Source organism: Syngnathus typhle, linkage group LG6, assembly GCF_033458585.1.
Source record: "Syngnathus typhle isolate RoL2023-S1 ecotype Sweden linkage group LG6, RoL_Styp_1.0, whole genome shotgun sequence".
Lineage (NCBI taxonomy): Eukaryota > Metazoa > Chordata > Actinopteri > Syngnathiformes > Syngnathidae > Syngnathus > Syngnathus typhle.
The window spans coordinates 16,358,512-16,461,820 of NC_083743.1; the positions used below are offsets into that span (position 1 = coordinate 16,358,512).

A 103,309-nucleotide genomic window follows, 5' to 3' on the forward strand; every position below is an offset into this window, starting at 1 on the left:
TAGCTTTCCTTTAAGGAGTATGTGCCATTTCTTTCTCACAGTGACATAACAAGAGTGTCAATGTCCTCCTACCTGAGCAAACAAAATGAAGCACAGAAAATCTCGCCCTTAAAGGGGAAGTCAAGTTAAAAATGTTATTTACAATACGCTCAATGCGCCCCCAAAAGGACAACTTGCAGTATAACCTAGACTGAAGTCTGCTTCCCTGACTTCCCCCCCCCCCCCCCCCCACACACACACACTTAAAACACTGTTATCAGTGCATTTTTGTATGCAGAGTGCAGAGAGTGAACATCACTGGCAGCATCAACCATTCATGATGCGAATGAATCTTTCAGTAGCAGTAATGCTCAGAATTTGGCCCTTCATAACAGTTATATAAACGCTCACATCACGAGTGCTGGCTGTTGTTACTTAAACTGACCATTCTGTTTTCAAATTTGCCTCCCAAGGTGTACTAGCTATTGTACAGTAAACCGCATTTTTCTGTCACCTTGATTTGTTGGTCATGGCAGAGCTGTGACAGCCAAATTCCTCTTGCAAAACACATCGGTAGCGGTTTGCATCCATTAATACGTTTGAAAAGTTGAAGTCCACAACAGCTGGTGGAGGAGAAATTAAATGGGTTTCAAACATACGCTATGTAAAAATCCACTTAAGATGGACTTTTCCAGAGGAGCTACTATTCAATGCGAGAAGTAACGCCACACCTTGTAATGTGTGTTTTAGTATTGATGGTGCTAGTTGCGACGTGACAGTGGTGGATGGTATTTACAGCTTGGATAAGTCTCCACTGAAGGATCAGCTACCATATGCATGGACCGCCGCTGTTATGGAGCATGCAGTACAAATGTTTCCTCATTTTGTGTTTGAAGTAACTGGTGTTTTTTTTTGTTGTTGTTGTTCTGGATCCCAAATTATTGTAGTTTGACGTCCTCATGAAATTGGTTCCAGTTGAGTGAATGTTTAGCAATACCTGTTGCAGATGCAGGATACATGAGTAGCCAAGTATTTTTCGCCTTTAAGTTCGGTTTGCTTAATTTTGATTAAAAATACACAGGAATCTGATATTGTTAATATATATATCAGTCAGCACTGTGGAATCAAATCTGTCGCACACTTTTTACTTTTTTCTTTTTCTAGTCTCTTGAAATCTGCTGGGATCGCTCAGTCGGAGCCCATGGCAATTAAGGACGGAGTAACTGCACTTGACGATCCTAGAGTCTAAAAACGTGTGACTCTGACAAGAAAAAGTCTGATTTGTATTTTCGCTTATATAGGGAGCGCTTCATCACCAAGCTGCTAAATTATCTTTGAAAATTAGTGTGTGTTTGCGATGTGTGCATCAGCCATAGCCAAATCCAAATACCTCACAGCAGAGCTGGTGTTTCCATTTCAGTTCGTCTGTTGCTTGAAAATGGCGGCTTGAGTCTTTGGTAGAGAAACTGTGAAGTCCGATTATGTAAATTAGCTGAGCTGTTAAACCCAGAATGGTTTGGTCATGGCCCAGAAATAGGCAGCTAAAGAAAGAACATTGGTTGTCTCGCTGTGGAGACCCAACACTATGTATCCAAAAAATAAAAAATAAAAAAACAGCTTGACCAAGATGATTTTCGTATTTAGAGATACAAAAAATTGTTGGTTGGTACACATTTAAACTACACACATTCCTAATAGTGTTGTTTGAGCAATTTTGAACCATCGTTGGAAGATTAGATAATGCTTCACGTTTTTTGTGTGCTGAATACACACACAAATAAGAATGTTACAGAATAGACAAAAAATATGTTAAACAATTATCTTGAAATGTGTTATTGTAATTTGCTGTTTTTGCAACCCTCCAGCACCACCCACCCCTTATCCCACTCTCCTCCAGTCATTGCTGCAGTAATGTGTGCTTTAAAATCATGTCGAAGTAAAAGAGTCACAATGTAATGCATGACAGAAGAGCAGTCAAGTATAAAGAGCGATGTCATCGAAAAGTGAAGAAATACATCAGTAATTGCTCAAGAGATCTGATCTAGGCCCTTTATTCTCTCTCTCCTACAAGTCGCATGTTGTAGCCTACCTGTATAGCAGAGGTGTCCAAACTATGGCCCGCGGGCCAACTGCGGCCCGCGGCAGTTTTTATTGGCCTGCAGCAAATTCTGAAAACCTAATTGAATATGGCCCGCACAAGAAGCTTGAGCTCAACTCTGTTGCACTTCTCAGTTTCAACGCTAGATGGAGCCCGCCACACGCAGCGTTTGACGTCCCATTAGCACCCCCCCGGGAAGGGAAGCGAACACGCAGCGTTTGGCACCCGCCCCCCTTCACGTTACTGAATCTGGCCTTCCTTGCAAAAAGTTTGGACACCCCTGCTGTATAGCAATGACTACTGTGTGTATCACTTACCTTCTTGAGTATTTTCTTGTTGAAAAGTGACCATGTATTTTTTCATAGATACAATGGTATATATAATTTGTTTTAGTAGAGTCTTATAAGTCTCCAAGCATAAATATGATCAGTGAAATATATTTTTGCGCATCTGAAAATATATTCTGTAATCAGAGTTGCTAAAATAAAATACTAAAACATGATGTGAAGAAGTCTCATTAATAGGAGATAGATTGGGAAAAATCATTGAATTCTGCCTCACTATCTCGCAAGCATGAGGGAAGACAATTTTTTGTATGAGTCATCCACTGTCCATTATGTTGTTTTTCTGCCACACTATCACGCAAGCAAGCATGAGGGAAGACAATTTCTTGTATGAGTCATCGGTGTCCATTGTGTTGTTTTGATTACCAACATGCAATGCAGGCCACATGATTCACCTGATTTAATAGACTTGGGTGACTCACCTGTCTAGGCGATCTGGCTATTTTTCTACGCAGCTCAGGCATCACTGCCATCTTGATGTCGTCCATGTCCTCAAAACGGGTCCCCGTGAGCTTGGTAAAGCGGGAAGTAGGGAACTTGCTCCAGTCTTAACAGCAATTCTCTACTTTCCCCGGAAAACTCAGATGCCCAGAATTGTAAGATGATGCAGTGTCATGAAGCTGCCACACTAAGGGGGAGAACTCTACAGTAGTTCTGGTTTCATATCTTTTGTAACTATAATAATGATGATAATAATGAGTCATAAAACACAGAAAAATATGTTCCCAGAGGCCAGTTGTAATTTCTAGACTAAAAATAATGATTGTTTCTTATGTAAAAGGTATTTTTTAAGGGAGATGAATGTTGGGTTTTGATTAGCGGTAAGGGATAAAATCATTGTAAAAACTAATCAATAAAATGAAATACCTCACTTGGTGTGAAATGTCATAAATCATAGTCTAAATTTCACTTTTCGAATTAAACTGAAATAAATTGTTCTAAAAAAAATATTAAAATGGATTATTAGATAAACGTGTCCGAGTCACAGATGTGTGGGTCAGCACTCGAACCTTCTCTCCAGCTTTCCTGTTTGGGTTTATGCACGTTCTCCCGTCTTTGCGTTAGTTTTCTCTGTGCTCAGAAACATGCATGTGAGGTCCACCACCACGTAGAGGCAGCATTGCTAGTGTAGTTGTTAGGTCATTTCCCCCCCCCCCCCCCCCCCCCTGACATTAGTCTTACCACTTGTGTCTTGAGACTTCATATTGGAAAAAAAGTGTCTCTTGCCAGGCTTGTTTAGAAAATATTTATTTCTTGAAATGTACACTGTACAAAGGCACTACAATATTTGAGACACAGTGACATCCCACCCATCACAATCATACACTGTGGAGTGTTCTTTCTCATTTGTCTGAAGCAGCTAAAGAAATTTCCTTTATGAGAACTAATTGATTGTGCAGCGATTTTCTATCATACCAATGACAACGCAAGCACCCATTTGTGTATTACAACACAGAAATATGTCATCTCCAATAAATAAAAACTATGATTTACATGGTGATTTGTGCAATGTTTTTTCTAAATTAAAAGTAGTCGTCTAGAAATCAATTGTCAGTACTTTTTCATCGGTTTCTTTGTTCGAACATAGAGTAAAGGATTTTCATTTGGCCTTTTAGTCCACAAATTTCTTCATGAAACACTTTTTAATCAACATACTCTTACCTTGGACCCAAATTGATCTGTTACAATAACATAGCAACAACAATTAAGCATAGTGTATGAAAGGAGATCTTGTGTTTTTGTATAAAATGTTGGCCAGCTTCTCTTCTCTTATTATCCATTAAGTATTTGATGGTCACAGACCAGCAGCATCATTGCTCTTTAAGAACAACAGTGCTTTCTGTCCCTTCTTTATATACATAAAATCTTTACTACCTCTTTGCACACTATTCCTATTTTAAAATATTCTATTTGCTCAATTAGTAAAAAAAACAAAACACGCAATGTGGAAGAAATTTAAAGGTTAATATAAAAAAATTCAACTACAAATTCCAATCATTCAACATTTTTACTTTAGCATTGGTTATAGGCTATTACAATTACCTTGCAAATACCAGTGTAATCTAAATGTCTTTGCTGATTTGATGGAATGACAATGGGACAGATGATCCAATCGAGACAATGTCAGTGTCATTAAAGGAAGTATGAAATGTGTCACCCACGTTTTGTTAAGACATTCATCATTGACTATAGTTTCTTTTTTGAAGAGTCCCTTTTTACACACCATTAAAGATGATAACCGGCTTTCATCAAAGGGAACACGGTTTGCCTGCTTGAAATGTCATGAATTAGCATTCTTCAGAGTAGCGAAATTAACTGTTGGGAAGCCACAAAAACTACATTCAACAATGCAAAATGCTGTCATCAGGGTCTCTACATGTGACTCCAGTGAGGTTGTATAGACACTAGTCTACAGTTTCAATGGACGTAGATCTTATTCAGTGCCTGTGGGTGTTCAACCTGATGCATTTATTTGAATTTGTACATATTGGAAAGAGTAACTACACTGCAAGGAAAAGCACCAAAGTCAAAAAGGTTGCATTATTGGGTGCTTTTAAACAATATTCATGACCAGTTGTTTGTGTGGGCTGTGTAATTTGCCCCCCCCCCCCCCCCCCCGCTCTCTTTTACAGAATTATTTTGCTGTGCATAGTCGTAACACATTAAACTATCGTACAGTTTTCACTGGTGTGGTCAAAACCAAACTTTGGCAGATGCATAAAGCGGTAAGAAGGGACATTTTTCACATTTTGAGTGTTAGTATGCATGTATGTTGAATGTTTTGGGATTGTGAGGGGAAAAACCAACCGCAACCCCTGTAGGGACTCCGCTTCCTCGTGCTCGTCGGAACCAACGACTTTCGCCATGCTAGCCCCGTGGTGACCATCTGCACGTGCACCCGACTGGGTGCCCAGGACGCTGCTCACACGTTTGCCTGCTTTGTGATGTTTTTCACCGATTCACGACCACGGTCCATTGGACGCCGTTGAACTGGACTGCCGTTACACCTGTCTAGGGACCCCATGGAGGCTATTTTGTGTGTTTTGGGGTGTTCTCTTGTATTGAGGGGTGCTGGTTGGCCACAGTTTTTTTTTTTTTCCTTTGTCTTTTAGCTTTGTTTTGCTTTGATGGCTTTTATCTTGAGCACTTTCTGGCTTTCTTTGTGGCGCCGTTGTGTGGCAGCCTGTGTCTTTTGTGTACCCACTCTGTGGTATGAATACTGCTGGGGCCTGAATTTCCCCACCCCTGGGGATCAATAAATATTCAATCAATCAATCAATCAATCAAAAACAGTCTGGAGGAAATCCATGCAAGCACTAAGGGAGAGGATGTCAACGGCAACAGAAAGATCCAGATTATGATAGTAAAGATAAAACAGATTACAGTACTATATAATATGTTAATTCATGGCAGCACAGTGAACTAGTGGAACGCATGTCTGTCTTACATTTGAAAGGTATAAAGTTTAAATCTTGGCTCAATTCTTCCAGATTGTGTATAGTTACTTGTTTAAATGGACCCTGCAATTGACTGGCCAGTACAGTATGGAGCTCCGGATGTCATATGACCATTCCCTTTTATTTTGGCAGTAAAGCAGCACCAGTACTCCAATGCCTAACAATTGAGCGAAGTGATAGAAGTAGCGTTTATCCATCAACATTCCGTCCAAGTTAATTCACATCCCACTTAGATGCAAAGGACACAATGATACAGTACACGCTGGAGAGGATCTTGGATAGTCCTGATTGATCAAGCGCCAGGGGTACGTGTAAGTAACTATATGATCAAGTTCCATCAGCTGATTCAGTCACTGACTCACAATATGAAGTGATCGCTTCACAGGTGGTTACTGCCACAATGAGTTGTTCTTAGCCCTTTTTAATGTCTGCTATACATTTATGACACATTGGTTCTTGTTTTGCGAGTCTGTTGAGTGATTACTCAAAGGGGTGACAAGTTTTCTATACTGCCAAAGCCGCTTTGTGTACATTTAGCATTGTGCATTGTGGGAAGCATGGCGTCAACGTCTGGAGCTCTATAGTATAGTGGATCAAGCTTCAAGTTCAGTCTTACAAGGAAAAGCAGTACGGAAAATGGATTGATAGCTTTTAATCAGAATTGGGCCTGTTCAGTTTTAGCCCTTAAAGTCAATCTGTGCTTTAATCGTTAACGATTAAAAATTATTAAACACAAACTGTAATTTCCCTAGTCATCTACTTTCCAGCTGACAAAATACTGCGTCTGTTCCTTATCTACCCTCCACAAATGTACCTCATGCACTGCCCTTTGTCCCAGTATAATCGCCTCGCCAGTATTCTTACTCCATCCGGTCGCTGCCATCACCGTTGATCTGCACAACACAGTCCTTGTCCAAAGGGTCCTTAGAGTGCATAGTGTCAAAATGATGGTTTCTCACCACAAACCTTCCACAGGTATCCACCCCCAAGGCAGGTGCAAAGCAACGGTCAAACTGGATCTCCTGGCGCAGATAGGAGGTCCTCTTCTGGCAGGTGTCTCCTGTTCCCTCCTGAGAGGCTGATAGGAACACCACCAGCTCAAAGTGATGGGATGTGCTTTCACGCAGGGCTGGGTAGAGGGGGCTCCGGCGGTCCAGGGGATGGTAAAAGGTGAGTGGGAAGATGAAGAAAGGGCAGCGATGCTGGCCCAGGTGGTCCACATAGAAATCCAGGGAGGTTTGGTGCAGAGGTTGGCCTTCATGCTCCTCATAGAGCACAGCACTCACCTTCACATCAACCAGAGGGCGCCGCAGCAGGTTTGTGGCCCGTATCATGAGGCAAGTTTGGCCCTGGTGCTGTCCCACCACGCCTTGGTGGCTGAACTGGATGGCTCCGGCTCGCTTCTGAGGACAAGATATCTTGGCCACAAATGCACCTGGTAGACAATTGAGAATCAGCAAATTACATTCCTCATAACATCCCCTTTTACTGTGCGTGATTTTTGTTTGGGTTTTGGTGCTACACTTTCTTAAAGATTGAGCAGTCTTTCTCAGAAAATCTACTCTGAACCCACAACTTGTCTGGTAAAAAGAAAAATAGTCAATTTATTTTTAAATGAAAACATCATTCATCCATTCATAGCTTGCATGATGAAATGTGAGGATGACCTACATAAAGCAGAAAAATCCAGAAATTGTAAACCACCTCCGGCCCTCTCTGCATGTTCTCCCCGGGCCCGCTTGGGTTTCTCCGGGCATTCCGGTCTCCTCCCACATCCCAAAAACATGCTTGGTAGGCCGAGTGAGCACTCCAAATTGTCCCTAGGTGTGAGTGCGAGTGCAAATGGTTGTTTGTGTCTGTGTGCCCTGCGATTGGCTGGCAACCGGTTCAAGGTGTCCCCCGCCTACTGCCCGTTGACGGCTGGGATAGGCTCCAGCCCACCCGCGACCCCCGTGGGGACTAAGCGGTTCAGAAAATGGATGGATGGATGTTAACCATAATGACTAGGGATGTAACGATACATCGATACACATCGATTAATCGATATAATGCTCTACAATTTATTGGCATTGATGCTAAACGTAAACATCGATTTATATCGCAGTGTTTGACCTCGGACATTAGACGCGACTTTATTTTGAAATCCAGTTCATTGTTGCTTGCTTCCTCTTTCCGGGAGCAGTGCGCGCCGCGGCGTTGTGTTGTGAGCAGAGCAGGCATTTTGCGTATGAATTGTTATAAATCAGGATATTGTTCTATATTTTTTATTTCAAAAAAATATGTATATATCGATCGTAGAGCACCATATCGCGATATATCGTGAATGAATCGCAGCAGGCTTTAAGATATCGGCAAATATCGTATCGTAGTTCTTTGTATCGATATGATATTGTATCGTGGCAAAATCCGCGATTTACACCCCTAATAATGACCTTTTCTCAGACACATTCAATAAACTGTTCAACAGCAAACTTTGATCGCAGATGGCTTTGTGTGCCCCTCAACATAATGTATACACTAGGGGTGTAAATCGCGGGTAATAAAATAAATATTTAAATTTTTAATAAAAAAAAAATATAGAACAATATCCAATATTAATAATATAACAATTCATACGCAAAATCAACAAGGTACTGCAAACTCTTTATTTAGGAAATTACAAGAGTATTGTAGTATACAAAGTGCTTATTTTAACACTGAACTTTGATGTCGTGTTTTTTCTTTAAATGTGCGGCGAGATTTGTGCTCCCTGAATATTTGATCACCGCATGGCAGGATTTACAAACTGCATGTGTCTTGTCCGTTGAGCCATCTTTTCTTTGGAATCCAAAGTGCTTCCAAACGAATGACTTGAAGCCTAAAGGGGAGCAAATTTCCTCGTCTTTTTGGACACTAGCCATAGCACCAGCCCAGGAGCCGCGTACTAGTTGTCGACTCCCCTTTCACGTGCCTGCTCTGCTCACAACGCCGCGGCGCGCACTGCTCCCGGAAAGAGGAAGCAAGCAACAATGAACTGGATTTCTGGAATGATTTTCCGTTCATTTGTTACTGGCAACTTGGCTTGCATTTCATTCCAAATGTCTTGAGTTGCATGTTGGTCGATAGAAGGGTTGCGGAATAGTGTACCTGTGATGAATGCTTCAAGCATGAGCCCCAGCAGCATCTGCACAGCCAGCAGTGCTATTGCACTTGGACAGTCCCCACTGGGGAACATGGTTCCATAGCCGATGGTGAGCTGCGTCTCAAGGGAGAATGAGAAAGCGGCGGTGAAGCTGGTGATGTGTTTCACACAAACCACATGCCCCTGCGGGGGTGCGTCATGATCCAGCACATCCAAGTCTCCATTGATATGGGCCAGCAAATACCAAAGACAAGCAAACAGCAGCCAGTGGGCCACAAACGATGCACAGAAGGCTAAGAGGACCCATCTCCAGCGCAGACCCACTAACTGTCCCCAGACGTCATGCAGGGCAATCAGCCAGGCTCGGCTCGACGCTCCGAGCCACGAGCCAGAGGAACACAGCGGGGGACGAAGGGTGCAATGTCCATCTTTGGTGACTAGACGTTGTCGCTTTGGTAATGATAGAAGAGGGGTGGAGGACACCTTGCCATCCAGAACGCTGCTATTGGATTTGGTTGTCATCTTTAAAGATCCTGGAATAAATTAAATAAACACAAGTTTGATGTTTAATTTGTTATCAAAGCTAAAATTATATATATGTATATATAATATATAATATATAATATATAATATATAATATATAATATATAATATATAATATATAATATATAATATATAATATATGATATATATATATATATATATATATATATATATACATATACATATACACACACACACATTGGGGAGAACAAGTATTTGATACACTGCTGATTTTTCAGGTTTTCCCACTTGCAAAGCATGTAGAAGTCTGTAATTTCTATCATATTAGGGCTCCGAAGAGAACCTTCGCAGCGTGGAGCTCTCCGGAAAATCAAAGGGAGGTGGTCTCTGTTTCTACATTAATGAAAGTTGGTGTACTGATGTCACGGTGTTGAAAGTGTCTTGCAGCCCTCTCCTAGAAACACTTTTCATAAACTGCCGGCCGTTCTATTTATCACGGGAGTTCTCCTCGATCATCATGATTGCTGTTTACATTCCACCACACGCACGTGCGAGTGAAGCCACGCAGATGCTGGCTGACCAGGTGACAGACATGGAGAAACTTCTACCAAATTCACTAATCACTGTTCTGGGGGATCTTAAAAGGGCGAACCTCACACACAAACTCCCCAGATACAGACAGCACATAACATGTCCCACCAGAAGGGCACAGACACTGGACCACTGCTACACCGTAATTAAGGATGCATACCACTCTGTGGCTCGTGCAGCTTTAGGACTCTCGGACCACTGTCTAGTTAATCCGATCCCAGCCTACAGGCAGAAACTAAAAACCTCTAACCCTGTGGTGAGGACTGTGAGGAAGTGGACAGTAGAGTCAAGGCAAGACCTACAAGCCTGCTTTGACTGCACCGATTGGGGAGTTTTTGAAGCTGCAACTTCAGACCTGCATGAACTCACTGACACTGTCACATCATACATCAGTTTTTGTGAGGATCTGTGTGTGAAGACTAAGACCTTCTGCACGTACAGCAACGACAAACCTTGGTTTACACCGAACCTCAGGAGGCTGTGCAAAGTCAAGGAGGAGGCCTACAGGAGCGGCGGCCGGGACCTGTTAGAGCAGACCAGAAACACACTCAACCGAGAGGTTAGGAAAGCCAGGAGGTGGTACGGGGAGAGCCTGGAGAAACATCTCTCTACCAATCCTGATCCCTCAACAGTGTGGAAAGGTCTGCAGAGCCCTCCAGATCCGCGAGGAGGAAGTGCGGCAGATGTTCCGGAGACAAAAGATCAGGAAGACACCGGGCCCAGATGGCGTGTCACCTTCCTGCTTGAAGTCTGTGCTGAGCAGCTGGCACCCACCTTGGACTGTTCCTTGGAGCTGTGTGAGGTGCCCTCGTGCTTCAAGAGCTCCACCATCGTTCCAGTGGCCAAGAAGCCCGCCATCACAGGTTTGAATGACTATAGACCTGTCACTCTGACATCTGTGGTCATGAAATCTTTCGAGAGGTTAGTGCTGAACAACCTGAAGGATGTCACTGAACCCCTGCTTGATCCCCTCCAGTTTGCTTACCGGGCAAACAGGTCGGTGGATGATGCGGTCAACATGGGACTGCACTACATCCTGCACCACCTGGAAACCCCAGGAACGTACGCCAGGATCCTGTTTGTGGACTTTAGCTCGGCGTTCAACACCATCGCTCCTGATATCCTCCAACAGAAGCTCATCCAGCTCGCAGTGCCTGCCTCCACCTGTCAGTGGATCACCAGCTTCCTGACCAACAGGAGACAGCGTGTGAGGCTGGGGAGCATCACATCTGACACCCGGACCACCAAAAGTGGCGCCACTAAGGGGTGCGTCCTCTCCACCCTGCTCTTCTCTCTCTACATCAACAATTTCTCCTCAGGTGACTCTCCTGTGAAAGTCCTGATGCAGACGACACCACTCTCATCGTACTGATCCGGGACGGTGATGAGACTGCGTACAGTCAGGAGGTGGAGCGGCTGGTCCACTGGTGCAGCCAAAACCACCTGGAGCTGAACCTGCTCAAGACCGTGGAGATGACAGTGGACTTCAGGCAAGACCCTTCACCACTTTCACCTCTCACTATCCGCAGTTACTATTCTCTCCACAGACACCTTCAAGTTCCTGGGAACAACAATCTCTCGGGACCGAAAATGGACCGGCCACATAGACTCTGTCCGGAAGAAGGCCCAGCAGAGGCTGTACTTCCTGAGACAGCTCAAGAAGCTCAATCTGCTGTGGGAGCTGCTGAAGACCTTCTACACTGCCATCATCCAGCTTGTCCTGTGCACCTCCATCACTGTCTGGTTTGGATCGGCCTCCAAACAAGACAAGCACAGAGTGCAACGGACAATCAGGACTGCAGAAAAGATAATTGGAATCAACCTCCCATCTGTCAAAGACTTGTACCTGTCCAGGACCAGGAAACGTGAAAGGAACATCTCTACAGACCTTTCTCACCCAGGTTGCAGTCTGTTTGAACTACTGCCCTCCGGACGGCGTTATAGAGCTCTGTACGTCAAAACCAGCAGACACAGAGACAACTTCTTCCCCCAGGCTGTTGCTCTGATGAACTCACACCACTCTTAGAGTGTCAGAGTCATTGCTGTGCAATAACATCCTGCTCGCCACACCTTTTTTGAATTGTCTACACTGTTTGTACTATGTGTCCTCTCTGCATTCATTGCAGCCTGCTCATCCTGGAAAAGGGACCATCCCATCTGTGGTCTCTTCTCAACGTTTCTCATTTCCCCTAGTTGGAGCAAATCGAACAAATCGGTATTCAAAAAAGAAAAATGGAGATTTCTTTGCTTCGGATGTCGGACGAAATTTGGTTGTTGAACCTCGCGAGATGATCCGAGAGGACCAGCATGCTAACTGTCTCCGTTCGTTATTACATTCTCGTTACTCTGAGGATTGCATCAACTCTGATCATGCTTCCAAAGGAAGCAAGTGGGAGCAGTAAAGCCATCCTGAAACACAAAGACGCTCCTAAAGCAATGCGACAGTGAGAGCCCGGCGCGCTGCGCTTGCGCAATCGGACCAAATCAAGCTCCCTGTGCACTGAGGGCCACTTAAATTTTGGAAAGTCCATTAGGACTTTAAAAATATTTTCCAAATTTTAGCAACGGCTCTGTCACAATAATCCGACCAGCGCGGTGCAGTTGCGCGGTCGGCGGCGCGCTACGGTTGCGCGTTCGCTGCAGTTGCACGATCGGACAAAAATGTGCAAATGAAAACAATGCTTGAAAAAAAGGCGTTTTTTTTTGCTTGGAACAGATGAATTTTTTTCCATTATTTGTAATTGGAAAACATGATTTGGAGTTCGAACGATTCACTTCTCGAACAGCCTTCTGGAACGGATTGTGGTCGAAAACCGAAGCTCCACTGTAATTAATTTTCATTTTATTGCATGAAATAAGTATTTGATACATCAGAAAAACATAACTTAATATTTGGTGCAGAAACTTTTGTTTGCTATTACAGAGATCAGACGTTTCCTGTAGTTCTTGACCAGGTTTGCACACACTGCAGCAGGGATTTTGGCCCACTCCTTCATACAGATCTTCTCCAGAGCCTTCAGGTTTCGGTGCTGTCGCTGGGCCACATGGACTTTAAGTTTCCTCCCAAGATTCTCAATTGGATTCATGTCTGGAAACTGACTAGGTCATTCCAGGACCTTGAGATGTTTCCTACAGAGCCACTCCTTAGTTGCCCTGGCTATGTGTTTTGGGTCGTTGTCATGCTGAAAGACCCAGCTGCGACCCATCTTCAAATCTCTTACTGAGGGAAGGAGGTTGTTGGCCAAGATCTCATGATACGTGGCCCCATCCATCCTTCTCTGAATACGGCGCAGTCGTCGTGTTCCCTTTGCAGAAAAGCATCCCCAAAGAATGATTTTTCCACCACCATGCTTCACAGTTGGGATGGTGTTCTTGGGGTTGTACTCATCATTCTTCTTCCTCCAAACACGACAAGGGGTTTAAACCAAAAAGTCTCATCAGACCACATCAGGTCATGTGGTCTGATGAGACAAAGATAGATGCCAGGGACTTCGTCGCCACCTGTCTGGTTTGCTCTCGGGGGAAATCCTCTCACCATCCGTCAGGCTCAGAGCAGGGAGAGGACTCGAATGCAGAGTTAAAAAAATAAAGGAGTTTATTTCCTTCACGGACGACAGCTCCAAGAACAAAAGGTGCCTCACGATGAGGGAAAAAGGGCAAAACCAAAAACGCCTCAACACGAGGGAAAAAGGGCAAAAACAAAAGCGCCTCAACACGAGGAAAAAAAAGGGCTGAGAACAGCAAACAAAAAGCGCCTCAAACTGAGGGAAAAACGAAGGCAAAATCTCACGGGCAAAGCACAGAGCTTGGACAAAAAGTCTCTGCTATTAAGGCTTTCACAGAGAATAGCTGTGGCTATGGGGTCGCTGGTGATCGTGACTAGCAAGATGCACTGGCACAAGACAAGGGGAAGACGCAGGTTAAATACACACACGGAAGGGGGAGGACACAGGTGCAGACAATCAGGGCGGACGACACAGGTGTACGTAGTTATCAAAACAGGGAGGTCAAGTGGACGGTAGTGCAGAGGAAGTGCAGAGGTCGGGTACAAAATAAAACAGGAAGTGATAACACGAAGGACAGGACAAAACAAAACAATCTACAAAACCCGACAGTATGACACCATCGCCCCACGGGTCTACTACAACATCTCACTGTTGACTGATTTCATCACTGGTCTGCCTCTCTCAGATGGAAACATGGTTATATTGACCGTGGTTGACAGATTCGCCAAGATGGTTCATTTCGTTCCATTGCCCAAACTTTCCTCCGCCATTGAAACTGCTGACATAATGATGGATCATGTCTTCAAGCTTCATGGCATCCCCATTGACATTGTTTCTGACCAGGGTCCCCAGTTCACTTCCCAGGTATGGCAAGCTTTCTATAGGGCTCTGGGGGCATCCTCTAGCCCAGGGGTTGGGAACCTTTTTGGCCGACAGAGCGATACATGCCCATATTTTACAACTAACTTCCCGTGAAAGCCATACCATTTTAAAAAAAACGATAGGCTAGATACAATTAAATGCGTGTTTTTTAATTAAGGCCAACGATTTTTTGAGTGTACTAATGTATAACATCACCAAAAGAGCCATATCTGGCTCGCGAGCCATAGGTTCCTGACGCCTGCTCTAGCCTGTCTTCTGGTTATCATCCCCAAACCAATGAACAGTCAGAGAGAGACAATCAGGAGCTGGAGTCTGCGCTAAGATCTGTTTTGGCCAACCATCCAGCCTCTTAGAGTAAACACCTTCTTTAGGTCGAATATTCCCACAAATCCCTCACTTCCTCTTCCACAGGCATGTCTCCTTTCATGGTCACCTATGGATATCAGCCTCCATTTTTCCCCTCCCAGGAACACGAGGTCACTGTTCCCTCTGTCAGTGCTCATCTTCGACGATGTCGCACCGTCTGGAGATATGCCAGAGCTGCAGTGTCCTGCACAGCCCAGCGCAACCGTCAACTGGCTGACAGACTTCGATCCTACTGCTCCAGGCAGATGTTGTTGTTTTTTGTTTTGTTTTTCCCAATGATCGTCACACACACATCTGGGTGTGGTGAAATTTGTCCTCTGCATTTAACCCATCCCCATGTGATTTTGATCCATCCCCTGAGGGAGAGGGGAGCAGTGAGCAGCAGCGGTGCCGCGCTCGGGAATCATTTGGTGATCTACCCCCCCAATTCCAACCCTTAATGCTGAGTGCCAAGCAGGGAGGCAATGGGTCCCATTTTTATAGTCTTTGGTATGACCCGGCTGGGGTTTGAACCCACAAACTTCCAGTCTCAGGGCGGACACTCTACCACTAGGCCACTGAGCTAGTTTTGGCTCTCCAACTGTAACCTACGGGTCCCACTTTTTATGTCTCTCTCCTGAAGCTGGTCTCCTCTAGTCCCCTCAGCCCTCTTTCTGAGCCCCCTGCCCCACCACTGGTCATTGACGTTCACCCTGCTTAAACTCTCCCCAAGATTTTGGATGAACGTTGCCGGTATTTCCATATTTGGTTGACTAGTTGGGCTACAGTCCAGAGGAACCCTCCTGGATCTTGAGGTCCCTTATCCTTGACCCTTTCCACCTCCAGGACTTCTACCGTGAATTCCCTCATAAGCCTGGTAAGGCACCAGGTGATGCCAGTGGAGGGCTACTGTTATGACTGTCGGTCCTTGATTATGTTAGTGACTTTTGACCATTATTGGTCACATAGACCAGTGGTTCTCAAAATTGTTTCAGTGATGTACCTCCTTTGAAATAAGGATCACTCAGGGGTGGACACCTCCATTTGGTCTGATTGGTTCGACAAGACTTTTGGGAAATATAAAAATTTGGTGTATTCTATTTTGGTATCAATCTCTGTTTTCACAGCTCTCCTCACCTTGTGTAGTTGTTGCTGTATCCCCTGCATCCGCGCTCTGCTAAATCGGCTTATCTCTACGGCCATAGCGCCCACGTATTCTACGTTATCGGAAGGGTACCCGATGCTGGCGATTCCGGAACTGTGGAGCGGTGATGCTGCTGCGGCTCGGGGGGTTGGGGGAGGATACCTTCCTATCCTGAATACTGAGTCTCGACCCCAAAATGTGTATGAGAACTACATTGGTCAACGGGTTGATGAGTTGACTAGATAAATCCAATACCGGAAGTCTTTTTAAGGATATTTTCTGGGGGCGAATGTAAAATCAAATTACCGTTTTTTTCCATGTATAATGCGCCCCCATGTATAATACGCACCCTAAAAATGGCATGTTGATGCTGGAAAAAAGCCTGTACCCATGTATAATACGCACCCAAATTTTTACTCCTACTTAAGTCTGTAAACGTAAAATTATTTCAGAAAAAAGATCATCTTTGGGAACAACCGGATGTTATTCTGCCGGTCAGTATCACTGCGCATGCGCTAGCAAACTTGATAGCGAAAAAATGTTTCGGATTTGTGTAGGGTACATTGTGACAGCAAACGAGCAGGTGATCGAGCAAGCGTCTGATACGAGAGCATTGTGTTCGTATGGAGCGTGTTTGAAGTGAACAGCAGAGAAGAAAGCCCATCTGTAATGGCAGCCTTCGTATCATATCCGGATAAAAAAAAAAAAAAAAAAAAAAGAATCTTTTTTTTTGTACCCATGTATAATTCGCACCCCCGATTTTAGGACAATAAATTAGTTAAATTTTGCGCATTATACATGGGAAAAAATCGGTAATAAAAGGGGTGAATAATGGAGTAATGATTTCATTATGATTGATTATACAGTTATGAATGCAGTGGCTTAACAATGTACAGTGCCTTGCGAAAGTATTCGGCCCCCTTGAACCTTTCAACATTTCGCGACATTTCAGGCTTCAAACATAAAGATATAAAAGTTTAATTATTTGTCAAGAATCAACAACAAGTGGGACACAATTGTGAAGTGGAACAAAATTTATTGGATAATTTAAACTTTTTTAACAAATAAAAAACTGAAAAGTGGGGCGTGCAATATTATTTGTCAAGAATCAACAAGTGGGACACAATTGTGAAATGGAACAAAATATATTGGATAATTTAAACTTTTTTAACAAATAAAAAACTAAAAAGTGGGGCGTGCAATATTATTCGGCCCCCTTGCGCTAATACTTTGTAGCCCCACCCTTTGCTGCAATGACAGCTGCAAGTCGCTTGGGGTATGTCTCTATCAGTTTTGCACATCGAGAGACTGGAATTCTTGCCCATTCCTCCTTGCAAAACAGCTCGAGCGCTGAGGTTGGATGGAGAGCGTTTGTGAACAGCAGTCTTCAGCTCTTTCCACAGATTCTCGATTGGATTCATGTCTGGACTTTGACTTGGCCATTCTAACACCTGGATACGTCTATTTGTGAACCATTCCATTGTAGATTTGGCTTTATGTTTTGGATCATTGTCCTGTTGGAAGATAGATCTCTGTCCCAGTCTCAGGTCTTTTGCAGTTTTCTTCCAGAATGGTCCTGTATTTGGCTCCATCCATCTTCCTATCAATTTTAGCCATCTTCCCTGTCCCTGCTGAAGAAAAGCAGGCCCAAACCATGATGCTGCCACCACCATGTTTGACAGTGGGGATGGTGTGTTCAGGGTGATGAGCTGTGTTGCTTTTACGCCAAACATATCGTTTTGCATTGTGGCCAAAAAGTTCGATTTTGGTTTCATCTGACCAGAGCACCTTCTTCTACATGTTTGGTGTAGAATAGAATAGAATAGATCTTTATTTGTCATTGTAACATGTACAACGAAATTTAAAAATTGCCAACCGATCCGCACATGAGATAAAAAATAAACAGAATAAATAGAATAAAAGATTTTAAAAATACAAGCTAAAACCACAGAAGAACATACACAGACATAATCATTTAGGTTTTGCTGCATTCAATGCGACTACCGCTGTAGGGTAAAAACTGTTGGCAAATCTTCTAGTCTTTGACCTAATTGCTCTGTAGTGTCTGCCTGATGGCAACAGTTCGAAAAGGGAGTGGCCAGGGTGGGAAGGGCAGCCAATGATCTTCTGTGCTGTGTTGATGACCCCCTTGGAGTTTTTTCCTCTGAGCAGCAGTGCAGCTGGAGTACCAAACACATATACAGTATGTTAAAGTGCTTTCTATGGAGCAGCGATAGAAGGACACCAGCAGTCTTTGTGTAATGCTGTGTCTCCTCAGCACCCTTAAGAAGTAAAGTCTCTGCTGGGCCTTTTTAAGCAGCTCAGAGGTGTTCACGCCCCAGGTGAAGTCCTCCTCGATGTGGACACCCAGGTAGCGGAAGGAGGACACCCTCTCCACACAGACCCCGTTGATGATAAGTTGTGGAATGTCTGTTTTATTTTTCCTCCTAAAATCAATGACCAGTTCTTGGGTTTAAGCCGTGTTTAGGAGCAGATTGTTCTCTCCGCACCACTCCGATAGCCGGACCACTTCGTCCCTGTAGGCAGACTCATCCCCCTTTGAGATGAGCCCCACCACGGTTGTGTCATCCACAAATTTCACAATGGTGTTGCTGCGGTAGGCGGGGGTGCATGCATGTGTGTAGAGCGTGTAAAGCAGTGGGCTCAGTACGCAGCCCTGTGGGGAGCCAGTACCAAGACTGAGAGGTGTGGATGTATGACGGCCCACTCTCACCCTCTGGCTGCGACCCGTCAGGAAGCTCTTAATCCACCTACAAGTATTGTGTGGAAGTCCCAGGCCCTCCAGTATGTCCACCAGTCTGTGGGGGAGGATGGTGTTAAAAGCAGAGCTAAAGTCCACGAATAGCATCCGCACATAGCTCTCCGACTGCTCCAGGTGGGACAGTGCAGCGTGGAGGGCTGTAGCTACTGCGTCCTCTGTGGATCTATTTGCCCTGTAGGCAAACTGGTGGGGGTCAAAACCTCTGAACAGGAGGGCTGTGATGTGACCCCGTACCAGCTTTTCAAAGCACTTCGTGACCACCGGGGTGAGTGCGACTGGTCGGTAGTCATTAAGGCTGGTGATGTGACGTTTCTTGAGCAGGGGGACAATAGTGGAGGATTTTAAACAGGATGGGACGGTGGACTCGGTAAGGGACTGGTTGAAAATCTTTGTGAAGACTCCAGCCAGCTGATCTGCGCAGTCCTTCAGAACACGCCCAGTGACGCCATCAGGACCCGCAGCCTTCCTCAAGTTGATGGTCCGCAGCGTGCGCCAGACCTCGTGCTCCTTCACTGTGAAGGTGAAGCTGCTGCGGTCTGTGAGATGTGATGTGGCCGCTTCAGGTGGCTCGGACTCGAACCGGGCAAATAAGGTATTGAGGACCTCTGCCAGTGAGGCGTCCCCTTCAGCAGCTCCGATGGCGGTTCTGTAGTTGGTGAGATGCTGAACTCCCTGCCACACCTGCTTGCTGTTGTTGCTGTCCAGGTGATCCTCAATCCTCTTTTTGTAGGCAAGCTGGGCCTCTCTGATGCCTCTCCTCAGGTTGGCTCTGGCTGTGCTGTAGAGAGCCCCGTCCTCAGACCTGAGGGACAGAGCGATGTCCCTCTCCTCCAGCAGCCGAAGGACCTCCCGGGTCATCCAGGGCTTCTGATTGGGGTATATCCGTATAGGTTTGTCCACTGTGACAGTGTCTGTGCAGTGCTTGATATAACACAGAACACTGTCTGTGAACACGTTCAAGTCCCGGTGTTCGAAGATGTCCCAGTTAGTCCTGTCGAAGCAGTCCTCCAACTGCTGAGAGGCGTCATCAGGCCAGGTTTTAACAGTTTTAGTGATGACAGGAGCTGATCTCCTGATGGTGGTATATGCCGGGATTAATAGCAGTGACATATGGTCAGACTGGCCCAGGTGAGGTAGCTGTTTTGCCCTGTGGCCTAGCTTAATGTTGGAGTAGACCTTGTCCAGAGTGTTAACTCCTCTAGTGGCACATTTAATATGCTGGTGGAAACTAGGGAGTGCTTCTTTCAAATCTACATGATTAAAGTCCCCAGCCATGATGTGGACTGCGTCAGGATAACTGGTCAGCTGGCTGCTAATACTGCCATGTAATAGTCCAATAGCTAGCTTAGCATTAGCATCCGGAGGTATGTAAACAACAGTCGTCATGACTACAGTAAATTCACGAGGGAGGTAAAAGGGCTTGTATTTAATAGTCACATACTCCAGGTCTGGGCAGCAGTGACTACAGTCACCATATTAGTACACCGTTTTTTATTGACGTACATACAGATAAGCCCCCCCCCTTGCTCTTGCCGGAGTTCTCAGTCCTGTCATGACGCTGTGTGGTGTAGCCTGCTAGCTCGATGGCACAGTCCGGTATGAGTGGATTAAGCCAGGTTTCGGTGATCAGTTCCATGCAGCAGTCCTTCACGGTCTGGTTCGCAGACATCTGTAGCCTTTGTTCATCCATCTTGTTAGCAAGAGACCTGGCGTTGGTAAGAAACAGGCTAGGGAGCGGTGGTTTGAATGGCCGCTTCCGTAGCCTGGTTAGCGCGCCGACCCTGCAGCCTCGTTTCTGCCTCCTCTCTGCCTCCTCTCTCTGCGCTGCCTTCGCTTCCTCCCAGCAGGGATGGTGATCCAAGGGGAGCCGGGGCGCCTGATGATATCCTCCGGTATGTTTTGCGAGCAGTGAAACTCCGCTGCGACACTCAACTCGCAGCAAACACCTATCCTGAGGATCTCCTGCCGGTTGTAGGTTGTGTATGATCAACATACAGTGGGTACAAACACTAACAAAAAACAAACAGCGTAGAGCGTAGATGCGTAGATCGGGAGAGCACTGAGCCGCTGCAACTGCGTGCGCCGCCATCTTGTCCGCCATCTTGTCCGCCTCCTGTGTCTCCCAGGTGGCTTGTGGCAAACTTTAAACGAGACTTTTTATGGATATCTTTGAGAAATGGCTTTCTTCTTGCCACTTTTCCATAAAGGCCAGATTAGTGCCATGCACGACTGATTGTTGTCCTATGGACAGACTCTCCCACCTCAGCTGTAGTTACCTACAGTTCATCCAGAGTGATAATGCGCCTCTTGGCTGCATCTCTGATCAGTTTTCTCCTTGTTTGAGATGAAAGTTTGGAGGGACGGACGGGTCTTGGTAGATTTGCAGTGGTCTAATACTCCTTCCATTTCAATATAATTGCTTGCACAGTGCTCCTTGAGATGTTTAAATCTTGGGAAATCTTTTTGTATCCAAATCCGTGGCGACAGCTTCCTGGACCTGATCTACTCTTCGCATAAAGGAGCTTTCAAAGCCGCCCCCTCCCCCATCTTGGACTTTCTGACCATATCACTGTTATGCTTTTGCCCGCATACAGACAAATGGTGAGAGTGTCCAGGCCAGTTCGCAAGCAGGTACGGGTGTGGCCTGAGGGTGCCTCTGATGCACTGCGTGACTGCTTTGGCTCTACTGACTGGGGCATGTTTAGGAGGGCTGCCACTTGCGACGATCGGACAGACATTGAGGAGTATACTGACTCTGTTTCCTTCTACATCAGGAAGTGCATTGATGATGTGACTCGCTCAAAATCCATCGTCACTCAGACTAACCGGAAGCCATGGCTGACGGGGGCTGTCTTCAGGCTGCTAAGGGCCAGGGACAAAGCCTTTAGAGCGGGGGATGAGGCTGGCTTGAGGACTGCGAGGGCTGACCTGTCCCGGGGCATCAAAGATGCAAAGAGGGCGTTCTCGTGCAAAATTACCGCCCACTTCAAGGACAGCAGGGACGCATGGAGCCTTTGGCAGGGCATTCAGACCATCACGGATTACAAGCCCGCGCCGCAGAGCTGTGAGGGCGACGTCCGTCTGCTCAATGACCTCAACCGCTTCTTTGCTCGCTTCGACGCTCAGAACAGCACTTGCACGCTGAAGGCTACTCCCCCTTCACACGAGCTGCCCCTGTGCCTCTCCGCCGACAGCGTGAGGAGGGCGCTTGCCGCTATCAACATGCGTAAGGCGGCGGGCCCAGACAACATCCCGGGTCGTGCGCTGAAGGACTGCGCTGGTGAGCTGACGGATGTCTTCACAGACATCTTTAACACTTCCCTGCAGCAGGCCATCGTCCCGTCATGTTTCAAAGCTGCCACCATCGTACCTGTGCCGAAGAAACCCGCTCCGTCCAGCTTCAATGACTACCGCCCCGTGGCACTTACGCCCATCATCATGAAGTGCTTTGAGCGGCTTGTCATGGAGCACATCCGATCCGTTCTTCCCCCCACCATTGACCCCTTCCAGTTTGCGTACCGAGCCAAACGGTCCTCTGAGGATGCCATCTGCTCTGCCCTCCACTCGGCACTCACCCACCTGGAGAGAAGGGACTCGTATGTGAGATTGCTGTTTGTGGACTTCAGTTCTGCCTTCAACACCATTGTGCCACAACGCCTCATCAGCAAACTTGACACGCTGGGCCTCAGTACCTACCTCTGCAACTGGCTACTGGACTTCCTCTGTCAGAAGCCACAGGTAGTACGTGTTGGCGACAAAATCTCCGCCAGCATCACGCTGAGCACGGGGGCCCCCCAAGGCTGTGTGCTCAGTCCGCTGCTCTTCACCCTCCTGACGCATGACTGCACTGCAACCTACAGCGACAACCGTATAGTGAAGTTTGCTGACGACACGACTCTGGTGGGTCTCATCACCAAGGGAGACGAGACTCGATACAGGCTGGAGGTTGACCTTCTGACCACGTGGTGCAGGGACAACAACCTCCTGTTGAACGTCGACAAGACCAAGGAGATTGTTGTGGACTTCCGGAAGGGTCACACCCAACACCTGCCGCTGACTATCGACGGTGCTGTGGTGGAGAGAGTGAGCAGCGCCAAGTTCCTGGGGGTGCACATCAGTGAGGATCTCTCCTGGTCCACCAACACCGCATCACTGACAAAGAAAGCCCAGCGCCGCCTGTACTTCCTGCGGAAACTCAGGCGAGCGAGCGCCCCTCCGGCCGTCATGACTACATTTTACCGCGGCACCATTGAGAGCGTCCTCTCCAGCTGTATTGCTGTTTGGGGTGGCGGCTGCACTGACTACAACTTGAAGGCCCTGCAGCGCATAGTGAACACGGCTGGTATGATTATTGATGTTTCGCTCCCCTCCTTGAAGGACATTTACACCTCCCATCTCACCCGCAAGGCGACCACGATTGTGAGTGATGTGAGTCACCCCGCTCACTCTTTGTTCGAGCTTCTGCCCTCTGGGAAGAGGTACAGAAGCCTGCGCTCCCACACCACCAGACTCTCAAACAGCTTCATACTCCAGGCTGTCAGGATCCTGAACTCGCTTCCCCGTTCTGCGTAGCGTCCTGTACTTTTACTGTCTGTATGCACACTGGGTTTTATTCGTTGTGTTATCTATTTATTTATTATTTATTGTTACTCTTTTTATTTATTGTTTGTGCCTTCTTGTTTTTTATATTGCGTCGTTTACTTGTATGTCTATCGTGTAATATGTCTTGTCACCGTGGGATAGGGAAAACTTAATTTCGATCTCTTTGTGTGTCTCGGCATGTGAAGATGTTGACAATAAAGCAGACTTTGACTTTGACTTTTGACTTTGAGTACATCCTCGTACCCTCAGGGGTACGCGTACCCCCATTTGAGAACCACTGACATAGACGATCATTGATTATGTTAGTGATGACTTTGTTATTTGTTCACATAGGGGTAGATACATAATCTTCTCTATATATACTTGAGTTCAGGTGGTGCCAGTTGAGGAGAGGTTACTGTTATGACTGTTGGTCCTTTATGACTGTCGGTCCTTGATTATGTTACTGGCTTTGTCCTTTATCACTGTCGCCCCTTTATTGGTCGCATAGACGATCATTCTGTTAGTGACTTGGTTTATTTGTTCACATAGGATTAGAGACATAGTTTTCTATATATATACTTGAGTGACTTAGTTACACCTTGCCAGAACGTTTCCCATCTATGCTTTCGGCGTCCAGGTCTGCTCTCTGTTGTTACTTTGAAATTTTGTACATAAATACTTTTTGGTTTCCCATGTCTACTGTCTGCCGTCATTCAATAAGATTAAAAATACTTAATGAAGAAACCATACGACGTCTAGGTGAGGACCTGCAGACCAAGACATGGTCGGGAATATATGACTTTAGTGATGTTGATACTGCATTTGAAACTCTAACCAAAGAAATATCCGACTCTATTCAAAGAACCATTCCTGAGAAAGTAATCATATGTAAAAAAACTACTCAAAATCCATGGATCACTAAGGGCATATTAAACTCTATTAAGCATAAAAATAAATTATATAAAAGATACATAAATGAACCTAACCATAAAAATAAAAATGCATATATTAATTATAGAAATAAACTTACACATATTATCAGAAAGCGGAAGAGTAAGCATTTTGCCGACTTGATAAATGAATCACAGGGTGATTCCAAGAAATCTTGGAATGTACTGAACGGGGTCTTGAACAGAAGCCAAAAAACTCCTGTATTCCCTGACCACGATCATAATATGGGCAACATCATCAGAAATAATGGTCTTGCCAACGATTTCAATAACTACTTTGTCTCTATCGGTAGAAACATATCCAGTAAAATCAGTCAGCCTCAGGATGCCTCGTTTAAAGACTATCTATCAGGTAATTACCTGGGCTCTTTCTTTCTGAAACCAACTAACTGCAATGAAGTGTATGAAATAATCATGAATATGAAGAATTCAAACTCAGCTGGAATAGATGGCATCTCAAGTAAAATTCTGAAAAGCATCTCCAATATAATAACTGCACCTCTTACATATTGCATCAATCTGTCTATACTCTCTGGAGTAGTGCCACAAATAGCAAAAATAGCACGTATCACACCGGTCTTTAAATCAGGAGATAAAAACAATCTTAGCAACTACAGACCAATATCAATCTTGCCTACTCTTTCCAAGGTTTTGGAAAGAGTAGTTTACAATAAACTTAACAACTATCTAAACAAACTAAACATCATTGCCCCATCCCAGTATGGTTTCAGAAAGGAAAACACTACATATATGGCAGTACTTGACTTGACTGATAAAATCTACGGGGCAATCGATAGAGGCGAATATGGTATTGGGATTTTTCTGGACTTGTCTAAAGCTTTTGACACCATTACGATTGATATTCTTATAAATAAATTACAACACTATGGTATTAGAGGCCTGGCGTTAGACTGGTTCCGCAGCTATCTGTTTGGAAGACATCAATATGTCTCCATTAACAACCATAAATCTTCATACAAGCCCATCAATTATGGAGTTCCTCAAGGGTCCATCTTAGGGCCGCTCCTGTTCATCCTGTACATAAATGACATTGTTAATACTTCACCCATACTACATAAAGTATTATTTGCTGACGATACAAACTTGTTTCTTTCCCACAAAAATCCAAATACACTTGAACAAATTATAAATAGTGAGTTAGCGAAAATAAATACATGGTTTAAATGCAATAAACTCTCCCTAAATGTCAATAAAACATACTACATTGTATTCCGGTCCCATAAAAAAAGGACATTGACCAAATTTGCATAGAAATTAACGGACAAAACATTGAAAGAGTCAGCTCTACTAAATTCCTGGGGATCCACATTGACGAATTCTTGAACTTTAAAAAACATATTGATGATCTCACAATCAAACTGTCTAAATATGTGGGTTTATTCTTCAAATTGAGACATTATCTCCCACTCACTGCACTTCTTATTCTATACAAATCCTTATTTGAACCTCATTTAAAATACTGCAATATTATATGGTGTAACACATTTCCAACCCATCTAAAAAAGCTGGAGATACTTCAGAAAAAGGTCATACGCGCCATAACATGGTCTGAGTTTAACGCCCCCACTAAAACAATCTTTCACCAACACAATCTTCTGAGGCTTGTTGAATATAACTATTTCCAGAATGCTTGCGTCATGTATCAGACTGTCCATAAACGAAACCACAAACTCTGTCAACTCATCCCAATCTGTACTCCCAGCCACACCCACACCACCAGGAATAGAAATCTAATCATTGGGAAAAAACGGAAACTAAAATCTACAAGCTTTAGTATTGTGTGCAGAGGGCCACAGATTTGGAATGAGCTTGATGAAACACTAAAAATGTTGCAATCCATATCCATCTTTAAGGCAAATCTAAAAAATCAACTCCTATCAATGTATATTTAATGTGCTGGTTATAAACTGCATGAACACCTGTGTCCTGTTGTTAATATATTAGTTGTTAATTTATAAATTGCAAATGTACTTTACATCAAATCCAGAGTAACCAGAATACTGAGGTTGTCTATTGCTTGTCGTATGGTTGTTGTGTGCTGTACTTTGTTGTGTGTTTATTATTGTTGTCTATTACATATCTGTATGTTGTCCAAAATGTAAGGATATCTGGCCAATATCTGATACTTATGGGAAACCAGGCCCCCTATTAATAGCTTTAAATAGCTTGCTTGGGGTGACCTTTCACGCATCCAGAATTACTGTTTGTTGTTCCATGTTGTATGTCTTGGATATCGCGTGAATAAACTCAAACTCAAACTCAAACTCAAACTGCTTCTGGGTCCAAATCCTGCATTAAACGTGACGTGTGTATGTATAAAACACCAACGCCAATAAAAAAGCCACCACATTAGCGAGTTATTTGTGTGGTTAACAAGTATTGGGTCTTGCACCTGTTACAATATATACATTATTCCAGATTTTTCCATAATATACATGTAACGTGTCTTTCCTCCTACAGTGTGTACGTGAACTCTGACAGCCAGATGCATGTGTAAAAGGCAGCGAGCTGGAGTCTTGTCCTCTCCAGAGTTTCTATTTCTATGTCAATATTGTTGCCAGGTGATTAGAGCAGTTCCCAGCTGGAAATCTGTCTGAGGAACACAGCAACATGCAGAGTAGGAATGTGTCTTTCATCTGCAGGGAGCTCCAAATTTATCAGACTGCACAGCTCAACACTGATCTCTTTAGCCAGTTATTTTTCCACATTTAATAAAATTTTATATAGAATTTTTCTTGAAGATTTTCTTTGGCACAGTACATATGTTACATTCTGAATGACAACAACACGAAAAAGTTCAAGGGATTTTAAGTAATTTTGTGGTCTCGTGCACAGGTGTCAAACTAGTTGGCGTTAAAGGTCATGTTGCCCTATTTGATGTCAAGTGGACCAGTGACATGATAGCATAATAAATAAATAATACACAAATAAAAATAATAATACTTTGTTTTAATACAAAGCACACAAAGAAGTTAGGAAAGTATTCATACTGATAAACTTTCCTGTGGTAAAACGTTAAAACAATCTCTCATTTGTTGAAGTGGAAGTCAAGTAACAGAAATTCTCTACAATAATCTCCTCTAGAAAACATTCGGGCATATGCATTAAACATTGTAAAGAAAACTTGAAACGGCAAAAAAATCTTTTAAAAGGTTTTTATGATTAACATTTAAAATGCAAAACCTAACCTAAATTCAAGTGCAAAGCAGTGTCCAATTCACATTACAACAAATAATGATACAAATAAAGTCCCAACCTGTCCTTCTCTGGCCCATTTTACATTATGACATGCAGTTCATAGGGGGAGGGGTGAATTTATTGATCCGACCCCTACAAGAAAAACAAGAAAATAATTGGAGTAATGGAAAGAAAAATATCAGCCTTACCACCTCATGTTGGTCAATTAGCACAGTTTACAGTTGATTGATTGATTGATTGATTGATTGAATATTTATTGATCCCCAGGGGTGGGGAAATTCAGGCCCCAGCAGTATTCATACCACAGAGTGGGTATACAAAAGACACACAGATGGCATGAGCGCAACTCAATAGGCTCTCATAAGGCTGCCACACAACGGCGCCACAAAGAAAGCCAGAAAGTGCTCAAGATAAAAGCCATCAAAGCAAAACAAAGCTAAAAGACAAAGGAAAAAAAATAACTGTGGCCAACCAGCACCCCTCAATACAAGAGAACACCCCAAAACACACAAAATAGCCTCCACGGGGTCCATAGACAGGTGTAACGGCAGTCCAGTTCAACGGCGCCCAATGGACCGTGGTCGTGAATCGGTGAAAAACATCACAAAGCAGGCAAACGTGTGAGCAGCGTCCTGGGCACCCAGTCGGATGCACGTGCAGATGGTCACCACGGTGCTAGCATGGCGAAAGTCGTTGGTTCCGACGAGCACGAGGGAGCGGAGTCCCCACAGGGGTTGCGGTTGCAAGGCCAAGGCGAGGGACCCGGTCATCACTGGCCGGATAAGCAGGAAGCCTCCGTAGAGTTACGCCGGTCTCGACCGATGATCCCGGTCCCAGGAAGAAAAAATAATAATACAAAATATCCGATCCAAAGAGATACCGAGGTGCGGTAGAAGGCACCAGCATCGCCGAATGGACAAAAAGACAGAAGGAAAAAAGAGAAAAGAAAGAAATAAAGAGGAAAACTTGCTTCTGAGTGACTCGCGTCAATAATGTGGTTTGCAGATCAATAAATAACCATATTTCTGCAGGTAGGCAGTATGCGGTGTCCTTAACCATTATGGTTAATGCATCATGATTTTGTCTTTCTTGGCCTAATTTTGACCTAATTTATGTTTTTTTTCAATTTTAATAGTATACCATTTCTGCTTTCATGACATCATATTAAAAGACAAGCCATATTGCTTTATTTGTCCCACTCGGGGAAATATCAAATGTAGTAGAATGTAAACGTAATAATATCAAAATGCTATTCCTTCATCACCTTAATATATTAGATTTTTAGACCTAGTTGTTCATTGTGTTAGGATTCAAATTGTCTTAAGGCGTGATTATTTTCCACATCACATCAGTACTAAAGTATGCATTATTAGGTACTCATACTTCATTCACAATCTTTCCTTTTCCCATTATTGCTTCTGTGTAGGTGTTAATCAACATTTGTCAGTGCCTCCCCAGTCATGAACCTCACCGCACGTCACTGCATAAAACATACAGAAATAATGTGTAGAATTGATATATTTTATGGCATTATAAAACCGATAAGATTATGCCAAACCAAATTCTTGGTGGTGAGGCTGAAAACAAACACATTTTTAACAATTATAATTACTAGGAATTACCGAAGCTACGATTAATTTTCAGAACTTTAAGCAGAACTGGCGACCCCCGTGGGGACAAACGGTATAGTAAATGGAGGGATGGATGGTGTTACGAGACAAAGCAAATGCCATTTAGTCATAGCAACTGTTAAAAGCACAAAAACTAACCTAACCACAATCATTGTCCTTATGAACTGAAGTGATTGACAAGACGTTGGAAGGTTGACAAGGAGGGATGTCAATTAAAAATCTCTTTAATTAAAACCCTTGTGCAGTAATTATTCAGTAGTGGAGAAAAGTTGGGTCACTGTCAGCCATAGATGCACAAAAAGGACAAACAAGGCCGCTCAGTCGTGAAGCTACTGTCGGCCATCTTGCGTTTCCACTTGCAAAGAGCACCAAACTTGACAAGACGTAGCTTTGATTTCTCTGGAGTGTTGTATCATCATCTTATTATTACCGTTTTTTTCCGTGTATAATGCGCCCCCATGTATAATGGGCACCCTAAAAATGGCATGTTGATGCTGGAAAAAAGCCTGTACCCATGTATAATACGCACCCAATTTTTATGATTTAAAAAAAATTTTTTTTTTTTTAGTCCTAATGATCATCACACACGCAGGGAGGCAATGGGTCCCACTTTTATAGTCTTTGGTATGGTCTTAACTAGGCTGGATGTAATTTTTTTTGTTGGCGTTGATTTCTCCGACTGCCCATAAAGGCACCACCGCGATCAGTTGCGGACATGTGAAAAAGGCGTGCGGACGTGAAAAAGGCGGCTCTGTATGGGAGAGACGTTGAAGAGGAATAAAAACACCCTTGGAAACCAAAACTTGACCCTCGTCGTGACTCGGAGCCGCAACAAATGTTTCGGATTTGTGTAGGGTACATTGTGACAGCAAACGAGCAGGTGATCGAGCAAGCGTCTGATACGAGAGCATTGCGGTCGTATGGAGCGTGTTTGAAGTGAACAGCAGAGACGAAAGGAACAAGGCAAAGTGTTGTGAAATAAAATATTACCTGTAATACGCATTTTGTTATTTGCTGGTTGAAACTGCTAATTAAACTGTGAATTTAAACTAATAGGAAGAAAACAACTCTCGCTCTTTATATAGCTGACGTGTCTTGCGCATCCGTTCTGCGCATCTGTAATGGCGGCCTCCGTATGATATCCGGTTTGCGATGGAGATCAAAAACCAAACAATATTTGACAATAACACACCATCAAGGATTGCACCATCGCATCAAACGATGTGTCGTCAATTATGAATTCTACTGACTAAGTGTGTTGGGCAGGATGGCTCAATGCGATGCGCGAAAGGTGATTTCAAGTTTTATTTCGAGGGAGATTTGTCATGTCTCGTCCCCAGTTTTGCTATGTGTCTAGGTTGCCATAGTTTCTGTTCGCGTCGCCCCTCCCTTCCTGTGTCACCTCAATCAATGTAACGTGTTTTGTATTTAAGTCCTGTCTGCCCCTCGCTCACCGTCGGATCATTGCATGTGTTACTGTCATGATGTCTGTTTGGTTTCTGTTCCTGTCTTTGGTAATGTCACCCTGTCTTTTTGTTCCACGACTTTGTCGGTCAGTCCTGTTGTTGGTTTTGTTGTACCATGATTTTCTTAAAAAAAAAAAATTTAATTAAAAAAATTGTACCCATGTATAATGCGCACCCCAGATTTTAGGACAATAAATTAGTTAAATTTCACGCATTATACACCAAAAAAAACGGTATTTTCTATTCTTCTGGTCAGAATTTGCTAGTGTGAGGTACACAGTTGTACCTATAAGCATGAGAGAAGCTCTAAATCCACATACCATCTGACACCCGGACCACCAATACTGGAGCCCCTCAGGGGTGCGTCCTCTCCCCACTGCTCTTCTCTCTCTACACCAATGATTTCTCCTCAGGTGACTCTCCTGTGAAGCTCCTGAAGTATGGAGACGACACCACTCTCATTCGGACTGATCCAGGACGGTGATGAGACTGCGTACAGACAGGAGGTGGAGCGGCTGGTCCACTGGTGCAGCCAAAACCACCTGGAGCTGAACCCGCTCAAGACCGTGGAGATGACAGTGGACTTCAGGCGAAACCCTTCACCACTTTTACCCCTCACTATCCGCAGTAATACTATTCTCTCCACAGACACCTTCAAGTTCCTGGGAACCACAATCTCTCGGGACCTGAAATGGACCGGCCACATAGACTCTGTCCGGAAGAAGGCCCAGCAGAGGCTGTACTTCCTGAGACAGCTCAAGAAGTTCAACCTGCTGCGAGCGCTTCTGAAGACCTTCTACACTGCCATCATCCAGTCTGTCCTCTGCACCTCCATCACTGTCTGGTTTGGATCGGCCTCCAAACAAGACAAGCACAGACTGCAACGGACAATCAGGACTGCAAAAAAGATCATTGGAATCAACCTCCCATCTATCAAACACTTGTACCTGTCCAGGACCAGGAAACGTGCAAGGAACATCTCTACAGACCCTTCTCACTCAGGTTGCAGTCTGTTTGAACTACTCCCCTCCGGACGGCGTTATTGAGCTCGGTACGCCAAAACCAGCAGACACAGAGACAGCTTCTTCCCCCAGGCTGTTGCTCTGATAAACCCACACCACTCTTAGAGTCTCAGAGTCGTTACTGTGCAATAACATCCTGCTCTCCACACCTTTTTTGAGTGTGTCTACACTGTTTGTACTATGTGTCCTCTCTGCATCCATTGCAGCCTGGTCATCCTGGAAGAGGCACCTTCCCATCTGTGGTCTCTTCTCAAGGTTTCTCATTTCCCCGAGCTGGAGTTTTGAGTTTTTCCTTTCCCTTTTGGGAGTTTAAGATCAGGGGATGTTTGAGAATATTTGCCATTTTTCACATGTCCTGAGTGTTGTTAGTCATCTAAATGTTGAACAGAGGGTGTGATTTACCGAAGTCAAATTCCTTGTTTGGCACGCTCAAACATGGCGAATAAAAACTCTTTACAGAATTTACAGTTAATCTGTTTAACAAACACAAAGCACAAATCTTGTCTACAAGCTCAATTAATTTTATGCTAAATAGTTCATGTGTAATGTGCGGTATGACCTTAATAATGAGGTAGTAAAAGCATCATACTGTAAAATGGTCACAGGTTTATCATGTGCTGCAAGAGGATTCACTATACTGGGCCAGTCTGTTAGAGCTGTCTGAAACGGTGACCTTCGCAATTTAGAGCATCTCTAAACACATAGCTAGTATTGCTTTCTTTTCCAATTTTAAAGGAAACATAAGGTAGGAAGAGGCCTTTTCAATTGTCTGCACCCCCATTAAGTGTGAAATTATGAATAAATTATGAAAGTAAAACATCACATTTTATGATTTGCCCATTTCCTAATGTGTGTCAACAGCAAGGCGTGTGTCATGTTGTTTTACATTGCACTAGTTTTGTAAAAATGGCACGGTGACGCACTGGCTCACACTTAGGTGGGTGCGGGTTTGATTCCACCTCCGACACTCCCTGTGTGGAGTTTGCATGTTCTCCCGTGCCTGCGTGGGTTTTCGCCGGGCACTCCGGTTTCCTCACACATCCCAAAAACATGCTTGATAGGCCGATTGAGCACTCCAAATTGCCCCAAGGTGTGAGTGCCAGTTATGAATGGTCAGTCTCTGTGTGCCCTGCGATTGGCTGGCAACCGGTTTAGGGTGTCCCCTGCCTACTGCGACCCCCTTGGGGACAAAACTCAGGTTTACAAAACATGCACATCAAATACAAAAGTAACACCGGGTACATTACTTGAACTGTTTGACTTTTTAACTTCACGATGATGCGTTTGAGGTTGGGCTGTTTTTCATTGCCTTGCTGCATAATGTCACACTCCGATTCTTTACTGGAAACAGGAAGTGCCCTCGAAGATTTACTTTCGGTGTACAGTATTCCCTCGTTTATCGCGGATAATTGGTTCCATGACCACCCGCGATAGGTGAAACCCCGCGATATAGAGAAAATATATTGTTACAATATCCATAAAAGACTTTTATGAACTTTTATTGTATTTTATTGCATCTTTAAACACTGTATATTGTACTTTTAAATGTTTTTTGTATTCTTAAACACTTTAGTAAACATTTTCAAGTCAAACTGATTTTCATGAACATTCTTTAATTAAATAAATAGGAAAATAAATAAGATTAACTATATACAATATACGCACAAGACTTTTATGAAACTTTATTGTAGTTTTATACACTATTGTTTTTTGAACACTTGTATTTTTAAACACTTTTGTAAAAGTCAAACTGGCTTGCAGAAATATTCTCACCGTTTTTTTCCATGTATAATGCTCCCCAGTGTATAATACGCACCCTAAAAATGGCATGTTTCTGGCAACAATTTCTTTTTTTTTTAATTTTTTTATTTTAAGTCCCAATGATCGTCACACACGCATCTGGGTGTGGTGAAATTTGTCCTCTGCATTTGACCCATCCCCGTGTGATTTTGATCCATCCCCTGGGGGAGAGGGGAGCAGTGAGCAGCAGCGGCGCCGCGCTCGGGAATCATTTGGTGATCTAACCTCCCAATTCCAACCCTTAATGCTGAGTGCCAAGCAGGGAGGCAATGGGTCCCATTTTTATAGTCTTTGGTGTGGTCTTAACTAGGCTGGATGTATTTTTTTTGTTGGCAATGATTTCTCCGACTGCCCGTAAAGGCAACCCCACAATCAGTTAGGTTCAAATGAAAAGTGCGGACATGTGAAAAAGGCGGCTCTGTATGGGAGAGAAGTTGAAGAGGAATAAAACCACCCTTGGAAACCAAAACTTGCCCCTCGTCGTGACTCGGAGCCGCAACAAATGTTTCGGATTTGTGTAGGGTACATTGTGACAGCAAACGAGCAGGTCTGCATCTGATACGAGAGCATTGCGTTCGTATGGAGCGTGTTTGAAGTGAACAGCAGAGACGAAAGGAACAAGGCAAAGTGTTGTGAAATAAAATATTACCTGTAATACCATTTTGTTATTTGCTGATTGTATTAAACTATCACATTCATTGTCAGTCAAGAAGAGAAGAGGACTATTCGCATCGGATCCATAGTGCGCATGCGCAGTGATACTGCCTCCGGATGATGTCCAGTCCGCGATGGAGATTAGAAAACAAACAATATTTGACAATAACACAGGTTTCTGTTCCTGTCTTTGGTAATGTCACCCTGTCTTTTTGTTACGCGTCTTTGTCGGTCAGTCCGGTTGTTGGTTTTGTTAGAGAGTTTACCAAGTCTGTGTTTCGAGTTCCTCCAATAAACCCTGGTCCAAGCTGCACTTGGTCGCCCTGCTCCTTTCCACATTCCATCCGTGACAAGATTTTCTTCAAAAATTGTTGCACCATGATTTTCTTCAAAAAAAAAATTTAAAATTTTTATGAGATTTTATGACAATAAATTAGTTAAATTTTGCGCATTATACATGGAAAAAAACGATATTTGTTTAAATAAATAAGAAAATAAATATGAGTAAATATATTGTTACAGTATCCACACAAGACTTTTATGAACCTTTTTTGAAGTGTAAACGTGTCTGGCTCCTCTCTCTCTGACTGACGTGCCCCCGCGGCCCAGTGCGAGCGCACCCGCACAAGACTTATAATTTTATTGTTATACACTCTATTGCACTTTTAAATACGTTATTGTATTTCAAACACTTTTCAAAACAAGTGTCACGGCTCCTGTCTGCTCTTGAGTGCTGGCCGACTGACGTGGCCCAGCGCGAGCGCATCCGCACAAGACTTTTATAATTTCATTTTTATACCCTCTCTTGGAGTTTTAAATACGTTATTGTATTTTAAACACTTGTTAAAACATTTTAAAGCGAAAACACAAACTCCAGCTGAACCGGCCACCACAGGTTAATTAAAGGCCATATCATAAAAATGCGTCTTAAATGTTTCTAATGAGGTAGCAGTTCTAATATCCATTGGTAGGGCATTCCAAAGCTCTGGAGCCCGAATAGAAAATGCTCTAGACCCTGCAGACATCTTTTTGGCCCTCTGGGTCACTAAAAGCCTCGCATTTTGTGAGCGGGACAGAACATAAGGAACGACTAGGTCGAGGAGATACAAAGGCGCTAAGCCATGCAATGATTTATAGGTTAATAGAAGAGCCTTCAAGTCACATCTTAAATGGACCGTGATCCAATGTAAGTTGGCTAATATTGGGGTAATGTGATCAAATTTTCTTGTCCGTGAGAACAGCCTTGCAGCAGCATTTTGTACTAACTGTAGACGTTTGATACTGGATTTAGGAAGACCAGAGAATAATGTGTTACAGTAATCCAGGCGCGACGTAATAAACGCATATATAATAGTTTCTGCATCACCGGTTGAAAAAATCGGACGAATCTTTACAATATTACGGAGGTGAAAAAATTGAATTCTAGTTATTTTTGCTTTTGAAAGGAGAGCGTTTGGTCAAATATTACCCCGAGATTAGTTACAGTATCGCTCTGAGTGATAGTACAGTTATCCATAGTTATAGTGGTTTCCTTAAATAAGTGGTGATAACGAGCTGGACCAATTATCAACATCTCAGTTTTATCTGGGTTACGACGAAGGAAATTGAGAGACATCCATTGTTTGATCTCCACAAGACATGTGTCAAGATTACAACAGTCCCGGATTTGTCATCAATAACGGCATATATAGTTGAGTGTCATCCGTGTAACATTAAAAACTAATGTTATATCTACGTATTATTTCCCCAAGTGGAATCATATAAATATGAAATAGAATTGGTCCGAGTACCGACCCCTGCGGGACACCACCCGTAACGTTATAGATCTTAGAGTTCGCATTGCCATGGACCACTCGGTGAGTCCTGTCTGTTAGATAGGAATAGAACAAGCGTAGTGCTGACCTTGAAATACCAACACAGCTTTTAAGGCGCTCTAATAAAATATGAAAGTCTACAGTGTCGAAGGCAGCACTAAGATCGATTAATAATCAGGGATGAGAATTTTCCGCGGATCCGCGGGTTTCCGTGTTTTTTTCCGTCGAAAGTATTTTCGTGAATCGTGTAAATCCGTTGAGAAATTATTTTTTTTATATATCGGGGGAGCGGCCCCGTTATATATCCCATATCCCCCCCCCCACCGCTACTTTTCTGTGCTTTTTCACATTTGCCATTCTCATCCCTGAATAATAAAACAGATGAAGTGTTTGGATCCATAGCTATGAGGAGATCATTAGTCACTTTAGCAAGTGTTGTCAGTGGAATGATTAGCTCTAAAACCAGACTGAAAAGATTTGTATCGACTATTGGCAACCATGTAATCAATAAGCTGCTGCGCTACTACTTTTTCAAGAAGTTTTGCTATGAATGGGAGATTTTAAACCGGCCTATAATTACTGAGACAGTCCGGGTCAAGATTTGGTCACTTTAATGAGAGCGGTTTTAAAGGCTGTTGGCACTATACCAGAGGAGACAGACAGATTAATTATATTTAATATGAACGGTCAAAAGTCTGAAATGATTCTTTAAATAGTTTGGCAGGAAGCGGCTCGAGTAAACACGTTGTTTGCTGAGCCGCACTAACCAATTGTGTAAGCCTTTCAAGGGACACGCTTTTAAAATTTGAGAGGGTTATTGCATGATCGTCAGCGGCCGTAAACGGCAGTCTCGACTGAGTGATTGGAATGGTCATCTTGATCTCATCCCTAATGGATTCAATCTTTCAAGCGAAAGATTTCATGAACTCGTCAGCTGAGTGGAAGGAGTTATCGGAGGTCGGCTGGCGTAGTGTTAGCTTTGCCACTGTATCAAATAAGTATTTAGGATTGTTTTTATTGAGATTAATAATTTGCAAGAAATAATTATTTTTTGCTAAAATAAGCGCATCTTTGTATTTCAGGAGGCTGTCACGCCAAGGCTGATGGAAAACCTCAAGTTTGGTTAAACGCTCCTTGCACTCATGCTTTCTACATAGTTGCTTAAGCATACGAGTTTCATCTGTGAACCATGGAGTAGGCTTTCTACAGCGAGTTTTCAGCTGCGCGACAGAGTCGATGGCATTTAACAATGTCGCATTGAATTCATTTGTAAGAAAATCAATTGAGCCGATATATGCGGGAAGTATGGCAATTGCCGACGGCAGTAACTCAGATAGGGCAGTCACAGTTACGGAGTTAATATTACAGCTGCTGTAATTTTGATTGCGCTCTTGTCTTCGACAGAGAACTAAAATTTCAAATTTCATCAAGTAGTGATCAGATATAACAGTAGTGTATGGCAGTACTGTTATATTTGAGGTTGCCAGTCCTTGGGATAATACCAGATCTAAGGTATTTCCATTCTTATGCGTTGCTGCCTTTATGGCTTGCGTAAAACCAAACGTATCAATTAAAGTCTAAAACGCCAAAGTAAGTGGCTCTAACGGTAAATTTATGTAGATATTGAAATCCCCCATAATTATTATATTATCCGCATTTGTCACTAGATCAGCCACGAATTCTGAAAATTCATCCAGGAAACCAGAGTAAGCCCCGGGTGGACGGTAAATAACAGCAAGTTAAAACGACGGTAGAGCTGTGGATCGGACAATGGGAACTTCAAATGTTTTAAATACGTTAATCGAACGAGGCCTAAATCTAAGATCGGAATTAGAGATAAGGGCGACACCCCCCACCCGTTTTACGAGGACACGCCACATGCGAGCTCACAAAATTTGGAGGCGAGGCCTTATTAAGTGGCAGCAGCTCATTAGGTTTCAACCAGGTCTCGCAAAGACCAAAAATGTTTAGATGGTGTTATGTGATGAGGTCATTAACGAGTACTGCTTTCATGTGAAGTGATCTAATATTCATAAAACCGAGTTTGAGTCTAATCGGTAGATCAGGGTTCGTATCTATCGGAGGATTTTTAGACGAAATACGAGTAAGATTGTGTTGTCTAGGCTCGACATTAACTCTAAAATGTTTTTTAGCACGGCAGGAAGATACGACCATATGAATTTGATAGTTAATACTCGGAGAACATGTAATATTATCCGGAACAGGCACCGTTCCATCAGTGAGACCGGTCAGGAGTAATTGGATTTGTCTACTATCTCAGTAGAAAGTGTGTCAATGTACGTTGTGGCACTATTCAAACTGTGACGCTCTAGTCTACACAAGGAGCTATGTGCATGCTGAGAATCTAGCCTAGCGCTAGTTGACTTTAACTTAACAGACTCCAAACCCATCTTAACAGGTGGCCTAGTCACTTGTGACCCTGCCTGCTTTAAAGTGACCTGTCATGAATGGCTCAAACAGTATGTTCCTTGAAAAAGTGAAGGCGCCTTCATGGTTAGGATGAAGGCCGTCCTTCCTCAGCAGGTCGGGACGGCCCCAGAAGGAGGACCAATTATCTACAAAATACAGTCCCTGCTTCTTACAGAAACCAGCAATCCGTCGATTAAGGGAGACTAATCTACTAAACTGTGGGAATTGAGCCTCTTCATCACACCCTATACGGGTGCCTGCCTGTCCGGCCAATGGGGCAGAGATGCCTGCGGTGTGGTAGTTAGACCACTTCTCCACAGTGTGCCACTCTGCGCCACCCCTGCCAGCCCTAGGTCTCGCTCATCCACTGCTTCCAGCCACACCACCATCCACTCTGTGGGTTCCAGTACGAACCTGTTTAAATGGTGCACAGTGGAGCTGGATGGTGTGTGCTGCTGGTCACTGCAGCCTCCAGGCCCCTTCTAAATGTATCCACAGTCCGTCGGCTCTTTCCGGGTGAGCCGGGTGCAGAGGCTATGGGCAGGTTAAGATTGGCAAGGTTTAGTTTAGTTTATTGTTTAGCACATATTATTATATCAATAACTGTGCAAGGAGGGAGACGAAGCCTAGGGCTTGTAAAGAGCTCCACTCCTTCTAACCCCCAATTCCAACCCTTAATGCTGAGTGCCAAGCAGGGAGGCAATGGTCCGAAAGGCATGGTCCCATTTTTACAGTCTTTGGTATGACCCGGCCGGGGTTTGAACCCACAACCTTCCAGTCTCAGGGCGGACACTCTAACCACTTGGCCACTGAGCTGAGGTTGGTACTGCCCCCTCTGTGGTGCGCTAAAGCTCCACAACTCTCCCTGCATTCACCTTTCAGGTGTCTCGCCATGGTACCAACCTTTTTGGATTCAACCTGTTTAGTGCCCTGGGCTTCTCCATCACGGACAACTTGGGCGCCACCATACTGACGGTGGCCGTTCTCTGGCAGCACCACTAGCTTTCACTGATCACCGGACTGGGATTCCTCACTGCTTTTGACCAACAGCTGCTTCTAGATCCAGCTGTGGGCCCCAGTCATCCAGCCTCTTTGCCACCTGCCCCTCGCCCTACGTGACGATATCACGACCGAGCTGCAGAAACTCCTGGACGCAGGCATCATTGAGCGGGTGGACGCATCACAGTGTATCTCCAACCTGGTGGTGGCACAGAAGAAGACGGGCGGCCTACGCCCCTGCATCGATCTCAGGCAGGTAAACAAAGTGGTTATTCCTTATAAGTACCCGCTGCCCCACAACAGAGGAGCTCTCGGCCAAGTTTCATGGCTCAGTGGTCTTCTCGAAGCTTGAGCTCCACCAGGGCTACCTGCAGGTTCCCCTGCACCCAGAGAGTCATAACCTCGCCGCTTTTATTGCGCACATGGAGGTCTTCAGGTACACGCGCATGCCTTTCGGACCTGGCTCCGCCCCCAGCTGTTTCCAAAAGATCATGACCACTATCTTCGCTGGCATCGCAGGCGAGGTTGTGTACCTGGATGATATTGCGGTTCATGGTGCAATGTCAGCCGTACACGATGACCTCCTTTCCAAGGTGCTGGATATTCTCTCCCACTACAACCTCACGTTGAACACTGAGAAATACACCTTTGCTGCGTTCATCATCGAGTTTGTGGGCTTCCGTCTGACCGCTGATGGCCTCACTCCAACATTGATGCCATCCTGCGCCTGCCTGAGCCCATCTGCCCAGCGCAACTGTCCTCATTCCTGGGAATGACTGCATTCTACCTGCGTTTCCTCCCCCACTACTCTGAAACCAAGGCACTACCCTATTCAAACAGGATGTGTTGTGGTCCTCGACTCGTGCCTGCTCCGCAGCAGTCCGTCGGGACTGAACACAGTCCTGTGGCGTTTGCCTCGAGGTCCCTCATCCTGACTAAAGAGAGGCACTGGCATGCGTTTGGGTGTGTGAGAAGTGGCACATGTACCTCTATGGGTGCCACTTCACACTACGGACCAACCACCAGGCATTAACCTCACTCTTGACGATAACTGGATCAGGACACAAACTACTGCGCCTGTACCGGTAGTCGCAGAGGTTGCAGGCGTATGATTTCACCACTGTGTTTACACTTGGCAAACCCCTCCAAACAGCTGTCTCCCTGCAGGAGCTTCGAGCAGCTTCCGCACAGGACCCTTTGTTCCGCACGTTCATCCAGGAGGATTGGCGGGGCAAGGTGCCGGAGGAGCTAGCGCATTTCCACCATGTCAAAGGCAACCTCGTTTGCTGGAATGACGACTACATTGCAAGAGGGCTGTGAAGAGTGATCCCTGTGGCCTTAAGACCCCGCATCTTAGGCATGGTTCACAAAGGTCACCCAGGCATAGTGAGGGTTAAGCAGCACTGTAGGGCTCTGGTCTGGTGGCCAGGCATTGACAGGGACAATTAGAAAATGACGGACTGTACAGCTTGCCTCGCCAGTGGCAAGACTGGCCTGCCAGCATCTCCACATTTACAGCCCCTACCCTGGCCTGCATCACCTTGGCCCCACATCCAGGTGGACATTTGTGGGGAGCTCCGGGGCACCCCTCACCACCAGCGCTTCCTCCTGGTGGCCTATGATCTTCACTCCAAGTAGCCTGAAGTCCTGCCTGTGGGGTCTGTAACCACCAAGGCAGTCGCCGACTTCCTCTACTCCCTGTTTGCCTGCTGGGGTGTGCCTGACACCATCACCATGGATAACGGCCCCCAGTTAATCTCGGCTGACTTCGCTTCCTTCATGGAGAAGAATCAGACATGTCAGAACTGCCCTGTATCACCCGCAGGCCAATGGGTGGATGGAAAGTTTCAAGAACGGTTTGAGAGCACACTTGGCTGATGGCCTCCCATTCACAGCTTCCTTACACAACACCTTGCTACACTACAGGGCAGACACTACACGCCATTACCAATAGCTCCCCAGGCTTCCTGATGCTGGGATGTGAACTCTAGCTTCCCCTGGATCGACTAGGACCTCCAAGGGAAGACACTGGCAGCAAAGCCCTCTCCCTGAGACACGGTAGCAGGGAACCAGCAACACATGAAGCAGCGCTACGACAGGGTGCGTAGGGTGAGACGGCTCGCACTTGCAGTGTCAGACTGGGTCCGCATCCGTTGACCCAATCGGTCCCATGAACTGCTCTCCTTCTGGTCCTCACCACAGCTGATCACAGTACAGTTGGGACCGGCTACCTTCCGTCTGGCTGATGGCTCCAGATGGCATGCTAGCCGCCTTAGACGGGTCACACTTCCATCTGCCAAGGACCAGGCAGCTGCATCTGACCCACGTCACACAGACCGGGATTGGGGCCTCCCTTCCCTGCAGCCAGATAATCCAGTGGGGCACCCACCGAAGGTTGATGCACCAGATAATGGTCTGGAATCTGGGCCCCGCCCTTGAAAAAAACATGTCTTGGTTTCAACACCCGTTGTAGAATAATGCATAGTCCGTCATATAGCACAATGATCTACAAGGCTATGCGGGTAAACTAGTAGTCTACCCATAGTACCTACCCATAGTAGGTTGACTATGTTCAAGTCTCAGTCATACTGCACTAACTTGTTTTAGTAGGTTGGCACTCTAAGATGCGTGGGGGGGTATAATTTAAGTCACAGTACGAGTGTGATGTCACTACCGTAGCAGTGGGTTTTGAGAAATATGATGACTGTGATGCAAAATAAACGACAGTGAGCATGTCGCTGTTTTCCGTGTATTTCTGAACATAACTGTAGCCACGTATTGTCATATGGGTAAACTACGTAAGTAGCCACAGCTGCCCTGGAGCAGGCCGACAGGAGCGTGGCAGCCAGTGTGCGCTTGTGACCCACCACCAAACATCGATACACCAGTGGAGCACTGGTGGATGAAGCGTCTTGCCCAAGGTCACAAACGACACATGACTCGGACAGAGTGGGATATGAACCGCTGACCCTATGGTTACCAAACAACACGCTCCACCGTGTGTCTGACTTCATAAGACCAAGTCGGGTTGTTATGATGCGTCTAGTGCAGGGGTGGGCAAACTTTTTGACTTGCGGGCCGAACTAGGTTCTAAATTTGGACCGGAGGGCCGAACCAGGAGCAGATGGATGTAGTGTTTGTGTGAAGTAATATAAACGACCTGTAAAAGTCATTGCATAAAAGGTAGGGGTGTAAATCGCGGGTTTTGTCATGATACGATATAATATCGATACAAAGAACTACAATACGATATTTGCCGATATCTTAAAGCCTGCTGCGATTCATTCACGATATATCGCGATATAGTGCTCTACGATCGATTTTTTTTTTTTTAAATAAAAAATATAGAACAATATCCTGATTTATAACAATTCATACGCAAAATCAACAAGGTACTGCAAACTCTTTATTTAGGAAATTACAAGAGTATTGCAGTATACAAGTGCTTATTTTAACACTGAACTTTGATGTCGTGTTTTTTCTTTAAATGTGCGGCGAGATTTGTGCTCCCTGAATATTTGATCACCGCATGGCAGGATTTACAAACTGCACGTGTCTTGTCCATTGAGCCATATTTTCTTTGGAATCCAAAGTGCTTCCAAACGAATGACTTGAAGCCTAAAGGGGAGCAAATTTCCTCATCTTTTTGGACACTAGCCATAGCACCAGCCCAGGAGCCGCGTACTAGTTGTCGACTCCCCTTTCACGTGCCTGCTCTGCTCACAACACAACGCCGCGCACTGCTCCCTGCTCCCGGAAAGAGGAAGCAAGCAACAATGAACTGGATTTCAAAATAAAGTCGCGTCTAATGTCCGAGGTCAAACACGGCGATATAAATCGATGTTTACGTTTAGCATCGAAGCCAATAAATCGTAGAGCATTATATCGATTAATCGATGTGTATCGATGTATTGTTACACCCCTAATAAAAGGTTTTGGCCTTTAGTAGGTAGTAAAGCATGGATATTCAAAAAAGGTTTTTGGAAAACAAATGCATTTATTAACAGCATTAAAAAAAAAAAAAACTGCGATCAGTGATTCTCATAAAATACGACACTGTTATTATGAATAACAGTCTCCATCACTTCAGTGCCTGCAGGTCAGATTAATGAAAGATGTTTATCTTATGAGATCACATCATACGGCAAACATTCTGACCAAATATATCATCTTGAAGAATCGGTGAAAGCATACATCCAAATAAAGTAATCAAAACGGCAAGACCGTGAGGGGTATCTGAAAATCAGAGCAGTTTAACCTCGCAAACACCTGGTAACAGAGGTGAGGAAACGGGAAACACTGTCACGACTCATACCCGATCATGTCTGTGTGCTTATGTCTGTGTGCCTGTGTGCTCGCCCCTCCCTTCCTGTGTGCCCATGATTTAGTGTAATCACACTCACCTGCCTCTCGTTACCTGTGTTGTATTTAAGTTCTGTTTGTGTGTCACTCGCTGTCGGAACATTGTGTTGAGTTGGTGTTGAAAGCGCACTGTCACAAGGTTTGTTTAGCTCCTGTCTTTTTTGTTTCACATCTTGTTCGGCCAGTCCTGTTGTTAGTTTGTTAGTATTTCATGTCAGTTTACTGAGTCTGTTAGTTTGAGTTCCTGCAATAAACCCTGGTCCAAGCCGCACTTGGTCGCCCGGCTCCATTTCCACACTCCGTCCGTGACAAACACTTCCTTAAAGTAAGCCTTAAGAACTTTACGGGTTAAGATTAGTCGCAAACAGGTGGTGCATCAATGTCCTTGAGCATCCTGCATTGTTTGAAAATGAGAATGATCACTAGTTTCAATCCCTGCTATTTGTACAAATTATATTGAAAATGCATATTCTTAAAACAAATTTGAGAGCCTCCCCTTCATTTTCAGCAGGAACAGTGTTGTTGGTCTCCCTTTTTTGCTAGTGCATCATAGACTGGAGTACAATTTGTTGTGGAATTCTTAGGAGAGATCCGAGGTGTTGGTCCGTTTACCTAGATCTGTGACGGGTTGATGTTGATGCTCATGTGGCTGAACGTCACGTCATGTACGTCAAGCCAAATTGGCCACTCTTTTTTAAACACTCGGCACTGTGTCCACCTTGCTTTTCCTTGGGCGACTCATTTTGATGGAAGGATTCCAGGGGAAGGTTTGTGGGTGGCTTTAGCGCAAAACTGCATCTGAAAGCTCAGCGCGCGAATTACAAGAATGCTGTCGTCACAGCCCATGCTCTAAATTCGGGACTGATACAAATAGAGCACGAGTGCGCCATGTCCGCACTACTGACTACGTACACACACTTGTGAGTGTGCACCGAGCTTTCTGACACGGCTTCCGGTAGTAAATGCGCAGGCGAGCGCTTCCCCATCTACCGGGGAAACGCAGTCATTGCAGGCAATACGACCCAAAAAAATGTTTAATACAATTTATTCAGGGTTGGCGGGCCGGATTAAACGGTCCCGTGGGCCGGATGTGACCCGCGGGCCGTGGTTTGCCCACCCCTGGTCTAGTGTGTTGGTGGAGTGCCCAATGCATGTCACTTCTCACTGTCAACCCTCACCGCTGGCTAGCAGTATGCGAACGGGAGAGCCGAGTGCGTAAGTCTCTCCCTGCCAGTACATAGCCTCTCTAACAGCAAGCCCTATGTAGTGCCTCCACGCGGCGACACATGGTAACTGGGTACAACACGGACCCAGGCTAAACTACAAGGGACTCGGAGGAGGTTTGGCCCCTAGACGTGCGGCACGCAGGCCCACCGGTGTGTGGACACGCCCTGGTGCCCACAAACCAGCCCCCAACTATGGGTTAAATAGTAGGGGTGTAAATCGCGGGTTTTGTCACGATACGATATAATATCGATATAAAGAACTACGATACGATATTTGCCGATATCTTAAAGCCTGCTGCGATTCATTCACGATATATCGCGATATAGTGCTCTACGATCGATATATATATTTTTTAATAAAAAATATAGAACAATATCCTGATTTATAACAATTCATACGCAAAATCAACAAGGTACTGCAAACTCTTTATTTAGGAAATTACAAGAGTATTGTAGTATACAAAGTGCTTACTTTAACACTGAACTTTGATGTCGTGTTTTTTCTTTAAATGTGCGGCGAGATTTGTGCTCCCTGAATATTTGATCACCGCATGGCAGGATTTACAAACTGCACGTGTCTTGTCCGTTGAGCCATCTTTTCTTTGGAATCCAAAGTGCTTCCAAACGAATGACTTGAAGCCTAAAGGGGAGCCAATTTCCTCGTCTTTTTGGACACTAGCCATAGCACCAGCCCAGGAGCCGCGTACTAGTTGTCGACTCCCCTTTCACGTGCAGCAACGCCGCGCACTGCTCCCTGCTCCCTGCTCCCAGAAAGAGGAAGCAAGCAACAATGAACTGGATTTCAAAATAAAGTCGCGTCTAATGTCCGAGGTCAAACACGGCGATATAAATCGATGTTTACCTTTAGCATCGATGCCAATAAATCGTAGAGCATTATATCGATTAATCGATGTGTATCGATGTATCGTTACACCCCTATTAAATAGTACCACTGCCCAGTGGGCTCCTCCTTGGGAGAGGAATGGGCTAAGGGAGTCAACCCCTACAGAAAATCAATTTCCCCTTGGGTTGTTGTCAGGAAGGGCATCTGGCTGTAAAATGTTTTGCTCCAAATATTTTCTCAGTATAGGACTCTCAACCACGAGATGGCCATGTACCGTGCTCGGTGGAAGAAAGCCATATTGAGAATCCAGTCCAACCCAGCGGCGCCTGGAAAGTGGACTTTAAACCGATGATGATGATGACGCTCCACGGCCTGTGCTACCGCCGCCCTTAACAATAGACATACACGTGCACAGCGTGGTGATAGGTGATATGAAAACAATACGTGTCAATGCGGTCCAAATGGTGTGTACGCTTTTTTCTTTTTTTGGGGGGGGGGCTACATGTCAGGTGTGCAGCACCTGATTGTGACGTGGTACCGGTAAGTTCATTCTTGACAGTGCTTGTTTAAAATTGCATGGTAACAAGAAAAGAAATGTTTGTAATCATTAAAACTGTTTAGGAATGTCTAGCGAATATTTTTGTAACGATTGCAAACAGTTGTTTGCAACATTGAAATGACACTGACAAAAATAAAACAAAACATTTGCTATGTGTGCACACTAGGGGTGTAACGATTAGGGGTGTAACGATTCATCGATACACATCGATTAATTGATATAATGCTCTACGATTTATTGGCATCGATGCTAAACGTAAACATCGATTTATATCGCCGTGTTTGACCTCGGACATTAGAAGCGACTTTATTTTGAAATCCAGTTCATTGTTGCTTGCTTCCTCTTTCCGGGAGCAGGGAGCAATGCGCGCCGTTGCTGCACGTGAAAGGGGAGTCGACAACTAGTACGCGGCTCCTGGGCTGTTGCTATGGCTGTGTCCAAAAAGACGAGGAAATTTGCTCCCCTTTAGGCTTCAAGTCATTCGTTTGGAAGCACTTTGGATTCCAAAGAAAAGCTGGCTCAACGGACAAGACACGTGCAGTTTGTAAATCCTGCCATGCGGTGATCAAATATTCCGGGAGCACAAATCTCGCCGCACATTTAAAGAAAAAACACGACATCAAGGTTCAGTGTTAAAATAAGCACTTTGTATACTACAATACTCTTGTAATTTCCTAAATAAAGAGTTTGCAGTACCTTGTTGATTTTGCGTATGAATTGTTATAAATCAGGATATTGTTCTATATTTTTTATTAAAAAAAAAAAAAATCTATCGGAGAGCACTATATCGTGATATATCGTGAATGAATCGCAGCAGGCTTTAAGATATCGGCAAATATCGTATCGTAGTTCTTTGAATCGATGTGAAATCGTATCGTGACAAATCCCGCGATCTACACCCCTAGTAACGATACATCGATACACATCGATTAATCGATATAATGCTCTACGATTTATTGGCATCGATGCTAAACGTAAACATCGATTTATATCGCCGTGTTTGACCTCGGACATTAGACGCGACTTTATTTTGAAATCCAGTTCATTGTTGCTTGCTTCCTCTTTCCGGGAGCAGTGCGCCCGGCGTTGTTGTGTTGTGAGCAGAGCAGGCACGTGAAAGGGGAGTCGACAACTAGTACGCTGCTCCTGGGCTGGTGCTATGGCTAGTGTCCAAAAAGACGAGGAAATTTGCTCCCCTTTAGGCTTCAACTCATTCATTGGGAAGCACTTTGGATTCCAAAGAAAATATGGCTCAACCGACAAGACACGTGCAGTTTGTAAATCCTGCCATGCGGTGATAAAATATTCAGGGAGCACAAATCTCGCCGCACATTTAAAGAAAAAACACGACATCAAAGTTCAGTGTTAAAATAAGCACTTTGTATACTGCAATACTCTTGTAATTTCCTAAATAAAGAGTTTGCAGTACCTTGTTGATTTTGCGTATGAATTGTTATAAATCAGGATATTGTTCTATATTTTTCATTAAAAAAAAAAAAAAAATCGATCGTAGAGCACTATATTGCGATATATCGTGAATGAATCGCAGCAGGCTTTAAGATATCGGCAAATATCGTATCGTAGTTCTTTGTATCGATATTATATCGTATCGTGACAAAACCCGCAATTTACACCCCTAGTGCACACATTTGCAAACCATTGGCACTTAGGCTTAAAAGCGAGCAAAATTCAATCCAAAACAATGAACGGGTACATAAACCCAACAAGAATTTGTACCTCATCTCCTGCTTTTATTTTAAAAAAAAAGTGCTATCCTCACGCTGCTCGACAAGCAATACTATATTAGAATTGTTGCTAGCGTGAGAATATTGACAGTTCCTTCAATTTTTTTGCTGGTGTGACAACAGTGTCATCCACATACCGTTTTTTTCCGTGTATAGTGCGCAAAATTTAACGAATTTATTGTCCTAAAATCTGGGGTGCGCATTATACATGGGTACAAAAAATTTAATTTTTTTTTTTTTTTTTTTTTTTTTTAGAAAACAAAACCAACAACAGGACTGACCGACAAAGTCGTGGAACAAAAAGACAGGGTGACATTACCAAAGACAGGAACAGAAAGCAAACAGACATCATGACAGTAACACATGCAATGATGCGACGGTGAGCGAGGGGCAGACAGGACTTAAATACAAAACACGTTACATCGATTGAGGTGACACAGGAAGAGAGGGGCGACACGAACAGAAACTATGGCAACCTAGACACATAGCAAAACTGGGGACGAGACGTGACAAATGTCCCTCGAAATGAAACTTGAAATCACCAAGTTTTGGTTTCCAAGGGTGTTTTTATTCCTCTTCAACGTCTCTCCCATACAGAGCCGCCTTTTTCACGTCCGCACGCCTCTTTCCCGTGCGCGCACAGAGCGCAGTGGTGCGTTTATGGGCAGTCGGAGAAATCAACGCCAACAAAAAAATTACATCCAGCCTAGTTAAGACCATACCAAAGACTATAAAAATGGGACCCATTGCCTCCCTGCGTGTGTGACGATCATTGGGACTTAAAAAATAAATAAATAAATAAATAAAATTTCATTAAAAAAAAATCATAAAAATTGGGTGCGTATTATACATGGGTACAGGCTTTTTTCCAGCATCAGCATGCCATTTTTAGGGTGCGTATTATACATGGGGGGGCACTATACACGGAAAAAAACGGTACTACATTTGAAGAAATAACATCACAGCAAACATTGGGCAGATCATTAACATAATACAGGGAAAAAATGGTTCAACGACGGAACCTTGTAGAACCCACTTAGAACCCTCAAGAACCGTGAAAAAACACTTTTTTTTGCAAAAACGAAATGGCTGAGTCAGTGACCACAAAATCAAAATTGAATATGTGGCAGGATGCCCTGTTGTATTTTTAGATCAATGAGCTGTTGGTCTATCTTCACTTTGCTACCTTTGAGAAATTTAGCTACTAAACTTATGGCCAAAATTTGACTTATCTGAGGCGACTGTCAAGCTTTGAGGACAGCTGAGTGTTTTAGAAACAAGCATTATAGGAATTCTTTGTACCGTTTCAAAATGTTCCATAGTAATATTTAATTTTGGAGGTTTTCAAATAGCAGATATGTGCCACTTTTGCACTTTTATTGAGAAAACAGCATGTACATGGTCAATAGGACAGAGATAGTAAAAATGACCTGACTAATAGAAAGGTGACAAAAACATTAATCTTGACGGACTTTGATACAAGGTAGTGTCTCAACTGCATGTTGATTGTGTGTAATAAGTAGGAGTCTTTGGGAGAGAAATAATTTATGAAAGTCTGTAATGTTGCTTCACTGCATAGCAACATTGCAAATAATAGGTTGAGCTTTGACCTTGCTAGTCCTAAACTATTTCTTAATGAGAAGGATGACATTCTACTGGAGGTACGCGTAGCTATTTGGGCCATTTTCTTTCATTATATTGTAGTTCAGCAGAGTTCTTTTTCACACGAAGAAAATGAATCCCTAATCTAAGTTGGTTTGTGATGCAGATGGACTAAAATCTCACAACTAATGGTTTCTTCATGTACCGTAATTTTCGGACTATAAGTCGCGTTTCTTTTCATAGTTTGGGTGGGGTGGCGACTTATACTCAGGAGTGTCTTATATATGTTTTTTTCACAAATTTTTACTTGATCATTAACACATCACTTACTTAAAGTTAAGTTAAAGTTAAAGTCCCAATGATTGTCACACACACATCTGGGTGTGGTGAAATTTGTCCTCTGCATTTAACCTACCCCCATGTGATTTTAATCCATCCCCTGGGGGAGAGGGGAGCAGTGAGCAGCAGCGATGCCGCGCTCGGGAATCAGTTGGTGATCTAACCCCCCAATTCCAACCCTTAATGCTGAGTGCCAAGCAGGGAGGCAATGGGTCCCATTTTTATAGTCTTTGGTATGACCCGGCCAGGTTACTTACAAGTATAGTTGACCACTTCACATGTTATTTTTAGTATAGTTGATCACTTCACATGCTTTGATATCTTTATCTTGAACATATTCAAAACATGAAAAATAGAGAGAAAAAATCAAATAAAGTAATTAACACTTTAAAGCGCCATATCCTCTGGACATGTCCTCTGTCACCAGGATGACATAAAGGACGAGAAATTTGATCGATGGATTTAATGATTTGGAGTAACACAAATGGTTTGATAATAATGTTGTTTATGTGATAGTTATTTAAAATATAGTTTATATATCGTTGTAACTGCAGCTGAGGCAGTATTTCAGCCTGAAGTATTTTTGTTCATGCCTATTAATGGCGATCGATGAGGCGGAACATTTTTCTGTGTCGTTTTACTCTGACCCGTTTTAGTGACGGACCACCAGCTAGAGCTCCGCTATAAAAGGCCAGTTTCTCTAAGTTATTAACCACCTCTCAAGCCTGTATATGCAGCTAATAAGGTAAGGAGGGTGACGTTTTTGTGTTTCATTGCTGAAGTTGCATTTGATTTATGTACCTTGTTTATCCGTAGCATTGTAGCTTACAGCTAATATAACCACTTGTTTGCTGTTGTTTGCACAGTTCTCACGGTCTGTCAAGATCTGTCAAAGTCAAGATAAACGGATCAGTAACAAAAGAACGCGAAGCTGTCTTTTATATACGAGGGGGAGTTACAGTGAGAACTTACTGCTTCAGAAGACAGCAGTGGGCAACATAAACCTAGTAAGATGTCTGAGAGTGGCAGAAAGCATGAAAGTGTGCAGGGCGCAGACTCGCAGCCACAAGTGACTGATGGCACATTGGTCAGCAACCCGACTACCTCAGAAGAGCCACGACTAGGCCAAAGAGTCCGCAATAGGGTCAAGAACTGCACGAAGAGCAATTAAGAAGAGTTGCACATCGTTTCAGTGTGTGCTATGACAAGTGGAAGGATGCAACCAAAGTGGCCAAACAAGCGCTTCGTGGAGACAATAGAAGGTACTCAGAGGAGCAGCTGAATGAATATATCACTCAAGTATGCAATGCAGCTAAGAGGCTGAATGATGTGTACTATGAGTGGAGACGCATTGATGTTCCTGACTATGAAACCCGTCGTAGAGCTGACACCTGTGAAGTAGTGACAGGGACGATTGTCAAGGAAGCGAGGGACCTTCTAGACAAAGGGGCTAAAGGTCAAACGCATGAAAAACAAATACTCAATGACAGGCTGTCCGTAGCCTCACATGAGACAAGCACTACCTCTCACCACACTAAATCTTCCTCTGCAAGCAGGAAAAGTGCAGCTGCTGAGGTTGCCGCTAACGAAGCTGCCTTAGAGGTCATGCTGGAACAAGAACGTCGTATTGAGGAGCTTCAGAAGCTGGAAGCTGAAGCTGCTGAGTTAAAAGACAAACAAGAGGCTGAAAATGCAGAGAGACAAAGAGTGGTAGACGCCAAACGCAGAGAACTAGAGCGACTGAAGACTATTAAGAAGCTAAACGCTGCTAAGGCACGGCAACAAGTATATGACCAGAGTGAAGGATCAGGTCACGTGTCTAAGGGCAACTGCTCCGATGAAGAAATAAAGGAGCTTCTACATCGTCATGTCTCTGTGAAGAGAGAAATTAATTCTCGAACTAGTTCGCCACAGAACTGTTCTCCAACAAGGCAAAAGGACAGAGTTGAGGACAGCACGTCAGCTCTTGTCAGAGCACTTGCAGAATCCATCAGTGCGAGTCGCATTCCTCTACCTGAACCCACAGTGTTCAATGGTGACCCACTGCGGTTCAATGACTGGAAGGTGTCCTTTCAGACGCTCGTTGACAGAAAGAATATTCCTGCAGAAGAGAAGATATATTATCTTCGCAAGTATGTGGGGGGAACTGCCAAAAGGACACAGTCTTCAAAGGTGCCGGAGGTTCATGCAGAAGACAATCTTAGAACGAGTCAAGTTTGTTCAAGAAAGAAAGTTGTGCTTCGGCTGTCTGAAGTCTGGTCATCGCTCCAAGGACTGTGGTGAAAGAAACACATGTGATACTTGTGAGAAAGGACATCCAACTTGCCTTCATGATGATCGCACCAAGGAAGAAAGAATGTCAACAAAGCCTTATGGATCAAGGTACAATGAACAGCCACAAGAGGAGGCAGAAACACCATCAAATGATGCAACAACAAATAGAGTTGTACAGAACACAGCGAACACGCATACTTCCACAATAATTCCAGTGTGGCTGTCCTCTGTAAGTAAGCCAAATCGTGAAGTCCTTGTGTATGCACTCCTTGACACACAAAGTGACACAACCTTTGTCCTTGAGGAGGCAGTAAAGGCTCTCAACACAAAGAGTGCATCAGTTCAGTTAAAGCTCTCAACACTGGCTTCGAGAAACATAGTCGTGTCTTGCCAGAAACTGACTGGTCTACAAGTACGAGGATTTTATTCGGACAAGCTTATTCCTCTGCCAGTGACGTACTCAAGAGAGTTTATTCCTGCAAACAGAGACCATATTCCCACACCAGAGACGGCAAAGGCATGGCCTCATCTTGAACACATCGCTGATGAGATTGCTCCTCTGCAAAGCTGTGATGTCGGTCTGTTAATCGGCTACAACTGTGCTCAGGCCCTTATACCGAGACAAGTGGTGCCTGGGGAAGAGCATCAGCCGGTTGCACAGAGAACAGACCTGGGCTGGAGTGTGGTGGGATATGGTAAACCCCGTCTCAACTATGGAGATGCAATTGGGATGAGTCACCAAGTGATAGCGAAGCAAGTGATGCCAGGGCTACCGTCCTCATCAGACCTCACAAGTGAAGTTCACTATGTCTATAGAACACAGATAAAAAAGGTTATCTTACCTGCAGATGTCATGAAGATGCGGGAGTCTGATTTCATTGAAAGGTCATCAGAGGCCAGTTCCCTTTCTCAAGAGGATATAACATTCCTGTCAGAAATGGAGACTGGCATCAAGTTAAAGAGCGACGGACATTATGAAATGCCGCGGCCATTCAAAAGGGAAAGGCCTTACTTACCCGATAACAAGATCTGTGCTATTCAACACCTGAAGTGCCTTGAAAGGAAAATGAAAGGAAATCATCAATATTACAAAGACCACAAGACTTTCATGGATGAGACCATTAGCCGTGGTGATGCAGAATGGTCCCAGAAGAAGACAATCCAGCCGACCACGCCTCAAGAGGTCTCACAGCAGAGCAGCTACTATCCTCCAACTGGTTCACAGGCCCAGATCGTCTTTGGCAGAAGGAGTTACCAAGTGGAGAAGTCAAGGTGGGAGAGATTGCAAGCGACGACCCAGAACTTAAGAAAGTCCAGGTTCTCGACACCCAGGCGAAAGAAGTTAGGTCGGTGCTGAATCGATTGCACAAGTTCTCTGTTTGGTCCAGAATGGTGAAAGCTATCGCCAGACTCAAATGCCATGTGAAGGAAGTTAAAGGTCTCCAGCCAAGGTCCTGTGAAGCCACCAGTTTAGAGGAAAGGAGAGAAGCTGAGCTGACGAGAATCAAGATGGTTCAGGAAGCAGCTTTCTCGCAAGAAATACCGCTACTCCAGAGTCACAAGGAGACACCAGTCAAGGGCAAGGCCAATCTGTACCTCCGCAAGAGATGGCGTCGAGTTCCACTACTAGCCAACCACTTCTGGACAAGATGGAAGAAGGAATACCTCCTGAACCTCCAGCAGAGACAGAAGTGGAACAAAGGTCACAGGATAGTAATTTGAAAATCATATTCAGTACAGTTGATATGTTTTGGTGGGAGTGTAACTGCAGCTGAGGCAGTATTTCAGCCTGAAGTATTTTTGTTCATGCCTATTAATGGCGATCGATGAGGCGGAATATTTTTCTATGTCGTTTCACTCTGACCCGTTTTAGTGACGGACCACCAGCTAGAGCTCCGCTATAAAAGGCCAGTTTCTCTAAGTTTCTCTAAGCTGTTGACTGTTATAGTTATAAGTTTCTTAAGTCGTATTAACCACCTCTCAAGCCTGTATATGCAGCTAATAAGGTAAGGAGGGTGACGTTTTTGTGTTTCATTGCTGAAGTTGCATTTGGTTTATGTACCTTGTTTATCCGTAGCATTGTAGCTTACAGCTAATATAACCACTTGTTTGCTGTTGTTTGCACAGTTCTCACGGTCTGTCAAGATCTGTCAAAGTCAAGATAAACGGATCAGTAACAAAAGAACACGAAGCTGTCTTTTATATACGAGGGGGAGTTACAATCGTTGTATGGGCCTGTAGAATAATTTGAACTGCGGCGCGGCACACGGCATTGTTGACAAAGGACGATCGATGGATTTAATGAATTGGAGTGACACAGATGGTTTTATAAACGTGTTATTTATGTAATAGTTTTTTTTAAATAACTGAATGTTACGTCAGGCTCGTTCTCAGCTCCTCGTTTGTGTTTGTCACGTTAGCATACCGTATCGTTTAGCCTGTTGTTGCTCGTTCATGTCTGTTCTTGGTGTTGGATTTTGTCGAATAAATTGCCCCCCAAAATGCGATTTATACTCTGGAGCGACTTATATATGTTTTTTTTTTCACTTTTTGAGGCACTTTATGGCTGGTGCGATTTATACTCTGGAGCGATTTATAGTCCGAAAATTACGGTAATCTGGCAAATACTAATATACATTTCTCAAAATGTTTTTGTGATTTAGAATTTGACTTGTAACATGATTTAATAACCTAAAATAACCTATAAACCTATTAAAAACCTTGCAAAATTAAACATGAACTATCATATTGAAACCACATGGAGAGACATTTACCCCCACAATATACAAACCGGACTCGGTTGAAGTTGGGAAATTGTGTAAAATGTAAATAAAAACAAAATACAATGGTTTGAAAATCATTTTCAACCTATATTCAATTGAATACACTACAAAGACAACATATTTAATGCTCAAACAGCACTGACTTTGGAACAGAGGCGTTGTTCAGCAGCAAAGTGTACGACATGATAATTGTGATAGACACAACACATGAGATACCAGCTCATTGGCCTAGTGCAGTGCTTCTCAATTATTTTCTGTTACGCCCCCCCCTAGCAAGAAGAAAACTATTCGCGCCCCCCCTCCCCACCGTGACTATCCTAACTTGTCTTGTAAGTTGTAAAATGTTGCACTGTCGCAAACGTGACAGAAGTAACAATGAGAGCGCCACTGCCCCCTGCTGTAGTAAACGCGCAATTACACTTTATTCTAGTACTGCCAAAAAAAAAGCCTGTTCCCCAGGGTCACACGCGCCCCCCCAGGAATAGCAAGGGGGGCGCGCCCCACTATTTGAGAAGCACTGGCCTAGTGGTTAGAGTGTCCGCCCTGAGACTGGAAGGTGGGTTCAAACCCCGGCCGGGTCATACCAAAGACTGTAAAAATGGGACCCATTGCCTCCCTGCTTCGCACTCAGCATTAAGGGTTGGAATTGGGGGTTAGAAGGAGTGGAGCTCTTTACAAGCCCTAGGCTTCGTCTCCCTCCTTGCACAGTTATTGATATAATATGTGCTAAACAATAAAAAATAAAATAAAAAAAGATGCAGTCAAACCTCGGTTTTCGACCACAATCCGTTCTAGAAGGCGGTTCGAGAAGTGAATCATTCGAATTCCGAATCTATTTTTCCCATTACAAATAATGGGAAAATATTTAATCCTTTCCAAGACTTAAAAAAAAAAAAAAACGCCTTTTTTAACCTTTTTTTCATTTTTATTTTATCCAATCGCGCAACTGCAGCGCACCGCCAACCGCGCAACCGTAGCACGCCACCGACCGCGCAACTGCACCGTGCTGGTCGCATTATTGTGACAGAGCCGTTACTGAAATTTAGAAAATAATTTTGAAGTCCTGATGTACTTCCAAAATTTTAGTGTACCTTGATTTGGTCCGATCGTGCAACTGCAGCGCGCCGGGTGATCACTGTCTCACTGCTTTAAGAGCGTCTTTGTGTTTTAGGATGGCTTTACTGCTCCCACTTGCTTTCTTTGGAGGCATGGTTAGGGCTTAATACAATCCTCAAAGTAATGAAAATACAATAAAAACGAACGGAGTCAGTCGGCATCCGGGTCGCGCGGTCACGTTTTCTCGGGTCTTCTCGGCTCATCTCGCGAGGTTGGACCTCTGAATTTTTGTTTGACAACCGAGGCAAAAAAATCTAGAATTTTTCGTTCAAATTCCGATTTGTTTGAGAACTGGGACGTTCAAAAACCGAGGTTTGACTGTACTTTCATGAATGGAGTTGTTTCGATACATACCCTCAAGCTTTGTATGTATGGCGCTATCTCTCCACAAATTGATTGACGCCACAAACAGTTTAAACAGATTTGTGTGTTTGGACCAGTTCAGACTGAAACATATTGACGATGGAGTCCCCAGAAGGAGCACTCTCCAGCACTTCCTCCAGGGACTCCAAGAAGGCTAGGTACTCTGAGCTGCCGTTTGGTGCATTGACACAAACAGTCAGGACACGTCCCCCCACCCGAAGGCGGAAGGAGGCTACCCTTTCGTTCACCGGGGTGAACCCCAATGTGCAGGCGCCCAGCCGGGGGGCAATAAGTATGCCCACACCTCCTCGACGCCTCTCACCGCGGGCAACTCCAGAGTGGAAAAGAGTCCATCCCCTCTCGAGAGGGCTTGTACCAGAGCCCAAACTATGTCATGACTATGTCTAGTCGGAACTTTTCTGCCTCACACACCAGCTCGGACTCCTCTCCAGCCAAAGAGGTGACATTCCATGTCCCAAGAGCCAGCTTCTGCAGCCGGGGATCGGACCGCCAAGGTCCCCACCTTTGGCCGCCGCCCAGCTCACTTTGCACCCAACCCCTTTGGCCCCTCCTACAGGTGGTGAGCCCATGGGAAGGGAGACCCACATTTTCTTTTCGGGCTGTGCCTGACCAGGCCCCATGGGCGAAGGCCCGGCCACCAGGCGCTCGCATTCGAGCCCCACCTCCAGGCCTGGCTCCAGAGGGGGGCCCCCGGTGACCCGCGTCCGGGCGAGGGAAAACTAGGTCCATATATTTTACTAGGGGTGTAAATTGCGGGTTTTGTCACGATATAATATCGACACAAAGAACTACGATACGATATTTGCCGATATCTTAAAGCCTGCTGCGATTCATTCACGATATATCGCGATATAGTGCTCTACGATCGTTTTTTTTTTTTTTTTTTTAATAAAAAATATAGAACAATAACCTGATTTATCACAATTCATACGCAAAATCAACAAGGTACTGCAAACTCTTTATTTAGGAAATTACAAGAGTATTGTAGTATACGTACAAAGTGCTTATTTTAACACTGAACTTTGATGTTGTGTTTTTTCTTTAAATGTGCGGCGAGATTTGTGCTCCCTGAATATTTGATCACCGCATGGCAGGATTTACAAACTGCATGTGTCTTGTCCGTTGAGCCATCTTTTCTTTGGAATCCAAAGTGCTTCCAAACGAATGACTTGAAGCCTAAAGGGGAGCAAATTTCCTCGTCTTTTTGGACACTAGCCATAGCACCAGCCCAGGAGCCGCGTACTAGTTGTCGACTCCCCTTTCACGTGCCTGGTCTGCTCACAACACAACAACGCCGCGGGCGGACCGAAAGCACTGCTCCCGGAAAGAGGATGCAAGCAACAATGAACTGGATTTCAAAATAAAGTCGCGTCTAATGTCCGAGGTCAAATACTGCGATATAAATCGATGTTTACGTTTGGCATCGATGCCAATAAATCGTAGAGCATTATATCGATTAATCGATGTGTATCGATGTATCGTTACACCCCTATATTTTACTCATCATAAGGGGTCTTCTGAGCTGTGCTTTGTCTGGCCCCTCACCTAGGACCTTTTTCCCATGGGTGACCCTAAGAGGGGCATAAAGTCCCAGACAACATGGTTCCTAGGATCATAGGGGCACGCAAACCCGACTCACGGAGGGGTGCTCAAACTCATAGACTTTATTTTATTTTTTAAATAATAATTAACTTAGAATTTCATGGCTGCAACACGTGCAGTAGAAGTCGAGAAAGGGCATGTTTACCACTTTGTTACATCACCTTTCCTTTTAATAGCACTCAATAAACGTTTTGAAGAGAGGAGACTAATTCTCCTAGCTTCTCATGTGGAATTCTTTCCAATTTTCGCTTGATGAACCGCTTCAGTTGTTCAACAGTCCGGGGTCTTTGCTGTTGTATTTTACGCTTCATAATGCGCCACACATTTTCAATGGGAGACAGGTCTAGACTGCAAGTGGGCCAGGGGAGAACCTTGACTCTTTTACTTCGAAGCCACGCTGTTGTACGTGCAGAATCTGGCTTGGCATTATCTTGCTGAAATAAGCAGCGGCGTCCATAAAAAAGACGTTGCTTGGACGGCAGCATATGTTGCTCCAAAATCTGTATGTACTTTTCAGCATTCATGTTGCCTTCACAGAAATGTATCGCATTGGCCCGAATATAAGACAATGTTTTTTGCATTGAAATAAGACTGAAAAAGTGGGGGTCGTCTTATATTCGGGGTCTAGACATTATACCCATTTTCACTTGTGCGCAGCGGTAAGTTAAAGGTTGCTGGTATCGACTGAGTATGTTGCTGTGATTGTGTGCCTCTTTGACACAAAGTGAGTATATACATTTTATTTCAAAGTCAAAGTCAGCTTTATTGTCAATCTCTCCACATGTCACAACACACAAAGAGACCGAAATTACGTTTACTCTATCCCACGGTGACGAGACACCTAACACGATAGACATACATGTACGCGACACAATATAATTGTTGTTGTTACCACTGTCCACTGTTGTGCCGTTTGTCCGATCGCAGTTTGCTTTGTGTGCGCACCGTTTGATTGACAGCTCCGGCGCGCACCTTTAAGTTTGCCTCGCATCGTACGAGTAGCCGTTACGCAGCGGCACGGCGACCAACGGTCGTCAGCAAATGTATTTTGTTGTCTCGATCGATGACTTATGTTTGGTGTGTTGCAGAGAGTATTTCATTGATGGTTATTATTATGAAATGTTGTTTTATCACAGTAGATTGGTTTATTTACATTTCAAAAACCAGAAGCCATTCATTTACAAATGTGATTGCACTTTAATTTACATATATAAATGTTCAGATATTAAGATGTGATCGACAGTTTTTGCATGATTTGAATGAGGCAAAATAACATGCTTTTTCTCTCGAATATATTGTTATAATCATTTGTCTCAGATGTAATTAGTTTCTGTATAAAAATTACATTTGGTGTTCAAAAAGTCTTTTTTCAAACTTGCGTCTTGAAAAAGAGGGGGTCGTCTTATAATCGGGGCTGTCTTATATTCGGGCCAATACGGTAAGTCACCAATGCACCCCCATACCATCACAGATGTTGGCTTTTGAACTTTGCATTGATAACAGTCCGGATGGTCCGCTTCCTCTTTGGTCCGGAGGACACGACGTCCAGTGTATATCAGTCAATTTTACACGAGCTCGGGCCCAGAGAACCCGGTGGCGTTTCTGGATGTTGTTCATAAACGGCTTTTGCTTTGCATCGTACAGTTTTAACCCGCACTTACTGATGTAGTGACGAACGGTATTTACTGACAGTGGTTTTCTGAAGTTTTCCTGAGCCCATTTGGTGAAATTCTTTACACACATGTCGGTTTTTAAGGCAGTGCCGTCTGAGGGATCGAAGGTCACGATCATTCAGTCTTGGTTTCTGGCCGTGGCGCTTACGTGCAGTGATTTCACCAGATTCTCGGAACCTTTTGATGATATCATGGACCGTAGATGTTGAAATCCCTACATTCGTAGCAATTTTGCTTTGAGTAATGTTCTTAAACTGTTCAACTATTTGTGGTGAACCTCGCCCCATCCTTGCTTGTGAATGACTGAGCATGTTTGGGGAGGCTCCTTTTATACCCAATCATGGTACCGACCTGTTCCCAATTAGCCTGATCACATAGGTGTTTGATGAGCTTTTCTCAGCTTTCTCAGTATTTTTTGCCACCTTTCCCAACTTCTACTGAACGTGTTGCAGCCATGAAATTCTAAGTTACCGTATTTTTCGGACTAAAATTTGCTCCGAAATATACGTCGCATTAGCCATAAAATGCACAATAACGTGAAAATAAACATGTATAAATCGCTCCGGAGTATAAGTCGCAAGAACAGACATAAACGAGCAACAACAGGCTAAACCAAGGGTGGGCAAACTACAGCCCGCGAGCCACATCCGGCCCACGGGACCGTTTAATCCGGCCCGCCAACCCTGAATAAATTGTATTAAACATTTTTTTGGGTCGTATTGCCTGCAATGACTGCGTTTCCCCAGTAGATGGGGAAGCGCTCGCCTGCGCATTTACTACCGGAAGCCGTGTCAGAAAGCTCGGTGCACACTCACAAGTGCGTGTACCTACTCAGTAGTGCCGACATGGCGCACTCGCGCTCTATTTGTATCAGTCCCGAATTTAGAGCATGGGCTGTGACGACAGCATTCTTGTAATTCGCGCGCTGAGCTTTCAGATGCAGTTTTGCGCTAAAGCCACCCACAAACCTTCCCCTGGAATCCTTCCATTAAAATGAGTCACCCAAGGAAAAGCAAGGTGGACACAGTGCCGAGTGTTTAAAAAAGAGTGGCCAATTTGGCTCGACGTACGCGACGTGGCGTTCAGCCACATGAGCATCAACATCAACCCGTCACAGATCTAGGTAAATGGACCAACATCTCGGATCTCTCCTAAGAATTCCACAACAAATTGTACTCCAGTCTATGATGCACTAGCAAAAAAGGGAGACCAACAACACTGTTCCCGCTGAAAATGAAGGGGAGGCTCTCAAGTTTGTTGTAAGAAAATGCATTTTGAATATAATTTGTACAAATAGCAGGGATCGAAACTAGTGACCATTCTCATTTTCAAACAATGCAGGATGCTCAAGGACATTGATGCACCACCTGTTTGCGACTAATCTTAACCTGTAAAGTTCTTAGGGCTTACTTTAAGGAAGTGTTTGTCACGGACGGAGTGTGGAAATGGAGCCGGGCGACCAAGTGCGGCTTGGACCAGGGTTTATTGCAGGAACTCATACTAACAGACTCAGTAAACTGACATGACATACTAACAAACTAACAACAGGACTGGCCGAACAAGACGTGAAGCCAAAAAGACAGGAACTAAACAAACCTCGTGACAGTGAGCTTTCAACACCAACTCAACACAATGTTCCGACAGCGAGTGACACACAAACAGAACTTAAATACAACACAGGTAACGAGAGGCAGGTGAGTGTGATTACACTAAATCGTGGGCACACAGGAAGGGAGGGGCGAGCACACAGACACATGGACATGAGCACACAGACATGATCGGGTATGAGTCGTGACAGTGTTTCCCGTTTCCTCACCTCTGTTACCAGGTGTTTGCGAGGTAAAACTCTGCTCTGATTTTCAGATACCCCTCACGGTCTTGCCGTTTTGATTACTTTGTTTGGATGTATGCTTTCACCGATTCTTCAAGATGATATATTTGGTCAGAATGTTTGCCGTTTGATGTGATCTCATAAGATAAACATCTTTCATTAATCTGACCTGCAGGCACTGAAGTGATGGAGACTGTTATTCATAATAACAGTGTCGTATTTTATGAGAATCACTGATAGCATTTTTTTTTTTAATGCTTTTAATAAATGCATTTGTTTTCAAAAAACTTTTTTTGAATATCCATGCTTTACTACCTACTAAAGGCCAAAACCTTTTATGCAATGACTTTTACAGGTCGTTTATATTACTTCACACAAACACTACATCCATCTGCTCCTGGTTCGGCCCTCCGGTCCAAATTTAGAACCTAGTTCGGCCCGCAAGTCAAAAGGTTTGCCCACCCCTGGGCTAAACGATAGGTAGGCTAACGTGACATAAACACAAACAAAGAGCTGAGAACGGGCCTGACGTAACATTCAGAGTTATTCAAATAACTATTATATAAGTAACACGTCTATAAAACCATCTGTGTCGCTCCAATTCATTAAATCCATCGATCGTGCTTTATGTCAACAATGGGTGCGCGCCGCTGACGGCGCTTGCATTTCAAAATATTACACAGGGCCATATAACGATATATAGATTATATATCAAATAACTATTACCGTTTTTTTCCGTGTATAGTGCGCAATATTTTACTAATTTATTGTCCTAAAATCTGGGGTGCGTATTATACATGGGTACAAAGAAAAAAAAAATTATTTTTTTTTTTTTTAATTTTTTTTTTTTTTTTTTTTTTTTAAATAAAGTCATGGTACAACAAAACCAACAACAGGACTGACCGACAAAGTCGTGGAACAAAAAGACAGGGTGACATTACCAAAGACAGGAACAGAATGACAGTAACACATGCAATGATCCAACGGTGAGCGAGGGGCAGACAGGACTTAAATACAAAACACGTTACATCGATTGAGGTGACACAGGAAGAGCGGGGTGACACGAACAGAAACTATGGCAACCTAGACACATAGCAAAACTGGGGACGAGACATGACAAATCTCCCCCGAAATAAAACTCACCTTTCTTCTTGTTTGTTGTCAATCGCGCATCGCATTCAGCCATCCTGCCCAACACACTTAGTAAAATTCATAATTGACGACACATCGTTTGATGCGATGGTGCAATCCTCGATGGTGTGTTATTGTCAAATATTGTTTGTTTTTTAATCTCCATCGCGGACCGGACGTCATACGGAGGCCGCCATTACAGATGCGCAGAACAGTTGCGCAAGACACGTCAGCTATATAAAGAGCGAGAGTTCAGTTCTCCACCTATTAGTTTCAATTCACAGTTTAATTAGCAGTTTCAATCAGCAAATAACAAAATGCGTATTACAGGTAATATTTTATTTCACAACACTTTGCCTTGTTCCTTTCGTCTCTGCTGTTCATTTCAAACACGCTCCATACGACCGCAATGCTCTTGTATCAGACGCTCGCTCGATCACCTGCGAGTTTGCCGTCTGTCACAATGTACCCTACACAAATCCGAAACATTTGTTGCGGCTCCGAGTCACGACGAGGGGCAAGTTTTGGTTTCCAAGGGTGTTTTTATTCCTCTTCAACGTCTCTCCCATACAGAGCCGCCGTGTGCGCACGGAGCGCGGTGGTGCGTTTAGGGGCAGTCGGAGAAATCAACGCCAACTAAAAAAATGACATCCAGCCTAGTTAAGACCATACGAAAGACTTTAAAAATGGGACCCATTGCCTCCCTGCGTGTGTGACGATCTTTGGGACTTAAAAAAAAAAAAAAAAAAAATTTAAAAAAAAATTAAAAAAAATTCATAAAAATTGGGTGCGTATTATACATGGGTACAAGCTTTTTTCCAGCATCAGCATGCCATTGTTAGGGGTGCGTACTATACATGGGGGCGCACTATACACGGAAAAAAACGGTATATAGCGGCTCGGTGGAGCTCTGGGTAGCACGTCCGCCTCACAGTCAGGAGGGTGCGGGTTCGATTCCACCTCCGGCTCTCCCTGTGTGGAGTTTGCATGTTCTCCCCGGGCCCGCGTGGGTTTTCTCCGGGCACTCCGGTTTCCTTCCACATTCCAAAAACATGCTTGGTAGGCCGATTGAAGACTCCAAATTGTCCCTAGGTGTGAGTGCGAGTGCGAATGGCTGTTTGTCTCCGTGTGCCCTGCGATCGGCTGGCAACTGGTTCAGGGTGTCCCCCGCCTACTGCCCGATGATGGCTGGGATAGGCTCCAGCACTCCCGCGACCCCCGTGGGGACTAAGCGGTACAGAAAATGGATGGATGGATAAGTATTATATAAGCAATAATATTATCAAACCATTAATCATCATCAACAATCATTAAATCCATCGATCAAATTCTTCGTCTTTTGTCAACAACGCCGCGCATGCGCCCTGACGTCAGCCTCGTCGTTATTCCACAGATCTAATATATAACCAGGACTGTGGACTCGGACTCGGACTCGGGGACTCGGTCGGACTCTGTCATTTTTGCCGGACTCGGACTCGGTGCTGATTTTGACCAAGTCCACCAATAAAAAAAATACGTTCAATTTTATTTTCATCATGCTGCTGAGGATGCGCGTAGGAATACTGTCCACAGCCCTGCTTGCTTGTTATGAAGAAACATTTAGTTGTTGCGTGCGCGCCCGCGCCTGCCTGCCTGCGTGCGTGCGTGCACGTACAAGACCCACAATGCCCCGTGCGCAGCCAAGATGGAAGAACCCGGGAGCAGCGAGAGAACAATATTTTGCCTCTAGATTTGGGGGGGAAACGGAGCGTACGTTACGATCAATGCGGCCACGTTGAGTTGCACTTAGGCTAATGTTTACATTATGTACCAATGTCAAGGACGATTATGTCACCCAGCTTATATCATTGATGTGTTTCGATAGTTGTGGGGTCGTCACTAATTATTTGTGTTTAGATAAATGTCTGAGCTATCATGGTGTAATTAATGATTAAAACTTGAAAGTATCTGTTTATTGTATTCGTTTATATGTTTAATAAAGACAAAGCCATCACAAAACTGTTGTAATTATTTAGATTTTGATCTAAATTAGCCTTGAATAAAGACTAAGCAGTATTGAATTAACAGAAAAAATGGACAGCCGGACTCGGACTCGTGGTCAAGAGGCCGGACTCGGACTCGGTGCAAAAATCCGACCGAGTCCACAGCCCTGTATATAACTATATTGTAGCGTTAACAAAGTACAAGGAAAGACGTGGGTTTGGTAAACTGCTCTTTATTTAACAAAACAAGAGTTCAACGAGCCAACAACTACTGAACTGTAACGATACAAACATTTACAAGTTGCTACATGAAATAAAATATATCAAATAACTATAACATAAATAGTTCACCGCCACACGGCCCCAAGCACCGGCGTCGACTTCCAGGTGTGTGGCGGCGTGGACTTCCATCCCCGGAGGTGGCACTTCCAGCCACAGAGGTGGAAGAGAGCTCCATAGTATAGGACTGGGTGTGCGTAAAAGCCATGTCCGAGCCCCATCCACCGTCCCCGGTCAGCCACCGGGCCGAGCGCCAGTCCCCGACTTCCATCCACGGAGGTGAAAGAGAGCTCCGTAGAGTAGGACCGGGCGTGCGTAAAACCCATGTCGGAGCCCCATCCACCGTCCCCGGACAGCCCCCGGCCGAACGCCGGCCCCCGACTTCCATCCACGGAGGTGAAAGAGAGCTCCGTAGAGTAGGACCAGGCGTACGTAAAAGCCATAATAGTTTTGCAAACCTTCTGTGTCACTCCAAATCATTAAATCCTTCAAACTCTTCGTCCTCCGTGTCACTTACAAACAAAGCCGCTAATGATGGCGGTAGTACGTGGGGCCCTTCGTCATCTTCGTCATCCCGTGATCGAATCTTTGTCCTTTATGTAAACAACCGGCGCGCCGCGCTGCTGGCATCACTTGAAATTCAAATTACAGTAATCCCTTGCTACATCGCGGTTCGTTTATCGCGATTTTATTTTTTTTAAATTTTGAAAATTTATGAAAAAATTCACATAAGTCGCTCCTCAGTATAAGTCGCCCCCCCCCCCCATCCAAACTATGAAAAAAAACGTGATTTATAGTCTGAAAAATACAGTAATTATTATTTGGCAAAAAACAATTAAGTTGATCAGTTTGAACATTAAATATGTTGTCTTTGTAGTGCATTCAATTGAATATGGGTTGAGAAGGATTTTCAAATCGTTGTATTTTGTTTTTATTTACATTTTACACAATTTCCCAACTTCAACCGAATCCGGTTTGTACAATAATGATTCAATGACCAAAAATGATCTTTTCAGTTACCCTCCCATCCATTCTATATATTACTTGTCCTCAGGGTTGCGGGTGGGTGAACCTATCCCAGCTGACTCTGAGTGAAAGCCAGGGTACACACTGGTGGAAAACCAACTCAAGCACAAGAAGTACTGGTACATGCAAACTACACAGTGCACACAGACCACTGCCAGTTTTGGGGCCCTGTGAACTAAAACTGAAGACTAAAATCTAAATCATAAGTATTTGTTCTTTTTGTTGATGCCTTCCTTGACTCAAGTTAAATCATTATTATTATGTACTATTTTTAAAATAAAATGGAGACTGAAACAAAAAAAGCTCTTCATCATAGACTCCATGGGGCTAATATGCTTCCAAATCGATGTGTGAATTTGTTTTTGAACACCTAATCCACTTTAAATCAAGTCATCATCCGTTTTGTTCAAATATCTAATGAAAGCAACAACAGAAAAATGCTGTGCTTTGTGTAACATACAGTATTTGCTGTAAAAATACCTTGAGGCTGATGGACTACTCAATACAACTCTATTTGACCCTTGTAATGGTGCTGACACAAGACTGAGACGAGTCATCCATTTCCCCCATTCACAGCTCAAGTTTGTACAAACGAGTAAAAGTAATCTAATCAAGCACAACTCATAAGACTTTAAGTCAATTTCAGTCTACTTACTGAACATGTATTTTCACATAGGTCCTTGTTTGGCTATATCTATTAAATGTAGCACCGACACCACTGTCAATAATGTATAATGATTGAAATTGATAAACAGGTCTGCTCTTTACAAAATGGTTTTACATAAAATTGTTGTTTGGTATATACCTAGTATAGTTATAAATCTGTATTTATAAAACCAAGTTACATTGTTTACTCAAATTGAGTAAATTGATCACGTCACAAGTCATTGTCTTGATATGAGAGTCTCTTCTGCTTACTCACCTCAAACTGCAGTCAGGGTTACAGAGGGGCCCTCTGACCTTTTCACCTATGAGTTGGTCTGAGGTCTGCCAAATGGAAAAAGCAGATGAAACTGATCGTAATGCTGCAAATGGCAAGTCCTTTGGCAGGACAGGGTATAAATCCCAGAGAAGTCTTGAGACAAACACTGTTTGTGTCACCACTGAGTGTTTTTTTTTTTTTTTGTGTTGCAGCCGTAGTGAGCGTGACGCTCTCTGCCCCGCAGATCTGCAACTTCCAGCTCCAGGCCGAGGATGATTCAATTGGTCACATTACTCTGCATGGAGCCTATTAGTGTTCCCGGAAGACAGACGATAGAGGGAGGGGGAAAAGAACAACACCTTGTCACCACAGTTCATTCAAAAAGCAGCTTGTTGCTGGTTGGTGTCCCGTAGCTACTGCATAAAAAAAGGATTGGAGATATATCTGCTGCAGCATATCTAATCATTGATTTACACAAATGAAAATCTTTTATCCCAAATTGTATTGCATTGTAAGATACTATTTTTATCCGTAGTTTGCTTAAACATACATGGAAAATAAATAGACACATAAACAAACAAACAAACAATCAATCAATCAATCAATAACATCCAGTCAATCTGTACTACTTCTCTCTTATGTAAAATTAAACAATTTAAATCCCAATCACCTGCAAAAAAGACTACAGCAACCTGAATGTGGATTCCTTTATAGGGCATCTTGAAGATAAGCTGCAGTCCATGAAGTTTTGGTCTTGTAGGATTTGTAATTAAATCTTGATTAGTTTGGTTTGTCTCCAAGTATGTGCTGTAGTTTTCGAAAGAACCTTCTCAATTAGTAATGACGCAGGCAACACCGCTTGACCTCAGAATGGTTAATGTATTAACCACAGGGCTTCTTTGGTGGTGTCAGAAGAATAGCAAGGGCACATGACAGGAGGTAAAATTTCAACTATACATTTTGACCCTTGATCAGCAGGAAATCCGTTCATACAGCACCATGTCTTGGATACACAATGTACATCCATGATTATTAAATATTTGGTGTTATTTAAAAAAGACAGCTTCTTGCCACTCTGACCAAGTCCTAGGCCACATCAAGGTCCTTATGGTCTAACAAGGACCACAGACATCTAAGCACCAGTTTCAGTACAGCACCGGCTGGACAACATCTTGAGACCCACTTAAAACAACACAGCAGAGTCTGCAGCTGTGCAAGCAGCTCTGTGAGGCTGCAGTTAGCCACAGGGGTGCTAATACATACCAACAGCATCTTCATCAACTTGGTATTCTATATATTTACCAATTCCACAATCAAGCAGATAATCATTCATATATTAGCAGGCGTTATTATAGGTTAAGCTGCTGTGGGAAAGAATCTGTGAACAGACGGGGAGTTGTGCTGCGCCACCTATGTATTCACCACATACAATCCTGTCCTTTCATTTGTTCATAAAATATTAAATAATTTAGCTTTCAACAAAGAACAAACAGCTACTTTTGTCTTTCGGTATTCGGGTATTCTTTGACCATTATTACAATACAATGGCATGGAATGGATGATTTCATCCATCTTTGACTGGCAGAAGTTAACTGTCATTTTGGATCCCAAAAGAGTGAAACTATTCTATGTTGGGGTGTGTTTCTCCATTAAAATATAAATAGATCCTACACCATCTCCTCAGACTAGCAAGTCTTTTTGAGAGTGAATTGATTAAGTCTGCTCGTAGAGAGGCAAAATGTCCACAGTAGTCTGAATAGTCCACTTTATAAATGAGAATATTTAGAGGACTGTTCAGACAACTGTTATAGGATTGTTCTAAAATGGCAGCTATGTCTGGCGAACCATGCAGGCAGACAACTGTTATAGGATTGTTCTGAAATGGCTGCTATGTTTGGCGAACCATGCTGGGTTTTGTTTGCTACTTGTTTACATTTTTTTTTTTTTTTTTACTGGTTTCTTTTTAACACTAGAGGCAACATGTAATAAGTAGGGGTGTAAATCGCGGGTTTTGTCACGATACGATATCATATTGATACAAAGAACTACGATACGATATTTGCCGATATCTTAAAGCCTGCTGCGATTCATTCACGATATATCGCGATATAGTGCTCTACGATCGATTTTTTTTTTTTTTAATAAAAAAATATAGAATAATATCCTGATTTATAACAATTCATACGCAAAATCAACAAGGTACTGCAAACTCTTTATTTAGGAAATTACAAGAGTATTGTAGTATACAAAGTGCTTATTTTAACACTGAACTTTGATGTCGTGTTTTTTCTTTAAATGTGCGGCGAGATTTGTGGTCCCTACATATTTGATCACCGCATGGCAGGATTTACAAACTGCATGTGTCTTGTCCGTTGAGCCATCTTTTCTTTGGAATCCAAAGTGCTTCCAAACGAATGACCTGAAGCCTAAAGGGGAGCAAATCTCCTCGTCTTTTTGGACACTAGCCATAGCACCAGCCCAGGAGCCGCGTACTAGTTGTCGACTCCCCTTTCACGTGCCTGCTCTGCTCACAACACAACAACGCCGCGCGCACTAATTCCCGGAAAGAGGAAGCGAGCAACAATGAACTGGATTTCAGAATAAAGTCGGTTCTAATGTCCGAGGTCAAACACGGCAATATAAATCGATGTTTACGTTTAGCATCGATGCCAATAAATCGTAGAGCATTATATCGATTAATCGATGTGTATCGATGAATCGTTACACCCCTAGTAATAAGGAACATTTAGTGTAGAATATAAACCAACTTAGATACTTAGGTGGTTAAATGTTAAATGAAAATTTAAAAAACAAACAATATTTGACAATAACACAGGTTTCTGTTCCTGTCTTTGGTAATGTCACCCTGTCTTTTTGTTCCACGTCTTTGTCGGTCAGTCCTGTTGTTGGTTTTGTTAGAGAGTTATGTTAGTTTACCAAGTCTGTGTTTTGAGTTCCTCCAATGAACCCTGGTCCTAGCTGCACTTGGTAGATGGCTTATGTGACTTGGTGTGTGTGACAATGCTGTGTCAAGGCTAAGACACCAAAACAAGATTTAGACTTACACAGAGTGGTTGAGTTCAATCACAAATCTTGTTAAGAACTCTGTTTTCAGGAAAGTACAATACAGCGCTTGGCCTTTCGTGCGACCATGCTCAAGAGCAGAAAGTCTCCATTCAGGAAAGGCAACGTTCAAGGTTCTTTGGTCAGCTTATATTCAGTTGCACATGCCAGTGTGGGCCGAGTTTGATGGGTGATGAGTCAGGGGGTGTGGCACGTTCGCAGGAGAGTTTGATTCCATGGGAGTGGGTGCTGGTTCGGTGAGAGCTGGTTCCGTGGGGTTGGGTGCTGATTTTGGGCGATTCGATGTGTGTGGGGGCCGTTGTTTTACTTTCCGTCTTTCAGCCTTGACGATCATCTTTGGCCGGGTTCTCTGTCTCCCTCTGGCACCTCTACCGGTTTTTATCTCCAAGTGTCCTTCCTGTAAACCATTCTTGCACATACATCCACTTCGCCCACTGTCGCCCACTGTCGCCCACTGCCCATTCATCATTCTTTCAATTTTGTCATTTTGTACGGAATTATGTGAGCTTTTGGCTATGACATCATCAATTTATTAATGTTCCCTGACTATGCAACGTTTGTACTCACCACTTACCATGTTTTTGTTTGTTTGTTCATTTGATACTCCATATATGTACTTGCATACGTCATCATATTCTTAGTTTAATCATGCTTCCAACCATATCTTTTCTTTGTTAGGCAAAATATTTCCCTCTGTCCAGAACGTTCAGTAGTAATCGAAAACTGGCATCAAGCATTAGTCAAAACATAAGATATAATCAAGTACTGAACATTCTTAGACGACTTTGGCAGTGTCCGTGATTTAGAAAATCATCAGGCATGCATTAAACAGTTCCTTAAGGGTCATTTAAGCCATTCAGGCAATATATAAAAAAACATTTGTTATTTCGAAGTGCTCAGAAAATACATATCAGATCATAAAGTTATAAAAACCTCTGTCATTACCCCCTATCGAAAATGTCTAGTTATGTCTTCTTTATTGATTTGGTGTGTAGGTATAATTACCGTTTTTTTCCGTGTATAGTGCGCAAAATTTAACTAATTTATTGTCCTAAAATCTGGGGTGCGCATTATACATGCACGGAGCGCGGTGGTGCGTTTATGGGCAGTCGGAGAAATCAACGCCAACAAAAAAAATTACATCCAGCCTAGTTAAGACCATACCAAAGACTATAAAAATGGGACCCATTGCCTCCCTGCGTGTGTGACGATCATTGGGACTTAAAAAAAAAAAAAAAAAAAAAAACATTTTTTTAAAAATTCATAAAAATTGGGTGTGTATTATACATGGGTACAGGCTTTTTTCCAGCATCAGCATGCCATTTTTAGGGTGCGTATTATACATGGGGGCGCACTATACACGGAAAAAAACGGTATATGCTAATTTTTTTCTTTAATTGATTTAATATGTGAATGTACTTGTCTGCCTATGTACTTTATTCAATGAGGTTTGAGCATATCTGTTTTTGTAGCTAGGCAGGACTTTTTGTATTTCGAACCCATTCCTTCAAATCCTATGGGATTCCATAATGATGGTAGTTAACTTTATCTTAATTCACGAGTTCGAGACGGACAGGATAAAATGCTCCTGGGAGTGGACGGAAGTGGGATTATCCAGTACGGAAAAAAAATTGTGCCAGAAACAATGAGAGTCAATGACGAGAAAGGGGATGACAAATTGTTCAATAAATGAGTAAAACGCAACTTTAGTTCCCGTAATTTCCGGACTATAAGTCGCTCCGGAGTGCAAGTTACACCAGCCATAAAATGCATAATAAAGAAGAAAAAAACATATATAAGTTGCACCGGAGTACAAGTCGCATTTTTGGGGTGACTTTATTTGACACAATCAAACACCAAAACAAGACATGAATAGGCAACAACAGGCTAAACGGTATGGTACGCTAACGTTAAATAAATACAAACGACTATACATAACTATAACCTCTCCCATACAAAGCCGCCTTTTTCACATGTCCGCACGTCATTTTCCTCTTTTCATTTTAACCTAACTGATCGCGGTGGTGCCTTTATGGGCAGTCGGAGAAATCAACGCCAACAAAAAAAATACATCCAGCCTAGTTAAGACCATACCAAAGACTATAAAAATGGGACCCATTCCCTCCCTGCACTCAGCATTAAGGGTTGGAATTGGGGGGTTAGATCACCAAATGATTCTCGAGCGCGCCGCCGCTGCTGCTCACTGCTCCCCTCTCCCCCAGGGGATGGATCAAAATCACACGGGGATGGGTCAAATGAGGAGGAAAAATTTCACCACACCCAGATGCGTGTGTGACGATCATTGGGACTTAAAAAAATATATATAAAAAAATAAAATAATTGGGGTGCGTATTATACATGTTTTTTTTCCAGCATTGACATGCCATTTTTAGGGTGTGTATTATACATGGGGGCGCATTATACATGGAAAAAAACGGTAGTCAAAAAGAGCTAACATTTATTTATCTTTCATTTTAACTAAAACATCAATCCATCCACTCTCTGCACTGCTTATTCTGACCAAGGTTGCGGGCGTGCTGGCGCCTATCCCAGCTGTCATTGGGAGAGACACAGGTAACACCCTGAAATGGTCACCAGCCTGTAGGACACATATAGTATAGATCAGGCGTGGGCAATAACAGTCTCCATCACTTCAGTGCCTGCAGGTCAGATTAAAGAAAGATTTTTATCTTATGAGATCACATCAAACGGCAAACATTCTGACCAAATATATCATCTTGAAGAATTGGTGAAAGCATACATCCAAATAAAGTAATCAAAACGGCAAGACCGTGAGGGGTATCTGAAAATCAGAGCAGTTTTACCTCGCAAACACCTGGTAACAGAGGTGAGGAAACGGGAAACACTGTCACGACTCATACCCGATCATGTCTGTGTGCTCATGTCCGTGTGTCTGTGTGCTCGCCCCTCCCTTCCTGTGTGCCCATGATTTAGTGTAATCCTGTCTTTTTGGTTTCACGTCTTGTTCGGCCAGTCCTGTTGTTAGTTTGTTAGTATGTCATGTCAGTTTACTGAGTCTGTTAGTTTGAGTTCCTGCAATAAACCCTGGTCCAAGCCGCACTTGGTCGCCCGGCTCCATTTCCACACTCCGTCCGTGACAAACACTTCCTTAAAGTAAGCCTTAAGAACTTTACAGGTTAAGATCAGTCGGAAACAGGTGGTGCATCAATGTCCTTGAGCATCCTGCATTGTTTGAAAATGAGAATGGTCACTAGTTTCAATCCCTGCTATTTGTACAAATTATATTAAAAATGCATCTTCTTACAACAAACTTGAGAGCCTCCCCTTCATTTTCAGCGGGAACAGTGTTGTTGGTCTCCCTTTTTTGCTAGTGCATCATAGACTGGAGTACAATTTGTTGTGGAATTCTTAGGAGAGATCCGAGATGTTGGTCCATTTACCTAGATCTGTGACGGGTTGATGTTGATGCTCATGTGGCTGAACGCCACGTCGCGTACGTCGAGCCAAATTGGCCACTCTTTTTCAAACACTCGGCACTGTGTCCACCTTGCTTTTCCTTGGGTGACTCATTTTAATGGAAGGATTCCAGGGTTGGGTTTGTGGGTGGCTTTAGCGAAAAACTGCATCTGAAAGCTCAGCGCGTGAATTACAAGAATGCTGTCGTCACAGCCCACGCTCTAAATTCGGGACTGATACAAATAGAGTGCGAGAGTGCCATGTCCGCACTACTCATTACGTACACGCACTTGTGAGTGTGCACCGAGCTTTCTGACACGGCTTCCGGTAGTAAATGCGCAGGCGAGCGCTTCCCCATCTACTGGGGAAACGCAGTCATTGCAGGCAATACGACCCAAAAAAAATTTAATAATACAATTTATTCAGGGTTGGCGGGCCGGATTAAACGGTCCCGTGGGCCGGATGTGGCTCGCGGGCCGTAGTTTTCCCACCCCTGGTTTAGCCTGTTGTTGCTCGTTCGGAGCGACTTGTATATGTTTTTTTCTCACGTTATTGTGCATTTTATGGCTAATGCGACCTATATTCCTGAGCGACTTTTAGTCTGAAAATTACGGTAAGTGTGAAAGTGTGTCTACTTGTGTTCTGTTGTAGAATTACACTATATCTTGAATCATTGGTTTAATGCAGTGCTTCTCAATTATTTTCTGTTACGCCCCCCCCTAGCAAGAAGAAAACTATTCGCGCCCCCCCTCCCCACCGTGACTATCCTAACTTGTCTTGTAAATCGTAAAATGTTGCACTGTCGCAAACGTGACAGAAGTAACAATGAGAGCGCCACTGCCCCCTGCTGTAGTAAACGCGCAATTACACTTTATTCTAGTACTGCCAAAAAAAAAGCCTGTTCCCCAGGGTCACACGCGCCCCCCCAGGAATAGCACCGCGCCCCCCAAGGGGGGCGCGCCCCACTATTTGAGAAGCACTGGTTTAATGGATAAAGTGAGAAAGGGGTAGGAATTTAAAAAGCTATGCTTCCTCCTACTCCTTTTCGAGCATTCTCTATTGATTTATTTACTTATGTATTATTTAATTTATTTCTGTTTGTTGGTTTATTTTTTGTTTGTTTGTTGTATGGACTTATATGTGGCACTTTAAAGTGTTATTTGTTTTGGATGTTCGAAATAAAGATATCAAAGTCCCTCCTCCATCTAACGCTCACTGGCGCTGCCGATTGGTCTTCACGAGTAACTGACAGACAGCATTGCTGCTATGCCATTGCCAGCCGACACACGTGATGGCGACATTGTTTTAATTTTGTATTTGTTGGCTTGTAGTTGATGGTGTTATAATACCGAATGTGTTTGTGTTTGAATAAAACGTTGAAAAAGAAAAAAAACAACGTTATGCCGACATCTGTTATTTTGGGGGACACCAACTCGTATAACAACGTAAAACTCATATACATATTGTCATATAAAGCAGTTAACCAAATGTTTGATTTTTATGTTATGATTGGCGAATATAAAAACAAGGAATAAAACACCAGACACGTTATAACATAAATGTTTATTAAAATAATAATAAAAGCACTTCTCTAACCAGCAATCTAATGTGAAACTGCAGTCGATATATTGGAAAACAACATTTAGGCATATATATGCATACACGTTATTTAAAACCCACTATAAGCAAATCATAAATCTACATTCTGGCTTTTAGAATCTTAGGATCTTTTACGTTTAGATCAGGGGTGTCCAAACTTTTTGCAAGGAGGGCCAGATTTAGTAACGTGAAGGGGCCCGGGGGCCAAAAAATTTTTTCACTTCTCTTCCTGGGTGCTAATCGGACGTCAAACGCTGCGTGTTCGCTTCTCTTCCCTGGGGGGGGGGGGGTAATGGGACGTCAAACGCTTTGTGTGGCGGGCTCCATCTAGTGTGGAAACTGAGAAGTGCAACAGAGTTGAGCTCAAGCTTCTTGTGCGGGCCATATTCAATTATGTTTTCAGAATTTGCTGCGGGCCAATAAAAACTGGCTGTAGTTTGGACACCCCTAATTTAGATACTTATATCTGTACAATTCTCCGTCTTAGTTTATATAGACATAACTGCTAAATCAGAACAGGAATACAACACACAACTGTATGAACACACACATAGGCACACACACAGGGGGGTGACGCCCCCCACACAGGTACCAAATGGTCACGTGACAAGTTCCCTCCTTTCCGGGCAGTATAAAAGAAGATGACCTGGAGAAGGAAGCTGTTGTTTCATCTGCTCCCGTGCCTCGTGCATTGGCCGCAATTAAACAACCCAAGATCTTGCCAATAAAGAACCAACTCTTTACTCCACATCCTTGTTGTTCCTGGCTCAACATCGGACATCCCGCACAACACGCAACACTTCCTAGAAGGAAGAAGAGTAAACAGTCTGTGGTTGAGATGATAGGAGTCTTTGATGATGCACTTTACTTTAAACATGTCAAAGTCTGCTTTATTGTCAACGTCTTCACATCCCGATGCACTTTACTTTAAACATGTCAAAGTCTGCTTTATTGTCAACGTCTTCACATCCCGAGACACACAAAGAGATCGAAATTACGTTTTCTCTATCCCACGGTGACAAGACATATCACACGATAGACATACAAGTAGACGACGCAATATAAAAAACAAGAGGGCACAAACAATAAATAAGAGTAATAAATAATAAACTAGCATTTTGCAATTTCTGGAGAAATTGCGTGTGAAGGCAAAATGTATGAATAACTTCTTCGGGGAATGCTGCAGAACGATGTTGAAACGTGTTGAATTACTTGAGAAATGTAGAAAATGTCGAGGATTTGTGGTGAATTTCAAAATAAAAGATGTGAAGTTTTATATAAATAATAAATAAACAGATAACACTACAAATAAGAGCCAGTGTGCATACAGACAGTAAAAGTACAGGACGCTACGCAGAACGGGGAATAGAGTTCAGGATCCTAACAGCCTGGAGTATGAAGCTGTTTGAGAGTCTGGTGGTGCGGGGGCGCAGGCTTCTGTACCTCTTCCCAGAGGGCAGAAGCTCGAACAAAGAGTGAGCGGGGTGACTCACATCACTCACAATCGTGGTCGCCTTGCGGGTGAGATGGGAGGTGTAAACGTCCTTCAAGGAGGGAGCGAAGCACCAATAATCTTACCAGCCGTGTTCACTATGCGCTGCAGGGCCTTCAAGTTGTAGTCAGTGCAGCCGCCACCCCAAACAGCAATACAGCTGGAGAGGACGCTCTCAATGGTGCCGCGGTAAAATGTAGTCATGACGGCCGGAGGAGCGCTCGCTCGCCTGAGTTTCTGCAGGAAGTACAGGCGGCGCTGGGCTTTCTTTGCCAGTGATGCGGTGTTGGTGGACCAGGAGAGATCCTCACTGATGTCCACCCCCAGGAACTTGGGGCTGCTCACTCTCTCCACCACAGCACCGTCGATGGTCAGCGGCAGGTGTTGGGTGTGACCCTTCCGGAAGTCCACAACAATCTCCTTGGTCTTGTCGACGTTCAGCAGGAGGTTGTTGTCCCTGCACCACGTGGTCAGAAGGTCAACCTCCAGCCTGTATTGAGTCTCGTCTCCCTTGGTGATGAGACCCACCAGAGTCGTGTCGTCAGCAAACTTCACTATACGGTTGTCGCTGTAGGTTGCAGTGCAGTCATGCGTCAGGAAGGCGAAGAGCAGCGAACTGAGCACACAGCCTTGGGGGGCCCCCGTGCTCAGCGTGATGCTGGCGGAGATTTTGTCGCCAACACGTACTACCTGTGGCCTCTGACAGAGGAAGTCCAGTAGCCAGTTGCAGAGGTAGGTACTGAGGCCCAGCGTGTCAAGTTTGCTGATGAGGCGTTGTGGCACAATGGTGCTGAAGGCAGAACTGAAGTAATATGACACATGATTACTGTATTTTATTTTACTGGACTGGCTGTAAAATTTGCCCTGGTTTTTCTCTTACACCGTGTTCCAAATTATTATGCAAATGATATTTATCTCAGATTTTCCTAAATAGTCGATGCAAATGAGTCAGCATAATTTTCAAGTCATCAACCATTAGTTTAATGAATTCGAATGTTATTGAACAAACCTCCCAATGATAACAGAATTTTTCAAAAATAAAAAACTTAAAATGCACTGTTCCAAATTATTACGCACAACAGAGTTTTATAACATTTTATAGGTTATGAACTGAAATGCTCATCTTTAGAATTTACAGCATTAGGAGGTCATATTTACTGAAATCAAAAGCTATTTCAATCAAAAACATCTTAACAGGTCAAGTTACATTTTAACATAGGACCCTTTATTTGATAGCAGCTTCACAATTCTTGCATCCATTGACCTTGTGAGTTTTTGGAGAGTTTCTGCTTGAATTTCTTTGCAGGATGTCAGAATAGCCTCCCAGAGCTGCTGTTTGGATGTGAACTGCCTCCCACCCTCATAGATCTTTTGCTTGAGGATGCTCCAAAGGTTCTCAATAGGGTTGAGGTCAGGGGAGGATGGGAGCCACACCATGAGTTTCTCTCCTTTTATGCCCATAGCAGCCAATGATGCAGAGGTATTCCTTGCAGCATGAGATGGTGCATTGTCATGCATGAAGATGATTTTGCTACGGAAAGCACGGTTCTTCTTTTTGTACCATGGAAGAAAGTGGTCAGTCAGAAACTCCACATACTTTACAGATGTCATTTTCACACCTTCAGGGACCCTAAAGGGGCCAACCAGCTCTCTCCCCATGATTCCGGCCCAAAACATGACTCCGCCACCTCCTTGCTGACGTCGCAGCCTTGTTGGGACATGGTGGCCGTCCACCAACCATCCATGACTCCATCCATCTGGACCATCCAAGGTTGCACGGCACTCATCAGTGAACAAGACTGTTTGGAAATTAGTCTTCATGTATTCCTGGGCCCACTGCAGCCGTTTCTGCTTGTGAGCGTTGTTTAGGGGTGGCCGAATATGTAGAGGGTTTACGCATAACTGCAAGACTCTGGAGGATCCTACACCTTGATGTTCGTGGGACTCCAGAGGCACCAGCAGCTTCAAATATCTGTTTGCTACTCTGTAATGGCATTTTAGCAGCTGCTCTCTTAATCCGATGTTTTTGTCTGGCAGAAACCTTCCTCGTGCCTTTATCTGCACGAACCCGTGTGTGCTCTGAATCAGCCACAAATCTCTTTACAGGGGTGTCCAGGTCAATCTTTGATCTTGCAAGATTACGATAGACCCCTCAGGCTAGGCTAGGTTAGATTAGGCCTAGAAGATACCTGTAGTGTCGTCCATGGTTGAGCATCTGGAGAAACAGAAAAACAACCAATACATTTTGGAGCATTGCTACTACAATATATAAAGTTAGTCATCACATTATCTCTCTATCTAACCGCCCCCCCCCCTATTGTTTCCCTTTCAAATGTAGAAGACGCAGAGGCACACGTAACAGAGAGAAAAATTACGAAGACAAGAGCACAGGGAACATACAGTATCAAAGAGGATTCAAGCACTTCTGTGAAACACCTACCTTGTACAGACGTGTGTGTGTTTGGACTGAACTGAACACTGTTAATTACAAATGGTAATGTTGTTATTGTGTTACCAATATAAATGTTCTCTACCACTATAATCCTCTATTTGGTCTTGTTTAATGGTATTCCACTACCCACAAAATGCTCGTGTAACACCCAACAAGGATGTGAAACAACTATTATTAGCATTGGGTTAGGGTTGTTTGAGTAAGGTTTATGTTAGATTACGATCTGAGAAAGACGGTAAGGCAAAACCAGGAGTTACTGTAGCTACTCTCTGTAACGTCAATTAGCCATGTGCAATCTCTGAAGCCAAAATTTAAAAAAATAAACCGCTGATGACTCCTAACATCCCATCAAATTTGAGGGCTTTTCACACTGCACGTTCTTAGTCCTGGGGCTATCCTTAGCCATTGTCAATATGAATTTATATTAAATAAGAACTTACCAAGTGCGAACAAAGTCTATTGTTGTCAATAGTGCGGAGGCAATATTGACTTCCTAGTTCCTCAGTTGGAGGAATGCCATTGGGAGACATCAGGTCACGTGACGTCGTTACGAGTTTTGATTTGTTCTGCAGCAAGGACCCCTTTGCATCAGTGCCTGTTGTGTTTCGCAATCAAACATTGAGCCAAAATTGACTGCATATAAACTGCTGATGACTCCTAACATCCTATCACATTTTTAGGGCTTTTCAGACTGCACGTTCTTAGCCCCGGGGCTATCCTTAGCCATTTTCAATATGAATTTATATTTAATAAGAACTTACCAAGTGCGAACAAAGTCCATAGAGCGGAGGCAATATTTACTTCCTAGTTCCTGAGCTGGAGGAATGCCGTTGGGAGACATCAAGTCACGTGACGTTGTTACGAGTTTTGATTGGTTCTGCAGCAAGGACCCCTTTGCAGCAGTGCCTGTTGCGTTTCGCAATCAAACGTTGATTTTCATAAAACGATGACCAAACAACAGCTCCCAACAATCAGAAATGTGTTAATATAAAGTCCATGTAGGTCATATTAAAATATCACATCCTCCCTACAACCAGATCAATCATTTCACTAACGAAAGCCTCTAGCGAGCTTCGGCCCGCCGCCTAATAACGGCGCATCCCTTCATGCAAATAAAGTTAGCCGTTAGCTTGGAGAAAACGAGGATAAAAGAACTGGAAATGCAAATCACTCACTCATTGATTCGGTCACTCACAGTTTCGTTCCGTTGGTGAACAGGAAATGCAATTCACGACTCGTTCATGAAGGTCATTTTCTTCGTTGTTTTGTTTTACGGCGAGGTGGCACCAGCTTCAATGGGCATTACCGACACCTACTGGTTGAAGTCATATGAACTGAAAAAAGAGCGAATCACTTTAGGGAGTGATTCGTTCACTGAAAAGAGTCGTTCACTCAAGAGCCAACACTAGTCTGCTGTAAGCGAGCGAGCGGTGCAAGTGAGGATAATGGACTTCGAACGTGCTGCTGTCTCCTGTTGGTCAGGAAGCTGGTGATCCACTGACAGGTGGAGGCAGGCAACACAAGCTGGATGAGCTTCTGTTAGAGGATGTCAGGAGCGATGGTGTTGAACGCCGAGCTGAAGTCCACGAACAGGATCCTGGCGTACGTTCCTGGGGTGTCCAGGTGGTGCAGGATGTAGTGTAGTCCCATGTTGACCGCATCCTCCACTGACCTGTTTGCCCGGTAGGCAAACTGGAGGGGGTCAAGCAGGGGGCCCGTGACCTCCTTCAGGTGGTTCAGCACTAACCTCTCGAAAGATTTCATGACCACAGATGTGCGACGGGTCTATAGTCATTCAAACCTGTGATGGCGGCCTTCTCGGCCACTGGAACGATGGTGGAGCTCTTGAAGCACGAGGGCACCTCACACAGCTCCAGAGAACGATTGAAGATCCGTGCAAAGGTGGGCGCCAGCTGCTCAGGGCGGTTTGGTCCCGGTATCACCGATGCCAGAGTTTGGTCCGCATTTCCGGCAGTAAGTCGGATTCGTTCCCAGTGAGGGTTGGACTCCGCCAAGGCTGCCCTTTGTCACCGATTCTGTTCATAATTTTTATGGACAGAATATCTAGGCGCAGCCGAGGCGTTGAGGCGGTCCGGTTTGGGGACCTCAGCATCGCGTCTCTGCTTTTTGCAGACGACGTGGTGCTGTTGGCTTCTTCAGGCCGTGATCTCCAGCTCTCACTGGAGCGGTTCGCAGCTGAGTGTGAAGCAGTCGGAATGAGGGTCAGCACCTCCGAGTCCATGGTCCTCGATCGGAAAAGGGTGGAATGCCCTCTCCGGATGAGATCCTGCCCCAAGTGGAGGAATTTAAGTATCTTGGGGTCTTGTTCACGAATGAGGGGAGGATGGAGTGCGAGATCGACAGGCAGATCGGTGCAGCGTTGGCAGTAATGCTGACTCTGTACTGGTCCGTCGTGGTAAAGAGAGAGCTGAGCCAAAAGGAAAAGCTCTCAATTTACCGGTCGATTTACGCTCCTACCCTCACCTATGGTCACGAGCTATTGGTCGTAACCGAAAGAACGAGATCCCGGATACAAGAGGCCGAAATGAGTTTTCTCCGCAGAATGTCCGGGCTCTCCCTTAGAGATAGGGTGAGAAGCTCGGTCATGCGAGAGAGACTCGGAGTAGAGTCGCTACTCCTCCACGTTGAGAGGAGCCAGATGAGGTGGCTCAGGGATCTCATCAGGATGCCTCCTGGACGCCTCCCTGGGGAGGTGTTCCGGGCATGTCCCACCGGTAGGAGACCCCGAGGACGACCCAGGACGCGCTGGAGAGACTATGTCTCTCAGCTGGCGTGGGAACGCCTTGGGATCCCCTGGGATGAGCTGGATGAAGTGGCTGGGGAGAGGGAAGTCTGGGATTCCCTCCTGAAGCTGCTGCCCCCGCGACCGGACCCCAGATAAGCGGAAGAAGATGGATGGATTAATACTAGATATGGGAAGACCAGAGAGTACCGTATTTTGCGCCCTATTAGGCGCACCGGGTTATAAGGCGCACCTTCAATGAACGGCCCATTTTAAAACTTTGTCCATATATAAGGCGCACCGGACTATAAGGCGCATAAAATAGAAGCTATACCGCAACAAACTGAGGTTGACTAGGGTTGCGGTATGCACCCACTAGCCAATAACCAACGAGCCCTCTGTAAACAATCGCGTTTCTCAAACGATCTCCTATAAAATGATTGGAACTGACTAAAGTTCAATCTAACGCATTGGTACTACTTACCTATGTTTCCCTTCCATATCGATCCGTAGATTTACTCGAAACATTAACAGAGCAGCCTATTTTGACATGAAATAGCCTCGCGCGTATAGCAGCTATCGTTATAGCATTAGCCATCCGCAAAAACCCATGAGCCTCAGCTCGCAATCTCCCATGAACCTCAGCAAAGTGTAAACAATCGCGTTTCTCAAACGATCTCCTATAAAATGATCGGAACTGACTAAAGTTCGATGTAACGCATTGGTACTACTTACCTATGTTTCCCTTCCATATCGATCCGTAGATTTACTCGAAACATTAACAGAGCTGCCTATTTTGACATGAAATAGCTTGCTGCGTATAGCAGCTATCGTTATAGCATTAGCCATCCGCAAAATCCCATGAGCCTCAGCTCGCAATCTCCCATGAGCCTCAGCAAAGTGTAAACAATCGCGTTTCTCAAACGATCTCCTATAAAATGATCGGAACTGACTAAAGTTCGATCTAACGCATTGGTACTACTTACCTATGTTTCCCTTCCATATCGATCCGTAGATTTACTCGAAACATTAACGGAGCAGCCTATTTTGAAATGAAATAGCCTCGCGGGTACAACAGCTATTCGGTGACGCCCCCTGACTACGTACAGTTACCGTAATGTTAGGAAGCGATGCGACCTTGTAATTTACTAGTCGTACTAAAACGTACTAAAAGAAATTGGCAGAGCGCTGTGTACAACCAGTATGGATCAACAAATTCATCAATTGATCCATATCCATATCCAGATCCTTTTCAAGATGGCGGCGCGTGCATACGCAGCGACCTCTCTCTGTCCCGCCCAAACGGTGTTTTGTCCGTCTAATGAGTGTTTGTCCGGCAGTTTTTTTTGTTCGTCTCGTCGTACTGAGTCGTGCTACAAGTACGGCAGGCAGGTTCTGCTTGACATCGGCCAAAGCGAGTTTTGTCGAGTTCTGGACTTTGATGCGGGAACATCAAAGGAGCTCGGACTGCTACGTCCTGAAGCGTCGCCGGGCTCGTCTGCTATTCCTCCCCCGGTTGGGAAGCGTCGAAAGCGGTGTGCGAGGAGGCTGAAGAGGGGCAAACGCGGGGGCGTCCGGGCCAGGCTGGCGGCCAACCCTGCTCGCCCGGCCGTGCCTTCCATTCTTCTGGCGAATGTTCGATCGCTGGACAACAAAATGGATTACATTCGCTTGCTGCGATCTACAAACCGGACAGTGCGGAACTGCTGTGTGCTCGTGTTCACTGAGACTTGGTTGACTGTCAACATTCCGGACTCTGCCGTACATCTGGAGCGGCTAGCGTGCTATCGAGCGGACCGGGCCATTGTACAAGGGGGGAAATCTCGTGGAGGTGGAATATGCGTCTACATCCGTGACGAATGGTGCCGGGACTCTGTAGTGGTATGCAAGCATTGCTCGCCACTGGCGGAGTTCGTGATCATTAAGTGCCGTCCTTTTTACCTGCCAAGGGAATTTACCGCGATTTTGCTAGTCGCGGTTTACATCCCGCCTTCCAACATCGAAGGCGACAGGATCGCGGCTCTTAGTGAACTGTACCAGGCTGTCAGTGAACAAGAGACAGCGCACCCTGACGGTTTCACCATCTTCGCTGGGGATTTTAATCATGCTAACCTGAAGTCTGTTTTTCCGAGGCTTCACCAGCATGTTAATTTTCCTACGCGTGGCGACAGCTTCCTGGAACGGGTCTACTCTTCGCATAAAGGAGCTTTCAAAGCCGCCCCCCTCCCCCATCTTGGACTTTCTGACCATATCACTGTTATGCTTTTGCCCGCATACAGACAAATGGTGAGAGCGTCCAGGCCGGTTCGCAAGCAAGTTCGGGTGTGGCCTGAGGGTGCCTCTGATGCACTGCGTGACTGCTTTGGCTCTACTGACTGGGACATGTTTAGGAGGGCTGCCACATGCGACGATCGGACAGACATTGAGGAGTACACTGACTCTGTTTCCTCCTACATCAGGAAGTGCATTGATGATGTGACTCTCTCAAAATCCATCGTCACTCGGGCTAACCGGAAGCCATGGCTGACGGGGGCTGTCTTCAGGCTGCTGAGGGCCAGGGACAAAGCCTTTAGAGCAGGGGATGAGGCTGGCTTGAGGACTGCGCGGGCCGACCTGTCCCGGGGCATCAAAGAAGCAAAGAGGGCGTTCTCGTGCAAAATTACCGCCCACTTCAGGGACAGCAGGGACGCATGAAGCCTTTGGCAGGGCATTCAGCCCATCACGGATTACAAGCCCGCGCCGCAGAGCTGTGAAGGTGACGTCCGTCTGCTCAATGACCTCAACCGCTTCTTTCCTCGCTTCGACGCTCAGAACAGCACTTGCCCGCTGAAGGCCACTCCCCCTTCACACGAGCTGCCCCTGTGCCTCTCCGCCGACAGCGTGAGGAGGGCGCTTGCCGCTATCAACATCCGTAAGGCGGCGGGCCCTGACAACATCCCCGGTCGGGCGCTGAAGGACTGCGCTGGTGAGCTGACGGATGTCTTTAACACTTCCCTGCAGCAGGCCATCGTCCCGTCGTGTTTCAAGGCTGCCACCATCGTACCTGTGCCGAAGAAACCCGCTCCGTCCTGCTTCAATGACTACCGCCCCGTGGCACTTACGCCCATCATTATGAAGTGCTTTGAGCGGCTTGTCATGGAGCACATCCGACCCGTCCTCCCCCCCCACCATTGACCCCTTCCAATTTGCGTACCGAGCCAAACGGTCTTCTGAGGATGCCATCTGCTCTGCCCTCCACTCGGCCCTCACCCATCTGGAGAGAAGGGACTCGTATGTGAGATTGCTGTTTGTGGACTTCAGTTCTGCCTTCAACACCATTGTGCCACAACGCCTCATCAGCAAACTTGACGCGCTGGGCCTCAGTACCTACCTCTGCAACTGGCTACTGGACTTCCTCTGTCAGAGGCCACAGGTGGTACGTGTTGGCGACAAAATCTCCGCCAGCATCACGCTGAGCACGGGGGCCCCCCAAGGCTGCGTGCTCAGTCCGCTGCTCTTCACCCTCCTGACGCATGACTGCACTGCAACCTACAGCGACAACCGTATAGTGAAGTTTGCTGACGACACGACTCTGGTGGGTCTCATCACCAAGGGAGACGAGATTCAATACAGGCTGGAGGTTGACCTTCTGACCACGTGGTGCAGGGACAACAACCTCCTGCTGAACGTCGACAAGACCAAGGAGATTGTTGTGGACTTCCGGAAGGGTCACACCCAACACCTGCCGCTGACCATCGACGGTGCTGTGGTGGAGAGAGTGAGCAGCGCCAAGTTCCTGGGGGTGCACATCAGTGAGGATCTATCCTGGTCCACCAACACCGCAGCACTGGCAAAGAAAGCCCAGCGCCGCCTGTACTTCCTGCGGAAACTCAGGCGAGCGAGCGCTCCTCCGGCCGTCATGACTGCATTTTACCGCGGCACCATTGAGAGCGTCCTCTCCAGCTGTATTGCTGTTTGGGGTGGCGGCTGCACTGACTACAACTTGAAGGCCCTGCAGCGCATAGTGAACACGGCTGGTAAGATTGCTGGTTCTTCGCTCCCCTCCTTGAAGGACATTTACACCTCCCATCTCACCCGCAAGGCGACCACGATTGTGAGTGATGTGAGTCACCCCGCTCACTCTTTGTTCGAGCTTCTGCCCTCTGGGAAGAGGTACAGAAGCCTGCGCTCCTGCACCACCAGACTCTCAAACAGCTTCATACTCCAGGCTGTTAGGATCCTGAACTCGCTCCCCCGTTCTGCGTAGCGTCCTGTACTTTTACTGTCTGTACTGTCTGTATGCACACTGGCTCTTATTTGTTGTGTTATCTGTTTATTTATTATTTATTATTACTCTTATTTTTTATTGTTTGTGCCTTTTTGTTTATGATGTTTTTTACTTTTGCGCTATGCTTGCTGGCTCCATTTTGCTCCTCTTATTTATTGTGTTATCTGTTTATTCATTATTTTTTCATCACTCTTACTATTGATTGTTTGACTTTTTGCCTTCTTGTTTTTATATTGTGTCGCGTACATGTATGTCTTTCGTGTTATGTGTCTCGTCACCGTGGGATAGAGTAAACGTAATTTCGGTCTCTTTGTGTGTTGTGACATGTGGAGAGATTGACAATAAAGCTGACTTTGACTTTGATATAAGGCGCACCGGACTATAAGGCGCACTGTCGACTTTTGATAAAAATGTAGGTTTTTAGGTGCGCCTTATAGGGCGGAAAATACGGTAATACATTGAAATAATGAAGGCGTGACATAATAAATGCATGTACTAGCATTCTTGCGTTACTCAAAGAAAGACTTAAATGGATACTGTGAAGGTGAAAATAATGCAATTCTCGTAAAAATAATGCAATTCTAGTAATATTCTTGATGAGAGATGGAAAAAAGAGAGTTGAGTCAAATGTACAAAGTTTTTCACTAACTCACTTTGACTATTTATTAGCAATCTATTATTATCAATTCATCAAGACTCAGAGTGGTCTCCTTGAACAAATGCCGATGACAAGCAGGGCAATTACCAACACCTAATGGTTTTATCGGGGGTTACGAAGTCAGAAATCTGAAAGACATCGATTGTTTAATTACAACTTAGACGCACCTTTATATTACAGCAATTGCACATATTTGTTATTTGTTCATACAGATAAAAGAAAATACAATGATGTGGCGAGCAGGATTTGGCCCCCAGGCAACCCGTTTGATATCCATGTTGAAGATTTTATTTCTGTCTCGATGTAAACGACGCAACAAATTTCTAAAATCTATACAGCTTATCAAAATGTTTTCATTTCTCAATAAAACAAATTGTCCGGTATTGTTAAGTGCAAGAGTCTGTTGTATGGCGCAACCTCAGTTCGCCGTGCAGTTCAGTTACCACGAGACTACAACGCACGTACCACCAACTATCATCGCGAGATTTGAGCAGCTGTTTGGTGTACTTTTTTTCTTTTAAGCCTGATACTACTCTGCCAACACGTGGGGGAGAGATTGACTTTGTACCTGGACACTTTTTCAAAATCGACGTTTACACTGCGTTGTTCTCATCGTGGCGACATCAAGGGCCTTAAAATACTGTAAGTGAAACCTTCAACTCGCATTCATTTGTGCTACCAAGCATGTTAAAGTTAACTGCAGGTTCACTCCGCGTGGCTGGGTCAGATCTACTGACTGCGATGCAACGTAGGAACAGCCTTCGTGTTGCTGTCATGCATTTTTTTATTTCTTTATAAGCCATTGCCGTTATTCTGTCCGTGTCATTGAGCAACGAACATCATCTTCCAACCTTTCTTACTTGCGTAGACAAGTTACCAAATGGCCCCCTTGTTATTTATATAACTTGGCAAAATCATCCCTCTTTGGTGTTAATTCACGTAATAATAACTGGAGCCAATGTCCAGAGTAGTGGCAATGTGCCATACATTGCTACAGCACTTTGCAAACTGGTTTCATTTTCGGCAGGCCGGTTAGCAAGCTAACGTTAAGGTCTTTGGCCCGTTCGGTGGAACACTGGCTGAAATTACCTCAAATATACATTGGTCAGCATTTTACTGCATTTTATATTGATGGAATTTTGTTAATAAATGACTAAAAATAGGCGAGGACGACACAAAACAGTTCTTAGACACAAGAGATCTTTCTTCGGACGTAGCCCATGGTCAGAGTCGTTGGGCCAAAAAGAAACCATTTTGGTAGTTTGACTTGCTGGACTGACATTGACCACCGTTCCGTTAATTCTACTTCATTGATTTGAATTTTCAAAACTGATTGTTCGTAAACGTAATGTGTGTCAAACACTGCGGCCTCCAAACGAGCTATGCTTTATTCCCAACAGTTCGGTTAGCATTAGATCGCAGCTATCAACGTCAGATTTATCTAAAACACCGGTCAACGCAGAGTAAAATAATTTACTGATTTGTACGTAACTTCGCATTCTAAAAACCTAACACAATATGCGAAAATTGTGAACATTACGCATTCACAGAGTATTTTGATATTGCATAATGGTGGTCTTAATTTCTGTCGTTTCCTTGGTATTAGTAGTATAATGTTTTAGTCTGCATTGTTGTGTGGCAATGTTTCAAGTGTTGACATGTCAGAAGGCTGTCAAGCTTCAATCAGTAGGAGAAATGGTTGGACGCTTAAGTTACGGTATGCCCTTTGTAGTATCTGTTCAAGGGGAAAGACGTCCGAGTTGTTTCCGTTTCACGCTTGTGGTCGTCAATGCTAACTAGTCGACAACCGTTTTAACTACTCGTTAAAAGCACTTAAACAAATGTGATGAAACAAAGCGGTGAGGAACCAAACGGTACTGTCTTTAATAAAATTTGTCACTGGTTTTGCATAGAAAATAAACGTTGTTAGCTACACTGACGTTAGAGGTTGGCGTGACTTTAGTATGCTAAGCAGTGAGCACCAACAGTGTAATTGTAGTAGCACATGGGATACGTTCGAGTTGGCATTTCTCCTTATTTTGAATGTTCAGTTAGCTTTTAGTGCTACATGTTTTACTAACAAGATATAATTTAGAATTTCGCCTGCAAAGAAAATCATGATCCTTGCTAAAATCTGTACCAAAATCTCAAATTGGAATGTTTGATGAATAATAACTTCGAGATATTGCAAATATTTTTTGTTACCCATTTTTTACAGCAATTTGAACAGTAATCGAACAAACAGTTTTTATTTCAAAACTAGTCATCCATCAATTTGCTGAGTATAGGCAATAATATGATAAGACAGTTATACATTAATTTGGTGTCGCCGTCACAATGCTCTTAAGATGAACGCCATAACTATAAAATGGCCCGTGATAAAAACGAGTTTGACACCCCTGATTTAATATTACCAAATAAGCCAAATTAATTGGTAACTAAACAGTGATAGAGTTTTAGCTTTTTTAATACTCTTGAACAGAAATACAATTGTATAGATCATTAAAATAATTGATTCTGAAAAAGAGTTTGACAATGACAGCCCTACACAAGTTCCCATATGGTCACTCTTGACCTGCAAAGTTGATTTTTCAAGAAACGTGCGATTAACAGCAATTTGATATTGAAAGGACAATTGTTTGACGCTTACAGCATCCAGCCAACTTTACATTAGGTAGTGTGGGCCACAATTCCCAAGTCGCATTTTAGATAGATAGATAGATAGATAGATAGATAGATAGATAGATAGATAGATAGATAGATAGATAGATAGATAGATAGATAGATAGATAGATAGATAGATAGATAGATACTTTATTGATCCCAGGGGGGGAATTCAGTTTGCCAGCAGCATGCATAAAGCAGAGTGGGTTTATAAAAGACATACAGTGGTACCTCTACTTACGAAGTTAATTGGTTCCGCGATCGGGTTTGTAAATAAACGTTTGTAAATATTAACATTTTCTATAGGAATCAATGTATTAAAAGCAAATAATGCATGCCAGACTATCCCAAAAGTCACACTTTTTGCCCTGTTGCTCTGTGTAAAACACAGAAAACCAAAACAACAGTTTTATTTTTGCTTTTTAAACATAACAAAAAATAAATGTCGCTTTATTTTTGACCTCTTAACTTTGCTTGGGGGGACTCTTTTAATTTTCTACACTTGCTAAAAATACCGAGAAGTCATACAAAAAGTCAGACTAATAAATTATTGTTTGCTTCCACGTACTACTCCTTGCAATGTGCTCGCTTACTTACTTGTTACTTTTTGGTGCAATCATTTCCAACTGTGTGAGTGTTCAATGAACGCACCTCGCGCACAACACGAGTGAGAACTTGAAAAAAGAAAAGTAACCTAGCTTCTAAAAATGGAAATTGACAAACAAAGGTGTTTTTATTGAAAACAAGCTGGTACTGTCTATCACAGGGGTGGGCAAACCTTTTGACTTGCGGGCCGAACTGGGTTCTAAATTTGGACCGGAGGGCCGAGCCAGGAGCAGATGGATGTAGTGTTTGTGTGAAGTAATATAAACGACCTGTAAAGGTCATTGCATAAAAGGTTTTGGCCTTTAGTAGGTAGTAAAGCATGGATATTCAAAAAAAGTTTATTAACAGCATTAAAAAATGCTGGCTTTTTTGCTAGTGCATCATAGTCTGGAGTACAATTTGTTGTGGCAATTCTTAGGAGAGATCCGAGGTGTTGGTCAATTTACCTAAATCTGTAACGGGTTGATGTTGATGCTCATGTAGCTGAACGTCGCGTACGTCGAGCCAAATTGGCCACTCTTTTTTTAAACACTCGGCACTGTGTCCACCTTGCTTTTCCTTGGGCGACTCATTTTAATGGAAGGATTCCAGGGGAAGGTTTGTGGGTGGCTTTAGCGCAAAACTGCATCTGAAAGCTCAGCGCGCGAATTACAAGAATGCTGTCGTCACAGCCCACGCTCGAAATTCGGGACTGATACAAATAGCGGGCGAGTGTGCCATGTCCGTACTACTGAGTATGTACACGCACTTGGGAGTGTGCACCGAGCTTTCTGACACGGCTTCCGGTAGTAAATGCGCAGGCGAGCGGTTCCCCATCTACTGGGGCAACGCAGTCATTGCAGGCAAAATGACCCAAAAAATGTTTAATACAATTTATTCAAGGTTGGCGGGCCGGATTAAACGGGCCGGATGTGGCCCGCGGGCCGTAGTTTGCCCATACCTGGTCTATCACATGGCAACGGCTTCTGCCTTTCACTCAATGCGTGCATGCTCCTGCAGCAGAGGGTATCAATTTTCACAGAAATGGCAGAACAAAGAAGACAAGGCTCGGGGTGGAGTGGGATGACTGGGGTGTTGGTTCGGAAGTCGAAAATTGGTTCGTAAGTCGATGCAAAAACATTGCGAGGCTCCAGTTCGTAACACAAAAACACAGGCGTTCGTAAATGTACTGCACTTGTCATTTTGTGGACGATGGGATGCTCTGCTGGATACAAATGTATGAAGAACTGGACCTTTGTTTAAGTCAACGTTACCCACCATTTATCGACCCAAGGTACATATTTTAAATTGGAAAAATTCTTATGTCATACGATTTAGCAACAACATTTTTATTCAAAACAATGTTAAGTACAGTGCATGATGGAGCACTGGTTAGCACGTCTGCATCGCAGTTCAGGGGTTGCAGGTTTGATTCTGGCTCCAGCCATCCCTGTGGAGTTTGCATGTTCTCCCTTTGGCTGCGTGGGTTTTCTCCGGGTAACCTCACATACCAAAAATATGCATGGTCGGCCAATTGAGCTCTATTTACTATTTATTATTTACTTTCTGTACAAACCTCATTCATGTTAATACATGTTAAGATTTTTTTAACCTTCATTCTTAGACTAATGTAAATAAGATCTTTCACTTTTATTCTCAGACTTAGTTTTATACTTTTTAAAATTTTGTATGTTTGCAATAGGAAGGGAGCAGCTATCTGAATTTCTTTGTACAACTAAGTTGTAAAATGACAAAGGGCATTCTATTCTATTGTATTCACTCCAAATTGCCCATAAGTGTTGAGTGCGTGTGGATGGTTGTTTGTCTCTTTGTATCCTGCGATTGGCTGGTGACCAGTTCAGGGTGTCCCACGCCTACTGCCTGATGACAGCTGGGATAGCCTCCAACACGCCGGCGACCCCCATGCGGACAAGCAGTATGGAAAATTACATTTTTAGTAAAATATTATACAAAAAGTGGATGTACTGGTTAAAAAATAAAAAATTGACTTTTTTCTCCTTAAGGTGGTTGAAATTAGACAATATTTTTCTCAAATTAATTGACATTGGATAATTTGATGGCAGGCTCTGTACCGTTCCATTGTGGTGAAGAGGGAGCTGAGCCAAAAGGCAAAGCTCTCGATTGACCGGTCGATCCATGCTCCTGCCCTCACCTATGGTCATGACCTATGGGTCGTGACCAAAAGAAAAATATCCCGAAATGAGTTTCCTCCGCTCGGTGTCTGGGCTCTCCTATGGCGATAGTTTGAGAAGCTCGGTCATCCGTGAGGGACTGCTGCTCCTCCATGTTGAGAGAAGCCAGATGAGGTGGCTCAGGCATCTCATTAGGATGCGTCCTGGTCGCCTCCCTGGTGTTCCGGGCATGTCCCAACAGCGGGAAACCCAGAGGACGACCCAGAACACGCTGGAGAGATTGTCTCTCAGCTGACCTGGGAATCCCTTGGGGTTCCCTGGGATGAGTTGGACGAAGTGCCTGGGAAGAGGAAAGTCTGGGCGTCCCTCTTAAAGCTGCTGCCTCCGCGACACAACCTCGGAAAATCGGTAGAAGATGGATGGATGGTGTCCAGTAGCTGCTGAAAAGAGTTTTTGTCATCCGCTGTCACTTGTCACTTTCTGTTGTCTCTGTTTCAACTGTCCCATCAACATTATCAGGCCTGACCACAACCTCAATACCTCCTTGAATCTACAAACCGGATTCGGTTGAACTTGGGAAATTGTGTAAAATGTAAATAAAAACAAAATACAATGATTTGAAAATCCTTCTCAACCCATATTCAGTTGAATGCACTACAAAGACAACCTATTTAATGTTCAAACTGATAAACATAATTGTTTTTTGCCAAATAATAATTATCGTAATTTTAGGACTATAAATTGCGGGTTTTTTTCATAGTTTAGGTGGGGGGGCGATTTATATGGAGTGACTTATGTAAAAAAGTGAAACCGCGATGTAGCAAGGGATTACTGTAATTTGCATTTCAAGTGACGTCAGCAGCGCAATGCGGCGTGGCGCGGCGGTTGTTTACATAGAGGACAAAGATTGATCATGGGATGACGAAGGACCCCACGTACTACCGGCATCATTAGCGGCTTTGTTTCTAAGTGACACGGCGGACGAAGAGTTTGAAGGATTTAAGGATTTGGAGTGACACAGACTATTATGGCTTTTACGCACGCCCGGTCCTATTTTATGGAGCTCAATTTCACCTCCGTGGATGGAAGTCCGGGGCCGGTGCTCGGCCGGGTGGCTGTCCGGCGACGGTGGATGGGGCTCGGTCATGGCTTTTACGAACGCCCGGTCCTATTCTCTGGAGCTCTTTTCCACTTCCGTGGCTGGAAGTCCACGCCGCCACACGCCTGGAAGTTTGTTTTGTTAAATAAAGAGCCGTTTACCAAACGTACGTCTTTCCTTGAACTTTGTTAACGCTACAATATAGTTATATAGTAGATCTGTGGAATAACGACGAGGCTGACGTCAGGGCGCACGCGCGGCGTTGTTTACAAAAGACATGGGAATTTGATCGATGGATTTAATGCTTTAAGAGTGCACAGATGGTTTGATAATACTATTGCTTATATAATAGTTATTTGATATCTAATTTATATATCGTTATATGGGCCTGTGGAATATTTTGAAGTGCGAGTGCCGTCAGCGGCGCACACGCATTGTTGACAAAGGACGATCGAGGGATTTAATGAATTGGAGTGTTATTTATGTAAAAGTTTTTTTTAATAACTCTGAATTTTACGTCAGGGCCGTTCTCAGCTCTTAGTTTTGTGTTTATGTCATGTTAGCATATCTATGGTTTAGCCTGTTGTTGCTCGTTCATGACTGTTCTTGGTGTTGGGTTTTGTCGAATAAATTGCCCCCCAAAATGCGACTTATACTCCGGAGCGACTTGTATGTTTTTTTTTCCTCTTTTTTGGGCATGTTATGGCTGATGCGACTTGTACTCCGGAGTGACTTATAGTCCGAAAATTACGGTAATTTAGAATTTCATGGCTGCAACACGTCCAATAGAAGTTGGGAAAGGTGGCAAAAAATACTGAGAAAGCTGAGAAAAGCTCATCAAACACCTATTTGGAACATCCTACATGTGATCAGGCTAATTGGGAACAGGTGGGTACCATGATTGTGTATAAAAGGAGCCTCCCCAAACATGCTCATGTAAAATGGACTGATGCACAATGGAAAAGTGTTTTGTGGTCTGATGATTCCACTTTCCAAATTGTTTTTGGAAACACTGGACGCCGTGTCCTCCGGACCAAAGAGGAAACGGACCATCTGGTCTGTTATCAACGCAAGCCAGCATCTGTGATGGTATGGGGGTGCATTAGTTCCCATGGCATGGGTGACTTACATTTCTGTGAAGGCAACATAAACGCTGAAAAGTACATACAGATTTTGAAGCAACATATGCTGCCATCCAAGCGACGTCTTTTTCATGGACGCCGCTGCTTATTTCAGCAAGATAATGCCAAGCCACATTCTGCATGTGTTACAACAGCGTGGCTTCTAAGTAAGAGTCCAGGTTCTCCCCTGACCTGCTTGCAGTCCAGACCTGTCTCCCATTGACAATGTGTAGCGCATTATGAAGCGTAAAATACGACAGGGAAGACCCCAGACTGTTGAACAACTGAAGCAGTTCATCAAGCAAGAATGGGAAAGAATTTCACATGAGAAGCTGAGAATTAGTCTCCTCTCTTCCAAAACGTTTGAGTGTTATTAAAAGGAAAGGTGATGTAACGAAGTGGTAAACAGGCCCTTTCCCAACTTCTGCACGTGTTGCAGCCATGGAATTCCAAGTTCATTATTATTTGAAAAATAAAGTTTGAGTTTGAGCATTAAATATGTTGTCTTGTAGTATATTCAATTGGATATAGGTTGAAAAGGATTTTCAAATCACTATTTTGTTTTTAAATACATTTTACACAATTTCCCAACTTTAACCGAATCCGGTTTGTAGTAAATGGTAACTGGACTGTGACAGGATAGTCACACTCGCTCTTAACCTTTTATTAAATCATTTAACTGGCCATGAAAATGATCATCATTATTTAGAGTTCTAATGTTAAGTGTTTATGCTTAGAATATTCCTTTCTGACGAAGCAAATCGTACAATTTTGAATTCATAATAAAATAAAAACTAAAGTTCTTATGTCAGTTTTATTTGTGCAACTTTTTGTTGATCTTTAGATTTTTGTCGTACTGTTTTGGTACTGGTATCAAGGTACTTAATGCATTTTTTCCAATCAATGTTAGAATTTTGGTATTCTGTCATCACTACTTTAAACCCTTGTTGTTGTGCAAAATGAAAGTTGGCGCCTCGTAGGAAGCTCATCTTGCATGCCTGCTTCTTCTGTGAGGATGAGTTAGGCTTTTGTTTAAAATGTCTAATTTAAAATTACAACTCACATCGCAAATGAGATAAATCTTTGAATTGTCTGAACAAAAGATTACAATGGCTGAGATACATCTTTCCTTTTCCCTCTGTTCAGGTGTAGCTGCTAGTGTCCTGAGGAGATGCCTCTAAGGTTTCGCTCGATTGTGCCCTACACACTACCAGGAGTCCTTGCACTGATCGGCTGGTGGTGGTACACCTCGCGTAAAAAAGAGCGCCTCATCAGCCATGACGCCCCAGATAACGGTCCAACTAATGCATCCCTGAGATTGTGTCTAACAACGGGAACGGGGCCCAATGGTGTGGTCGAGAAAGACACTGTATCTACTACACACAACACAAAACATCACTTGACCTGCAGAGATCTAAAAGCCAGTATAAACGATGAGGAGCAAGAAAATATGTTCCAAAATCATGTTGATGATACAGACACAGCATCCAATATGGGGCAGACTCTTAAGGAGACAGCTGTTGAAACATGTGGAATACAAGTGGAAGTTCAGAAACCCACAGTTTCAACTCTGCTGCCCTATGAACAGGACGAGAGTTTCAATGTATCAGTAAAAGATCATGGAGACCTGAAAAAAAGCCCAGTACCCTCCTGTGGTTCAGAGGCAAATCTGGATCTAAAGAGAAAGTCAACGTCTGCTTCAGAAATCACAATCAAAGACATGGTCTTGTCCTGCCAAGCCACCAATATTACCCCCTCAACCACTACGACGTCAGGGTGCCTTGCTGATGCAGAGCGGCCTGAGCCAGAGGGTGAAGTTGCTCAGAGCCACACCACTATGACAGCACAGGATGATGGTTGTGCGATCATACTCATTGAAGCGCAGAGAGTGCTCTCATCACAATTCGAGTCTCGAGACAAACACATTTCACAGCAAGATTTAAATAAACACATTCTAACCAGCACACCCAACTTTCTGGTCCTGACTCCCAAAGCCCAAACTACATCATTGACATCACAGGAAATCCAGGTTCCCAGCCATCATGGTGAGGAGCAAGATCTAGAAGTTCTGGCAGCTGGACTCATAACGGAGGTCATCTCAGCAGCCACCCAGCAGATATTTGGTGGCATCAACTGCCAGGTTTCTGACTCAAGCCAGCAGTGTCACCATCCTCGATTGTCAACCCACCATCAAACAGGCTGTGAGGAAACCCAAAACAAAGAGCAAGTGATGCCCAATGGGTCTTTTACTGACTCATGGGAGTCTTTAGAGGTTAATGAATTAGTTCAGACAAACTATACACAAAAAGAACCTATGCCAAAACTGTCTCACCAAATAGCAGACAGTATACCTCTACTGAACAACGTTGTGAAAGGCAATGAATCAGCTACACAGACTGAGGACTCTGCTTGCAGCACCTGTCACTCAGAGGACGGCACCAGCAATGAGAATCACCAACATAGTCTCATGGACAGCAAAATGGATGTCTTCCAGATTACAGACTTGTCAGAAAAAGAAGTAACAGACTTGTCAGAAAAAGAAGTAACACAAACCCAATCACTTATTGAGACACCCGCAGATGAAATTATTTTTCCTTTGGCTGAAGAAAATTCAGTGGATGCTGTGTGTGGTGTTAAGATGCTTGATGGAATAGACGTAAGGAATGGAACGCAGGGATGCGAAGTGGAAACAGACCAGTCTGGAGGTGAGTTAGACATCACTTTTGATCAAAGTGAAATATGCGGTGGAACCTCAAAGATAAAGCATGGCGATATGGCCTAAAATTAATATCATTGTATCAATTGCACCCCTTCACAGAAATTGTTTCATGATGTAATATAAAAAATATTTCTAATAATTAATTCACCAAATGAATTATTTCTGAACAGAACCTAAATGAATGAAATAACGATAAAACATAGGAGTTATGAAAACTTTTATTGTGCTAATCGCAAGTCAGAATGAAATGTTAGCACTCCCTAGTAGTACAAAATAATGCAAACAAAAATAAGATTGCTGATATTTTGAATGAAAACAGTATACCGTTTTTTTCCATGTATAATGCGCCTCCATGTATAATACGCACCCTAAAAATGGCATGTCGATGCTGGAAAAAAGCCTGTACCCGTGTATAGTACGCACCCAAATTTTGACTCCTACTTAAGTCCGTAAATGTAAAATTATTTCAGAAAAAAGACCATCTTTGGGAACAACCGGTTGTTATTCTGCCGGTCAGTATCACTGCGCATGCGCTAGCAAACTCGATAGCGATGAAATGTTTCGGATTTGTGTAGGGTACATTGTGACAGCAAACGAGCAGGTGATTGTGTTCGTATGGAGCGTGTTTGAAGTGAACAGCAGAGAAGAAAGGAACAAGGCAAAGTGTTGTGAAATAAAATATTACCTGTAATACGCATTTAGGTAGAGAACTGAACTCTCGCTCTTTATATCGCTGACGTGTCAAAAAAAATAAAATAAAATTGTGCCCATGTATATATAATGCGCACCCCAGATTTTAGGACAATAAATTAGTTAAGTTTTGCGCATTATACATGGAAAAAACGGTAATTGGCTTTTGGTTTCATATCGTATAATCCCTTCTATTCACTGTGCCAGTAATTAACCAGTAATATTTTCAAATGTAGTTGGAAGAAAGCAAGTCTATTCAACTCGATGGATCAGATCTCAAATGTCAAAATCAAAAATCAGCATTCAAAATAAATAACATTGTCAATAGATTGGATTGACAGCTATAATAGTTACTACCTTAGATATTTTGTTAATACACAGATATTTCAGGACAATATAGGCTACTTGTACAAATGTCTTTTTTTCTCTCTCTGCATATTTTCCCCGCCAGCTACAGTGTACACAACTGGACTATGGTGTAAACTATAATGTCACTAATTTTAGACTTTTTTTGTAGCTTTTGATGACCACTGCAAGAAGTATGGTTAGAACCGTGTTATGGCCACGAGCCAGAGACTATGGACATACATAATCGTAACTTCTGTAACAATAACCGTAATTTCTGGACTATAAACTGCACCTGATTATAAACCACACTAGCTAAAATTAGGGGAAAATCTGGTTTTGCTCATAATTAAACCGCACCAGACCAAAAATTGCAGGTGTTTTATACACAGAGGATTGTCAGGAAAGAGATTATTAACATAACGTTTATTGACAGAAATGAAGGAGCTCTGCAATCATACAAACATGCAAAAATGTCAGCGACAACTGGAGCTGGATATCATGGCCAATTTCCTAAATTGATTCGATTTAGATTTTGAAGGTACTAAATCGATTAAATTCGATTCTGGTTGAATCGATTCAACCTGCTCTAAAATAATGAAAATAGCTCACCTCTGTTGAAAAATACACATAACTTTAATTGCTTTTCGTCAAGTTTCATCTGCAAAATTGAATTAAATTGCTCAAAGGCATTGTTTCAGTGCAAAATATGATCAACAAAACTATAAGTTTAATTAACCTCAAGGCATTCACACTTTGACTGTAAACAAAACTGTCTTATCTCAGTAGTGCAATTGAAAATATATTGCAAAAAGCAGCAAATTGCATTGTTGAAGTGAAAAACAATAACACAAAATTAAAAGTGTGGCTTATAGTTAGGTGCGGTTTATAGTCCAGAAATTACGGTATTTTATGTTAAAGGGGCGTGCAAACAGAGCTGATCATTACAACTGGCAAATTATGTCTAGATTCTTAGTGTCGTGTTAACTTTGATTCGGATTCATCGTTTGTTTATGCTTCTGAAAATTGATGACTCTACCTGCCTCTGTCTAGGCTCTGATGTGAACAGTATGGACTCTGTGGATAGTGGCTGTACTATGGGCGCTAGAGAAAGTTATAGTACCCATGCTTCCTCTTCAAGTTCTGAGCTAGTCATCTGGGAGATTGAAGTGCCAAAGGTGAGGCATTACAAGTCTAGCTTCTCATAGGCTACCTTGTCATAAATATTCTTTTAGTTTAAGGCCTGATACCAACACGCTTGGAGAGGTGTGCCAATGGCTGGCATGATTGTTCATGAACATTTTAATGAAACGGAGACATACTGTATTTTTCGGACTAAAAGTCGCTCCGGAGTACAAGTCGCATCACCCATAAAATGCACAATAAAGAGGAAAAAAAAACATACAAGTCGCACTGGAGTTTAAGTCGCATTTTGGGGGAAATTTATTTGACAAAATCCAACACCAAGAACCGACATGAACCAGCAACAACAGGCTAAACCAGTGGTCTCCAACATTTATTTGCGCCACGGACTAGTTACGTGTCAGAAATATTTTCGCGGACCGGCCTTTATATAAATAAATACATTTATATAAAGTTAAAGTCCCAATGATCGTCACGCACACACATCTGGGTCTGGTGAAATTTGTCCTCTGCATTTAACCCATCCCCGTGTGATTTTGATCCATCCTCTGGGGGAGAGGGGAGCAATGAGCAGCAGCGGTGCCGCGCTCGGGAATCAATTGGTGATCTAACCCCACAATTCCAAACCTTAATGCTGAGTGCCAAGCAGGGAGGCAATGGGTCCCATTTTTATAGTCTTTGGTATGACCCGGCCGGGGTTTGAACCCACAACCTTCCAGTCTCAGGGTGGACACTCAACCACTAGGCCACTGAGCTGGTTATAAATAAATAATACATTTATAATAAATATATAAATACGATGAAATAAAATGATACGACTGGCATAAAAACAAGTATAAACAACATAAAATAAAACTCACCATTACGTTGAATTAGTGGGAGCACTGAGCTTGTTTCTCAGAAAGGAGCTGGTCCCATGTAGGCGTAATCGGAGACAATGACACCTGAAGTGGTTAAGGTTTGTCTTTTAATGCAGGATGCTTGGTCTCCATGTGCCGAAGCAGTTTTGAAGGCTTCATTGCATCGTTAGCGAGCCTGTCGCCACATATTATGCAGAAATGTTCTTTTAAATGCAGGTTTCCTTTTCTTAGAAGTTGTAGCCTCTTCTTCTTACGTCTCCTCATTGTTTTTTCCCCCCTTTCCGAAGAAGCTGTCCAAACATCTCTGTTTCTTGCTCATTTTTGCTTGCTTCGCGGTCTCGACTGAGGTGTGACATGTCACGTGACCGAGACGAGCGTCTTGACCTGAACCAACTGATGTAATTGGGAGAGAATTGCCAATTTGTTTATATTTTTCAAAATAAATTCTTACTTATTTTTGCTAGCTTTGCGGGCTCGACTGGGGAAACATGTCACGTGACCGGGACTATCTGACCTGAATTAATTGATCGTAGATAAAAAAAAAAAATTTTTTTTTTCTGTGCGGCTTGGCGGCCCGGTACCAAGTGACCCATGGACCGGTCCGCGGACCGAGGGGTTGGGGACCCCTGGGCTAAACAATACGGTATGCTAACGTGACATAAACACTAGGGGTGTAAATCGCGGGTTTTGTCACGATACAATATCATATCAATACAAAGAACTACGATACGATATTTGCCGATATCTTAAAGCCTGCTGCGATTCATTCACGATATATTGCGATATAGTGCTCTACGATCGATTTTTTTTTTTTCTTTTTTTAATAAACAAATATAGAACAATATCCTGATTTATAACAATTCATACGCAAAATCAACAAGGTACTGCAAACTCTTTATTTAGGAAATTACAAGAGTATTGTAGTATACAAAGTGCTTATTTCAACACTGAACTTTGATGTCGTGTTTTTTCTTTATATGTGCGGAGAGATTTGTGCTCCCTGAATATTTGATCACCGCATGGCAGGATTTACAAACTGCACGTGTTTTGTCCGTTGAGCCATCTTTTCTTTGGAATCCAAAGTGCTTCCAAACGAATGACTTGAAGCCTAAAGGGGAGCAAATTTCCTCGTCTTTTTGGACACTAGCCATAGCACCAGCCCAGGAGCCGCGTACTAGTTGTCGACTCCCCTTTCACGTGCCTGCTCTGCTCTGTTCACAACACCACGCCGCGCACTGCTCCCTGCTCCCGGAAAGAGGAAGCAAGCAACAATGAACTGGATTTCAAAATAAAGTCGCATCTAATATCCGAGGTCAAACACGGCGATATAAATCGACGTTTACGTTTAGCATCGATGCCAATAAATCGTAGAGCATTATATCGATGTATCGATGAATCGTTACACCCCTAATAAACACAAACAAGGAGCTGAGAACGGGCCTGATGTAACGCTAACAGTTGTTCAAATAACTATCGTAATTTTCGGACTATAAGTCGCGGGTTTTTCCATAGTTTGGGTGGGGGGGCGACTTATACTCAGGAAAGACTTGTATACGTATGTTTTTTTTCACAAATTCCGGTACCGGTCCGCGGACCAGTGGTTGGGGACCACTGGTTTAGCCTGTTGTTGCTCGTTCATGTCCGTTCTTGGTGTTGGATTTTGTCGAATAAATTGCCCCCCAAAATGCGACTTATTTTTTTCCACTTTTCTGGGCATTTTATGGCTGGTGCGACTTATACTCCGGTGCGACTTATAGTCCGAAAATTACGGTATAACATAAATAACACGTTTATCAAACTATCTGTGTCACTCCAAATCATTAAATCCATTGAGCAAATTAATCGTCCTTTCTGTAAACAACGCTGACATCGGACACGTCGTCAGTTGCAGTTCAAATTATTCCACAAGCCCATACAACACTATATAAACTATTTTAATAGTTTAACTATATATCAAATAACAATAATATAACCAACAATTTGATTGAACCATCCGTGTCACTCCAAATCATTATATCCATCGGAATCTTTGTCTCGTGTCACTTAAAAAAAAAAAAAAAAAAAAAAAAAAAAAAAAAAACCACAGCTTTGACTCCGGAACTATGTGCACCGCTGCCATCAGACTAGATATATCAAATAAATGTAATATAAACAATTTTAACGACCCGTCCGTGTCACTCCAAATGATTAAATCCACCGGCTTTTTATTTCACAAAACAAGAGCTCAATATATGAGCAAACACACAGTGCCATAGCAAGCGCCCTGGATCGCTCCCCCCCCACCCCCGCCTCACGGCCTTGCTAGACAATCGGAAACTACTGAAGTCTAACAAGACACATGTCAAATAATTACCGTTTTTTTCCGTGTATAATGCGCCCCCATGTATAATACGCACCCTAAAAATGGCATGTTGATGCTGGAAAAAAGCCTGTACCCATGTATAATACGCACCCAATTTCTTTTCATTTTTTTAAACTTTTTTTTTTGAATTTTTTTGAAATTTTTTTTTTAAGTCCCAATGATCGTCACACACGCAGGGAGGCAATGGGTCCCATTTTTATAGTCTTTGGTATGGTCTTAACTAGGCTGGATGTAATTTTTTTTGTTGGCGTTGATTTCTCCGACTGCCCGTAAAGGCACCACCGCGCTCAGTGCGCACATTTGAAAAAGGCGTGCGGACGTGAAAAAGGCGGCTCTGTCTGGGAGAGACGTTGAAGAGGAATAGAAACACCCTTGGAAACCAAAACTTGCCCCTCGTCGTGACTCGGAGCCGCAACAAATGTTTCGGATTTGTGTAGGGTACATTGTGACAGCAAACGAGCAGGTGATCGAGCAAGCGTCTGATACGAGAGCATTGCGGTCGTATGGAGCGTGTTTGAAGTGAACAGCAGAGACGAAAGGAACAAGGCAAAGTGTTGTGAAATAAAATATTACCTATAATACGCATTTTGTTACTTGCTGATTGAAACTGCTAATTAAACTGTGAATTAAAACTAATAGGAAGAAAACAACTCTCGCTCTTTATATAGCTGACGTGTCTTGCGCATCCGTTCTGCGCATCGGATCCATAGTGCTTATGCGCAGTCATACTGCCTCCGTATGACGTCTGGTCCGCGATGGAGATAAAAAAAAACAACAATATTTGACAATAACACACTATCAAGGATTGCACCATCGCATCAAACGATGTGTC

At 43.8% G+C, this 103,309-nt stretch overlaps 3 protein-coding genes and 1 long non-coding RNA gene across 11 annotated transcripts in view; 2 read left to right on the forward strand and 2 right to left on the reverse strand.

Annotated features, from left to right (window-relative positions):
• Window positions 1-5,903: 5,903 nt before the first annotated feature.
• On the reverse strand, window positions 5,904-67,189 carry kcnj13 (potassium inwardly rectifying channel subfamily J member 13). Its single transcript, XM_061280406.1, has 3 exons — window positions 67,004-67,189; window positions 9,006-9,533; window positions 5,904-7,314 (listed from the first exon to the last, which is right to left on the reverse strand). The coding sequence occupies exons 2-3, from the start codon at window positions 9,520-9,522 to the stop codon at window positions 6,740-6,742; spliced, it is 1,092 nt and encodes a 363-aa protein (XP_061136390.1). The 5' UTR covers window positions 9,523-9,533; window positions 67,004-67,189; the 3' UTR covers window positions 5,904-6,739.
• Window positions 50,553-74,203, forward strand: LOC133155240 (uncharacterized). 4 transcript variants are annotated; one of them, XM_061280398.1, is made up of 4 exons: window positions 50,553-50,745; window positions 50,867-53,976; window positions 66,110-66,200; window positions 67,216-74,203. In XM_061280398.1, exon 2 carries the CDS (start codon window positions 52,033-52,035, stop codon window positions 53,629-53,631), a length of 1,599 nt encoding a protein of 532 aa, XP_061136382.1. In that variant the 5' UTR covers window positions 50,553-50,745; window positions 50,867-52,032; the 3' UTR covers window positions 53,632-53,976; window positions 66,110-66,200; window positions 67,216-74,203. The 4 variants fall into 4 exon arrangements, 2 of the variants coding, with proteins under 2 accessions (XP_061136382.1, XP_061136384.1); XM_061280400.1 differs by having other exon boundaries at window positions 50,885-53,976; XR_009714635.1 differs by lacking the exons at window positions 50,553-50,745; window positions 50,867-53,976 and adding an exon at window positions 53,983-54,280.
• Window positions 74,204-77,573: 3,370 nt separating this feature from the next.
• Window positions 77,574-80,484, reverse strand: LOC133155245 (uncharacterized). 4 transcript variants are annotated; one of them, XR_009714638.1, is made up of 4 exons: window positions 80,244-80,370; window positions 79,830-79,974; window positions 79,509-79,663; window positions 77,574-78,831 (listed from the first exon to the last, which is right to left on the reverse strand). It is a non-coding gene; the product is annotated as an uncharacterized LOC133155245 (long non-coding RNA). The 4 variants fall into 4 exon arrangements; XR_009714641.1 differs by having other exon boundaries at window positions 79,509-79,634; window positions 79,830-80,365; XR_009714639.1 differs by having other exon boundaries at window positions 79,830-80,363.
• Window positions 80,485-87,205: 6,721 nt separating this feature from the next.
• akap1b (A kinase (PRKA) anchor protein 1b) overlaps window positions 87,206-103,309 on the forward strand; it is a 37,483-nt gene continuing 21,379 nt past the window's right edge. Inside the window, exons 1-4 of one of the 2 annotated variants that reach the window (XM_061280155.1) lie at window positions 87,206-87,378; window positions 91,843-91,921; window positions 95,505-97,063; window positions 99,166-99,290. In XM_061280155.1, coding sequence (XP_061136139.1) covers window positions 95,530-97,063; window positions 99,166-99,290 — 1,659 coding nt within the window. In that variant the 5' untranslated portion in view covers window positions 87,206-87,378; window positions 91,843-91,921; window positions 95,505-95,529. The remainder of the gene's footprint in view (window positions 87,379-91,842; window positions 91,922-95,504; window positions 97,064-99,165; window positions 99,291-103,309) is intronic. The other variant, XM_061280154.1, reaches the window with a different exon arrangement.

What these genes read in the sequence shown, in the direction of transcription:
- LOC133155240 (XM_061280398.1), top strand. Translation starts at nt 52,033, where the DNA reads ATGGTGACCCACTGCGGTTCAATGACTGGAAGGTGTCCTTTCAGACGC.
- kcnj13 (XM_061280406.1), bottom strand. Translation starts at nt 9,522, where the DNA reads ATGACAACCAAATCCAATAGCAGCGTTCTGGATGGCAAGGTGTCCTCC. An exon ending in GCTTGAAGCATTCATCACAG is followed by an intron (nt 7,315 to 9,005) that starts GTACACTATTCC and finishes ATTGTCTACCAG; the next exon opens with GTGCATTTGTGGCCAAGATA.